General features: G+C 52.7%; 39 protein-coding genes across 39 annotated transcripts; 20 read left to right on the forward strand and 19 right to left on the reverse strand.

Moving 5' to 3' along the window:
* Positions 1 to 4,637: 4,637 nt before the first annotated feature.
* Positions 4,638 to 7,174, forward strand: Triagg1_9826 (uncharacterized protein; the record flags this gene model as incomplete). The annotated part of the gene is made up of 4 exons (XM_062904826.1): positions 4,638 to 5,591; positions 5,693 to 6,626; positions 6,691 to 7,055; positions 7,127 to 7,174. The coding sequence occupies 4 exons, from the start codon at positions 4,638 to 4,640 to the stop codon at positions 7,172 to 7,174; spliced, it is 2,301 nt and encodes a 766-aa protein (XP_062751168.1).
* A 1,124-nt stretch (positions 7,175 to 8,298) lies between these two features.
* On the forward strand, positions 8,299 to 9,953 carry Triagg1_9827 (uncharacterized protein; the record flags this gene model as incomplete). Its single annotated transcript, XM_062904828.1, has 2 exons — positions 8,299 to 8,421; positions 8,493 to 9,953. The coding sequence occupies 2 exons, from the start codon at positions 8,299 to 8,301 to the stop codon at positions 9,951 to 9,953; spliced, it is 1,584 nt and encodes a 527-aa protein (XP_062751169.1).
* A 187-nt stretch (positions 9,954 to 10,140) lies between these two features.
* Positions 10,141 to 10,920, reverse strand: Triagg1_9828 (uncharacterized protein; the record flags this gene model as incomplete). The annotated part of the gene is made up of 4 exons (XM_062904829.1): positions 10,141 to 10,340; positions 10,399 to 10,534; positions 10,631 to 10,775; positions 10,844 to 10,920. 4 exons carry the CDS (start codon positions 10,918 to 10,920, stop codon positions 10,141 to 10,143), a joined length of 558 nt encoding a protein of 185 aa, XP_062751170.1.
* A 2,901-nt stretch (positions 10,921 to 13,821) lies between these two features.
* Triagg1_9829 (uncharacterized protein) lies at positions 13,822 to 15,424 on the forward strand (the record flags this gene model as incomplete). The annotated part of the gene is made up of 5 exons (XM_062904830.1): positions 13,822 to 13,911; positions 13,979 to 14,122; positions 14,182 to 14,229; positions 14,305 to 14,596; positions 14,682 to 15,424. The coding sequence occupies 5 exons, from the start codon at positions 13,822 to 13,824 to the stop codon at positions 15,422 to 15,424; spliced, it is 1,317 nt and encodes a 438-aa protein (XP_062751171.1).
* A 1,228-nt stretch (positions 15,425 to 16,652) lies between these two features.
* On the forward strand, positions 16,653 to 19,456 carry Triagg1_9830 (CAZyme family GH2; the record flags this gene model as incomplete). The annotated part of the gene is made up of 3 exons (XM_062904831.1): positions 16,653 to 16,780; positions 16,831 to 18,236; positions 18,303 to 19,456. The coding sequence occupies 3 exons, from the start codon at positions 16,653 to 16,655 to the stop codon at positions 19,454 to 19,456; spliced, it is 2,688 nt and encodes an 895-aa protein (XP_062751172.1).
* A 332-nt stretch (positions 19,457 to 19,788) lies between these two features.
* Positions 19,789 to 22,355, reverse strand: Triagg1_9831 (uncharacterized protein; the record flags this gene model as incomplete). The annotated part of the gene is made up of 2 exons (XM_062904832.1): positions 19,789 to 20,346; positions 20,397 to 22,355. 2 exons carry the CDS (start codon positions 22,353 to 22,355, stop codon positions 19,789 to 19,791), a joined length of 2,517 nt encoding a protein of 838 aa, XP_062751173.1.
* A 275-nt stretch (positions 22,356 to 22,630) lies between these two features.
* Positions 22,631 to 23,729, forward strand: Triagg1_9832 (uncharacterized protein; the record flags this gene model as incomplete). The annotated part of the gene is made up of 3 exons (XM_062904833.1): positions 22,631 to 22,681; positions 22,802 to 23,281; positions 23,394 to 23,729. 3 exons carry the CDS (start codon positions 22,631 to 22,633, stop codon positions 23,727 to 23,729), a joined length of 867 nt encoding a protein of 288 aa, XP_062751174.1.
* A 633-nt stretch (positions 23,730 to 24,362) lies between these two features.
* On the reverse strand, positions 24,363 to 28,120 carry Triagg1_9833 (uncharacterized protein; the record flags this gene model as incomplete). Its single annotated transcript, XM_062904834.1, has 3 exons — positions 24,363 to 27,681; positions 27,860 to 27,938; positions 28,114 to 28,120. 3 exons carry the CDS (start codon positions 28,118 to 28,120, stop codon positions 24,363 to 24,365), a joined length of 3,405 nt encoding a protein of 1,134 aa, XP_062751175.1.
* Positions 28,121 to 31,535: 3,415 nt separating this feature from the next.
* On the reverse strand, positions 31,536 to 32,207 carry Triagg1_9834 (uncharacterized protein; the record flags this gene model as incomplete). Its single annotated transcript, XM_062904835.1, has 2 exons — positions 31,536 to 31,801; positions 32,012 to 32,207. The coding sequence occupies 2 exons, from the start codon at positions 32,205 to 32,207 to the stop codon at positions 31,536 to 31,538; spliced, it is 462 nt and encodes a 153-aa protein (XP_062751176.1).
* A 666-nt stretch (positions 32,208 to 32,873) lies between these two features.
* Triagg1_9835 (uncharacterized protein) lies at positions 32,874 to 35,787 on the reverse strand (the record flags this gene model as incomplete). Its single annotated transcript, XM_062904836.1, has 2 exons — positions 32,874 to 33,023; positions 33,076 to 35,787. The coding sequence occupies 2 exons, from the start codon at positions 35,785 to 35,787 to the stop codon at positions 32,874 to 32,876; spliced, it is 2,862 nt and encodes a 953-aa protein (XP_062751177.1).
* An 824-nt stretch (positions 35,788 to 36,611) lies between these two features.
* Positions 36,612 to 37,141, reverse strand: Triagg1_9836 (uncharacterized protein; the record flags this gene model as incomplete). Its single annotated transcript, XM_062904837.1, has 3 exons — positions 36,612 to 36,711; positions 36,774 to 36,827; positions 36,915 to 37,141. The coding sequence occupies 3 exons, from the start codon at positions 37,139 to 37,141 to the stop codon at positions 36,612 to 36,614; spliced, it is 381 nt and encodes a 126-aa protein (XP_062751178.1).
* A 2,836-nt stretch (positions 37,142 to 39,977) lies between these two features.
* Positions 39,978 to 41,265, reverse strand: Triagg1_9837 (uncharacterized protein; the record flags this gene model as incomplete). The annotated part of the gene is made up of 3 exons (XM_062904839.1): positions 39,978 to 40,637; positions 40,731 to 40,812; positions 40,883 to 41,265. The coding sequence occupies 3 exons, from the start codon at positions 41,263 to 41,265 to the stop codon at positions 39,978 to 39,980; spliced, it is 1,125 nt and encodes a 374-aa protein (XP_062751179.1).
* Positions 41,266 to 42,334: 1,069 nt separating this feature from the next.
* Positions 42,335 to 43,880, reverse strand: Triagg1_9838 (uncharacterized protein; the record flags this gene model as incomplete). Its single annotated transcript, XM_062904840.1, has 2 exons — positions 42,335 to 43,118; positions 43,309 to 43,880. 2 exons carry the CDS (start codon positions 43,878 to 43,880, stop codon positions 42,335 to 42,337), a joined length of 1,356 nt encoding a protein of 451 aa, XP_062751180.1.
* A 6,600-nt stretch (positions 43,881 to 50,480) lies between these two features.
* Triagg1_9839 (uncharacterized protein) lies at positions 50,481 to 51,209 on the reverse strand (the record flags this gene model as incomplete). Its single annotated transcript, XM_062904841.1, has 3 exons — positions 50,481 to 50,549; positions 50,618 to 50,891; positions 51,154 to 51,209. 3 exons carry the CDS (start codon positions 51,207 to 51,209, stop codon positions 50,481 to 50,483), a joined length of 399 nt encoding a protein of 132 aa, XP_062751181.1.
* A 461-nt stretch (positions 51,210 to 51,670) lies between these two features.
* On the forward strand, positions 51,671 to 52,241 carry Triagg1_9840 (uncharacterized protein; the record flags this gene model as incomplete). Its single annotated transcript, XM_062904842.1, has 2 exons — positions 51,671 to 51,760; positions 51,831 to 52,241. 2 exons carry the CDS (start codon positions 51,671 to 51,673, stop codon positions 52,239 to 52,241), a joined length of 501 nt encoding a protein of 166 aa, XP_062751182.1.
* A 621-nt stretch (positions 52,242 to 52,862) lies between these two features.
* On the forward strand, positions 52,863 to 53,406 carry Triagg1_9841 (uncharacterized protein; the record flags this gene model as incomplete). Its single annotated transcript, XM_062904843.1, has 3 exons — positions 52,863 to 52,913; positions 53,057 to 53,184; positions 53,268 to 53,406. 3 exons carry the CDS (start codon positions 52,863 to 52,865, stop codon positions 53,404 to 53,406), a joined length of 318 nt encoding a protein of 105 aa, XP_062751183.1.
* Positions 53,407 to 53,766: 360 nt separating this feature from the next.
* Triagg1_9842 (uncharacterized protein) lies at positions 53,767 to 55,517 on the reverse strand (the record flags this gene model as incomplete). Its single annotated transcript, XM_062904844.1, has 4 exons — positions 53,767 to 54,214; positions 54,269 to 54,952; positions 55,001 to 55,047; positions 55,116 to 55,517. 4 exons carry the CDS (start codon positions 55,515 to 55,517, stop codon positions 53,767 to 53,769), a joined length of 1,581 nt encoding a protein of 526 aa, XP_062751184.1.
* Positions 55,518 to 56,115: 598 nt separating this feature from the next.
* On the reverse strand, positions 56,116 to 58,609 carry Triagg1_9843 (uncharacterized protein; the record flags this gene model as incomplete). The annotated part of the gene is made up of 7 exons (XM_062904845.1): positions 56,116 to 56,133; positions 56,186 to 56,649; positions 56,708 to 56,919; positions 56,982 to 57,373; positions 57,428 to 57,940; positions 58,013 to 58,073; positions 58,125 to 58,609. The coding sequence occupies 7 exons, from the start codon at positions 58,607 to 58,609 to the stop codon at positions 56,116 to 56,118; spliced, it is 2,145 nt and encodes a 714-aa protein (XP_062751185.1).
* Positions 58,610 to 59,298: 689 nt separating this feature from the next.
* Triagg1_9844 (uncharacterized protein) lies at positions 59,299 to 59,832 on the forward strand (the record flags this gene model as incomplete). Its single annotated transcript, XM_062904846.1, has 2 exons — positions 59,299 to 59,575; positions 59,666 to 59,832. 2 exons carry the CDS (start codon positions 59,299 to 59,301, stop codon positions 59,830 to 59,832), a joined length of 444 nt encoding a protein of 147 aa, XP_062751186.1.
* A 332-nt stretch (positions 59,833 to 60,164) lies between these two features.
* On the reverse strand, positions 60,165 to 60,566 carry Triagg1_9845 (uncharacterized protein; the record flags this gene model as incomplete). Its single annotated transcript, XM_062904847.1, has 1 exon — positions 60,165 to 60,566. The coding sequence occupies one exon, from the start codon at positions 60,564 to 60,566 to the stop codon at positions 60,165 to 60,167; it is 402 nt and encodes a 133-aa protein (XP_062751187.1).
* A 2,082-nt stretch (positions 60,567 to 62,648) lies between these two features.
* On the forward strand, positions 62,649 to 63,759 carry Triagg1_9846 (uncharacterized protein; the record flags this gene model as incomplete). The annotated part of the gene is made up of 2 exons (XM_062904848.1): positions 62,649 to 62,717; positions 63,037 to 63,759. 2 exons carry the CDS (start codon positions 62,649 to 62,651, stop codon positions 63,757 to 63,759), a joined length of 792 nt encoding a protein of 263 aa, XP_062751188.1.
* A 232-nt stretch (positions 63,760 to 63,991) lies between these two features.
* On the reverse strand, positions 63,992 to 65,369 carry Triagg1_9847 (uncharacterized protein; the record flags this gene model as incomplete). The annotated part of the gene is made up of 4 exons (XM_062904850.1): positions 63,992 to 64,419; positions 64,481 to 64,707; positions 64,768 to 64,832; positions 64,911 to 65,369. 4 exons carry the CDS (start codon positions 65,367 to 65,369, stop codon positions 63,992 to 63,994), a joined length of 1,179 nt encoding a protein of 392 aa, XP_062751189.1.
* Positions 65,370 to 65,997: 628 nt separating this feature from the next.
* Triagg1_9848 (uncharacterized protein) lies at positions 65,998 to 68,273 on the forward strand (the record flags this gene model as incomplete). Its single annotated transcript, XM_062904851.1, has 6 exons — positions 65,998 to 66,078; positions 66,145 to 66,342; positions 66,393 to 66,571; positions 66,628 to 66,797; positions 66,849 to 68,170; positions 68,232 to 68,273. The coding sequence occupies 6 exons, from the start codon at positions 65,998 to 66,000 to the stop codon at positions 68,271 to 68,273; spliced, it is 1,992 nt and encodes a 663-aa protein (XP_062751190.1).
* Positions 68,274 to 72,429: 4,156 nt separating this feature from the next.
* Triagg1_9849 (uncharacterized protein) lies at positions 72,430 to 73,509 on the forward strand (the record flags this gene model as incomplete). The annotated part of the gene is made up of 1 exon (XM_062904852.1): positions 72,430 to 73,509. The coding sequence occupies one exon, from the start codon at positions 72,430 to 72,432 to the stop codon at positions 73,507 to 73,509; it is 1,080 nt and encodes a 359-aa protein (XP_062751191.1).
* Positions 73,510 to 76,993: 3,484 nt separating this feature from the next.
* On the forward strand, positions 76,994 to 77,335 carry Triagg1_9850 (uncharacterized protein; the record flags this gene model as incomplete). Its single annotated transcript, XM_062904853.1, has 1 exon — positions 76,994 to 77,335. The coding sequence occupies one exon, from the start codon at positions 76,994 to 76,996 to the stop codon at positions 77,333 to 77,335; it is 342 nt and encodes a 113-aa protein (XP_062751192.1).
* Positions 77,336 to 78,270: 935 nt separating this feature from the next.
* Triagg1_9851 (transcriptional regulator family: C2H2 zinc finger) lies at positions 78,271 to 81,058 on the forward strand (the record flags this gene model as incomplete). The annotated part of the gene is made up of 5 exons (XM_062904854.1): positions 78,271 to 78,494; positions 78,640 to 79,195; positions 79,317 to 79,520; positions 79,579 to 79,660; positions 79,731 to 81,058. The coding sequence occupies 5 exons, from the start codon at positions 78,271 to 78,273 to the stop codon at positions 81,056 to 81,058; spliced, it is 2,394 nt and encodes a 797-aa protein (XP_062751193.1).
* Positions 81,059 to 82,601: 1,543 nt separating this feature from the next.
* On the forward strand, positions 82,602 to 83,003 carry Triagg1_9852 (uncharacterized protein; the record flags this gene model as incomplete). The annotated part of the gene is made up of 1 exon (XM_062904855.1): positions 82,602 to 83,003. The coding sequence occupies one exon, from the start codon at positions 82,602 to 82,604 to the stop codon at positions 83,001 to 83,003; it is 402 nt and encodes a 133-aa protein (XP_062751194.1).
* Positions 83,004 to 83,554: 551 nt separating this feature from the next.
* Triagg1_9853 (uncharacterized protein) lies at positions 83,555 to 84,577 on the reverse strand (the record flags this gene model as incomplete). The annotated part of the gene is made up of 1 exon (XM_062904856.1): positions 83,555 to 84,577. The coding sequence occupies one exon, from the start codon at positions 84,575 to 84,577 to the stop codon at positions 83,555 to 83,557; it is 1,023 nt and encodes a 340-aa protein (XP_062751195.1).
* Positions 84,578 to 85,952: 1,375 nt separating this feature from the next.
* Triagg1_9854 (uncharacterized protein) lies at positions 85,953 to 86,809 on the forward strand (the record flags this gene model as incomplete). The annotated part of the gene is made up of 3 exons (XM_062904857.1): positions 85,953 to 85,995; positions 86,120 to 86,288; positions 86,359 to 86,809. 3 exons carry the CDS (start codon positions 85,953 to 85,955, stop codon positions 86,807 to 86,809), a joined length of 663 nt encoding a protein of 220 aa, XP_062751196.1.
* A 1,069-nt stretch (positions 86,810 to 87,878) lies between these two features.
* Triagg1_9855 (uncharacterized protein) lies at positions 87,879 to 90,814 on the reverse strand (the record flags this gene model as incomplete). The annotated part of the gene is made up of 7 exons (XM_062904858.1): positions 87,879 to 87,978; positions 88,047 to 90,075; positions 90,153 to 90,289; positions 90,361 to 90,466; positions 90,546 to 90,584; positions 90,661 to 90,683; positions 90,792 to 90,814. The coding sequence occupies 7 exons, from the start codon at positions 90,812 to 90,814 to the stop codon at positions 87,879 to 87,881; spliced, it is 2,457 nt and encodes an 818-aa protein (XP_062751197.1).
* Positions 90,815 to 93,717: 2,903 nt separating this feature from the next.
* Positions 93,718 to 94,500, reverse strand: Triagg1_9856 (uncharacterized protein; the record flags this gene model as incomplete). The annotated part of the gene is made up of 3 exons (XM_062904859.1): positions 93,718 to 94,003; positions 94,093 to 94,349; positions 94,423 to 94,500. 3 exons carry the CDS (start codon positions 94,498 to 94,500, stop codon positions 93,718 to 93,720), a joined length of 621 nt encoding a protein of 206 aa, XP_062751198.1.
* An 855-nt stretch (positions 94,501 to 95,355) lies between these two features.
* On the forward strand, positions 95,356 to 96,076 carry Triagg1_9857 (uncharacterized protein; the record flags this gene model as incomplete). Its single annotated transcript, XM_062904861.1, has 2 exons — positions 95,356 to 95,720; positions 95,803 to 96,076. 2 exons carry the CDS (start codon positions 95,356 to 95,358, stop codon positions 96,074 to 96,076), a joined length of 639 nt encoding a protein of 212 aa, XP_062751199.1.
* Positions 96,077 to 96,521: 445 nt separating this feature from the next.
* On the reverse strand, positions 96,522 to 97,256 carry Triagg1_9858 (uncharacterized protein; the record flags this gene model as incomplete). Its single annotated transcript, XM_062904862.1, has 1 exon — positions 96,522 to 97,256. The coding sequence occupies one exon, from the start codon at positions 97,254 to 97,256 to the stop codon at positions 96,522 to 96,524; it is 735 nt and encodes a 244-aa protein (XP_062751200.1).
* Positions 97,257 to 98,387: 1,131 nt separating this feature from the next.
* Triagg1_9859 (uncharacterized protein) lies at positions 98,388 to 101,984 on the forward strand (the record flags this gene model as incomplete). The annotated part of the gene is made up of 4 exons (XM_062904863.1): positions 98,388 to 98,471; positions 98,539 to 98,706; positions 98,805 to 101,777; positions 101,832 to 101,984. The coding sequence occupies 4 exons, from the start codon at positions 98,388 to 98,390 to the stop codon at positions 101,982 to 101,984; spliced, it is 3,378 nt and encodes a 1,125-aa protein (XP_062751201.1).
* A 583-nt stretch (positions 101,985 to 102,567) lies between these two features.
* Triagg1_9860 (uncharacterized protein) lies at positions 102,568 to 104,503 on the forward strand (the record flags this gene model as incomplete). The annotated part of the gene is made up of 3 exons (XM_062904864.1): positions 102,568 to 103,026; positions 103,107 to 103,715; positions 103,775 to 104,503. 3 exons carry the CDS (start codon positions 102,568 to 102,570, stop codon positions 104,501 to 104,503), a joined length of 1,797 nt encoding a protein of 598 aa, XP_062751202.1.
* Positions 104,504 to 105,428: 925 nt separating this feature from the next.
* Positions 105,429 to 108,903, reverse strand: Triagg1_9861 (uncharacterized protein; the record flags this gene model as incomplete). Its single annotated transcript, XM_062904865.1, has 3 exons — positions 105,429 to 106,842; positions 106,930 to 108,116; positions 108,187 to 108,903. The coding sequence occupies 3 exons, from the start codon at positions 108,901 to 108,903 to the stop codon at positions 105,429 to 105,431; spliced, it is 3,318 nt and encodes a 1,105-aa protein (XP_062751203.1).
* A 1,321-nt stretch (positions 108,904 to 110,224) lies between these two features.
* On the reverse strand, positions 110,225 to 112,220 carry Triagg1_9862 (uncharacterized protein; the record flags this gene model as incomplete). The annotated part of the gene is made up of 6 exons (XM_062904866.1): positions 110,225 to 110,340; positions 110,426 to 111,365; positions 111,441 to 111,785; positions 111,899 to 111,919; positions 111,981 to 112,056; positions 112,204 to 112,220. The coding sequence occupies 6 exons, from the start codon at positions 112,218 to 112,220 to the stop codon at positions 110,225 to 110,227; spliced, it is 1,515 nt and encodes a 504-aa protein (XP_062751204.1).
* A 2,500-nt stretch (positions 112,221 to 114,720) lies between these two features.
* On the forward strand, positions 114,721 to 115,449 carry Triagg1_9863 (uncharacterized protein; the record flags this gene model as incomplete). The annotated part of the gene is made up of 5 exons (XM_062904867.1): positions 114,721 to 114,745; positions 114,808 to 114,817; positions 115,026 to 115,121; positions 115,192 to 115,292; positions 115,352 to 115,449. 5 exons carry the CDS (start codon positions 114,721 to 114,723, stop codon positions 115,447 to 115,449), a joined length of 330 nt encoding a protein of 109 aa, XP_062751205.1.
* A 7,150-nt stretch (positions 115,450 to 122,599) lies between these two features.
* On the forward strand, positions 122,600 to 123,990 carry Triagg1_9864 (uncharacterized protein; the record flags this gene model as incomplete). The annotated part of the gene is made up of 5 exons (XM_062904868.1): positions 122,600 to 122,840; positions 122,903 to 122,983; positions 123,047 to 123,163; positions 123,228 to 123,275; positions 123,350 to 123,990. 5 exons carry the CDS (start codon positions 122,600 to 122,602, stop codon positions 123,988 to 123,990), a joined length of 1,128 nt encoding a protein of 375 aa, XP_062751206.1.
* Between the last annotated feature and the right edge of the window lie 513 nt (positions 123,991 to 124,503).

The raw sequence follows: 124,503 nt of genomic DNA on the forward strand, positions 1-124,503 counted from the left end.
CAGGCCAGAACATTCTGGAGACAACCACTTGCCCTCTGCGAATACGATAATTGTCGCATGGGATGCTACTCCATGGCGCACTGCATTAAGGTTTCCGTGTGGGTTTCCCATCCTTGTTACGTCATTTGTTTGTCCGGCTTCGTCCTTCTTTCTCCCTGGATACTAGGTAGTAGACTGTAGTCTAGTAGTTTTACGATTTTTCGCAACTCGTGCCAAAGTGAGGAAGCGTTGAAAGCTTAGATCCTTGGAGGCTGCGCTGCCCGAAACAAACTTTGATCATATGGGTGGAAGCGACAGAGCTTTTCTCCCTGGCCGGCGGTAAAATGAGTAGGACTGGAGCAATTTTGCACATATCCTCGTTGCCGGGGCCCGTAATCTCCGAGCAATCACTCTGTAAGCGCGTGGAAATTGGCTCAGCTGCGTGGGAGAATCATGCAGTCTTTTCTTCAGCACTTGCGGCTCGCTGCATGGCATTGTAAAATGCCCTCTTGATCCGAGTACGGCGCTGCTTTGCGTTCTCCTCGAGCATTCCGTGCATATACACAAAAAGCCAACCAGATGCATCCCGCCGGGCATATTGCCTCACCTGGGACTACTGCATGAAATAGCGCCATGAAGGTGTGGGCTGGTGGTGCTCCAGGATAGACGACCCACGCACCTGTGCTGTGGCCGTTCCGTATACAAGTTTTGCCGTAGCATCCACGATCCGTGGGCGCAAGAGCAAAAACATGGAGAAGCGATAGAGCACCAGGATTAGTGCTTGTCGATCCCCGTGCTTGTTCGTGGAGATTTGTGCCTCTTTCTCGAGGCATGGGAAGAAGGCTTGGGGTAGTTGCAAGGCCTTGTGTTCCGTACTCCGTACTCCGTAGACCCTTAGGATTTGGATTGGATGTGTCCAAGAACGAGCATAGTCAAGTTGATCCATCCATCAGAAGCCAACCGAAGGCTCCCTCTCGCAGCTCGGTGCTCGTACATGCACAATCATGGCACGTACGAGTCCTGTATGTACTCGTATGTAGGAGTTGCCGCCTCGCCTGGAGCACGGCAGCATCGCTCAAGCCGTTGGCCGGCCATTACGAAGAGGCAGGTCACTTTTTGCCCGGCGTGATGGTGCCACTGCCAACTTCAGTCACCCAATTGAATCATGTCCACGGGCTTTTGCAAGAAATCTGCTGCATGGGTTGCTTACAAGTATGATGGGACAATGCAGCGAGGGGAGTGGCCAGAGAGGCGGATTGTCGTATCGTATTGGGTCGGCGGCTCGTCTGGAGGTCGGGGATGTACCGGTACAACGAGGACAGCTAGCCTTGCTGGATATTTCGGATGCTGCGCGAGGTCGGATCTGGCGCTGCTAGATGTCGATCTCAGCCGTGGGGGGAGGGGGGAATCAAGAATCATACCAGCCGGAGGCTCTCGCAAATGAGAGACGCCGACAGAGAGAAGCCTTGACCGAAGCGGCGTCAGAAGAAAAAAAAAAGAAAAAAAAAAGAAAAGACGACGCCTTCTTTTCCTGGCTTGGCAGCTCGTCCTGCATCCGGCCAAAGGCGAGGTTGCGGCATTGGACGTACGAGTAGCGGGACAGTACGAGCCCAAGGTCGCGCTACTTTGCAGTCATCTGCGGCCCTGGTCGATGGCCCCTGGCTATCGTACCTAGTCGCAGTGGGTTTAATGCGGTCGCGAGTCGGGGAGCGACCCAATCAGTCGCGTCTGGCTGGTGCTTGTTTTGTGCATCGACGCGACCTTGTCTAAAGCAAAAGCGGCCGAGGGGGCTGCCTAGCCCAGCAAGGCATGTGTGTATGTGTACTTGGTTTGTGGTGAGTGTCAGGGGTGGGAAATATAGTACTAAAATGATAGGTACAGTACGGAGTATGAGTATTACTGGCATTGCTGCTTCTTTTGCTGTCAATCTTGTTTTTCTCTCTGGAAAAGCCAGTAATGTTTGGAGGCGACAGCGAGCGAGGGCATGGGGGCGATGCGATGCCATGCGATGCCATGCCATGCGAGGTGAGGAGTTGAGGCGACATTGCATTCATGTTGTCAAATTGCAGTGCTTGATCCATCCATGCTGCTGCACGTGTACCTGGTACTCTACCTGCATCCAATCCAATGTACAGTAAATTGCATCCATCCAATGTGGCATCAAACGCGAGCGGAGCACGGTGCGGTGCGGTGCGGTGGGCAAGCTCGGAGTCCCAGCTAGGCTGGAGCCGTACCGAACCCAACAAGGCATGTCCAAGTATGTACTTGTACGGCGCAATGCTTGTCCAAGTGGGCAAATTGATGGATGCTACATAACATTGACAGAGCCGTACTGGCTGATGATGGATGGAAATTGAAATAATACAGTTGAAGCTAGGCGGTCCGGAAGTTGAGACGCCCGTCCGGGGATTCAAGCCCGGCACGGTCTCTGCACTTAGGTAGTACCGCTGTACGGAGCACTCGTACTGCAATAACTTCAAAGTTACTAAGGTAGATGATACCTGAATGTGCCCAAAATGAACAAGGCGTCGCCGTCAACTATAGTACCTTACCGTACGTGAGGCCGTCTGATTGATTGATCGAATGCGCAGTCTCAACTCCTTTTAGCCTCTTGGTTTCAGTCAAAACATGAGGGTCATGTCGAGGTCGAAGGGGGGAGGCGCCGATTTTTAGTGCTTCGTATCCCCCGAGTCTGACGAAGCGGCGTGCCCAGAGCTGCTGCACAGGTGGCCCACGCCATTGTTGTTCTGTGCTTGTTTGGTTCCTGGTGCAGGAACCAGTGCAACCCGTAGTTGCGCCCGCCTGGCCGCGCAAGTACAGGTACCTGTGGCCTTTTGCTCGTCGGCGCCGGCCTGTTTACATACTCAGGTAGTAACATCCATTGACATGGAACAAATTTGATGCACAACTGCGCTTGTACGAGAAAGAACCAGCTCCAGTGCTACTACGAGGACATACAGCCTTCCATGGCTTCCAAGCTCTGCCGCTAGGTACTCGTACTACCAACATAACCCATTTGATCCATTGCTAATACTAGGTATAGGCCAGGTACTGTGCGAGCATCAAAGGATCAATATTGGATTTCAAATGCTCAGCAGTCTTTTTCTCGCTGCTTGTCTGTCGGTTCTTGCAGGCCGGCCGCGCGTTGGCCCCCAGCCCTGGCTGTCGGTACGAGACCTGTACGGGGACACACCGGCCATCCCCAGCGGCGCTTGAGCGTACCTCTGCAGTACCTGTACTCGTGCCTTGCATGTCCTCAGCCAGCACCTCAGTGCGAGGCCCAAGTACCTGTACCCTCCGCGCCCCGAGCTGGCTAACACCAGGCCCCGCGAGATAGCACGGTTAGGGGCGTGCTCCACCCCTGGCAGCCCGCTAAACCTGACCCTAGCCAAGCCCAGCCGTTGCCACTGCCAGGTGCCAGGTGCCCTGTGCGCTGCCTGCTTTGGCGTGGTCACTTCTCTGGGCTCGCTCTCTCTTCCTTGACTTTTCTGCCTCTGCCTCCAAGGGTGGCTGCTCTTCTCCTCAGCCCATCACCATCACCATCGACCACGAACCATTGCGGCTCGTCCACCTTCACTCTCTTCTTTTCTTTCTTTCTTTCTTCTCTCCATCCCCAAAGCCTTGCCCTTCTGCTTTTTGGTTCGCCTGCTTTTCTCTCGCGCCCTTGCCTCTGTCCGACTTTGCACAGCACGCATTTTCCGCTACGCCTTCGTCGTGCCCCTTTCCCAGCCTTCGCCTTCACCTTCGTCTTCGAGCCATCTTGTTTCTTTTCTCTCTTTTCTTCACTGCTCTGGGCGTTGCGCTTTATTGCACACACGTCGACCTTTCTGACTCTATTGTCTCTGTCTTGTGCATTTACCTTTCCTTTTTCTCGTTATTTTCTTCTCGTTCTGGTGACTGGCTCTGCCTAGAAAGCTCTACCTTTTTTTAGCCCGTCATTTCCCCTTCTGAGCCCGTAATACCTCAGAGCCATCCTCCGACCTTCCAAGTCGGCATCTCGATACGAACGATCGATATCTGCACAACTCCCATGTTTCTTTGCAGCTAGTTGTGGTCCAACGTGTCTCATGTGACACTTGATCGTGCTCAACCAGTTAGCCGTCTGCTCTGTAATAGTCGATTGTGGCCTCGTGGTAATAGTGAGCTCTTCATTTCGACGCGAGGAATCTTTTAGCATCCTTGGCCGCTGGCGTCCTTCTATACAATCGTCATACCGGCCATTCTTCTTTTGCGGTTAATTGGAAAAAACATCGAAAGCGAAATAACCGCACTTACTTGCTGTTGATTCGTCCCCAGCTCTTGAAAACCAAAAAAAAACGGAAAAAGAGAAAGGTTAGATCACATTTTGATATGTTCGCCTTCCATTTTCTTTTGCTGTAGTCCTGTTCCCTTTCGAACGGGCAATGCCATCTACAAAGTCATGGGAGCAATAGCTAATATTCGATGATGTTATAGCATTCTCGTCTCCGAATTGATCGTGAAAGCGTTGCCGTCTATTACCATTGATAAACACCAAATTTCCGAAGCTTTGTATCGACACTCCCGTATAATCGAGAGGAGGAATTGCTGCTTCGAGCACGTTTGTTTTTGGTTCCCGGTCTGGGAGGATTATGGCTGCGTTGACCCAAACGTATCAGCAACAGACTGGTACGGTGACAATGCTTCAACGACCAACAGCTTCAGGCATGATGCCTACAAACCAATCTAACGGCCACCATCAATACACAACCTCAGCACCGAGAGGAGGAGGAGGATACCGAGGGAGCACTGTTCCTGTTCAGTCATATGCCTTTGCACCCACACCGAATCTGAATCAGAGCCTGCAATGGCAGCAGTATGGAACCTACCGGACGAACTCAGCACCCTCCGGGATTCCCACACAGACTTTTGACCCTAGCTTGGTTCAACGCTCCCATCGCACCAACCCGTCCGTCACAAACATGGCCTTGATTCCTTCCTACAACGGTAGCCACAGCAGTGGCCAAAGCAGCGGTCATAGCGGCCAAAGCAGCGGCCAAAGCAGCGGTCATAGCAGCAGCCACAGCAGCAGCCACGGTAGCAGCAGTGCACGCGATGACTCTGTCAAGTCTCCGTCTAGAAATGCCGCTTCACGCCCCCAGCTTTCGCACGCTTCCAGCGGCTCACAGTCGACACTGCCTTCCAGTGCGGCTTCCAAGAATGCACCTGATCGATATCGAAGACCTAGCCACTCAAACACTCGATCCCAAAGCTCGAATCCCCCGCTCAGCCCCGGCAATCAAAATCAGATGTATCATGCACCCAACGGCTCTCGATCGGTCCCGAACCTTGCAGCTTCTCCCTCGGTCGGCCCGGGAGGGTCCATGGATGACTCGAATCTGCACCGCAGACCTTCACCGGATGAGGCAAAGAAGATGCGCCGCCGAAGCGTGCATACCATACAATCCACAGATTCATTCAGACCCCTTCTGAAGCCCGAAAACGCCTCTCGTCCAGAGCAAGCTGTCAATGCCAAGAGCGTTGACAGGAGTGAAAAGTCTCCTCAGGTTGCTCAGAAGATGGCCATGCACGTCCGTAACGGAAGCAATGATAGCGCATCGTCCAGTCGAAGCAGTCAGTCGCGATCTGCCTCGGTAAGTTGGTTCCTTCATCGCCACTCCTCATCCAATCGCACTGTGGATTTTGGGGGCCCTTTTGTAAGTTGTGTGCATACTAACCAGGGATTGATGTGCAGTCTTCCAACCGCAATCCGACTACCCCCACCGGCAACCCCTCTTCACCGGGCGCTGACGAAACACCGGTCAAGAGCGATCAGCTCAAGGTAGCGAATATACCAGCGAGAGGTTCATCTGCCGATGGAGTTAAGCGGACACTTAGCCCTTCTCCCCTATCCAAACCTGCCACGATGGCAAATGAACCAACTGGTGATGCCGCCGCCGCCGCAGCGCCCTCGAGCAGGGCTGCGGCATCTCCCGCGGCAAAGCAGCTCGCAGCCATCAATGAAAAGGACGTCAAGGGAAAGACTAAAACCTCCAGGCTTCGCCGCGCCTTCTCATTTGGTAGCGCAGCTGAATTCCGAAAGGCTGCTGGTCCCGATGGCGAAGGCATGGAAAGAGTGGAAGTATCCAAGCTCCGCAAAGACCCAACATCTGAGGAGGCCTATGACGCTGAGCAAGCGCGAATTGCTGAAGCACAAGAAGCCGCGGGTATTGGTAACAGCATCTATGGCGGTCGCTTCTTTGGCGGATCGACGGACAACCTCTCCATCTCGTCTACCGCCTCATCTGCTTCTATTATGATCAGGAAGATGGGCCGTGGCATGAAAAAGAGCACCCGTTCGCTGGTTGGTCTCTTCCGGCCAAAGTCTGTTGTGGGCGTGCCGGCGGCCGACGGTCCTGTTACCGAGGGACAGGCTGCCGTGTCTATGATTACCGTGGAAGCAGAGACTCGACGTGTCAACGTGACCGCGGACCCCCAGGCCGGCAAAGGTGGTACGGGATTTCCTCGCCTTGAGCGCAACTCTCTCGACGCTACTCAGATCCCTGAAATTGGAGCAGAGCGTCTAGGCAGCGCAGGAACGGATAACTCCGGGCCTCGTAAGAGCATTGTGGGTGGTGAAAAAGAACGTGCAGAGGTACTTGCGGCAGTTCGCAAGGGCATTTTGAAGCGTACGTATTGCCTCATGTTTTCTATCATCTCTATTAGCGGTTGATTAACTGACAACAGGTTCAGGCTCTTCAAGCCCTTCCATCCGGCCGTCGGAGTCGCCAGATCTCGTTTTGCCAACCATCCCAGCTGTCGCCGACTCACCCAATTCAAGTGCGCCGAGCACGCCAAATGATGACGGCAAAAGAACCGGATCCCCAGCTATTGGTACTGAGGACTACTTCATGAGTGCCCTAGGTCGGCTTGGAAAGAGCCGACCCGGAACCCCCTCAGCTGGCACTAAGAGGAATGCCACGTTTTCACCACGCATCATCTTTTACGACACATGGCCTAGCCAAGAGTATGATCGCCGCGGTGAAATTGCCACGTGTAACCGTCTCACACCAATGCTGGCTCAGCAAATCAAAGAAGAGCTGAACAGTTTCAAAATGGTTCGTCGAAACTTAATTGTTTACCCGATGTGGGTTCTAGAAGGGACTTAAACAAACTAACTCGCTTTTAGGAAATGGAAGTCCATGAAAATTCCAAGATTTATACGCATTTCTTCTGATGATATTATCCGATGGGCGAAAATCTTGTCAGCTGATTATTTTCCCCCCTCTGCTACTACGGGGTATTAAAGCCCCAACCATGTATTTTCTTCACATTTACCATTTGCGGCGTTTAGGGACAGCATAGTAAGGTGTCACGGGCGTTTTGTCACACTACCTCACTACATGTCATGGTATTTAGCCCTCAAAGACTCATACATCTCATTAATATTCAGTTGGTACTCGTTGGCGCGAGGAATGGGCGATTGGGGATGGTGGGAAGAGCCGGCGTCGGATGGATGCCGTCTGTCGTCATTGAAAAATCGGAAACTCGTGGTTGCGGCCTACTATGGCTCAGCCACAAGGACTGAGGATGGAAAAGCAGCATGTTAAAATGACACGATGCCACGTTGGCACAGGACGAGCATTTAGAGTTGACCGTGGAGGCAAAGACGTTTAGGTATGGCAACTCAGCCGATTGGAAGGTGAAATATAGGCCGGCAACTTGTGTTTTTTTTCCTCTGCTTCATTTTTATCTATGTCTCTATAGCCGGATTTAGTCTATGAGCGTGACGTGTCTGGTGTCTCCTTTTTCAGCAAATAAAAACTCAGTACTTTTGATCAATTCTTGCCTAGAAGCCCCTTTGCTACTAATATCTGCCAAGGGTTGGATACATCATGCTCAGCCCACAATTGTATTTGCATGGGATTGTCGATCTTGATGGATGTCTATAATTAGCACTACTTGGCACTTACAGATGTTTCTGCCGTTTGTTGTGCTGAGTTAATAGGTAACTCCAATATATTGGGGGCTGCTAATCTTGTATTTGATGTCATCGCGGGCCGAAGGTATTCTGGGGAAATTTAGTGTTGTCCGGGTATTAATCAGCCCCGCCGTTTAGTAAACATCAGTTTGATGGGCTTTTTTTTTTCAACGCCGCCATAAGGGAAAAAAAAAAAAAAAATCTTGGTCACATTTTTATCTTTCGTTCATTGAACCCTTGAAACTACTCTCCCCATCCACCAAGTGCATAGGCGGTGCTCACTTATGTGGCAGCGCCTGCTTGGGAAGACTGTGACACATCGATTGTTGCTTCAGTCTGGATTCTCTGCCGTTCCCTGTACTTTCCGTGGTGTCGCGACCATGACGGCGACAGAGGCGGCCAAGGGAGCCGAAAACCCCAAGAAGCTCCATGGGCGGGCGTTTTACGAGAGCATTGGGAGTCCCAAGTTTATCGTGGCTCCCATGGTGGACCAATCCGAGTTTGTTTGTCTTGCATTGAGATCCTGGCGCGCTCTGCTTTGCCCATGTTTTGCTGACGTTTGCGTGCTCGACAGGCCTGGCGAATGCTCACACGATCTTTCTTGCTGCCCTCGGAGCAGTCCAAGTTGCTGGCTTACACGCCCATGCTTCACGCCCGACTCTTCTCCCAAGACGAAAAATACCGAAAAGCGCATTACCAGGCCGTGCGAGCGGGATTCGACGAGCCTTGGCTGGACGGAAACCCAAAGATTGACCGGCCTCTCTTTGTCCAGTTTTGCGCAAACGATCCCGAGGCGCTGCTCTCTGCGGCGCAACATGTTGTCCCATACTGCGATGCTGTCGACTTGAACCTTGGGTGCCCGCAGGGTATTGCGCGCAAGGGCCACTACGGAGCGTTCCTACAGGAGGATCAAGATCTCATCTTTAAGTTGATCAACACATTGCACAAGGAGCTCCCTATCCCGGTCACGGCCAAAATCCGGGTGCTGGAGACAAAAGAGAAGACTCTGGAGTATGCAAAGAATGTGCTGAAAGCTGGAGCTTCTATATTGACCGTGCATGGACGGAGACGAGAACAAAAGGGGCACCTCACTGGAGTTGCCGACTGGGAAACGATTAGGTTCCTCAGAGATAGTCTGCCGCCGGAAACTGTGCTCTTTGCGAATGGTAATATCCTACAAGACGGGGATCTACAGAAGTGTTTGGACGCGACTGGAGCGGATGGCATCATGTCCGCCGAGGGAAACCTCAGCGATCCCGGCCTGTTCGGCAATCCCCCGCCGGCAGAAGAGAAGAGCAGGGAGTACTGGAGGGGCAAGGACGGAAAAGGTGGCTGGAGAGTTGATGCCATCACAAGACGATATCTAGACATCCTGCACAAATACGTCTATGACTCGGAGCCTCCGCAGAGACGGCCGCTGTTTGTCCCAGGCGACGATACCGCCTGGATCACAGAGACCGAGAGCTCAGACGAGCCCGCGAAGAAGAAGAGAAAGAAGGAAGACGATAAGAGCCTCAGCACATCGCCCAACCTCTCGGCACTGCAGCCCCACATGTTCCACGTCCTCAGACACTTTGTCACCAAGCACACCGATATCAGAGATCAGCTGGCAAGGGCCCGCAAGGACGGCATCGACGGCTACGAGCGGGTCCTCGCGGCCGTGGAAAAGAGAGTGGCCGAGGGCCTGCTGGAATACGAGCAGACGGACGGTCGGAGCTTCGAAGAGGAGCTGGACAAGGTGATTAGCGAGCGGACCCTGGAGGGCGTGCCCGAGGAGGAGAGCTCCATCGGGACCATCAAGAGGTGTAAGCGCCCTTGGTGGGTGGCCCAGCCGATTATTCGGCCGCTGCCGAGCGAGGCCCTGGCCAAGGGGGCGATTTCTCTCAAGAAGGACAAGGCCAAGGCCAAAGACAAGCCCGACGACGACGCTAAGGCGAAGAGCGCAGATGGGGTGGCTGAGGATAACAAGGAGACGGAAGCACAGCAGCAGACAAAGCAGGAGATTGCGTCCAGAGACGAGCTCGTCTCCGGATGAGACACTTGCAGGAAGCAAGGGAGGATGAGGAGAGATGCCGTCGGGTAGCAAAGATACCGGTGCTTCGTACATGAATAGACAACTAGCTAATGCATTATCTTTTAGCAAGGCCGTAAAGATACTTGTACCGTGCTTAGACGATCATCTTTTTTGCCCCCCTCTTCTATCTGAAACTCGCTTCCCAGCGTCACGTTGCTGTGGCATTGCTGCTCAAGCATTGCAGAAGCGTGTGTACGGGCCCTGCAGTCATCGCTCCTCCAGCAGCTTGAATGGCCGTCTTCACAGCAGCCATTCCCATCCCTCCAGCTCCTGCACTCTGCAAAACGGCAAACAGACTCTTTGCCGCAATGGGGCCAAAGCTCGCTTGAATGGCTGCAGCCAGAGAGCCTCGACGAGTTCCAGTTAGTAATCAGCCAAGCTTTTTCGTGGTTTTGACATGCCATACCCTGTGCTACACCAGCAGCTCCAAAGCCAAGTCCGCCCAAGAAGGGAGCGGCAACGACCACAGGGGCAGCGGTGACGGTTATTCCGCCAAGTAGAGTCGCCGCTTCGATGGGATGTTCGGTTACGAATTTTTTAATCTTTTGGGATGTTGGATGCAAGCGTTAGTACATGTGTAATGCATAAGGCTGTTTTTTGGGGGGAGGGTGTGGGCAAATATGCATGTGCCAACTTACACACTCTTGAGGGGTCATGATGTAAAGAAAAAGGCAGAATCGGCCGCCCTCGCTAAACGAAGATCTCTTGTAATGCTGTGCCTCGCGTCTCTTGGTTTCTCGGTCTGCTTCGGAGACGATGCCTCTTTCGATCTTTTCGATTTCGCTAGAGAGCCATCGGGAATCAGGATCAGAGCGGCAAGCCCAGGCATAAATTAATTTTGAGGCGCGTACACAGACGTTCCAATTACGCTTTGCCAACTGTCACCGCAGGGAGCGGCAGCCAGTGAAATGAGCATTTCGGTCTGCATGCAGGCGATGAATATGCACACGGCAATTAATTCACCTGATGGCCCGCCTCTAAAGCCGGATTCCCTGCTTTGATTCGTGCCTCAGTCTGCGGATGCAGCTGTGGTGAGTGACTGGTGTGGCCTGGTGGCTGGGAAGTAATACTGCGGCATGATTTCCTGGCGCGTACTAGCTTGTGTTCATCAAGATGCGTATTCGATCCGTCGTTGGATGCCGATACTGCATTCTCACTGCTTGAGAGAGAGATTAGCCAGGTCGATGAATGCGTTTTCGAGGCTATTAATAACCCACAGGCAAGCATCAGACCGATCAAGAAAGCTGACTCTTTTCACACGGGCATACGACTGTAAGCCTGCGTCGATAATCCCAGCACACCGAGGACCTCTTGCATAGACGCACGTGCAGTTGAATGCACCCCGTAAAGGATGAGGTTGTGCATGCTGGTTGCTTCCTGTTATGCCGTCTCTTTAGTGTAAGATGTTGCCACGGATATTGACTGGAGGTGAGAACGGCCCGGTATTGGTGGAAAGAAGGGGTGTGATTGTTGTTGGGTGTGTATTCTCTCGAGATAACAAGGTACAGTAGTTGGGCGATATACCTCTTCTGATTGGAGAGACCAAAGGGGAGCGTGTAATAGAAGATAGAGAAGTCATTACTTCACTCGAGATGACAGATGGATGATGGGGTGAGCGGCTCGATGTGGCCATCAGCTCTTTGAGATTGAGACACCAATCGCAAACGGCAATTTGAATACTGCCGGCTCAACTGGATATCTCTTTGCGATAAGAGGTGGCCGTGAAATGGACAAAGCGATGAATGGATCGGTTTCCCCGTCTCTCAATATACACACCCCTGTAGCTTCTTGTAAAGGAATCCAGCCTTGTCGTGTCGTCCTTGTAATTGCCAAAAATTTGATTGCAAATTGACGTTCCCGACCAGCAAAGGTTGAGGAGAAAAGAAGGTGATGATGCTGTGACGACATTGAATAGGAAGATCGGAATATCGTAGTCCAGTCCCGTTCCTTCCCTCCGGTGCCTCTGGCTGCCGATCTTCACCTACTGCTTCATCCAACCTTCTCCCGAGTGCTTCATCCAACCTTCTTTGTAATCTCGTCTCGATCTAATCGTCAATGCAAGCAAAATTGCAATCGTCACGGGGTGAAACTATCGGTGTCGATACTGAGTGTCGATTAAGAGGCAAGTGGGTTCGCTGAAAGAATGCAGGATGATCGACAAGTCAACTCGAAGGAGCGAATTCTTTCAATATCGAATGGAATACGGCGCACTAGCAGATCATGGTAAGATGCCCCGATGTTGCGTGAAGGTCCAATATCCTTGCGAATCTAGCGATTTGGCCTTGCTTCTTATCCTTTGTCCTTTGAGAAGATAGTGTTGACATGCTTTCTCACAGATTGAGTCTGGATATTCTTCTATGTCCTGTAGTTGCCTTCGGACTCGAGCTCACTTTCACAAAATGCCTTTCCATTACTGCCAGATTCTACTATTGTCCGATTTCTCTCCATGTTAGCATCGTGGCAGCTGCATCCGAGTTCTCGATCACTCCCGTCGTTTTACTGAAGGATAGGCATCCTGGCGAGCACCTTAGATGTACGGTATTGGTTGTTGGCATTGGCAAAGATCCTAGTTTGTCATCTATCTCAACGGGAGACCAGACGCCCATCTTCGGTGAGAATCGACATTCAAACTACTTTGCCGGCGTGTTAATCGTTTCTTGGCAGCGGGACGATCACTAAGAAGATGTGTTGGTCGCCTGAAAAAGGAGCATCCATGATTGTATGGGAGCGACTTACTCATGACCTCTTCCTGTAGAGTTTGGCCAAGCTGCCAAACTTAAGATAAGTCCAAACGTTTCTTCTGAGTCTGAATTAGTCTGGTAAGTAGGTGCTCTAGAATCTTGAGAGTGGTGCGATTAATGAAGAGAGAGGGGTCATTCTTGGATACAATTTGGTGACCAAGCTGTGGCGGGCAAGCCACGACAATAGTATCAGGATGCTAATGTGAACAGCGACGACAACCTCCTATCTAGTGATTTTGAGACAACAACATCCATTCCAGACGCCATTAAAAGGGGAAACAGTCTCGCGGATATTTTGAGCACGTCCTGGCCAATGGGATCCCGTTCCGGTAGAATTGGCCATTATTGAATCCTACGATGAACCTGGCCCCAACAAGATGAATGGGAGGGCGGGGACTTTGTGGTCTTCCACAACATCCTTTGGCTGGAGGTTGCCTCGACAGGCCTCGTGGTGGGTGCCAAGGCGGCCTGCATCGCAGATTTTGTATGCATATAATACGCCGTCGAGGGAGCGATGCTCCATCAGTATGCACGGATTACGAGTTGCATGCGTGTGCGTGCCCCGTGTCAGGCTGTCGATCGTCCAAGTTGCTAAAAAGATGAAAAAAACAGGGGCCGCCTTTCCGAGGCCTACCGCAATCAAAGTGCATATGCGGCCTCGCAGCTAAGTGGAAGTGAGTTCTCAAATCTTGGATTCAATATTCATATGCAGCCAAAGTTCGCTGCATAGGCCGGAGCAGCTTGATTAAGCGGTGGCTGCGCTTCACATGAAAGTCATGTTGTCGTGTCGTGTCCGCCTGGCCTGCAGCTTCTCACCTTTCGATTGGACATCGGCTGCTCTATCAGTTCCTCCGCTGCGACATGTCGTGTTGCTATTCGACCAGCGCAATGCTGTGCGAGCGCCACCTCGGTGGCCAAATCAGAAGTCACAGGGCGACGCCTGTAGATGAGAAGGGCATCGCACAGTCTTTCTACCATGCATATAAAATGACGATCTATACTTGTTTCATTCTTCCTCGCTAAATATGCGTCCTCTCCGGGAGTGAGTGTTATGTTCAACGACTCTCGAACCACTCAAAGTATTGGAGATGATGGAAAATCAAGAGCAGCTGAGGAAGTTGGAGGAGCAATGGAATTTAGTCATGGCAGAAGATGAGCGTAAACATGCATTGATCTCAGTGAGGCCCCAGAATCCGTTGCTTCCAGGGATATTCCCCATGATGCATAGGCTAAGACCCTTTCTAGGACTTGTTCGGGCACATCAGCGATTTGACAGCGCAGCTCGCTGAGGCTCATATGGACCTGCGAGACCGAAAGGACATGCTTGAGCTCAAACGCACCAAGCTTGATCAAGCCGAGAAACAGATTGAGGATTTACGACGCAAAACGGTGAGAAGAAGGCGGCTAATGCCTGGAGATGAGAGGGGGAGCTAACCACGGCCACGCAGGATGAACATGTTTTTAGTATGGTTATAATTGATGGCGACAATATGCCGGTGAGTATACACGTGCCTTAGGCCGTCGCCCTCCCTCGCAGCTGGAGATGCGCTGACTGTCTATAAACAAAACAGTTTCAAGATGAATTTGTGAGAGACGGCCTGCTGGGGGGCAAGAGGGTAGCTAGCCTCCTGAGGAAGGCGATAACCGAGGATATCAAGACAAGATTTCCATCCCTTCCTGCCAACGCGCAGGTGGTGATTCGTGTATATGCGAATTTGAAAGGGCTGTCCAAGAAATATAGAGAGCTTCTGCCTGAATCGGCATCGTTTGAAGATTTTGTTCGAGGGTATAACACAGTTCATCCCACCTGCGACTTTATCGACGCTGGGTGTGGTAAAGAATGCGCAGACGAGAAGATCAAAGGTGAGCTGCCGTCGTGAATTGGAGTTTTCCTCTCCCGTTTCAATACCGGTTATAGGTTTGCAACTTGTATACTGATATGACAAAGCGGCCCTCAAGTTTGGTCTCGGCGACAGCCATTGCAAGCAAGTGTTTTTTGGAGGCCCAGGAGACAACGGCTACGCCCGCGTGTTCGATTCTTTTCTCGAAGATCAGACCATTCGGGGGCAGATAACGCTCATGTCGGGTCCTCCTTTCGCCTACGAGCTGGCAGCAATCAAAGACAAGTTCCAGAATGTGGCGTTCGACAACATCTTTAGGGGCCAAAAGCTCCCCAATGAGGCGAACCGCAGAACCTCGTTCCACCTTACACCACCAGGAACACCGATGCCTTCAAACGCTCCATTGAGCTTTGCAGCTGCCGCCAAGGTGCCCAGTAGCCCAGCACATAGTGCTCCCGCTCAGCTGTACTGTCCGGAGCCGAAGCCGTCGGCCAATGGAGTCATATTGCGGAACAGGCTGGGACAGAGGGTGGACTCGCGCCTTTCGTATTCGCAGTCTGATTTCTCCAGCTTGAAAGACCGTAAGCTCTGCAACAATTTCCACCTCTTGGGCAAGTGTTACTATCTCGACAAGTATGGGAAATGCCACCACATTCACGGGGAAAAATTGACTGCCCAGCAGCTTGAAGCCTTGCGAGGTATTGCCCGTCAGTCTCCATGTTTGAACGGACTGGGCTGCAGCCAGACAGATTGTGTGGCCGGACATCGGTGCCCTAGGGAGCCTTGCCACTTGGACAATTGCTGGTTCCCCAAGGAGATGCACGGCGTTGACTCTCAGGTCATTGACTAAGGCTTGTGAACAACTTAATATTTTATTTTTATACGGCAGGCATACGGACGGGAATTTGTATCCAGCGTTTTGGGTGGACGGATGAATTGGATGGCTAACTGGCTGTCCGGCGTTGTCATGAACGGAATACATGTGGTTCATTGGGATGCCGGCAGCATTGCTTCAACGGCAATGATGGAATTTGGCACTAGTTAATGTTTTTAATGCTCTTCAAGCAAAAGGAGACGGCGAGAAGTAATTGATAGTCTAGGTATCTTGAGTTGAGGGCTCGGAACTTGAAATTGAGTATGTATTGATGAGCTCCATAGCCACGTTGTTCTGTCCAGATATCATGGCCCGGGCACTAGCAGTACCGTGGGGGGCTATCAGAGCCACCGGAAAGCCCCCAAATGCCAAACCCATCCACTGTGGCACCGCTAAATGGACCCTTCTAGGGGGGACTTTCAGCTTATGTTCGCTAAAGACATTGAAGCTTATGTGACCAGTTGGCCGACTTGATCGATTGTTGATTTCTCTCGTCACAACCAAGACCGGTAGACGCGTCTCCTGGATCCAAAAAGGATGCCTCCGGTCCATCTACCACCCTCAAACAGCTACGAGAAACAACCGCTGCCGCTCTGCTGCCGGCTAAGATGTTCTTTTTAGCCCCGACTCCGAGCAGCTGCTGGTCGGTTATTCTGGATTCGGAGCCATCGCGAGGTACCCGACGAGCTGAGGCGTCACTGGCCAACGGTCAAGTACCCCCTGATAAGCCCTACGCAAAAAAAGGCTAAAGACGGCGTGGATTCGGCCCCACGACGGCCAACTTTTGCTTCCCCCCAAACATGTTCCTGCAACGCCTTTTTGCTTCCTTCGAACAGCCGCTTTTCGGCGACTATGAAGCTGTCTCGGCCGGATCCCCGCAAAGTGGGGGAGGGGCTTTGCTTGTCGTGGGGGGAGAAAATCAGGTGCAAGTTGATGGCTGAGGCGAGGTTGGAGCGTGTTGGAAGTGCAGCAATCGGGGGCTCTTTGATCATATATTAGAGTCCACCGGTCCCGGATCCAGGTTTATTCTGTCTTCTCTAGTGGGTGTTGCCCATACTTTGCGTCACGGTAAGGTGGAACAGGGAGAGAAGAGAAGAGAAGAGCGTATAACTGATGCGTGTTTGGTGCTGACTTGACTCGCTCTCCAGACTACAGTACAAGCTTTGGACAGCCAGGCATATCGTCGACTTTCGTACTCTACAACATGTCTCGGCAAAGCACTCAGCTGGTCAGCGGCTGGACCTTTAGGCAGCATCAAGGTCCTTCGACGGAATGGCTGCCGGTGGAAAAGGTGCCAACGCAGGTTCACACGGATTTGCTGGCCAACAAAAAGTATGCCCCTATCCTTCCACCAGAGCAATGTAGAACTAACAAATATTTAGGATTCCGGATCCCTTTGTGGACCTGAATGAACGAGCCGTTCAGTGGATTGGCGACAAGGACTGGGAGTACAAAGTGACAATTACCCCTGATGCCGTGGAAGGTGAAAATGTGACAAGAGACCTGGTATTCAACGGTCTCGACACTTTTGCCACCGTCTATCTCAATGATGAAAAACTGCTGGAGTCGGAGAATATGTTTGTCTCTTATCGTGTAAATGTCACAGACCGCATCAGAGTCGGGTCGGAGAACACCCTCCGCATCGTCTTTCACTCCGCCGTCGTCAGGGGTGAAGAGCTCATCAAAGAGTACGGCCATGAGCATAAGTTCTACGTCCGACAGACTGAGAGAAGCCGTGTCCCGGTACGGAAAGCCCAGTACAACTGGGGTTGGGATTGGGGCCCAATTCTCATGACAGCCGGACCTTGGAAACCCGTCACTCTCGAGACGTACGTTGCGAAAATCGACGACGTCTGGGTTCAGAGCGAAGTCAGCCAGCATCTTTCGTCTGTTTCCGGATCCGTCCTCGCTCGGGTAGCTGGTGCTCCGAGCCAAGATGCTCAAGTTTCGGTGACCCTGTCATTAGATGGCCAGACGGTGTTTCAACAGGCGGTAGATGTTGCTTCGGCCAAAGATGGACTGATCAAGGTTCCGTTTAAGCTCGAGAAGCCCAAGCTTTGGTATCCAAAGGGATACGGAAGTCAGCCCCGTTACCAACTGGACGCCAAGCTCCACCACAAGGCTTCTAATGCCAAAGAAATCGACAGCCAATCGAAACTGGTTGGGTTCCGACGAACCGAGTTAGTTCAAGAGCCGGATGCTCACGGCAAATCCTTTTATTTCCGCATAAACAACGTCGACGTGTTTGCTGGTGGCTCATGTTGGATCCCTGCCGATAGCTATCTCGCCGGGGTGCCCTCAGAGCGATATTACGAATGGGCTAAGCTCATGGCAGAGGGCAACCAAGTCATGCTGCGAGTCTGGGGAGGTGGCGTTTACGAAGAGGATGCTCTTATCGAAGCTTGCGACGAGTTTGGTATCTTGGTGTTCCACGACTTCCAGTTCGCTTGTGCATCTTATCCCGCCTACTCGTCCTATCTGAAGACTCTGGAAGAGGAAGCGAGGCAGCAGATCCAACGCCTGCGGACACACCCATCCGTGATCGCCTGGGCGGGCAATAACGAGGACTACCAGGTCCAAGAGAGGTATAAGCTCGACTATGACTTTGACAACAAGGATCCAGAATCATGGCTCAAGTCTTCGTTCCCTGCGCGGTATATTTATGAGCACCTCCTGCCAACATGGGTTGAGGAAGAAGATCCAGGCAAGATCTACCACCCTAGTAGTCCCTGGGGTGATGGCAAGCCCACGGCCGACCCAACCGTTGGCGATATTCATCAGTGGAACAGTGAGTCTTTCTCAATTCTCCTATCACAGCTTTGAGAGCCAAGCATCGCTAACAGTCGTCTACCAGTCTGGCACGGAGCCATGAACAAATACCAAGAGGCCGTCGGCATGGGAGGCCGTTTCGTCAGTGAGTTTGGCATGGAAGCATATCCTCATCTTAGCACCACGCGTCGCATGGCCAGCGACCCGGCGCAGCTCTACCCCGGCTCCATGGTCCTCGATGCCCACAACAAGGCCATCGGCCACGAACGCCGCATGATCAGCTACGTCGTGGACAACTTCCGGCCCCGGCTCGATCTCGGCGGCTACACTCACCTGACGCAAATCGTCCAGTCAGAGACAATGCGTGCCGCGTACAAGGCCTGGCGAAGACAATGGGGCAAGCCCGGAGCCAGGCAATGCGGCGGTGTCTTGGTGTGGCAGCTCAACGACTGCTGGCCGACCATGTCGTGGGCCGTGGTGGACTACTACCTCATCAAGAAGCCGGCCTACTACGCCATCTCGCGGGCACTGCGTTCCGTCGACGTGGGCGTGCACAGGACGTTCCATGACTGGACCCAGACGGGAGACTGGGTCGACAAGGACTCCGGCCTCGTCACCGGCCAGGTCGACCAGACCCTCCCAGCCCGCAAGGGAACCTTTGACGTCTGGGTCGTCAGCAACGACACCAAGCCCGTCGAGCTGAGCCTCGTCGTGCGCTTCGTCTCCGTCCGCTCAGGAAAGGACGTCGTCGACCCCATCAAATCCACAGTCACCGCCGCCGCAAACTCCACCACCGACATCCTCCAGAGCAAGCCGCTCCCGCCGTCGATCCCCAACCCGGAAGACCTCGCCAAGCCCTTCAACCTGGCCGAGTACGACCCCTACGTCGTGCACGCCACCATCGCCGATGCTTCCACCGGCGCCCTCGTCGCCCAGGATACCGCCTGGCCCGAGCCCATCAAGTTCCTCGACCTGTCTGATCGGGGCATCTCGTTTGAGGTTTCGCCCGCAAGGGACGAGGTCGTCGTTTCGGCCGACAAGCCCGTCAAGGGACTCGTGTTTGAAGAGGTGGAGGGGTTGAAGCTGAGCGATAACGGCTTCGATATCGTGCCGGGCGAGAAGCACGCTGTCAAGGTGGAGGGCGCTCTGAAAGCGGACCAGTTGCTGTGGACGTGTGTTGGAGCCCCTGAGGCGTCGTTGACGATTTCTGGAGCATCTTCCTCGCTGCCCCTTCGATAGAGTTAAAAAAAAAAGGAGGGCTAGTACGTAGGTAATATGGTATAGTTAATGGAACAGCTGATATCTACGATTACCTCAACTACGTGATACACAATAAAGAATACCGAGAAACGGCCAATGTGCACATTAAATGTTCATTTTCAATTTTTAATCGCTAATGACATCAATAAAGAAGAGGGTCAAAAACTTGACGTAGGTAAACCCAGGATAAATCTCCCCAATCCCACTCAATCCCATTACACACATATCCCATTCCCAACCTATTTCACGTAACCGTCCCAATCTGGCAATGGAAAGATAAAGAAAAAAGAGTAATAATAATTATATCAAATTTACAGGGATAGACCGCAAAAACTCAAGTCTCCCGCCGACCACGCTTCACGGGAGGCGGTGATCTGGACACGCTCTCGCTGTCGTACCGCCGCCTCTTCATCGGCACAGGACTCCTCTCTCGCGGACGATCCGCCGAACCATTCCTTGCCCTGCGCGAAGGGGGACTGCGGCTGCGCGACGGGCTGTAAGAAGCCCTTCTGCCGCGCGAAAGAGGGACCGGAGACCTTGATCTCGATTTTGATCTCGAAGCCTCGCGGGACGGCGATCGGCTGATATCCCGCCTGAGCTTCTTCCGGGGTCCTCCACTGCTGACAGATGAGCTGTTTCTGCGGCCAGCAGCAGGTCCGCCGGGGCTCTGGCGCGGTCGGCCCCGTCGAGGCGGCGGGCTGGCCGAGTTTGCGCCCCTCTCCCTTCGCGGCGGAGATGGAGAGCGGCTGTAAGAGCTGTACGAGTTGCTTCGCGCACGACCACGATTCCGTTGTGGAGGCGGGGACTGTGAGGAGCGTGAGCGCGAGGAGTAGCTTCGGCTTCTGGTAGCATCTCGTCGGCCTCCCCGTCTGGGGGGACTGGCAGAGTACGACCCTCGATCTCGTCCACGAGACGAGACAGAGCCAGACCGAGGCCGGGATCGTGACCGCGAGTCAGAGTATGATCGGTCCCTTGCACCACGTCGTGGCGGTGTTCGGGAAAGGGATCGGCCTCGACTGTCGCCGCGACGAGCCGCAGACCGAGGGCGGGAGCGAGATCGAGAAGAGTATGATGAGCGAGTATAAGACGAGTAGCTTGAGACAGACTCTGAATCCGAGCGGTCCTGGGCAGGGGGTGCAGGGAGCGCAGGCTTGGGCATGTTCTGGAGGTGCTCTCGCATCTCCTCGGTCAAAACACCCATGCCAATGCTGGTAAAGTAGTTGATGGAGAATCTGATGTTGCGAGGGTTCTCGCGGGGGAAGATGCCTTCGAGGCTGGGGCGGAGGGTTTCGTCAGTCATGCGCGCCCTCAGCTTGACCATGCCGACCTCCTCCGAGATGTGCTGGAACAGGATCTTGATGAAGATGCGGCTGCTGGACGTGGTTTCATCCTCGTTCAGGTGGATGACGGAGAGGCAGTGCCAGCCGAGGGAGTCGGCGGCAAACATGTGGCCGAACAACATGGCAATGTTTCGTAGCTTGTTGTTCTCGTAGCGGTGGATCGTCTCGTAGTACTTGGCAAAGGCCTGCTCAAAGAGATCGCACCATAGACGGTTGATCTTGGCAAACCGCTCACCAATCAGGCCAAAGAACTTGGTGTACGTCTTTTCCTGAGAGCAACACTCGACAATCATTGATGGCAGCTCAGGCTCCTGGCCAGCGGGCAGGTTGATCTTCATCAATTTGTGGACTGCTTCCTCTGGATCGGCGCTTGACATGATGGTGAGGTAGATGGTTCTTCGTAGATTGACCAAGTCGGCGTTGGACTGGTCCTTGATCTCCATGGCTTTCGATTCCTCCTCCTCCTCTTCATCGCTCTCGTCCTCGTCATCCTCGTCGCCGTCTTCATCGTCGCTACCCTCGCCGAGAATTTCCGCCTTGAGTTTCCGGTAAGCCCCTTCGTGCTCCTCCCACTCGGAGTCGAACTTGAAGATGTTGAGTCCATCCTGAACGTCAATCTCGCCATCAAGCTCGACCTTGTGTGTGATCTGGTCCTCCTCTTCAACCAGATCCAGCTCTTCCTTGATAGCCGGGCTATCCTTGAACTTGTCCTTTCGAATCTGGAAAAGCACCTCAATCATATACTGGGTTCGCTTGTCGATGTCGGATTCGTGAAGGATGTTGCGGAACTGGTCGAAGACGGCCATGGAGATGGCAGGCTGCATCTCCTCCAAGTACTGCCCGATTTCCTTGCAGAAGCCCACGGCAATCTCCACGCTGTCGTCCGTCGGCTTGTGCAGAAGCAGCAGCAGGATCTGGCCGGCCAGCATCTCGTGCTGGACCTGCTGGTTGATGAGGTGCGCGAGGAACGTCGTCGAGGAGAGGCAGACGGCCTTGTCGTTTCGCTTGAAGCCCTTGCGGAACTGCATGATGAGGCGCTTGATCAGCAGCTCGCCAACCTGCGGCAGCTTGGTGTTGACAATGGCCGCCATGGCCGCGTAGATGGGCGTGAAGGGCAAGCTGGCGGCCTGGGCCTTCATGATGGACCGGCAGAACAGGCCCCGCCCCCGGATCAGATTCTCGCCAAACAGCTCGGGGACAATGTGCTTGATGTTGGCCGTGTTGACCTTGTTGATCAGGCCGTTGATGCTCTTCTTGAGGGCCTCCCACGCCATCCGCTGGTACTCCTTGCTGGTCTTGTCCGTGATCTGCGCCTGCAGCGCCCTGAGCCTCGCGGGCGGAATGTACGTGCCTCCCGACCGCATGTTGAGCAGCTTCTCGTACTCGGCCTTTGCCGCCGCCTGCTTCTCCTCCTCCGTCCGCACCGGCACCGGCACCGGCACCGGCGAGCGCGCAGTACGAGCGGGACGATAGGAATCGCCGCCCTCTCGCTGCTTTCCGCGCTCGCGGTGCGGCATGTCGACCATGGCCGACGCCATCGTTTTCGCGATCTAGCCGGAGAATGGAAGGTGTCGTCGAGATTCGTAGAGAAAGAGAGTCAAGAAAGAAAAAGAGCAATCGAAGCTGGATACAAGCGAGCAGGCGAGCCAATGCAGTTGCACAAGATGAAGTTGCCTCTGTCGTCGAGATGGTGCGGATGATGTTTTATTCCAAGAGAAAGAAAGTTGGTCCGACGCAAAACAAAGCAGTTGAGAAAGGCTAGGCTGAAAGAAAAGTATAAGAAATCGTGCACGGACCACATCCTTGTGGCTACATGCGCCACACGGAGCTACATACATACCTAGGAGCCCGGGGGTGGTTTTTAGTAAGTGGTCTGGTCAGCCTTTTTAGGCTGGTAATCGTTATGAGCAATGAAGTTAGGGTAGAAAACCATTACGGAAGTACAAAAACCATTACCAGAGCCCTTACCAGACGCTTTTCACAGTGCGAACCCTTACCCAAAACCCCCCCGGCGCCCGATGGTACACAGTACAACGCACAGCAGCCTTACTCTACCGCTTCCATCCAAAACTCTACCTCTTCGATCCATACCTTCCGCCGCAAAGAACCGTGTACCTCCCGCACCGCCACAGGTACCCTCCCCAACCCAGCACCGCAAACAAAGCCCCTAAAAGAGGCGCCTCGGGATCGAATCTCAATCCACTGGCGCGTCGCCCCCAAAAAACCAAAAACCCACTGTACCTTCATGCCAGCGTGGGCACATCGCCTGCTAACCTTCTCGTTCGCGATTTCAGCTGCCAAATTTCTCTCCTCCCCTATACAAACCAACCCACGCTCCTTTAGAATCTTCGCCCAGTCCCTCCCTCTCCAGAGACGCAAAATCAACATCGCAACTTTTCCCAAATCTCCCGTTCAATTAATCGCATCTCGAAAGACAAAAGAGCAAACGCTTCTCCCAACAATGGTTCGTCCCATCTCCCCCAGTGATATCACCACCTCTTCTCTCGAAATCGCTCCCCCACGTCGACACGACACACAACAAGCAAACAAACACAGCAGCTAAACTCTCTCTCCAGCTCGATAAACTCGTCGGTTTCGCCATGCTTGTGGCCGCATCCGTCATCTTCCTCTATTACACCATCTGGACTCTTCTCATGGTAAAGCCTCCCCCCAGTTATGCTTTGAAAGAAGGAACTCAAAATCGTACTGACAACACTCGCGCGCAGCCCTTCGTTGACGGCGACCACCCCCTCCAGAACCTCTTCCTCCCTCGCGTCTGGGCCATTCGCATCCCCGTTATCCTCCTCCTACTGGGTTCTGCCGTTGTCGGCTCCTTTGTCGGCATGGTCATGATTCGGAGCAACCAGAAGAAAGCTGCCAAGGCCAAGGCCGCTGCCAAGAAGAAGGCGTAAAGACGAAGAAAAATGAATAATGTCTTACATGTATATGCATGTGCCCATGTGCGAAATGGCGCCGTCAATGTATGCATGGGTAATTTGGGTGTTAGAAGAGGCCATAGCAATCAACATTAATAGTGCCTTTGCACAATCATGTACCAACTTGGGTTCGCATATAAACCTTGTACGACAAATAGAGCTTTATCACAATGACTAAAAACAGATTCTAGAGGGGAAAGAGGCGACAGTGGTTTGGGTATCTCGAGTGTGGTGTCTATTCAGTAATGGGGTGCAACAGGAGCTGCTAAACTAAAGAGATGCTACCTATAGAACATAACAGCAACATGCAGCCATACAGGCGACGCATCCAATCTAGATAAAATCCCGAGCAGCCTCAGCGAGGGACTCGAAGAGTATAAGCATCCGTCAAACCAATCCTCCAACAGTGTTGCTCAACTTTGCTTAAGAGAAAGAAGAAGAAAGCCAAGCAAAACAGTGAACCCAATGTCAGAAGTTGTCAAATTAGTAGAACCTAGTGTATACCCAAGAAAAAAAAAGAAAAAATTAGGGGGATTCTCTCGTGTCCCAAGAAGCCCAAAGTATAAAGGCTCGGTCCTGAAATTGCAAGACTGCCCGGTAGCCGCTTACTTAGACTCTCTGGTCGGCAAAATCGAGAACCTCGCAGTCGTCCTCAAAGAATCCGTCACCGTCAGGATCCCCCTGGTGGGCTCCACGTCGTCGCCTCGTCGTAACGACAATCTGCTCTGAATCGCCATACTCCATAACACGCTCCATGGCTGATGGAGGCAGAGGTCGGTGGTCCTCTGGATCGTCGTATTCGTCTTCAAAAGCAGAGGGGAGGCCCAGATCCAGCTTGACAACGGAAATGTCCTGCCCAAACGCCCAGGCGGCTGCATCCGACCCGCCGTTTGGCGCATGCGCGCTCAGATGCTGAGCCTTCTTTGTCTTCTTGGAGGTCGGCGCGGCATTGGCATCCATCGAAGAGTTTGCAAGGACGTCCGATCCAACGAGCTGACTGCCATAGGCTGGAGTATATTCGCCAAGAACGACGCGTCTGTCAGTGTGGAAAGGTTGATATGGCGCACTGCACTCGATTTCCGCCTGAGGAATAGTCTCGCCCATGGTATGGAGAGTGTTGGAAACCACGCGTGGGCGACCCTTGAGCGTCAATGTCGTTCCCACGTCCATCTCAGCCTCTGACAGCTCCAAATACTCTTCCTGGGCGCCCAGTTCTAGGATCTGGCGAACAGCCGGAGCAACGGTATCATCCGGCAGCAGCGGCAATCGATGGTCTGTATACCGATTGGCACGTGTGTTGCGCTTGCCGCTGTGACGTCGAGACTTGCTAGGATACGTTCGAACAAGGCCTCCGCCCAGGTTGAAGAGAGAGGCGCTTCGCCTGCCTCTGATCCAAATGACGCATGATGATGCGGGTAGTGAGGAACTGGGAGGCAGGGACACGCGGTTCTCTCCAGTGTGGCGTAACTGGCTGATGGCGGAGCCGGTCTTTCCAATAGAGCTGGTGATGCTCGCGGCAATCGCACGCCCACCCTGAGCCGCCGAGTCCTTCAGTATGCTGCCAGCAGTGTTTGAACTATTACCGCTGCCCTGGCGAGAGCGTGTGACAAAGGGCATCGCCACCTGATACGCAGCACCAAAAGCGCCAGATGCGAGGGAAACGGCGGAGCTCGAAGGCTCGGATGGTTCTGTGGCAGGCTTTTGCGTCACTTTGCGTCTGCGCGGCGGTGGCCACATGAAAGCGCTAAAGGGCATCTCCAAGAGATGGACAGTGCCTCTCTCTGTCACCATGGCTAGTCGCTCGCCTTGAGGCTCTGTCCAGACCACCTCAATAATGCGAGCCACAGTCATGCGCGAGAACTGGGCAATCTGGCGAACCTGAGGGCCGGCGCTCTCATGGGAGGCCAGCGACGCCTGCAGGGGTGACGAATGGGTGTGTTGGACACGCAGCAGGTCCCACACCGTCTGCACGTCTCCCTTGCTGCTCGCTGTGAACAGAGATAAGGAGGATGGCGAAAACGACAGAAAACTGCAGCCTAGAGGCGTGGCGAAGGTGCAAGAAGGGTGGATAGAAGGAGACGTCACCAGCGAGTCAACGTCCACGATGGAGACAAGCCCGGGATCCTTGGTCGAGACAGCTTGCGCAGACGCACCATGGGTTGGTGGGAATGAAGCACCATCGTTGCGAGAAGCCCACTGCTGAGGTGGTGATCGGGGTGGCAGTTGCTGTTGTTGCTGCTGTTGGGACTGCGGGCTCGTTGATCGATTCCAATACGAATTCCAAGCTTGTAAACCCTGCTGGCCGACCCATTTCGCGCCCTGAATGAGCTCCTGGGTCGCCTCGCGCATCACCTTGTTGACGACACTGTCAGAGATGGGTAGATCCACGGCAGCGGTCACCGAAGGAAGGTGAGGCGGCGTGTGGGATGAAATTCCGGCCCCTCTTCCTAGAATTGGCACTGGCAGATGCGCTCGGATGGCAATGTTCGAAGACGGTGGTGCCGGGCAGTAAGCGATCCTGCGACCGTTGAGAGCGAATATGGCCGTTGGAGGATTGGGTCGGCGGGCTGTGCCGAGGGGGTTCATCTTATCCGTCTCCTCGGCTACATCGCCGCCTCGCTGACCCTGCTGCACACAAGTCCAGAGCTTGGAGGTGCAAGCAAAGACGTGTCCATTCTGCGCCTGGAGCAGCTGCGTGTATATCCAACATTCGCCAGTAGCGCCGGAGCATACAGCAACGGTTCCGGCATCTGCCTTGATGGCAAATGCCCCGGTGGGAGGAGGAGGTTGGAAAATCGGGCTGGTCAAAGAAACCTCTGCGCTGATGGGGATGGCGGGAGCCTGCAACAGGACATCGACCAACTTGTTCGTCTTGAGCGAGTAGATTTCGACGGCCGTCTGGTAGGCCTCAATCACATGCCCGCTCTGGCCGCCCCGGCCAGAAAAGGCGTCTTGGTGAGCATAGGTAGACCGGGGGCTCGTGGCACCGTCGACTTTCCTCGCGCTGTCGCCATCGTCGTCCGGGCCTGCAGCCGGGGCTGCGCGCTGAGGAAGCACAGGGCCGTGCACGACCAAAGCCACCAAGGGGAACACAGAGTCCTTGTCTCCGCCAGCAGTCCAAGGGAGTATCTTGGCGTAATGGACGCCACCCCGCAGGCCCTTGAGGCTGGCGATGTGCTCCAGCCCTCTTTTGCTGACGCCGTAAACCTCCAAGCCGCCCTGGTAGCCGGCCAAGACGACATTTCCGGAGCCGGCAGAGCCGTAGGGGCTCGGGAGCTTGTCGAAGCCAAAGTAGAGTCCCTGGTCGCCCGGCTTCATACCGGACTGCGGCTTGATGGTGAGGTCGAGGTCTGAGACGCCGTAAAAGTGCGCCTGGGGTTGGTGGGGAAGCGGAGGAGGATGGGATCCGATCCGGGAGTGAGCGTGAGCATACGGAACTGGAGAGTGAAGGGAGCTCCGGCGATGGTGGGCGGCAGTCGAAGAAGGCCTGGGCATGTTGTCCGGAGACGCAAAATGGGGGTCCATCTGGTAGCTGAGAGGCCGCCTCGGGTGACTGGTGGGCGGAGAGGGCGATGCCGGCGACGGCGTCATGAAGGCTCTCTGGGCCGTCCAGCCATGGTGAAGGCGGCCCGAGTCTTCGTAGGAAGAGGGCTGCGTAGGCGGCGATTCACTCGCCAGAGCGATCAGGTTGCTCGGAGAGGCTGCCATTCCGTTTGTCGCCCAGTCATGTATCACGCTCGGAGCGGTGCTTGCAGAAACCGAAGTGGTGGACAAGGCATCCAAGGAAGGCGACGGCTCAGGATTGTCATTGTCAGGAGCAGCCGTAGGCCTTATCTCGGGCGTGTTGATGGGAGGAGAGGAGGCGTTGGAAGTAGGAATGCTCTTCGGGGTGTCGTTTCCACTTTCGTCGCCGTCGTTGACAGGTCTCCTATTTATTCACAAGCACCAGGTCAGCAAACCCAGCCGTCCATATGGCATCGAATTGTGCCCAAGACCCGAGGCAGCAAGGAGATGCGCAGCAGAAAGGATGAGTCACGAGGCCGAGAGCCATGCGCTGCGATGCCTTGCCATGGGCCATGGGGGGGTGTTTTAGCGGGAGGACTCACGCGAACTTGCCGGCCGTCTGTTTGGTCACCGCTGCGGCAATGCCGCCGCTGTGCTTTGCATTTTTCCTTTCCTTCTTGGCTGTAGGGAGTTCATAGGTCAGCGATAACGCCCTTTTTTATGTGTTTTCTGTATGTATGTCTGGCGGCCGGTCGGTCTGTAGGTCGGCCTTGTCGTGCTTCAAGGGATGGCGATGCACGGCTTATCGCGGTGTCGTCACAGCAGTGGTACAAGATAAGACGGGACTGTTACTCACCCGGCATTCAACCTGTGTAAGGGGATTGGAGCAGTGGTCCCGCTCCAGCTGCTTTTGCTTCCGCAGAACGAAACGGGTTCTGGAAAGCCAAAGCTAAATCTCGTTTGCTAAGTCGAGAGGGGGAAAAAAAGAAAAGAAAAAGCGTAGTTGAGGTATAATAGGTATGAAAGTATCGTTCCGTCTCGATCAGCTCGATGGGCAAAGATGAAAGCTTCTCGTCGGGTAGGGCCAGGTACTAGGCAGCTCCGGTAGCAGCAGGTCTAGTAGGTGTAGACGAGATTTGAGGTACCGCCCGATAAGGGGTTTGCCTGCGGGAGGAACAGAGGGGCTATCGACGGTGACGAGGGGTTCGTTCGCGTCGTCCTGAGGTACTACTAGGCAGATATACTCGTAGTAGTACGGGGGGATGAGGAGATGATTGGCAAAAGATGAATACGAAAGGTGCAGTAATACGCTGGTTCGTGCGACAAAAGAAACAGGGCGATCTCTAGGTTGGTATAAGTATAGCAGGTAGGCAGAGAATGGCGCAGCCACCGGCCTCGTTTTTTGGTGTTCGTGAGAAGATGCGACGTCTATCGTTAATACAGCAAGATGTATGATGTGGTATCGAAACAAGAACAAAGAGAAGAAAAAAAGGTCGTGTAAGTACTAAACAAGATGATTATTATTCAGAGCAGAGCTGATCAAAGAAAGAGACAGAAGTGCTGTTTGAGCTGGTATCGTATGGATCGTTTGACGGTATGTTGTATGTAATGGATGTAGTGTAGCAATTGTAAAGAGATGAAGGTTCCGCTGTTGCTCAAGACGTTCGGGGGGTGGCAGCTTTGATGAGTGGCCGCCCGCCCAATTACAGCTACACTGACACAGGTACAGCATCCATCAATCAGCATCAACATGAGCACTCGGGCATGTACCTGCTGGTACTGCGACGGCCAGGGCGCTGCCGTCAGTGACTCCCATTCGATAACGCGGGGGGAGAAGGTTCCAGGTCCGCTGGCCGGGCCTTGCAGTGGCAGCTGTCGGGGGGCGTGATTCCGCCAAGGGGGGGCGCCGAAGGGGGGGTATCCCAGCTGGGAGGTCAGAGGGGGGGAGGGGGCGTGCCGCGTACAGTGACGGAGAGGTACAGTACTGGGCTCAACTGGCAGAGAGTGACGGAACAGTGGTCAGCGGCCACAGGGGCAAACAGCGCTCGCGGCAGCGCTAATCTCAGCTGGGCGAACCTGGAGTCTGGTGCTTCTAGGGGTCAAGTCAACTGGCGTCTTGTCTTGTCTTGTCTTGTCTCTCCCGACCTTGTCGTCCATGTCGAGTTCCGGCGGTTTCCATCTCAACGACGCATGGGGTACAGAGGGACTTGTGCAGGTGCGGTTTTGGTTAATGCAAGGTACCTCGAGATTGGTAGCATGGGCGATTACATTACATCAACTGGACTTTTCCTTTTCCTTTTCCTTTTCCTTGCCTGCTGTAGGTACCAGGTACGCGGCAGTCGGAGGTACGAGTACATGGCAGGTACCAAGTCATCTGAGCGCAATCTGCCAATCGAATCAACGGGCTGCCACGCGCTACAGTGCCTATCGCTGAGTGGCCCTGCGGCGCGTTTAATCCATTGACTGGCCGCATGTAGTCTGTACCTGGAAGCAGCAGGGTAAACCGAGAGCCCTTGAGTTCATGACGCACGTACATGGTACCTGATAGCACTGGAGTTGTAGGACGATTCCTTCCCCCCCCGGGCAGCGCCGACAATCATGTACCTTTGATGTAATCAAATCAAATGCGACGACGAGCACATCGCGGCTAGAAACGCTCAAGTCACTTCTTGGTCATCCGCGTCCAAGTACCTCTCCCCCAAAGCAAGACAAGACAAGAACAACCTTGACAAAGCGGCATTTCACTAGCACGCCTCAGCCACCTCACCAGACCAGACCAGACCAGACCAGTTGACCGGCTCCGGCGCGTCATCAACATCATCAGCCCGTTGCCAAAATGACGTTCCCCGCCGAATAGGAATAGGGATGCGACGCCCCGGCAAATGACTAAGATTGATACGATACGATACCAGCTACTTCACTCCTCTCCTTTCTCTCCTTATCTCTCTGTAGCCGCAGAGTACTACCTACTCCGTATGCCAGCTGCAATCATATCCGGTGCGGAGTTGCCCGGCGAGAGTAATATCAACCACCCCGTGCAAAGTTACCGGGTTTGCTCAACAAAAGGAGCAAAAGATGCTGCTGATAAGCTCATCTCAACTTCTGCCGTTCACGTTCACAGCTCGTCTTGATGCAATGCTCCGGCCCTGTTGCGCCACAACTTCTCTCCCACACACACATACACACACCCCTACCTTAGTACCTATGTACCATGGATGTTTTTCCCTTTTCGCATCGCCAGGAATATGGGCACCCGTGGAAGCTGAGAGAAGGATCCGCAAAGTGCTATAATTACCGCCCTGCTATGTACCAAATCATTAAAACCAAGTTGCAGCTATCACTCCGGACGGAGGCGTGACGAGGTGTCAGGTGATGGGTGCCTCCTACGCCATGGACACGCACCTCTTCCTTTTTTCCTCTTCCCCCCCGTGGCAAATCAAAGCTACGAGAAAGCAGTTCGCGTTTGTTTTGATAATAGATCGGATTTCCCATAGAGCGCTAAGTTGCCCAAGCCCAAAAATCCTACTGTACTCCGTATTAGAGAGTTAGTACTGTAGTCTAGATAATGCAAGGGACGGTGACGCTGCCGCGGGATCGCCACTGGGATTCCGGGGGAAAGCCTCTAGAAGTCTAGACAAACACAGCAACGCAACAACCGTAACCCCTCACCTCCATCAATCGTTCGAAATCGTCATCGTCATTCACTCACGTCCAGAAGAACAAGAGATTCTCTTACGTTTCTATCCGTCGCTCCGTATGTACTGCACCACAACAATCTCCCTTCCCTCCCCCATTGCCGGTATCGCAACACACGCCCCCCCTTTGTGCTGATAAGCTCCGATGGAACCAAAACAGCCTCGTTGCTTATCTATCGCGGCTGCATGTGGCTGCTTGTGCCTGTTTTTTTCCCCCTGCAAACAAACGGGTTCGAAACGTCAGCACGTTAAGTAAAACATTTGAAACGGATGGCAGTGATTTGTCCCTCTTTACGTCTTCGTAACAGTCTGGCGTTTTCATGTGAAACAGTTCGAGTCTTTTGCGGCAATGATTCAAAGCACCTCATAGTGGAGTATCAACGCAACACTGGCACAGCACGCAAAAGTATAAGCAGGTACTAATGCAAGAGATGGATGCGGTGCCAGCAGCAAAATTGCTATTTATATTCGCGTGCACAAACCTGGATATTGATCAACTACTTGTATATTGGTGGTTTTGGTCTACCTGTATAATGTAGACATGCTGTACCTCTCCCTCTCTCTTCCTCTCTCTCCCGAGCCTCTACTTGAGCAGAAATACCCGGTACTCTGCCAACTTCCACGTCTCCTCCCCGCCCTCAACCTGCACCTTTCTCAGAACCGCGTGTCCTGCCCATGGAACGATGCTCGAGTTGCCGTCCTTGGTCTTGTACTCCACGTCGCCGTGCAGCATCAGCTCGGACCTCTTGCTGTCTTCATTGTCGTTGAAACGCGCTGGGAATACTTTGGTAACTGTGTGCTTTCGCTCTGCCACGACAGACCACATTCCCTCGCGCATTGTGCGGAGCTCTATTGTGCTTCATTAGTATACGTGATTGAGTAGGCAACACTGAGCATATCAACCAAGCTCTCATGCAATTCAAGGCGGTGGTGTTCATCTGCTGGCACCTGATGTAAATACCCGACAACTTATAAGAGGCATCCGAAAGGGTAAGAAGCTCCCATTCTCATTCTCATTCAACCGCTCTCAAAGAAGAAGCACAAAAAAAAAACCCTCACCTTCTCGTCCATTCCCCTTAACAGGCCCCATGGCTACACGCGCATCCTCAGTAAACTGATCGAGCCACTTCTCGTTCAACTCTGGTCTATCGGATATTTTGTAAAAGTTGGTGATAAAAGTCCGGATCTCGGCGTCGGGAAGCCCATCGGGAACCGGATACAGAGGAACGTAACCCGCATCAGCAGAGCTAGCCATTTTGCATATATATATATATAGGGCGGTAACCCAGACAGGGTAAAGACGAAAGTGATGAGCGTGTAGTAGGAAGGAAAGCGAGAAACAATGAGTGTTTAAAAGGTCTTCAACCATCGCTTCTCTCGCGTACTTCTCCAAGCTAGAGGAAGTCTGTAAAAGGGCGTTGGTAATCAACCTAAGCCTTGGGTAATCAACCCCCGGCTTCCAATCAGAACCCCGCCTCCGGTCGGCTGTCGTCCCGTATGGCGGCAAGTTCCTCAACGTCGGATACGTTCCGCCGACCGAACATGCGATTCATGTTTGCGCCTCGTTTCTCGCTCTAGTCATCAAGGTGTGTATTCATGGCACCGGCACGGGTGCGGCCCGTCAATTTAACTGCGATGTAAACACACATCAGACAAGCCGTCATCGTATATAGGTATCTTTGGCGAAGCCGGGAGGGGAAAAAACACCCTTCAATCTTCTTGAAGCCTTAGGAAAGCAAAGAAGAAGAAGAAGAAAACATGTAGCCGCCATATCTCCGATATTTCGGAGCAAGTATATCGGCGAAGAGTTGCCTACCTCATGTTCCGTCCCAGCACCCGTATTCCAAGGCCCCCTAACTCCATGCTTCGCATTATTAACACAAGGCAATCAAAACACACAACATGCATGAAATAGGAAAGCCTACTTCTTAACCCCCCGAGCACTAATCTCTCCCTTCTCGCCAATGTTGAGAAGCTTACGACAGTCGGGGCAATACCATTTCGTCGTTCGCGCAGGGATATCCGAAAGACCTACACATTCGAGATGGAACCATTCCTGCTTGCAATTCTGCTTGCTTTGTCAGTGGACATGTTTGCCAACCCAGCAGGACGATTGAACTTACATCGACGTTATCACACTGAATCATGGTCCCAAAGCTCACCCTATTGCAGAGGCAATACCGTGGCTCGTCAGGATCAATGGGGTTGCCCTCATCGTCCACCTCCACCATCTCCTCCGTCACTTGACCCTTGTCTCTCTTAGTCGCGCGAGCCTTCCTCTTGGGTGCCGCTTTCCGCTTGCCAACGGCGCTGTTACCGCCGCTGCTAGTCGTACTGACAACACCGGGGGCGGGGCGTTTGGTACGTTTTCCCGGCTGCTTAACTTCGGGAACCGGTGTGTTGCGCGCCGTACTGGCACGGCGAGATCGATCCACGGCCAGTGACGGCTGTGGCTCCTGGCTCGCGGCCTTGCCTCGCGAGCCAGGTCGGCGAGAAGGGAGCGACTCTGGAGCAGGTGTTAACCTGGGCGTGCCGCTGCGTGATGACGGTTCAGGCGCCGCTGATTGGCCCCGTGGCAGTTGAGGTGACGTGGACGCAGATAGCTGCTGCTGTTGCTGCTGCTGCTGCTGCTGTGATCGCTTCGCCGCCTCTCCCCGCGTTTCACGCTTACTAGCCTCTCGCCCGGGCAACTCTCTAATCGTTGGCGGAGGGATAGGTGTGGTAGACATCCTCGGCTCGGTCTTGGGAAGAGGGACAGGGGTTTCGAATGGAGCCTTGCTGGACGCGGGAGTAGAGACGGTGACAGTGCCATTGCTCGCATTGGCTGGAATGGTAGGGCCTGGCGCTGGAGACGTTGCTGACCTCGTAGTGACGGAAGACTGTGGAGGAATGGGGATCGGCACGGGAGTCTCCGACTGGGGAACAGCACTAGCTACCCCAGACGTCGTGACGGCTTGTGGTGCAGAGTTGTCGGAGGAGACCGAGCTGCCCTGTGCAATCAGACCGGGCACTGGCGGTGGGACGGGTGTCTCAGTCTTGGTGCGCTTCAACTGTGGCCGCGAGGATGGCAATGCTTCACCGCCTTCTGTCGGTGCTACTGCTGCGGCTTCGCCATTGGTCTCCTCTTCAACGTCTCTCTTTCGCTTGGATCTAGAATTAGTCCGCGGCTTGGGCTGCGGCCCAGGGCTCTTTGCGTTCTCCGGCGTCATGCTGGAGGTAGTACTACTACCCAAGAACAGTTTTGCCGCCTGCTGCATCTTACGGGCAGACTCCTCGGCTTCTTCGGCGGCCAGTTTTGCGAGCTGCTCTCTCTTGAGCTTTTTGGCCTCGTTGAGCTTCATGCCCCGGTTGCTGGTCGGTACTTCGGTGGCAGCCAGAGAGTCAACGCTGATGGCGCCAGCAGGCATCTGTCGAGTGCCGGATTCGTTGTCGATGATGGGCGTCGGCACCGTGGCCTCAAACACCCGGCCCTCCTCCTCTGCCTTCTTCTTGGCCTCTCTGTAAGCATCGGGTCCACGACACAATGCCTTTAGTTCCCTAGCTATCATAGTCTCGCTAGGCGTCCATGTTGCATTCTTCTTCATCCGTTTCCTTAGCTTGGCCAGCTCATATTGGGTCAGCTGCAGCCACGGCGCATCAGGGCTGCCAATGACGGCGTTCTCAGGGGGAGGATTAAGCAGCGCAGCCGCATTTGCAGCAGCCGCAGCACTCAAAGCAGGCGTAGCATATTGCCCTCGTGAAGAGCGGCCACTAGATTTCTGGCTCTTGTTGCTGACTAGTTTGATCCGAGGCGTGGGAACCTGTATCCTGCGGTTTGTAGCTGGCGGTTCGGACTCTTCATCAGAGCTGATATCGCTGTCATCGCTAAAGGTGTCGTATTCGATTTCGTAGGGGGCGAGAACCTCGCCGGGAACCGTGATTCGAGGGACTCGGGACCGTCGCACTTTCTGCCCGTCTTCTCCCGTAGCTCTAACCGTCAGCTTCGCCCTCGTCATCTGAGGAGACCTGGGCTCGACAAGAGCCTGCTCTTCCGTTGGGTAGTTTTCCATCATTGTCTTGAGCTTAGAAAGCAACGCCGTCGCCTTGTTGTAGTGACGGTTGACATTGTCTGCCATCCTGACTGCCTCTGCGTGGGCAAAGATGCGCGAATCTAGCGCCTGCTTCAAGTGCTCCGAGATGTCAGCGCGCAGCTGCACCGGCGATGGGCGCTCATGGGCCGGTAAGCCTGGAAGCTGGCCCCATACTGTCGTCAAGTCATCGACCTTGTGTGAAGCATCCGCATATCTCTGATCCAGCTGGCCCACGAGGGTGAGGGAGCGCATCATGTCGGCGGGCAGGTATTCCGTGAAGTCGAGGAAGTCGGTGACTGTCGTCTGCGCATCGGGATCGGCGCGTGCCGTGAGGACGCTGCTCATTGGACCCATGGAAGGGCCTTCGGCGATCTCAAAGGTGGCCGTCTTCGTCTTTGGCGAAACAACCTCCTCATGATCCATGGCGGCTGGGGCGTTTGCGGACTCGGTTGAGGTGGCCATGTTTGGCAGTGGCAGCGCAATCTCCAGCACCTGCAGACTCGTGGCCGCGCACCAAAGATTTCGCACTGCTCCGTAGACGCTGGTCAAATCAAGGGCTGTCGGATATTGAATATTCGCACTCGACGGCGTCCATTTGGAGATGCTCAACGTCGTCGCGATCCGGTCGATTGTTGGCGTGACTTTGGACAACCGCGTTGCGATGGCTAGCTTCCTTTGGGGCACTAAAGCCCGGTCCGTCAGGGAGGGAAGGAGGACCGTGCGCCGTAAAGTGTCTTGGTGCAACCGCACCCCAGGCTGAGTCATCACGGCTGCTGTAAATCGGACGAGACCTGGGCTTTTCAGCTCCGGACAATTTGGTTCAGCTGAAGCAACATCACACAAAGGCACGAAAAAAAAATGTCTCGTTGGAATATTTGCGACGTTATGCTGGTGCTACAGCGATGTTACGGCCGTTACATTTGACTACGCATTTTCCCCTCTCTTTTCCCACCTACACCAAACTGAAAACCGTTTCAGTGGTTTGGCAATCCTTCCCACAGGAATTACGATATGCCTGCCCTGTCTAGTATGCAGCAAACATGAACCTTGCAGAGGCAGCCGAAGGCGGTAATATACTACCTAATTAATTGCTGACACGGTAATCTCGATGAGATCCTAGCTTGTGAGATTGTCCTTATTTCATTGATCTCATTTCTTAATCTATATTACTACTCCATTTCTCAGGGGGGGGGGGAGGTCCCTAACCTGGCAACCAAAACGTTCCCTACCTGGCCTAGTACCCATACACAAAAGAAAACACCATGTCTATATTGCGATTCATACCATGCTCTGCTCCCCAGTGGGTTCAAAAGCTCTCTATCGTTTCATCATGACAGAATACATGTCTCAAGCACACGCATCCTCCAGGGTGTTTCTGTTGGCTCACAAATCCCAATCGGCCTCCGTATCCCGCATCAGCTTAGCCCCCGCAATTTCTTCCGATTCCTCCACGAGATAGGTGGAATCTGGTCCAATGAGGGTCAATGAACCATATAGAACCAGGCGTCTACATTTCCTATTGTGATTCTCAAGTCAGCCGTGGTGTCTCCGTGGCGGCAACAGCCTTGTTGGCGCGTGGGGATTCAATCTTACAGGAAGCCAATGATGATCAAGTTTCCCCAAACCTCGAGCTCTACCCCCTCAAGGGTACCTTCTACTCTCAGCTTTCCATATCCAGTGATCTTGTCGCTATGTCGAACCTGCATTAGCAACAGTGTGGACGTGTGTGATGGCGTTTTACGGCTACTCACCTCGAGCCTAGGTAGCCGCTGATCAAGATGTTGCCGTACGCTTTGATCTGTCCCCTATTGAAGGCACGAGTCAATATTGTTCTCGATCCTGGTCGCCCCCTTCTCTGCAAACCCCCCCTTTCGATGAATTGGTCAACTTACTGGCAACTCAACTCTCCATTTGTGGTGATGTTGCCATAGGCATCGATGGGACCTCTGACGGAGACACTGCCCTGGAAGTTGATTCCACGGCCGGATTGCACGGAGCCGGCTACCTCAAGCGGGCCTTGGACATTGATCTCGTCTTCACTCTTGATACTCTTGGACTTCTTGATGCTTCTTGGCGCCGCATATCCTGACGTCGATCCAGAAGCATAGTGCTCTGACATGGCCGGAGAAATGGGAGAGGACGGTGGCAGTTATCCAATTCGGTAATGGAGAGCCCCGACGGTATTCAACGGGAAGAATACTAGTCTTTAACTTTAGGGTATCGGCTGATTAGCGCTCACGCCCCTTGTCTGGCGATAGCCGAGAGAACCTGTCAATGATGAGCTTTCGTTGACATTTTCCAAAAAGGCCAGGGCGAGGGGCATCTTATACACATAAGTCAAATAGCGTGTAACGAGTCTTGGGGGGTGGTCAAGGGCTTCTCCCGTATGCTTCAATGCGAAGCGCCGCCGTAACAAGAGGAAGAAGGGGGAGAAGGGGGAAAAAAAGGAAAACACCCCGGGAATCAGCTTCGTGGGAAGGGGTCAGTCAGAAGATGCAGACGCAAGACGAGTTGGTGATGAGTCTCCGCCGTCGCCTGATTGCACCCCTGCCAGCAACAGTCATGTTCTGTTCAGCTCACCGTTTCCCCGACAAAGAGCTGAACAGGCCCGAGTGACGATTCCTGCCTTGTTTGCCCTTGGCCGTGTCTCGTCTCGTCCTATCTCTCCGCCTTACGGCTCCTTTGTCATGAAAGAGAAGGCCAGATGCGGTAGGCTGTGTGACTGGGCGACTGACCGGCTCTGCCCACCCCCCGTTTCGGCTGTCTCGACGGCAGGCAGCGTGGTAATATTGATAATATTGGCCCGGACGGGGCGGGTTGACACGGCAGGGCAGAGCAATTATTGGAAATCCTCACTCCGCACGAGGGGGTGGCCAAGGCAGAAGAGGAGCCGACGACGGTGGAGAAGAACGAAGGAATCAAGGCCTGCCTCGTTTGGTGCTGCTCTGCTTTTTGGTGTAAGTGCTGGGAGCTGGGAGCTGGGAGCTGCGGAGATGGGAAAAACAGCCCTGCTCAAACGTGGCATCCCGGTTTGTCTAAATCCTTGGACCAAGAGCCTCACCTGGCTTTTCTTTTCTTCTTTGTTCTTATTTTTTTTTTATGTTTTTATGGAGCCGGGGTTTCTTACGGGTATACGGGGTAATGCCTCTCTCCTCTCTCCTCTCTTCTCTCGGTACTATTTTTTTTTTCTGTCGTTGTCTTTTTTTCCCCCCATCTTGAACTAACACCGATTTAAAACCCCTCAGTAGCTCTTAGTTGTTGGTGAAATTCCCCCTCCTCTCTTTGGAAACAGTAGGGAAAAAAGAACCACTTGGTGCAGCGGGCCCTCCTTTCTCAGATCCCGAGGGTAAAAATAAAACAAACAAACACATGGACAAATCAAGCTCTAATGCTTAGCAATGACCCGAACAAGAATCTCGCCAAGCTCCCCAAAAGGAAAAAGAGGCACAAGACTCTCTCATCCCATCGAGATGCTACCCTCGAAAAAAAAAAAAACTAGTAGTGGCTGGCTACACAAAGCATGGCAAACTCACATGGCAGCCCAACCCCAACCAAAAAAAAAAGACCCGAAGTTCAGGTTCTCTTCTTGATTTATTGCGTCTAGTATTACCCATCAGAAGTCCCCTTGCTTGCTTTCCCGGGTTCAGGATCCAGCCCGGTTGAACCAAGAACCTGCTTGTTGGGTTTTTTCCTTTTTCTTTCTTTCTCAGCCTTTTCCGCACGTGTCCCCGGCATATGCACGAGCCCAATGCCTGCAGCCAAACCTCCCCCCCCCATGCAAGCTGCATCCGTCCTAGTTTTTTCAGCTCTGAGCCCAATATAGAAGCGCCCCCCAGTGAGCCCTGCTTGGGGGCCGTTTTCTCGTGCTCTTTCATCGTGCATTTGCATAGGCGGACTTGCGATGGGCATTTTTGAATCAGTGCCTTGAATGGACCGGTCAGTCAACTCTCACACCCTCTCGGAATCTCTCTCCCCCCCCAATGAAAAACTGCCAGCCTCAATAATACCTAGTACTACTACATCGTCATCACCGTTTTTCTGGGCTACCTTCTGCGCTCTGTGTGACCCCTAGCCTGGGGGGCAGATTGAGTTGGTGATAACCGAGCAAGGGGGACTCCGCTGCCTCGTGTTAAGCATGCTCGAATTCCGGGCTGGAAAAAAAAAAGTAACTTGACATGAAAAGTGTCCCCTCGAAACATCATACTCTAAAGGGCATTAGTTCATCCCCCATCCCCCATCCCCATGCCACACCCACAAGGCTTCCGAGAACAAAGAGTGAAAAGTGTTGCCAATGCCCTTCGTATGCGAGTACACATCAAAACTCGTGCTCATACAAACGCACGTGCCCCTATAGCAATCGCCTCACTCACCGTCGGCGTTTCAGTCATCCATCTCCATTATGACGACGGGAGCTGAACTGATTCCCATCGCACAAGCATGATCAAACAAGGGCAAGATTGACTCTCGTTGAAATTGTGTGTTTTTTTCCCTTTCCTTTTCGTCGGTTTTCGTCACTCTCCGTCATCCCCATGCTCACTGCCTCGTGCTGAAACAAGAAAGTAGCTGCCTATGAGGATTGTTTTTTTCTTATGCTAAGCCCAAGCATTCCGTATACACCACCAAACTACCCTGAACCGTACACAAAAAAAGCAGATAAAGAAACAAGGAAAAGAGAATACATGTAGCCAAGCCAATAGCAAACTTCATCTATTCCTCCCCCTCCAGAGAGAGAAAGAGACAAAGAAACAAAGCAAATGGCCAAAAACAGAACCCTCCCGACCCATTCAAAGATCCGAAATGAGGCACTAGAATACTGTACACATTGTAAATAAGCAAAGATAAGCAAAAAAAAGAAGCAAAAAGACGTAGACAGTGCTGCCTGTCTCCAGTCACATCCAATATGTCCTCCCGAAACCTCATACATGACGCCGTCGTCAAAACGATCCTCACACAGTTCAGTCACGTCCCACGAGTCCCAGCCCTAGGCCCGTGCATAGAGCTGCAAACACCCACACAGCTGCGTATGCCGCAGCCCCGGCAGGCTCAACACCGGGGATCGTCATGGCGCAGGCGAGATACGTGTTGACGCCCGTGACCAGCAGAGTCACGGCGGTGCGGCCAATGGCCACCTTGGCCTTGGTGGTGTAGCCCAAAAAGTTCCACCACATAGTCTCTCCCAGGCTGGCCTCGACAGGGTTGAAGTTGGTGACGCGCTCATCTTCCTTTGTCTTGCCCGTGGTTGCAAACGGCGGGAAGATGAAGGTGCTGGCGGCAGCCCCAAACAGCAGCGTCACAGGCAGCACGGTGGTGTAAGAGGCCGCGTACGCCGGCTCAAGGTTGGGCAGACCGTTGAAGTGGAGGACAAAGATCTGAGGCAGCAAATATCGCAGCGACGAAACCAGAACGACGGTGTATATGCTCGTCGACAAGGCCGCGGTGAGCAGCTGGAGAGGCAGGCCAATGAGCTCGCGGTTGGGCAGCTTCGAAGATGGCTTGTGGACGGCCGAAAAGGGCCGCAGGAGAGAAAACGGAACCGATGCAGAGACGACGTCAACGGCCAGGGCAGCAATGGCCGTTCTCGGGCTGAGGTTGTAAAAAGCGAACAAGAGATACATCTAGAAATTGCAAAAGTCAGCTTCATCCGCCACACGTCTCCACAGCGTGGCAGCAGAGGAGAAGGAAAAAAAAAAAGCTCTTCGTGTACATACCGCCGGTCCGTGGGACAAGAAATCCATCATGGCGACATCCAGCCCATCCAGCCCGCTGAACCAGCTCAGCGCCAGCTCAAATCTACGCCGTCTCGTTAGCAAAAGATGCCGAAACCCCCAATTCTCGTCGCGAAAAGCAAAGCCACACTCACATCCTCCAGCCAGCCAGGATGCCGATGTCCTGTTGCGTCTCCTGGCTCCGGCTCACACTTGCCAGCTCCCCCTTGGTCAGCTCGGCCACCACGCTGTACCCAAGACTCGCCGTAGCGAAGCTGATGGCCGCCACGAGCGGGAACTGCACCAGCGTGGGGATCCTGGCCGAGGGCGCTGCCTCTACTGAAGATGGAGCTCCTCCATCCTTCGCAGGAGTGCTGGCGCTGCTAACATCACCGCCATCGCGGCGCTTGGGCATTGTCTTGTCGACAGCCTTGTCCCTTGACCGGTCTGGCGTCGCTACCTTCTCCACGACATCCGCATCCGCATCCGCAGCCCCCCGCGCAGCCTCGCCTCTCTGCGCTCGCCGCAGTGTCGGCATCGTGGCTTTTCTTGTGAGTTTTGTTGTTTTGAGCTGGTGCTCAAGCGAACCGAGCCTTGTGTGTTTTGTTTTGGAGCTGGTGTCCAAAGCGAACCGAGTCCGCAGAGGTTGGTCGTTGGGACGTGCCGTGCCCCGAAATGCGCGTCTCCCACGAGGTCAACACGACTAGATGAGTAAGCAGCCGAGCACAATTGTCGCAGCTGCACTGAAACTGAGGCTATCACGAGCTTTTCCGCGTCAATGCAAGATAAAAAAAGATTGATTAATCGATTGTGTTTTGTTGAGGGTTTGATTCCCGCTTCGGGGAAGCTTGCCCGCGCCGGATAGCTGGTGGAGCAACGTGACGTTTAGGTCGCTGGGGAAACAACGCCTGCCCAGGTCCCCGCTCTTTCTCGATGGAGCTCAATCCTAATCTCAGCTAAAGCTCAATTTCTTTCTCTCTAGGGTCTGCACCAAATTTTTCTTTCCACATCTCTCGTCTCTCTTCGCCATGAAAATCGAACTTGTCCATTCTTGCCGTGGCCACTGCTGGACTCGTTGCGTTACAGTCACCGATTCGCTCGTGTTTGTGGGCTAGATTTGATTCATATCAGTTGGCAGTCTTCAAAAATGCATAACCATTATCATTATCACTGTGCACGTGTGCTTTCTGTATCATGGCATGGGTTTCTAGTGATGGTGTGAAATGTTTTGATTATTTTCTTTTCTTTCAAAGATCAATGCTTTATTCAGAATTTATTCGGGCGTACGCTCGACGCCTCGTCGAACCCTCACTTTAACCTCGTGGAGGAGCAATCTCATCTCAGACCATGATCAGTCCAGACGGGCCCTCCACTCTTCGGTGCTGAAGATTCGACAGCGGAGCAGAACCACCTCCAATACAGTTGCTTCGAGTATATCGTTGTACAAAAGAGACACCGCGCCGATTTCCCTTCCCAGTTGGTGATATCCATAATTCATTCCAGAGCAATCCGACTCCAGGGGCCACATTATATAAAAAAACAACAAGAAGAATAGCGTTACGATTCGAGTTCCCAAGAGAAGTTGCTCCGTCCCATACCCAATAAGTTTACTCCTCCATACGACCAAAAACTCCGTCGTCGTCTTCGTCACTGCGAGCGCGGGATCGCATATCGAAATCGTCTTCGCTATCCTCCATCTTGACATCCTCACTTCCGCGACGCATCTCGCCACGGGTGAAGCTTTCGGGCTGCCTGCTGGGGTAGCTGTTGATGAAGCCAGCGCTGGCAAAGGATGCGGCTTGATCCAGGAATTGAGCTGGGACGGGTGGTACAGGGGGTGCGTCCTCGACATGTGTTACAACGGGTCGTGAGCCATTGTTGCTGCCAAAGCTGCAGCTCAACAACTCGACAGCCGCAGCCAGGTCGTGATCGTCCTCGGCGTTGGCGTTGATCCCGGAGGATGATGGCCGCACGTCAATGCTACCGCTGCGGCCATGGTCGAAACCGTGCGCGTTGGGAATGCTACCAAAGAGGAGAGGGTTCGACGGCTGCGGGGATTGAAAGCTTCGAGAAAATACGCTGCCCATGCTGTAACGCTTGTCGCGGTATGCAGAGGTATCAAATGCATGTCCCTCCTCGGTAATCGGGGGTGGGGTAGTGTCAGCGGAACTCTGACCATCTGCTTGCTCCGAGTAGCCAGAGGCGGTGGGCGACGAAGCCGTTTCTGGCTCGCTCGCAAAGTCCCTGGCAGAGTCCGGAGGGGTGACTGATCTCTCCTTGGGGTTGCCGTTCATGGCCACCAGGACAGACGCCGCCTCAAGCAGCTGCACTTGCTGGTGCTTGGAGATGAGCAGCTTGGAGGTGAAGGACCACTCAGGAGTGTGCTCCCATCTAGTACCCAACGAGTCAACAAATGAAACTCAAATCACGCATGTTTTGCCAGTGTAAAGAGCGAAAGAGGGAGGGGAGGGAGAGGAAGAGGAAGAGGGGGAAAAGCCGAGGACCGGAGGTAGGATGAGGCGTGCCACCCAAACCTAGGCAAGTGCAGACATCACAGGTACAAGAGGGGAGGGAGACCAACAGATGCTTCGTCAGACAGCTGCTGTGCTTGTAGCCCTTGCCGCACGTTTCGCAGCGGACCTCTACTCGGCTGCTCTTCTTGCCATCCTTGGTCAGAGGCTGTCCGTCGCTGGCTCGCCTTATACGGGCCTGGTCGAGGTGGGCCGCCGCCTCGTCGGCCGAAAGCTCGTTGGAGTCGTCGTCGATGGCGCTATCCTGGACCTCTCGCTTGGCTTCCAGCAGCGACTTGTTGGGCAGGCTGGCGGGTGGTGAGGGCAGGCCGTCCATGAGGCCGGCCCGGACGGCGGACTGCTTGGACATGGTGTTTGTGTTCCGCCTCCCCCCGCTCGCAATCGGAATGGCACCGCTCTGCTCGCTCTCTCGAATGGCGGCCGCGAGAGCAGCGACGTTGGCGCCGGGCGTGGTGACGGACTTTCGGCGAGTGATTCGGTGTGAGGAATTGAGGGCACCGGCGAGGAGGGAATGCGAATGCGAGTTGGTTCGGGCGTGGGATTGACGGCCGGTCAGGGCCGAGGATGCGGAGGTCGACAAGGGAGAACGCTGGTGCATCAATGGCCTCGTAGAAGGCTGCATCTCCTGCGGGTGAACAAAGATATCAGCAAAAAGAACCGGAGCCTCACGAGCGCAGGAACAAGCCACATCGGCAACTCCCAGACGACGGCATCAGGTCATACTTTTGAGGAGGCCATTGCCAGGCGGGCTTGAATTGCTCGGGAGTGCGAGACGGCACACGCTGGACCGTCGCACGCTCGGGGGAAATGAAGTGGCAACGCTATCGATCACAGACGATGTCCAGCACAAGAAGGTGTCCGGCTCGACCAGATGCTATGCTTTGGTATGTTCAACTCAGCGCGGGTAGATGTTGTGAAGGAGAAAAAAAAACACAGGCCAAAAAAAAAAAAAAAAGCCAGGATCTCTTCGCAAAGTAGTGAGAACGAGAAATAATTATTTTGGGAGGAACAATCCGGCGCCAGGCAAGGGAGTGTGTGTGAGTGTGTGTAGATGCGGCACGGCGGGGGCGCGTGTATTAGCATGAGCACCCGGGCGGTCTTTGGGTACGGAGGAGGCGTCTGGGACCTTGTACGGAGTACATGAGGAGGGACGATACGGAGTAGGGACTGGTACTGCGTCCCGCATTGGAGCGCTGTGAACGCTGCGCAGGGCCGAAGTACCTGCTAACCAAGGATACCCGGGTTGACTGTACCGAGTACCGGGACGCAGGCTGGATCGCAGGTAGGAGTACAAGTATAATGTTGTGCCAGACGCAGAGCCGCGACAGAACACAAAGACACAAAAAGACAAAGGGCTTTCTTTTCTCGTTCTTGTCGAGATTGAGAATGGAAATCGAAATTGCGTCAAAAGGCCAGAAACAGGGCACGGAACACCCTCCGTGCGCTGCGTACTTCGTACCTGGGCCGCACTTCGGTACCTGGTACCCCGTGCTGGCGCTGGGACTCCGTACTCCGTGCAGGAAATCAGGAGACAAGACGGGCAGCCAAACGGCAGGGTTTCCCATTTCCATGGTTTGCCTCAGCCAGGCCCGTTAGTGAGCACGAACAAACGTTCAGCCCGTGGGGCGCAGCACCGATGGCTGGTGAGAGCCGGAAAAGAGTGCCAGTGCCAGTGCCAGTGCCAGTGCCAGTGCCAGTGCCAGTGCCAGTGCCAGAAGAGCGAGAGCCACAGAGGGCCAAAGGCACGTCCTTCCAGCGGCTTCCACAGGCGCCCCATCAGGGCCTCTCCATTTTATTTTTCCCGTCGCAGTCGCGCGCGCCCGACGGTGGGGTGTAGCCAAGTCTGACTGGGCCATTGGCCCGCTGACCCGGGTTGATCACCAGGTCGAATGGAGAGGCCGTAAAGGGGGATGCTGGAGGCATGCGAAGGAGCAATTGGAGGGCCACAAAGAAGGTGGCCGGGGGGCGTGTGGCGAGAGGGCTCTATGTACTCGTACGCTAAAAAAGGGTCGAGCTTGGCCTCTACAGTGCCAATATTCGTGATCGATTGATTGATTCTCTCCATCCCTTTGGGGACAGTACAGTACAGTTCAGTACGGTGATTGAATGCAGAAGACGGAGGTTGCTGTGCTTGTAATGTAGTGGAATTATTAGATTAGATTGATCCAATTCCATCAATCATTTTTTTGTCTGACTTGACTGACCACGGCACATGTCCCCCTTGGAAGAAGCCCATCCAGGTTCTAATCATGACAGCCCCAGCATATCGGACGGCTACATACAGCACAAGGTACTCGTACCTGTACCGGCAAGGGAGCGCTGGCACTAAAAAGGGCACGACCTCAACTCCCTACCGGCCAGCTCAGCAGCATGGGGGACTGACCTGGGTGGGCTGTTTGGGCTTACTGGCACCGATACGTCCTACTAAGACAAGGTGCCGGGCAACGTGTCTCCCCGTCATGTCAAGCCCTATCAAGGAACATGGAATACGGCCCGTAATGGTCCGGAAAGGGATGAGGGCTGCCTCCTATCGGGGCCGTGGTTGAGCGGGCAAAAGAGTTGGGAGGGGGACATGAAGGTATCAATTGAGGTACGAGTACTTTACAGAGTACAGGCTACAATCAATCAATCCATCACTCAGTCGATCAATCCAATACCAGATTCGACGGGCTGCCTGCTCCATACCGCTGCTACCTATAGGTAGTGCCAACTTTCTGATACAAAACAATGGAACCAGACGAAACGTGCTGTTTTTGTGCCTTACTCATCATCAAATCCCATCCAGAGCTCTCAACTCCCATTTATTAGCACCGTCCTGGCTGTACCTACATGCTACAGTACCTGGTACTACACCGTCCGCCTCACATGACGAGCGCCAGCAGTTTCTCGCACGGAGGCACCTGATTCAGTCGATGGAGGGGGAGTGGCTGACGAAGGAACCAACGCTGAAATGAAAATCGATGGATTCGACCTAGTAGTAGTACCAGTATTGCAGAGTACTCGTATGTACCTTATTAGTTCTTCGGGTATGTGAGAGCAGCATCCCGGCCTAGCGTCGCTGAGGGCCAAGTTACCGTTACCACTGTCAACTTGCTCCGCAGCCCAGCGCAAATAATCCCAATATTACCTTGGATGTACTCCGTTCTGACTGTACGAGTACATGCGAGCGAGTAATACTGAGGTCGTATTACCTACATGTGCTCTGTAGCTCGGCCGATTGGCGAAAAAAACGCATCCATGGTAATGAATTGCATTGGTCCGGGTGAGCTTAGTAGATACACGTAATAGGTATGGAATCCAATTGCCCGCAGATACACACATACACACACGCACAGATTAAAAAAAAGAAGAAGAAAAAAGGAGGGGGATTCGCTCAATGGGATTTCAGCTGAAAACGACAAGACCGAATTGAAATTGCTACTGGTTCAGCTCTCGCTTCGGCATCAGCAAGGTTCATGGGTCTTTTGCCGCTGGCCCAGTGCCATGATAAGAGCCCCAGCCCTACCTCCACGATACCGGAGCTTGCTATGACTACCATCGACCGTGGCTGCCCGCAAAATGAATCGCTCATCGTCGAATGAATGCTGCATCGGGACTCGATTCTCGCCAGGCCGAAGTGGATCAGCTCCCCCGAGCCCCGTTTCCACCCCCGCAACCACTGCAGACTCCGCAAGGCCTCTCACTTCCGTGTATTCGCTCCTAACGAGAGCACATCGTCGATCTGCTAAGAAACCGTCTCGTCTTACTAGCATTTCGCATCAATTCGAAAGCGGAGGGGGGCCAAGCTAGGGAGAAGACCTGAGCACGGCCGGGATTCTTGGTCTTTTCGGGGGCCGAATACGGCTTGGGTGAGGGGCAACGAAGCGGGGGAGAGAGAGAGAGATGATTTGGACGAGATAGATGGAAAGCTCCCATGTTCGTTGGGAACCGACGGGTGCGTCTAACCAGCTGCTTCTCGGCACCAAAGTTGAGTTTCCTGTGCAGATTGAGCCGAGCAAGTGATTGGCATTGTAGCAAAAGGTGTCAATTGGTCAAAGACGGGCGGCCTCTGCTCTCTCTGCTGGGTTGAGAATTGGCCGACAGGTAGGGGATACTTTGCGCTTCGCATGCATGTCTGAATCACCACTTGCTCATCTCCATCAGCCTTTCCACTTCCAGGCAAAACCAGAGACAACAACAACAACAACAACAACAACAACAAACCGCACACAGCAATCGGCTAAATGCGGCAGGTCCGGGGAATCATTAAGCATAAGGCCCAGATAGCGGAGTACGGGTTACGAATACTAGTAGTACTTCGTATGCCGCATCGCATAGTAGCAGCAGCAGCAGAAGAGCAATTGCGGTCACCGCTGGTCTGTAGATAGAACAGTAGCACGGAAGAGTCACCAGTTGATTAGGTTTGTCGCCATCAGGTATAAAGGCAGCCGGTGCGATGGAGACGTTGTGGATATCATGGAGACATGGAGCTATGAAGAGAGTAGCACCTTGTACGGAGTCAATTGGGGAGACTAACAACAGCAGAGAATAGGTCAACAGACGAAAGACGCCACCGGAGGAAGAAAAAGTACAAAGTAAAAAGAGACAAGAAGACAAGAAGACAAACATTAAACAAACAAAAAGAAAATAAGGAAAGAAACGCAAAACAGCACACGACAGGGGGATAAAGTCAAACCCCTGACGCAAAGAACAACCGAAACAGAATAGAATCACCGTGGAACAGAATAAAGAATCGGCAAGACAAAAGTCAGGCCACCACCATGTCGATGCGCCTCGTTATCCAGGAACCCGCACAAAACTGGACGCCTTCTTTGCCCTCTGGGTGGCTGAAGTTGCTCTTCTAGCACGAGCGCGATGACATTTTGATGATGGATGTCGTTTGCTTAGTAGCTAGCTGCACAGTGTCGAGTGCTGCGCTAACACGGTATTTCTTACAGGCACCAGTCTTTGCCCTAGCCACGGACAGCTCTAGTCTCATCCTCCCTCCCAGTGCCAACAATTAGGTTATCAAATGGATCAAATGTTCCTTGGAATTGATTGATTTGATGTTTATGCCGTCCAGTAGTTGGTGGACGCACCCCCCGGCCGTGCGCTTACGCAGGTCACGACTTCCGGCAGCGAACTAGTTCTAGGGCATTCGGCCATCCATGGCACCATCGCAGGCGCATCGAGCAAACATTTCGATGCCGTTGAACCACGTTGGCCGAATCATGGCCGTTGAAGCCTGCCTGGGCCGGGATAAGCTGTTGGCCCCCCCCCCTATTTTGTCAAAATAACGACCTAGATTAATCACTTACAATTGCCTAACCCGTTCGGCACCAATGCAGATTTCTGCAATAACAGCCCCCCCGAAACGGTTCCCAAAGCAGGCGACGAATGACATTGATCCCGCAGATAAGGGCAAAACCAACCTCAAACCACACAAAGGCAGAACCATGGAAAGAAAATTTGCCTCATCCATGGGCCCCTTGCAGCAAAATCATGCCGCCCAAGGAGATGCCGAATTCGTTTCTTTCTCCTTTCAGCAGCAGCTCTAGCTTTCCAACTTCGGTGCCTAACAGAAGGGAGAAAAAAACACCCCCCCCCCCAAGCTCTCTCTTTTCTTTGCTGATGGATCCCGTCCCCCCTGGTCGTCGGCTTCACTTTTTGCATGTTTCGCCCATCCAATGCCAGCGCAACCTGCCCGCAAATGCACTCAATTGGAACCTGATAATTGCAGATGAAGATTGCATGACGTCCCCGTGGGAAAGATGAAAAAATTTCTCTCCCTCTTATACATCAATGGTTTGCGGCGTGTACAGTAGTGGCGAATGGGTGCCCAACTTGTAGCCTTCGGATGATGGACAGACGGATCATCTTCAGTGATAGCCCATGGTCCCAACTGATCGCCTTGCGGGGCCCGTGGCAGTCGGAGATGGTGTCTTGGGGTTCGACCTAGAGCCAGCTGTGCCTGAACATCAACGGCGAACCCGCTCCGAAAAGGATTGTCGAGTCTACAAGGTATAGAGTAGTATGTTGACGATCAGCTCTAGAGACGAGCCGAGCCGGCGTGTCAACGGTCGTCGGATGAAGTTCTTGGAGGGGGAGTCTTATATGATGACTCGTGTCTATGATGTTACTGACTGTCTGCCTGCGCCGGAATTGGCTATATTGATGCCGCCTTTGTTGATATCAGTCAGATATGGAGGCCCTTGCTTTCGCCGTTCTCGTATACCAACCTGGATGATTTCCATCAAATGATATGACTCCAAAGTACCTACCTCTACCCGATGCATTCCGTACAGTACAGCTCGGTGAATACTACCTAGTACAGTGCCAGCATTTCTTCAAAACTCCAGACATATACATATACGCCACATCTACAGTCTACTCTCCCCTTTTACTACTCGTACTCGGCCTAGGATTAGAACAATCCGTCGTCGTGATTGCGTGCGCCGCAACGTTCTTGACCCTCATCTCGACTTCCGCTCGGCAGCCGCTCGGTAGCCAATCGGAGCCCGCAGTTCCCACTTGCAAGCCCAACCATCGTGTCACCATCGACCGAGGGCCTTGATTGGGTCGGTGACGAGCGCAACGGTGTTCTTGATCCTTCCAACAGGATCAATCAAGTAATAAGAAATCCAGATGAAAAGAGGGGAGGGGGAGGACGAGGCATTTGGTGCATGTATCGCCGAAAAGCACACGCCACGTCGTACCGGCATAGCATTGGATGTTTTCCCAGCTGTGCACATGTCTGGAGAGGATGCCACCACTTTCATCAACACCATCAGCCAACTCGCCAATGATACTCCAAGGTCATGTCGTACAGGATGCACGCTCTATGTTTTTTTTTCGCCGTCTACATGGCATCAACCATCGGGGGCCATGATTCAGTCAATATCTGGGCAGAAAAAGTTGATGCGGTGGAGGCCTAAAACAGCCCCCGTTTGCCCGTATCAATATCCATCGATGCCTTTTGACTCATCCGATGTATGCACATGCATACAGTACCTGGAAGTACTCATACTTAGTCGAAACCTGGATCCGTTGTTATGTAATGGTGCCCAAGTTTGCAGCTCGCCAGCTGTGCATGGACCTTTTTTTTCTTCTTTGTTTGTCTCGACTTTTGCCGGATTCATTGCTACACTCCCTCGTTGCCCCATCACGCTGCGTCAAAAGAGATGGACAATGAAACGACACTGGATACATGAATTCGAAGCAAAGAAAACGCAGTGCGTGCGATCTAGTCGACGCGCGACATCTCCCCACCGTTCGCACTGTCCTCCGAAACGCCGCTATGGAGCATCTGACGCTGCATCGACGTTTTCTTGCATCAGCAAAAACGTTTGTTGAAATACGCTCCCGGCTTTGGACACGGACCTCGTCCCGCCGAAACCATGTCGGCATCTCCGGAACAAAGTCGGCGAGAAGCACGCCGCAGAAAAGACACGCGGCGAAGAATCCCTGCAATGGAACTTGCGCATCGACGATTCCATGGAAGCCGGGCCAAGCGTCAGGGCGTCGTAGATTTTGAGAGCGGCAGCCGCCCGCCACTTCCGACTGGGCGTAACGGGTGGTGCTGTAGGGCTTGACTTGAACTGTTTGACGGGAGAAGGGATACTTGTCATGTGTTTGATGGCTCTTTGAGTTTGCCCTGTGGGGATCATCAGTGCCGTTATGCGAACGGCTGCGGAATCATCTGTTGTGCAGGTGTCGATACAAGTCGGCACCAAGGCTCATGGTTACTGCCCATAACGTTGAGCCGTATGTAGAATACGAGCATAGAGAGAGACGAACAAGGGGATGAGCCACCACCGAACCACGACCGACGATTTCCGGAATAATGGTTTGTCTACTGTCCAGTACGGCGGTACTTGAGCTGATCAGCGAGTTACCAGCAAGGTACGCGCACTTACATGGATGTCAATCGCCTTGCCAAAACTGCCAAAACGGCGCCAAACGAGGTTGACATGCATCCACGTCCGTTTGGCTCCCGCTTCAGAATCAACCTTTCCGTCGATCCCCTTGAAATGTTTTTCCCGCAAGCCAAAACCTCACCCTTATGCCAGGGCCCAGAAGCCACGGCTCAAATTCAAAACACAAACCTTGTTTCTCGCACATGGCGTCGACCCAAAGAATCCCTGCCTGTCGTTTTTTTTTCCCGGATTCCGGCGTACGTCATGAACGGGTCCACGGAGTAGCCTCGTGACGTCAGCGAAGCCTCGGTCTCTTCTACCATCACACCCCGGCATCTTTTTTTTTTCCAACCAAAGAAAAAAACTTGGTCGGCTTCAACCAAAGCAAAGTGGGCTTTTGGTACGTAATTCAGAGGTTACGGTTACTTGTTGAGGTTAACCCTCTTTTATTTTTATAAATCCTTCCTTATAAGTTCCACAACAACAACACACACACCCCCCTTGCACGCATTCCGCGATGCCTCAGGACCAAGATGCGCTCTACAAAGTCGGCCGCGGTGGGGCAGGCAACTACATCTCGTCGAAACAGGCCGACGAGGCATCCAAAGTAAAAATACCGATCCTGGCCCCCCTTGCAGTTGTTGTTTTTTTCTCTAATGCAGCGCCCGCCCGTTTAGGATCTTGAAGCGCAGCAGCTAAAGGCCATTGCCTCTTCCTTCTCTTCGCCGTCAGCGGCCCCGTCGCAGCCGCAGGGCCCCGCAAGGGCCGGCCGTGGAGGAGCCGGAAACTTCATCGACCCGTCGTATGCCGCGCAGAACCAGGGGCGGCTGGCGGACGAGACGGGCGCCGCCGTGGCCTCGAGCCTGAAGAAGAACCCGCAGCCTCACCGCGCGAACTGGTCGGGGCGAGGGGGGGCCGGCAACTACAACTGGGAGCAGGCCGCTGAAGAGGAGAGGCGGCAGCAGGAGGAGGAGAGTAAAGCAGAGCTGGATAAGAAGATTAAAGAGGCGGTCGAAGGAGCCTTGAAGATGCCGGAAAAGGCACATCAGCATGTAAGCAAAGAGGAAGAGGAAGAGGAGCAAGGGTGAAGAGCAAACTGTGGACACACAATCTTCCTTCAACCATCCCGCAACTCAGGCAAGCCCCTGCGTGATGGTGTCGGCTTCAGGGCCACGATTCTCACCGGGACGGATGCCTACTATATTCAAGAGAAGCCCTTCAGAAGCAAGAAAGCGTTTCCGGTTCCAGCACCTGAGGCCATGCATCACCGAGACTTGAAGCATCACTACAAGCCGATTCATTACGAGCTACTGCCGAGCGCAACTCAGATAGACAAGTCCTAACCTCCTCGTATCCGCCATTGAGCATCACCACAAGAAATAAGCATACCAAATACATAGTTTATCACATATTGCCTTGCACATAAATTATATAGAAAATAAAGTATTTTAACGAATTGCAAATCGTCCGCAACCAATCAACGCATCCAATTCCACCCCTCCAATCCATGCATGCACATCATCCCCAAGCCCAAACGCACTCTTCCCCGGAAAAACTATTGCCCCGCACCCAGCAAAACTTCAACTTTCTCAGAAAGCCCGATTCTCTCAAACCCACTTACAGCATTGCGACAGAATCAACCCTCCCAACGAGCCAACAGCCGCCATCTGTCAAATCTCACCCGTCCGAAACAAAACCTCTTCTACATCATGGCTTCAGTAATGGCTTGGGGCGCCGGTGTCGCCGTCGCAGCATTCCTCGTACGTTGAAAACTCCCCAAAGTCTCGTATAAGCGCACCTTGGCCATCCACACATGCGCCCCCAACACAACCATCCCAAAAGCAATAAAGAAAAAAAAAACGACACAAAAAGCTAACACTTTTTTTTTCTCCCTCTTCCACAGGGCCGCGCCGGCTTCGTCGCCCTCCGTCGCTCCCGCGGCGGCGTCGGCGCCATGGGCAAGGCTTTTTACAAGGGCGGTTTCGAGCCCCGAATGACCAAGAAGGAGGCCTCTCTCATTCTATCACTGAGGTAAACAACGAAGCATAAAAGACAAAAAAAAACAAAAACACCACTTTGCGATTGAAGAGGACTAATTCCGTTTCACGCTATAGCGAGCGATCCATTACCAAAGACAAGGTCCGCAAGGCCCACCGAACCCTCATGCTGCTCAACCACCCCGATCGAGGCGGCAGCCCGTACTTGGCGACCAAAGTCAACGAAGCCAAGGAATTGCTGGATAAAACCGTCTGACCGAAGCTGAACCGGTGAAACTTGCAAGGAGGCGGAAATGAACGGCCCCATGTGTCCAACCACATACCGCATTATTACGAACCCGCCGCCTTGGTAATGGGAGAAAGAAAAAAGAGAGTCAGTTTGGGGGGCCGTGTGTATATGTCTTGTACGATATTCGATTTCCATAGCGATTGGCGTTGGTGGGTTGGTGACCTGCATTTGAAAGCCATCTAAGCGACTCATAGCTAAGGTATGGGAAGGTTTTAGATAGGGAGGGGCTAGCTACATGAAAGATTTCGCGGCTTGCCACTTGGGTAAACATAACCCCTCCCCACAAGAAGAAAGAAAAGAAAATACCAAGTCTCAACTCAAGACGGTTTATACCCACTTCTCCATTCCTTCAACTTCAACCTCGGGCTCCTTCACCTCGACATCCCACAGTGCCGGCTTGTACTCTTTTCCTTTCGCCTTTGCTTCCTTCTCCCGGATCTCTTCGATAGCAACTCCGATGAGGGCACGCAGAGTAAACACGGCGTCATTGCCGGCGTTGTGTAGGTGCTTGCTGGGAATTGATAAGTCGTTGAGGACAGTCAGAAGGCTCTTGCCGTTGTCCCGTTCTTTCCAAGCCTGGTGAATATCCTTGGTGTCCAGCTGCTCAACAAGGCCTCGAAGGGACAATATCTCAAATCCTACACTCGAGAGGTACTTGATGTCCTGCTGAGCGTCATGGCCGACAAATACCAGCTGACGTTTCTTATTTATATATGGCGCCAGGACCTCTAGAATTGCTTCGGGAAGCTCACATTCTTCCGGAAAGGTGCTTTTGCTATTAATAAGTTAGCAGGAACCCACACAAAAAGGCAATGTTTTGAACAATTACCCAAAATCGAAGTAGCTAGGACACCCATGGACGAAGCGATGGTTCACTAGACCTGCATATTCCTTAGTTCGAAGGTGGTATGCCTTGATAAACTGCCACCAATCATGGCCGCCAGGGCCCGACGGCACGCCTTTGAGGTCCTTGACATCAAGAATGGCTATTCCGACTTCAGAAACGGGATTCGGCGGCATCTCGATGGCCTCGACGTCCATGCAGAGGAAAACAACATCTGCCGCACTGCCACTGTCTGGTGTCAGATGAAGAAATTCCTGGGTCTCGTAAAGCATTCGCTCTCTGTCGAGCTTTTTCTGAGCCGCCTTTTTTCCTGAATCCTTCTTCTTGTCGCGGAAAGCTGGCCTCGGCACCATCATGTTCCAGGTTTCTATCCAGTCCTGTTGGATGGCACCATGCGCAGCCCTGAAGCTGTCCCAGTCCGCCTGATGAAAGTCTGGGAAGCCTTCAATGTCCAAGGACTTCTGTTCTCTTGATCTTTTCAGATATCGTGGTCTTGGTGCATCTCCCTGGCCGAATTTCATATAGAAACGATCTTGGTTTACGCCTCCCGGGATAGCGAGTGAAGTGCCGAGCTCTCTGTTGATACTCTTGAGAAAGTATTCCAGCTGAACCGTGGGCACCAGCAAACGAGGCTTATCGCCAGGTTTCTCGGGGTGGTAGAGGTAGAAGCTACAAGATTGGTTAGAATGCATTCAAGATAAGTTAAGGGATACTCACAAATCCCAGACTCGATCCTCCAATATTTTGTCAAAGAAAGGCTTGGCCTGTGGACTACGTCAGCGACATACCCTCTCCATATTTGTATATCTGAGCAACAGGATTCTACACATACCCGAGGCTTGTTCGCCTTGCCGATGAAGCTATCAGGATAAGCCAAAACGACCTTCCATGAACAAAAGCTGATCGTTTCGTCTGCAGGCTCCCCCACAATGAATTTAGAGCAATCCAGAGGCATCACGGGAGGCGAAACGTCAATCTTTGCAACTGGCACCTTCTTCTCTGGCATAGAATGTGGCATAGAATGGGCCACAGAATTCCAAGTGTCGCGGCTAGCGTCGTATAGCGAGGCATCTTTTCCTCCTGATCCAGGCGCTACTACGGCCGGAAACTCATCCTCAGAATTGAGTGACGCTGTTTCGTTTGGTTCTTCTTCTCGCACATGTTCGCCGTACTCAACATTCACTCCAAGGCTCTTGAGCGTCTCGAGACGGGATGTGAAGTCGAAACTGGCCATCCTGAGGCTAGGCAACAGTAGACGAGAAGTTTGCTTGGTCACACTGGGGATTGACTTGCAAGACAGATGAATAATTTGTGGTTGAAAATAAAGAAATGAGATGCCCTGGGGAGAAGAGAAGTTGAAAATAAGAGACAAGAAAAGAATAGAAAAGTGTGCTGGAAAGCGAGATGAAGGGCAAGGTGAAACGAAACTCAAGTGCAGCTGATTGGGCAAATGCAGCTGTAGCGGTTGGGCAGGCACTGGACGGCCGCCTGCACAATCAAATCGCACAACTTGAAAACTGCAGGCAAAAAATTCGACAGCAAAAAATTTCAGTTCAAAGCATCACAAGGGCAAATTTTAGATGCTTGCCACAGATGGAGTCGTTTGACAGAAGAATTCTACAAAGGCAGAGTTACGTGGTGTTGGGCAAAGAGGCAAGAAAGCTATGATGTGGCTCTTGATTCTGTCAAAGGGGGCACATGAGTACCATTGTCCCCTTGTATTTCCTTCACGTATTCATTATAATCATACAATTACATGCTCAATCATTGCCTTTTCAGCCTTTCGGTGTTACCTGGTCCATCTACATACTGCCTGCTTGATCAACGTAACTTCATCTTGATTTGTAAAACTATCACAAGTTAGCAAACAACAACAACCATCCAGCATGCTGCGTTACTCACCTCATCTGCCTCTTCAGGCGTAACTGTCGATACCTCCAACAGTTTCTTGTCAATCAGCCCCTGTTTCGCCCACCTCAGCTTGAACCAAAAGTCTCGCCTGTCGCCGCCCAGAGCCCCAGAAAGCAAGCTTTTCTTCAGGTCGCGCACGAAATCGTTGTACAGCCCGGGCTCTTCCAGGTTTGTGAGCTCCTCTCTCATCGCCCCGATACCCTCCATTGCTTGAGCGTATTTGCTGTCCCCAAAGCTGTCTGTGATGAGAGATCGTACAATGGCTCCCATCTGCTTGGTCGCCTCTGCAATCTGTTCAACCTCTTCTGACGAGTTCAAGGCTCGCTTGAAATCGGGAATTGCATTTTCGGGACTAATTGATCCCTTCTTTTCTTCTCCCAAAAGAGCATCCACGTCCAGCCCCGAGATGGGCTTGACCGCTTCTCTTTGACGTTTACCTTTAGCCTTGGGTGGCACTGAGAAGACATTAGCACATCAAACTTCCAGTGTCTGGGATTGCCTATATATAATCACCTTTCTTGACATCTGCAGCCTGGACTAGAGAATCAATCTTGGCTTGCACTGTCTCGATCAGTTCCGTCGGAGGAGCTGCAAATCTGAGCAAGACTGGGGGGATTTCCGGTATTGGCCTCTCTGGGTGAACTGCTCGTTGCTTGATTGCATGGTTGGTGCGATGTATTGCAGGGTTGTATATCTCATCAATGGTGGCATATTCGGCAGGCTCCCTAATAAAATGAGCAAGTTTAGAGACGGGGACTTATTCGAAGGGGCTTCTTCATATACTCACCCATCCTCGTCAATCCCATAATTTGATATATCCATGGCGTCCACGTAATCGCTCATTGCCTGGTTGAGTTCATCCGATGGCAACAGGCGATGGCTGGTGAGTGTTTGACCACTGACAGTAACAACTCTGTCCAATGGGGGGAATTGGTACGGTCTAATGTCTTCTGCAAACGGTAGAGGTACATCGTATAGGCAAACGTAATTGGGCTCCATGTGAGGCATCAGCAACAGTATTATAGGCTCCTTTTCGTCCTTGGCCACCAGACGGGCCACGGCGTACGAGTCAAGCTCCGAAAGTGCCCACACCAGAGAGCTGAATGCCAGCTCCGACTTCTCGTCGAACTTGGCGGCAATGGTGACGCAACTTTCGCCAAGGTTAAGCAGCAACTCATACTAGAAGACGGTCAGGTGGAATCCTGGTCCAGCGTCGGGAAACCAAAACATTACCTTTTCTTTTTGGACAAAGCCAATAATCTTGAAGCTCTTCTGCGTCTCTAGCTTGGTGACGTTGTGGTCAGACTCGCTGATGTGAACTGCTGTCCTGCCATACTCGTACCCCTTGGCCAGAGACTCAAACTCGACGTCACGCTTGCCACCTGGAGCATCCGGATCATTGACCTTGTACGTTCTAGCCTGCTTAACGGCCGTAAGCTCCACTCCATCCATTTTCTCATCATCTGCTTCTTGTGAACCCCCAGCTTGCTCTTCCTTGATCACCACAGTACTGGCTGTTGGTGGCCTAGCAAGGTGTGTCTTGAAGTATCTCTCCACGTGGATTTCCACCACTGCAGGGGCGTTTTTCGGGTCTCCCAAGGTCAGAAGGCCGTCATATGCCTTGTACGGCTTGACTGACTTTGCCCGTGGCTCGTTCATGTCGTCAATAGCTTCGACTATGGAAGCAAACCTTGAGTCTTCACCGCAACCATCCACTAGTTTTCTTAGAGTCTCTTCATTTTGTTTCTAAAAAAAAATCCGAGCATTAGACATGGTTAGAAAGGATCAGGTAAGACGTAAACGATCCGCCGTAATTACCTTGATTGAAGGCTTGTCCTCTTCCTTAAAGCCATAATCGGGGGCATCAAAGTCAACGCCCCTAGTAATTCAGTCAACACTGTGACCATTCTAAAACGCCATTTCAACTCACAAGACTGTCAATTCAATACCCGACTCGCGCATCTTTTTCGAAATGTCGTCAATGTCATCAGGGTCTATCTCCCCGCGGCCGTCGGTAACCAGGCAAATCTGCCGCTTCCACTTATTCTTCTTTGTGTAGGTGTCAATCATGTCGACAGCAACCACAATGGCTGATATGGCGTCACCGTCCACAGTCCCGCTGGCCTTCACTTTGGACTGAAGATTCTTGAGACTGGTCATTGTCATTGGCCCCAGCGGCTGCAGGATAGAGATATTCTCGTAACCGTCCTCGCCCAGCGTGTGGTTGGTCTCGTCGGTTCTGAGTCCCACCACGCCAACACAGAGTGTCTTGCGGTTGGAGGCGACGACGTTGCTAATCTTGTCCCACACATAGCTCATGCTCCAATCGAGGTCTGATTCCTTCCGGCCTCCATTGGTCGCGGTCATGGACGCGCCGAGGTCGATGATGAAGACAGTGGCTTCCTTGTCTGCCATCGCTGCGAAGTAAATTGAGAACAACAGAAGAAGGGAAAAAGATGAAGAAATAAAAACGAAACGAGGAAATCGCCAATTGCTCTTCTATTTTATTTCAACCCAGCAAACCAGCCCCCGAAATCGTGAAAGCTGATAGGCCCGCCTTTGCTTGCACCCTCGCCCAGATTTAGGCAGACGACGCCGTTTGGCTGATGGCGGGCAGACAAGCCCCAGTGACAAACGCGCATGTATCGCGATACCACGTGACCGCTCATGACCTCACGTTTCATCAAAGGTAAAGGTGTATCGGATGATCGGAAACCACTCGATATCAGCCCAACCTGGGATTTCTTACTCCTCAACTTCAATTCTGCCCAGCCTTGGTGTTTAGCTGGGGACCGGCAACATGGTCGCCTCAACTATTACTTCGGTGGTTCCGTACCACATCATCTCGTGGGTTCTGCTTCTAAGACAGTTGTCTTGAGTGATCGGTGAGCTAATGCCAGACTTCATTGTCTCGACCGAACTAGATACGGCACCCTGCTGGGAACGACATTCTTTCATGTGCGTCACCAAGGATCCCATCTGCTTCCTCTTACCCCAATCTCTTACGTTTTCCACCTGAGACATGTCGATTCAGCCTCTCATGAGAATCGGACCGCTGCTTACATTACACCACGCTACTGCAGTCCTTCATCAATGGCATCGTCATGTTCCGAACCGTCGACAGGCCGTCCTTCTCCGCCGTCCAGAGCAAATTGTTCCCCATCTACTTCGGCATGCAAACCGCAATCCCCGCGTTCCTCGCTCTGACGTTCCCCGGAAACTCCCTCTTGGGCATCAAAGGTGGCATCAGCGGCCTGCTTGAGGCTCCCAACAAGTGGAGCTCCTTGGTGCCCATCGCAACCATGTTTGTCAGCGGCCTCGTCCAGCTTGCCGTGCTGCTTCCCGCCACTATCAAGACCATGAAGGACCGCCGTGGACAAGGTAGCTAGCCCCGTCCTGTACCCCCTTCAATTTGTTGAGATGAAAGCCCTTGGGAAACCCAGAACTAATGAGTGAATCCCCTCTCACCAGCCAAGCGAGACGGAGGGGAGTGGTATGACAAGGATGCAAAGTCGGACGAGATGCGTGCCCTCAACAAGAAGTTTGGTATCCTGCACGGAATCTCCTCGCTCGTCAACCTTGTCGAGTTCGTTGCCGCTGTGGCCTACGGTTTCACGCTGGCGGCTCGCATCCAGTAAACGCGGGACAATCTCATGGCATTGCAGATATGTCATTGTACTATATTCATTATTACGACTCGTTGGTATATACTTGAGCCCCTCTCGCAACCAGTTCCCCTCTAGTTCGACAACAAGTAAAGGATTCTCGCTAGTCATGCAATACGAATCACGGCCCCAATGTGAAGGTTCATCGTAACAAATCAATTCTTGGCCCCCAGAAAACATCTCTAGCCTGCTGATGCTCTCCTCCCCAGTAGCCACTCGGACACTCTCTATGGGTATATATCCGCTTAACCGATGCGCCACGCAAATAGAAAGCAAAACACGTAAATTCGTCAACGTAATCGGCATCATCGTCCTGCGCCGGAAGCCTTCTGCAAGGCGCTGTCGTGGAACGCTAGCAGCTCCCGCTTGGCCGCCTCAAAGTCTCTCGCTTTCCGGCCCTTGTCCTCGGGTCGCAGCGCGGCGTTTTGGGCTCTGATTTGGTTTGCCTTGATCTGGCCCTGGATGCTCCATCTCCCAGGCTGACGCTCAAGGGCCTCCTTGACGTCGACTTCGTTGGCGGGCTTGGGGTACTCTCGCGAAAGAGGCGGCAGAGGGTTTGTCGAGAGCTTATGGGCGAAGCCGCCGACGAACTCGTAGGATTCTAGCGTAGGCGTTGAGGTGGCCGAGACAGAAGGAGTAGAACAGCTGCTGCTGGAAAGACTGAGTGACTCTGTGGTCAGGCGAGGGTTTGGTGTGTTGGTATCCATCGATGATAGGGAAGAGGTTCGCAGTCTCGCAGCTGGTAGATGGTAAGGTGTGATGTTCAGGCGAGACGCTAGATAAGCGATATTGCTTCGGTACGTAGAAGTAATAAATGCTTGCGTTTAGGTACTAGTTCAAGCACGATGCTTAGGTTGGAGAGTTGAAGAGTTGCAAGTGTGGGAGCGTGGGAGGTATTTGTAGTTTGACAGAAGTAACTTGTAAAAAGTGGGAGGTTCCTATTTTTACTTCACCGAGCATCTGAAATTGTTTTTTTTCCTCGCCGCCTTATCGGAGCGTCTAAGAGCTCACGAGTCAAGCTGCTCAGGCTCTGCTAGCAGATTTCTAATGCAAGCAAGCAAGTGACTCCCCATCGGGCTGGATGAGTCTTGCCGAGCCGTGGAACCTTGTTAAAACTCTTGAAGCGTTAAATCCATGTGTACTCCGTGCCAAGCAGAATCAAGTAGTAATAAAATAGCACTAGACATCAATATTGTTTCCTCGTCTTCGGAGCAAACTTGGCGATCCTCCGGCCCTTGTCCTATCGCCTTCCATGTGAGCCGTCTATTTGGGAGTCTACTGACCAGAACGCCGTCTTATCTCCTGTTGAGCAGGGGTTCTTTTTTTTTTTTTTTCTTCAACTCGGTTCGGCCGGGATCCATAAATTTCGAGGGAGCCACATGGACGCTTTGCCTCATTAAAATGTTACGCCATCAAGGGTCCTCCGAGGCCTTGTATCAGCCACGGCGATCGGGCTATGCACTAAAACCAGGGAATTGCCGATAAGAGCAAACGACTCGTCCGGAATCCACAGCCGGGCAGTTTGGCCGACGCAAAGTGTGACCGAGGGAGCCGCAGATCCGTGCTCGTGTTCGATTTATACGTATGCCCTGTCCCCTTGCTCTCCTTACGACTGTGAAGTGATTCGCGTCCAAACAGCAGCAATCATGAGATGTGAGGGTAATGGAGATGCACGAAACGACTCCTCTGCCTCAGCCGGTGAACACGTTACACCAGGGATGCTTTGCACCGTCACGGACCTGTGCTCGGTACAACAAGAGGCTAGAATGGCTTCGCTCGGGGAAGCGCAAGTCCGCCCCGGTTTGGCGACAATCATACAACGAGGCTTTGGTGTAAGAGTAACGCTGCGCCGTACGGAGTACATGGATGACTTGATCGGAAGCTGCCTCCATCCCGTGACAAAATCCGCATGTTTTCGGATTCGGCTGCAGCATGTACGAGTGTCAATAAGGCAGCAATACATTCATGACCCCGTTGGGAAAATGGACAGTTTGGCGGAGGAATATTCATTACATAGAAGCAACCCCCACGACGAAGCCTATTGGCATGATGCTGCGTATTGGGTCAGCTCCATCCACACTTGCTCATCTACTGCCTAAAATGAGTGCAGAAAATACGAGTATATACATGCAGCAACATCTTTGGGCTCCAAGTCGAACGCCCGCAGCGGAATAGAAAGCAAATGATTCTTCATGCCCCACGGCCAAGAAGAAGCAGTCGAGCCTGGATTGTTCGGATTCGCATCTCACTTTCAGTCTCGGAAGGGCCATTTACGGCATTAGGAATTAAGAGAGAAAAGAAACTAAAAGAAGCCCGGTTTATAAATTGGCCCTTCTGTCAAATACGGTATGCAATCCAGCTTGCCTCTGCTATGACGTAGTCCCGCAGCCGCACATTCTACCTCCGAAATCGCATTCTTTTGACCTACCCTACACTCTCAACATCAAAATTGAAGGAAAAGTTAGTGCTCTTTAAGAGACCGTATTCTCAATTCGTTTCGTGTTTACATCAATGTAGCAGATAGAATAGACAAAAAAAAATCTCATCTCTGAAAATAGGTTTGTCATAAATGATCTTGTTATGCTGCTGCAGCTGAATACAGCAGGTGCAAGATCTTGGGCGTCATTCGTGACTAAGCATCAAAATGCTACATCTTGACTCATTCTTAAGCCAGCCACATTCACTAAGATTGAATCCAATCACGGCTCAGTTGAAAAAGACGGTGGATGATACGAAATTTCTCACCCAAGTTTTATCCATTCCCATTATAACACATAGAATCTTAGAAAATGGCTACAACGCCAAAGTATCTCACCGGCGACGGTGCCGGAATCAAAGACTTCATTGACAAGTTTGACGTGAGTGATTTTACCATTCTCTTCCTAAACTCACCCTCGTGGTCGTCGCTCACATGAAGATGTAGACATTCCTATTCGACTGTGATGGTTAGCCGGAATTCCCCTTTCCAAACGAGCTGGGCAGTATCTCACAATTTGCTAGGCGTACTATGGAATGGAGACCACGTGTATGAAGGCGTTCCCGAGACAATCTCTCTCCTCAAGTCAAAAGGTTGGGCAACCCCCCTGAGACACAAGCCAACTCAAACTCTTCACTCACACTCTTTCTCCTCATCTCCCAGGCAAGAGAGTCGTGTTCGTAACCAACAACTCCACAAAGTCACGGCAGGACTACGTCAAGAAGCTCGAGAAGCTGGGCATCCCCTGCGACGCCGAAGATGTCTTTGGCTCCTCCTACTCCGCAGCCATCTACATCAACCGCATCCTCAAGCTCCCTCCCGGCAAGAACAAGGTATATGCCATCGGTGAGTCCGGAATCGAGACGGAGCTGGCCTCCGAGGGCATCCCCTTTATCGGCGGAACAGACCCCAACTTCAGGAGGGACATCACGCCCGCTGATTTCGAGGGCATGGCCAACGGCTCGATCCTGGATCCCGAGGTCGGTGTCGTCCTATGCGGCCTGGACTTTCACATCAACTACCTGAAGCTCGCGCTCGGCTTCCACTACATCCAGCGCGGAGCCGTTTTCCTGGCAACGAATGCGGATTCCACCTTGCCCATGCACCACGCCTTCTTCCTCGGCGCCGGATCCATCATGATTCCCGTTGCCAACGCCGTCGGGGAGCAGCCCACGATTCTCGGGAAGCCAAGCCAGGCCATGATGGACGCTGTCGAGGGCAAGTTTCAGCTTGACCGCGCCAAGACGTGCATGATTGGCGACAGGTTAAACACCGACATCAAATTTGGCATTGAAGGAAACCTGGGCGGAACGCTCCATGTGTTGACCGGTGTAAACCAAAAGGCAGACTGGGATCGCGAGGATGCGATCGCGGTGCCGGCCTACTACGCTGACAAGCTGAGTGATCTTCTTCAGGGTGCATAGAACTCATGATATTTAGACTCTAGATTAGACTTTTTTTCTTTTCTTTTATAGATGCGGTATGATATAATAGGCAAATTTCCAACACATTCCCCAAGTCCAAAGTTTTCCCTCTTGGTTTATCCGTGTATGACGACTATTGTTTCTTTTTTTTTCGTAGAAAATTTTATAATTACACCGTTGAAGCAGCTCATTAGCGTTGGAAGTTGTGCAGGTAGTTATAGAGTTCTTCATTTCAGCCTTGCTTCTTCTTGTGTCTCTGCTTTTGCTCAGCACGCTTAACCAGCTCGCTCGACCTGATGACTTTCGGCCCCGGGGTCGCATACGGACCCAGTGTCTTGGGGATGAACATGCCAACGTGATTTTGATAGGCTTTGTACTCTGGATATTTACCAGACGTGATGCCCTCCGTGAGGTTAGTGGAGCCCTGGAAAAGTAAAACCAAGGAGACGGCACCAATGCCAGCCCAGCTGTATGGGGTGTTGGTGGCGAAGCAGCTCCACTGGTAGAGCATGAACCAAATGGTTTGTTCAGCAAAGAAGTTGGGGTGTCGGCTATATGCCCAGAGGCCCGTTGTGATGAAGCCTCTATCTAGCTCACCCGATGTATACCCACTGGTTAGTTTCCCAGTATCCTTGTATTTGTATTTGGCGGTTTGAAAAGCTGACATTGCGTTAGTATGGATAAGGAACCGGCTTTTAAACCAAAGATGAGCTCAACATACCCCATTGCTGGCCATCACTTATCCATTCGCTCAGGACGAGAAGAATCTCCACGCCGAAAAAGACCAGATCAACTGCCTGAACTTCAGGCTCAAACTGAGATGACAGCAAGATGACGTACGCCGGCACACACGAGAAGAGGTAGAGGAGGATGCTCTGAATAAACGAAATGAAGATGACGTTGAAGATGAACCAGACGACTGAGTTGAGTTGAGCTTTGACAATCATCCTGCTGAGAATTAGCCCGGACCGTACTCTACTGTACAGAAAATGGGTGGTGTGTTCTTACCATCTGTAGTCTTCCGAGCCAATGTTGTAGCCCCCGCGTCTCCAGTAGTTGTACGTCAATCGAATCTGCCACGAGCCCGACATTAGCAGTGCCCTGATAATCCTAATCACATCGCATCACACTGGCGCATGAGATCCACGTACACTCCATAAGGTCGTACAGACAGCAATCAAATCCACTCGACCATGCGGCAGACCAGCTACACGTGCCCAGAGCGCAATGTGGACAACGTATAGGTTGGGCAGGATGCTCCACAGCCGGTCGATCTGCGAATAGTTGCGATTGATCTCGGACGCAACCAAGGCGAGAAGCCCAACAGCAAGAGAAGCCGCAAAGCCCGAAATCAGGGGATTCGTCGTAACATAGAGCTCCCTCAAGGCGTCGAGGCTGTCGATGCTCTCCCAGATCCGGTGGGGTAGCTGGTAGAGCTGCGGCAGGAAAGGCTCAACGACCTTTGAGTAGTCGACGCAGTCCTGCAGGGATTTGACATGAGGCAGAGCCATCGCGGGTGATCGCCAGATGCCGAATGAACTGAGGGTTGAGACGAGCTTGTCGAGCACGGGCAGCTCAACCCCCGTCATGGACTTTATATATGCGGCCATGGCGGTCCAAGTGCTCAGTCCAGGTATGTAAGGGATTGATGGAGTCGATACCTATGACGGAGACAGAAATCGGTGGCGGACCAATTAATGGGCCGTTGTTGTTGGCTGTGGCCGATTGCCTCCAGCGCCTGTGGCCGCGCTGATCGAGGCGCGGGTTAGCGTCCAGCTTCAGCGCCATAGCCTGGAGTTTCAGTGCGGCGATGCGCTGTGGACCCCTAGCAGAGCTTCCATCTGTTGCCCTGTGCGTGCTTGACCTCCCTCCATCGATCTCAAGCTGGTACCATCGGATGTACAGTAGCTCTGGTGGGGCGATGGTGCAGCTTTGCCGTGCTCCAGTAAAAATCTCGGCTCATGTTCAACTCTCTCGTCTCTATCCGATCTGATACCATCGCGAGTTACACTCTACTGTTCCACACGTGCAGCTGTCAAGGAACAGCCCCGTCCGTCGTCTTCGGCAGCTCGGGCATAGCGTGAAGCTTCGCAGAATGGCAGTTGAAGGAATTCCCGCTGATTGGTGACCCAAAAACGCCTGGTGGAGGTCCATGTATCAAAAGAAAGACGTGAATCTCGATTGGAGAGCTCCATGCACTTTACCCGTCGGTGTTTGTCCGCCCTCAAGCCTCGAGCCATGAAAGTCCTGTGCGTGGCTGAGAAGCCATCCATTTCCAAGGCTGTGGCTGGCCATCTCTCTGGAGGCTCTTTCTCAACAGTGCGTACACGCTCAAGTAGTCCAAGGTGATCTTTGGCGAGGGAACTGACATGAAACCAACGCAAGCACAACACACGCAACAAGTTCATCAAGAACTACTCGTTTGACTTTGACTTTGGCCAGCAATGGGGATCCTCATCCGTGACCATGACCTGCGTTACGGGCCATCTGACCAATGTTGAGTTCACTAGCGAGTACAAGAACTGGAGCCATCCTCCACCAGAATCGCTCTTCACTGCGCCGATAGTGACGAATGTCCACGATGTGAGTGATGCCAGACTGGCCCGTATGAGATTCTGCTGACCAATGAGCAGGATAAAAAGGACATTGCCAAGAATATAGCCGATCAAGCAAAATATGCTCGTCTGCTGGTGATATGGACTGATTGCGATCGTGAAGGGGAGCACATTGGCCAGGAGATTGTCGACGCAGCCAAGAAGGGCAACGCTGGCATCCAGGTGAAGCGTGCCAAATTCAGCAATGTTGAACGAGCGTATGGACCATCTCCCGTCTTGTGGCATTTCCTTGTGCTGACACCCCCTTTCTCAGCCATGTGCTGTCGGCAGCCAGACGCCTGGTTGAATTGGACGAGAAACAGGTAAACGCTGTTGCGGCAAGAATCGAACTGGATCTTCGCATTGGATACGCATTTACGCGCTTCATAACGAATAATCTCAAGCATCTGGGTGGACCTCTGGCAGACCTGGTTCTTAGTTATGGTGCGTAAAGAACAATTGCCCCCTTATCTCGTACTGAATGAAATCATGTAGGGTCTTGCCAGTTCCCAACTCTGGGCTTCGTGGTGGACAGATACTTTCGAGTCAAGAATTTTGTTCCCGAGCCGTTCTGGGGCATTTCTTTAATGCACAAGAAAGAGGGCAAGCAAGTACGGTTTTCTTGGGCTCGTAACCGTCTCTTTGACCGGATGACAGCCGTGCTCTTATACGAGCGATGCCTTGCTGCCAAAAAGGCCAAGGTCACCAAGGTGCAAGAAAAACCAACCCGGAAGTTCAAGCCACTGCCTCTCACTACCGTCGAGCTTCAAAAGGCGGCAACCCGTTTGCTCCGGATGTCTGGTCAGCAAGCCATGACGATAGCTGAAGGTCTGTACAATAAAGGCTTTATCAGCTATCCGAGGACAGAAACGGATCGTTTTGACAAGGGAATGAATCTGAGGGCACTGGTTCAGAAACAGACAACAGACCAACGCTGGGGCCCCTTCGCTCAAGGTCTCGTCAACGGTGGGTTTCAGCAACCAAGAGAAGGAAAACATGACGACAAGGCCCATCCGCCTATCCATCCCATCGCGCACGTCGCACCAACCGCATTGACCTATGACGAGGGACGGCTCTACGAGTATGTTACTCGCCGATTTCTTGCATGCTGCGCAGAAGATGCCAAAGGAATGGCAACGGATATTGAGCTTCTGTTTGGAGATGAGCATTTTAGCACGCGAGGAGTCATTGTGCTTGAGAGGAACTACTTGGACGTCTACATATACGAAAACTGGACTGATAGCACAGAGCTTCCGAGATTCAACGTTGGCGAGCAATTCGAGCCTACCGAGGCAATGATGACCGAAGGTAAAACATCGCCGCCAAATTATCTTACTGAAGCGGATTTGATTGCGCTCATGGACGCCAATGGCATTGGAACCGATGCCACAATGGCGGAGCACATCCAGAAGATTCAAGACCGAGAGTACGTGGCAACTACAACGAGGGGGGGTACGGCAGCTACAGAGGGGGAAGAGGATGGGCCGGGAGAAGCTCCAGCTACTCGAGGCGGCCGTGGACGTGGCAGAGGAGGCCGTGGCCGGGGAGGAGGTGCCGGCGGCTCAGCAAGAGGGGGTCGGGGAAGCGGGCTGAAAGTGTTTGTGCCAACTCAACTTGGTGTAGCTCTTATCTTGGGCTTCGACCGGATGAGCTTCGAAACGAGCCTCGGAAAGCCCTTTTTGCGTAAAGAAATGGAGCTTCAGATGAAGGCCATCTGTCAAGGCAGCACAACACGCCGGGCGGTTCTTGAACAAAGCATCGCGCAGTACAGACAGGTATTCCTCCAGTCTCAAGAACAAGTGGGAGTCCTTAAGCAGGTGAGTGGAGTCCTCCTTACTCGAACATGGCATCCCCTAATAACGTTTGTATATCGTGTAGGCCTGCCGCGAGTTTGTCTTTGGTCAGGGGCCGAGAGCATAACCCGATTGAAAGCGTGTCATCTTTGTGCCCCTCTCTACTTACACAACCAGCTTCGTCTCCTTTTTGATTGCCAGCTGTATCATGCTGGTGTTAGTCGTGTTGTCTCACATGCTCAACCAGGTCTAGATCTGATATATCGCCGATGCACGCCGCAATCTCGACCTTGCTTTCTTCGGGGTAACCAAACCCTACTCTACGCCCGCCATCATCACACAAAAATGAATATTCATTTCCTGGGTTCGACACGAGCGCGTCATCCAGCTCCTTAATACTAGCCTATAAATAACAACCCCATTACGGAGCACAGCTACCTCCTTTAAACCTACCAAGGTTCTCGTGGGACCCATCCAAGGGGGCGTGCAAGAAATAAGCGTCGCCGCCGATCACTGGAAGCTGTTGTACCTGTTCATCAATACGTCACTAAAGAAAACCAACACGGGTACTAGGTAGTAAAACTCCACAAATCTCATTGTCCGAGCACCGGGGCTCCAGCCCTCAAACCACCAGCGAAGCTACTCGTCGTGCTGAAATTCGGAAACAATATCGCCTCGAGCACGCACAGACAAAGGTGGGATGAGATGAGATGAACGAAAATGACTCTTATCGCTAATTAGAACCGTTTTCGAGAATGTCGGGTCCATGTTCGGCGTGGCTGACACACACACACGCCTCAGCAGCTATTAACACGCTTGGCTTGTCACTAACAACCACTTACACGCTCACACACACACCCGAATCGAGAGATGGGGGGTCACATGGAGGCGCGGTAAATGAATCGTTACCAATCAGCTTATCTATCGAGCAACGTGACGCTTGCACAGCGTTCAACGGTCCTGGTTGAAGAGAATCGCAGAGAGCTGTTGGAGGAAACTGCACAGTATGTACCAATTACTCTACACTACAGACAAAAGCGCGGACTGGTTTGTCCAAGTATACAGTAAGTAGCGGCTTACCTGTTTGCAGACATTCGGCGGCGGATGTAGTTTCCTGTCCGTTGCGGTCGCCGTATTGTTTCCCTACTAACAGTTCTGTTGCTGCAAGTGTGTGCATATCGTCCCATGGAATCCGCGTACACCCAAATGTAGGAGGTACGGGCAGATACATGCGCAGAGCATGCTTGCGCAGGTTCCGATGAAGTTGAAGAAATGGTTCCCGCTTGGGCCGGTCACTTGGGCAGAACCAATGCAGGGAATCATCATTCAGTGTCAAAACGTTGCTTCTTTGCGGATAGTGTCGAGATCGGGATCGCCTGATTGCCTTCGCAGGGCATCCATCAATCCGACCAGCTGCGTTGTCGGACTACCCCGATTGGCTGCCGGCCGAACGCTTGATTCTTCAGTGCGCGCCATCACATTCACACACATTGGCGTCAGCCAGTAATGTCGCCGTTCAAACCACACTGCGGATGCGCGTTTTGACGTCGGATGTCTGCCCTCTGCTTTTCATAGCCGTTGTTTGCATATTACAAGACAAAGGCCCGCGGCAAGAAACCTGTTTGCGCCAAAGGGCTGAGACAAAGACCCAGATGGCGGTTCTGCCCACAAGCTAAAGCCGGCGGGGAAACGAGATGGTCCGGCTTTCTGCTTGCCCAGTCGGGCAATCGGGTCTGCCCACGACTCTCCATGGATTCGAGCATCGTGACAGATGGGAGGTGGACTCGGACTCCATGTGCTCCGTACTAGACGGTTCATTATCGCAGCCGAACAGACCGTCTCATTGTCTAGTCCAATAACTAACCGCACACCCCGCTTTGCAAGGAAGCCGTTGGCCGCGATGCCGCAAAAGCATGGCGCGCACAAACGTCGATTTCCCGCCATGGCCATGGGGGGGTTTGATACTTATCGCGATGGAAATTGGCGCAAGGCCTCGCCTACACCCGCGTCAAAGCCCTAGAATCAGGGCTTGGTGGCCTTTGTTCTGTGTATGAGATGAGTGTTAGATGGCATGGTGAGGCCCAGCTACAATGACGCTGCTTGCTGACGCGCAAGGTGGTATTGCCATAAGATTCGTATACCACCTTGTAGAGCGCAACTTGGATGAAGCAGGCAATATCCATACACCGCGGCGGGGCTATCTACCTACTAGGAACAGTAGGAAGTGATACCGGGAGTAAGGGCACAGGCAAAACTACAGTACCACCTACCTGTCTGCATATGGCTCTATTTGGCGATACCTGTCTATGACATGAACATGATAATACGTTTTTGCTACGTCTCCTGGATTTTGTCTGTGGCCGTCGTTTGTGGCCCCCTAAACAAACTAAACAAAACCCAACGACAAATGCCGAGCCAGAACCAGCTCGTCACCCCTTTCCGAGGCATAAAAGCCCTCGCATCGTCAACTCTCGTCGAATAAGAGCCAGCCCGCGATGAATGTGCGCGCTAGCTGGTTCCCCAGACTCGGGCCAAGATGGGGCCATGGGAGCCGTCGACAACAGCCTGGAGCGACGCCTGCTTGCACGTTGTCCAGTCCGTGGCCGAAATGCTCCGACTATCCCCGCTCCCGAGTCTCAGTGATAGGCTCATGTTGGAGAACTCTCGCGGTTGTTGCGCGCAGGTTGCTAGTTGCGACTTACTCGTTGGCCACGTTAGCCGGGTTGACGACTCGAGCTCGAGGCGTGTGAATCGCATGTACGAAATACATGAACTGAGGAGCCCTGCCAGGTGCTTTAGCGATGCAGGAGAAAGATGAGGGACAGTCAGCTCGAGTCAACTGGCAGAGTACACAAGTCGGCGGGTGGGAGGTACAGTATCGCCAAAGTACAGAGCTGGGGCCCGTCTCCGGTGTCGCTGCGCCAACGGAATGGAATTGGAAATGCGACATTGATTGAAGTTTAATCAGCCATTTTTACCAGTGCAAAGAATCTACGAGTAACTTTACTCGGGAAATACTTTAATGCCCGGAAGAGCGTCTTTGACGTGAGTACATGCGCCTCTTTGAGTGTCAAGCCCCGGGTGAGTACCTACCTATACAGTACGAAGCATCTACACCGGTTGGGCTCGACTTGCTGATACGAAATGCCCCGACCCAAGCACTCGTTCAAAGCCCCGTTTCTGCCCTCTCGCTTGACCACGCACTGCTGCTCCTCAAATCGACGCCAAATCATTGCCTTGCCTTAGCTGGTGGTCGCATTGGGCTCCGGGACGCCGTGCCGCGGAGCGTATCAGCATTTAGAAGCTGGGGCAGGCTCACGCACTATGTATAACCAACGAACCAAATCGCCGTTTGACACATACGGCGTTTGAGTGGTGGCCGACTTTTTTCACCTCATCACAGACAGACTGCGCCAAACGAGCGTCTCTCAATCACTTCGCCTTACCTTACTGTAATCTCATCTTATCTTTGGGCTGCAAGTTGGTGCTTCCAAAAGCGTCCATGCAATTACAAGGCATGGATGGTCGAATCCCAAGTCATGGGACGGGCTGAGGTACAAAGGAGTACTGCCTGGTACCTGGAGCCCGCCCCGGCGACGCGCTGCAGCCACGCCCCTCCCCTCTAAAGCCTCTAAACCTCTAAACGGTTCCAGCGCACAGTGGGCCCGTTTTTCTTTCCCTGGGGGGCGCCCGGCTTGGGTTTTAGAAGGCTGCAAGCATCTGGGGCGTGCGGCTAGCAGTCGCGCCTTTGTATCTCGTGCCTGCGCATGTACTCAGACTCGTACACACGGCCTTCATAATCGCTTCAGTCGCACCCTTCCAATCCTTTCCCTTCTCCCTTTCTTCCTTCAAAGCAATCACAACAACGCAAAACCGTGCAAACGATTCACATCGGGAATCATCTGTCACAGTCTCGATCGTCGCGCCAGCCCCTGCCAGCGAAGCCCGTTTCTCTTCTTTCCACCATCGCCTTTGTTTTGCCAGGCTGTCTGTCACTGGTTTGCTCCTTTTGGTACGTACTCCGCAGGCACCCCTGGCCAGTGACTCAACCCCCTTTGCCAGCAAAACTTGCATTACCGCTGCGAGAGCATCACCGCCTCTTGCTTGCTTGCTTGCATGCATGCGTTTTTCTTTTGTTTTCTTTTTGCCTTCTTTCTTCCTTGTTTTCGCGTGCGCCGGGCGAAAACAAAAAAAAAAAAGTACATATACTGACCGAGTCGCCTCCCTTGCCGCAGACTTAGCTCCCAAGCACTTGCAAATCCCGGTAAAAGAGAAAGAAAACAATGGCTTCTTTGGCGACTGCTGCCCGTGATATCCCCCAGGCCTCCTTGAGCCGAGACAACTTAACTGCTGTAGCGGCTCGGAGTGATCCTGCGATGACTGTGACACGATCTCGGGACCTCCCGACCCCTCCAAACTCCATCTCTCCCTCCTTGCCGGCCCACGGCCTCAAGGCCCAGCTTCAGAAGGCCAGGCTCGACCCTATCGACTCTGACTTGGATCTTCACGACAACGCCAGCGGAAGGTCGCTGTCCCCGGCGCTCGAGGCTGCAGGCGCCATCACCAGCTCCATGCTGGCTAGATACCACCTGCCCGAGATCCTGCTAAACCACGGGCCGCTGGCCATCCGCCACATCATGGGATACCTTACCACGTCAGTTCCTGGATTCTCCGGCATCCCGCCGACCAAGGCGCGCAGGGTGGTTGTCGGTGCGTTGGAAGGACGTGGTGGCGAAGGTCGTGGTGGCGAAGGTCGCGGTGTCGATGGGGACGTCGTCTTCGAGAAAGTGGGCTGGGGAAGATGGGATGCGCGCCGACGGGGACAGGCTGCCCGACACCGTCAAGCAACTCCGCCCAGCGGCCCATCCTCGTACACCGCTGGAATCCCAATCTCTAGGGTCAGCGGCCGGGGCTTGAGCCTGAGCAGGGCGAGGCTGAACATGGCAGGGTCCAGCGGCGGGGATTCGGTGCACCTCTCCCACGACGACCACTATGACATCTCCATGATGGAGCACGAGGCCGATAAGATGTCCATGGATGACTCTGCGTCGGCTTCCTGCTCCGAGGCCCCCGACGACGATGTCGCCATGAATGATGACCCGGAGGATGTGACGGACGACGAAGACTGGGCCGCCGTTGGAGCCGCCGCTCTGCGGGCTGACTCTTATCCAAACATGGCCGCAGCCTTCGAGTCCGGCCTGTCCTCCAACACCTACGCTGGCGGGATGCGCACGCTGCCCTCCACCTTTGGAGGTGTGGCGCATCCACCACAAGTCAAGATTGACTATTCTGCGTTCCCTGGTCCCTCGGACGCTCAGGAGCGCGAAGCTGTCGAAGCCCTTCTTCGGCTAGGTTCTGTATAATACCAACTGCATGCACGGCGTTTGATTTTCTTTTTGCTTTCCTATTTTTTAATCGGATGGGCGCGACTTGTTTCTTTTTGGGTTCCCACGGTGGGAGGGTTTTCACTCGGGTTCTGGGTGGGCTGGTTGGCTGGACCATGGAATACGTGTCACACAATGCCCGGGGGCGGCGTCCCGGATCAAACCCTTTCATGCTCATGACGACACGGTTGTTCTGCACGCATTGATGTTATGTTTTTGGACCCCTTTACTTTCGATACTCCGCACGCGGCATGTTTTCGTTTTTGCGTTTTGGCCCCTCATCTTCCCCCTCCAAACTGAGGGGAGGATCACCACTCCTTTCCATCTGCCTAGATGGGGACGAGCCTTGGGCGGCTCGCATACCTCACTGCGACCCTAGCCCTATATCGGCTTTTCGATGGGACTCTTCAAAAGAGGAGAGAAAACGGACACATTGATCCGAGTCACCACCAGCACTCGCTATTGGGATATTTCCTGCCTGGATTTTGGCAACTAATGCCCGTCATGCATGTCGAAGAGCAGTTGTCTTACTGCTTTGTGGCAACAACCCGCATACCGGAGAACTCTTATACCCTCGTCTCACGACGAAAACTTTTTGGGTCTTCCCTTGATGAGATGACTTGACCCTTTTTTTTTTCCATTTCATGGTCTTTTCCCATAACGGGCATTTTTCTTGCACATACACATTTTTTTGAAATGAAAAAAACTAATAATATGGCGCTTCCCGAAAGCGCTTGGCTCTTCAACACCACTCGCGGATGAATTTCCAATCTGCCATGGCTGCCCAATGGCGGCACTTTCAGGCTCGAGATGCAACAATTCTCCACTTCGGTTGCTTTTTCTTTTTATCTTATTTTTCACACTCCCTTGCTTGATATTGCACAAGAGGAGAGGAGATTGGTTGGTTGGCTTTATAGATTTGGGAATGGCATCATGACGGAGAAGGACTGGGTGTTGGATTTTCGTGGAGAAAGAGATCACAAATGCGCAAAGCTGGAAAAAAAGAGGAAGTGAGGGGGAACAACAGAGGTGACGTGGCTTCTGATGCTTGTCTCTTTATTTTAAAGAGCCCCAAAGAGAAGGATATACTATCTCAGCGAGGGAAAGACAAAGAAAAAAAAACTCAGTATTAACCGAGGGCTGGCGTAGCCAGATGGGTAGCTTCCGGTCTCAAATGAGGGACTCGATATTATAGAATGGAAGTATTGACCATTTCCTCAAGTTTTGACATTCTGTGGCATTTGGCGACGTGCTTGTAATTGATGATTGACTCGACGTGGGTTGTGCATGTCAAGATGGTTTCACTGGCTTACTGTACCGTTAAGAGGTGGAGGGCTGGGGCTGAATTCATGTATGTACATGTAGGTTTGCTGGCAGATGCTAGACTAAGAGGACGCTCGCTGAGTTGTCAGCGCAGATGTGGCTACGATTTGCGTACGGGCAGGGAATGCAGATGAAGATCAACGGGGGGAGGTTGTCGATCAGGATGCGAGAGCCGAAAGAGGGGTCCTTTGAACGAAAACTTTGGGAAAAGGGACGTGTTGTGTAGGGAGAGTTTTTACAGTATGGGATGAGACGATGTGGTGTTTACATGGGAGATGCTGTTGAGTGGAATATGATGGTTGTTTGATCGACTTTGTGTGTGTGTTTTTGAGTTGAATGGTTTGTGTGGGGATGTGATGGGTTTAAAAGAACAATCGTGGGCTTATGCGGGAGATACGAAGGGGGAAATGAAAAGCAAGATGACAGATTGTCACGTTCGAGAAACAGAGAAGGAAGAAAAAGAATCAGAAACCCAAGGGGATGCAACAAGTAAGCTTAAAAAGATTCCATGCAAGTAAGAAAAGGATGGATGGATTTGGATAACGGGGGTCCTTGGCGAGCAATTTGCGTTACGCCCGGAAGGGCTGGTGCCAAGGCATTTGCCCGTAGTACTTGCATAGTCTTTTCACGAGATAGTTGGCCTTTTTTGATGTGATGGGACGGAAGAAACGCTCCTGATTGACGAGGCTTGATGGTTGAGAGGGTTCGGGGTTATCGCGAGATACTCTGGATACGAAAGGGTCGATTGCTTGCCTCTGCTGCTGCTGTTGTTGGCTGATGGATGGTAGTACAGACACAGCAGCAGTAGTAATACGGAATCCTTCCGATTTAAGTGGCCATTTTCTTCCATTCTATTTGAAATCTTTGATCCTACGAGAAAAAACGAACCCGGAACTTGTGAAAAATGGCAGCTTTACTATCAGAATATGCCCATCCTAATGCCCGGCCCTCTTCCGAACCTCCGCCGAGACTTCAAAATTGTATAATAAACCACCTCGGGATTCTCCAGAAAGACAAGGGATCTTTTGTTCTCTTTTTCCCTTTTCTCTACCAAGATGCTTTTGTTTTAGGTTCGATGCACTGCCACCATCCTCGGGGGACAGTGTGTCAATGTAATGTGTGTCATTGAAGAAAAGTAGGAGGAGGTGGCGGCTCCTTGGCAAAGTGGCAATGTTCTTGGTATTACGGAGTAGTGGGTTGTGGTTGTGTCCAGCTGGGATGGTTTGTCTTGGCGATAGGGGGAATATGGAGTCGTCTTTATTTTCTAATGGCAACGGCCTTTTTTGGTTTACCGAGGAAGGGGGTCACTGTGTGTTGTTGTGTGCAAAGACGGGAGAGGAAGAGCAATGAATAATAATGAATCATGTGTGAAAGCTCGAGGGTGCATACAAACATGTATGTATGTTCCAAGTATGGGTGTAAACTGCACCGACGGGTTAGATGGGCTGTTGTTGACTACCTTAGTAGGCATTGGTGAGGAGACTCGGTGATATCTACGGGGTACTACCAAAGTGGCTATAGGTACACCCTAGCCAGCATCGAATAGGACATGGACCTCCCTCCTAGTCCATGGCATCGGGCCAATCCGATGGTATCTAGCATCCATGTGCCAGATACAGTCCTGTATTATTAGTAGCAGTGGTCTAGATACCCGGACAGACATCAAGCAGCATCAGCATCAGGTACGAGTACGGGGTACTGCGTACAATTAGCCAGGCACAGGCGGCGGGCCGGGGTCCTGTACCAGTGACCGGCTGCCCGGATTGCTCAATCAGGAAAGGGGGGTCATAAAGAAGGGCCCCAAGATGCGATCAACACTTTGCTGGACCAACAACCGCTGAGGCAACTCTATGGACCTGAAAAAATGATGGTGATAATAGCAGGAACTGGTATTGTACTTACTCGTACTGATGGTGAGCGTACTGTACTGTATGACCACGGAGAACAGAGAGAAAGGGCGTATATGTACGAGTACACAGCCGTAGGTTACCTGGCCATCGGGATTGGTCGGAGTTTGCTGGGTCCGTCAGGCCGCCAATTAAAGGAGCTGGGCCACGTTTGCACTCTGCCGTAGTCAAATCGACTGCGAGCAAGTTGAGCCAGATGGCAATTTGGCACCGGATTCCGTCCCCCATTGCAAATGCCCCCCTGGTCCACCGAGCCACCCCAACTCGGGCCATGCCTCTATCGTCCAGCAATGCTACTCGATGTGACCCGGAGCGATGATACCGGAGGCAAGTTCAGCACTCCGTACGAGCACATGTTCCGTCCCGACGAGCTGAACCGAGACCCAAGGAACGAGCCGCTGTCGATCGAGGCATTCGGAATTCGGTACGCGCGAGCGAGCTGTGCGCGCAGCAGGCTTGGCGGCTTTATCAATCTTCAACTTCTTCTCTGCTGGTCCGGTCCCTTGCACGCGACCTGGCTGAAGGGAGAGGCGCTGACGCGGTGCTCAGACGCCAACCGGGGCGCTAGAGTTTGATTTGGGGAACATGAAAGGTTAGTGTCGTCTCGGCGCACTTGGCTTTGTCTCTAATGCGGCGGAAAGCTTGATTCGGGCGTCTCGAGATATGCATAATGTTGTTCCGACTTGGCGAGCGTACATACATACATACATGGACAGGTATACAGCCTATCCCTCCATCATCTCCATGGGTGTGTCGTGTCATCCACACATGGCCTGTTGGTTGGAAGCGACGTGCTCAGCCATTGAGGCAATCGAACAGGCTAGAAGATATGGATTTGCCACGGCCAAAGCAAATTGAAGCGTGGTGAGACCTGCGGCGGGTATAGGTCCTGCGCAGGTATTGCCGTAAAGGAGCACATCTGATAAGACGGAGGACAGGACCGACCAGACTCCGCACACGATTTCGAACCTGTTTCCAACTACTATTCGTACTCGGTGCAAATTACTCCGTACGGGGAAAAAAAGAGCACCGCCTGTTTGCTTTGTTAGAGCCGCGTAACCGCTAGATGTCGAGGCAACTCGCGGGTTGTTGCTGCTGCTATCCGTTGGTTTGGATGTTGTCATTTCCATCATGTCTGACAAAACGAGGTTCATCCCGTCTTGTCTATGCCGTCTGAACCGGCGGTCCCCTTTTCCCACTGCACTTGATGCTTTCCATCTTCATACGAGGTACCTGCAGCATAGGGTGCCACCATATTCCGTACTCTGCCTGTATGGACAGTACGTACATGCACCCATCCAACGTTTACTGTACAGTACCCGTATTAGTAGGAGGAGGAGGAGGAGCAGCTCTGTATGACGCATGACAGCATGGCGGTACAAAGCAAAGCAAAGCAAAGCAAAGCAAAGCAAAGCAAAGCAAAGTGGCACCACCTGGACAGTCGTTTACGCGCGAGAGCGAGATTGGAGAAAAGAGGGAGAGGAAGAGAATCGGACACAGCCAGCCAGACATGTGCCATGGCTCGAGTCGATTTACACAAAAGGTCGGAGCGAGCGGCCACAGCGACAGCGACTGCGACCAGAGCGACGCTGGCGAGGGCCACGAGGCCAATCGAGAGCGCCGGGTGGGCACCGCGCCAAGGATGCCAAGTCTTGGCATTTCTTGGCATCGTATGCGCCGCTGCGTTCCGGTGGGCTGGACTGCTAAGGGATACCTGTGGGGGACTTTGACCGTGTATCAAATCTTGCCCACTCGTTAAGTCGTCCCAGGTCCCCCTCCATCCGAACCGCTAGCCCAGCAACGCCAAGAAATGCCAAGAACGCCAAGAATTTCCGCTTGGCCCTCTCGCGCCTGCCCAGGCCTTTGTTTCGATGTAAAGGGAGCCTCTGCCCCCAGAAAGCCTCGACCAGAGGCGCGAGTCTTTTCCCCCGGAACTTGCGTCCATCATAATCCCATCTTTTCATATCCCGGCAACCCGTATCCCCCAGAATCCTCTTTCCAAATTTCGAGATAAAAGCGCCCTGCAACCGCCCGCCCGTCGTTGCGAATCTGCATCTGCATCTGCAAACTCCCTCCTTCTGAAGCTTTCGCTGCTGCTGCGCCAAAGCGCCTCTTGGCCCCTCCCCGAAGACCGCGGCTCTCTGGTTGACTTTTCTGCTGCCCCACCACCAAGCAAGCCCCCGATAATGTCGGCCCAAGTCCCCGACCAGGCGTCGGCTCTGTCGCCCAGCCATGAGCACAAGTCCGCCTCACCAACTGATGCCTCGTCCACCACGAGCCCCAATGGCAGCACCAGCACCGGCAACAATGCCAGCAGTGCCTCGTCCAACGCGCAGGTGTCGCCGTCGCTTGGTGACGCCGTGGATGCGCCCCGCCAGCTCGTCTGCCGCTGGAACCAGTGCGGCCTCAAGTTTACCAACGCCGAGACGCTCTATGTAAGTGATTTGAGTGATGGATGGGTTGGACGATGGCTTGGTAGCAGACATGGAGATGGTTTTACTTGCTTTACACTTTTTTCACGCGTGGATGAATGACTGCTAACCACGTCTCGTGCAGGAACACATTTGTGAGCGTCATGTTGGTCGCAAGAGCACAAACAACCTGAGCCTCACCTGCCAGTGGAACTCTTGTCGCACCACCACCGTCAAGCGTGACCACATCACTTCTCACATCCGTGTTCACGTCCCCCTCAAGCCTCACAAATGCGAGTTCTGTGGCAAGTCTTTTAAGAGACCTCAGGACTTGAAGAAACACGTCAAGGTACTTATTCCCCATGTTGGCGACGGTTAGATCCTAGCTAACTTGCTCGCTCTCCTAGACCCATGCCGATGACTCGGTTCTCTCCCGACCTAGCCAGGATAACCAGCCCGGCATGAACTACAGACCACAAGCTCCCAAACGTGAGTACTCACTCTACAGCCTTATTTCCCTGTCTCGATTTTCCCTCGCCACTAACTCGGACCCCTTTAGCCCCTAGCTATTATGACCATAACGGACAGATGCGAAGCCCAGTCACCGGCTTCCCTCAACCACATGCCGGCGGCTATTATGCTCCTCAGCCGTCGACAAACTATGGTCTCTACTTCAACCAGCAGCATGTCAACACGGCACCCCGCTCTGAGCACATTGGCTACGCTGCAAGCTATGACCGCAAGCGCACTCATACTCATGAGATGGTTGACGATTTCTTTGGCAACGTCAAGCGTCGCCAGGTCGACCCGACTTCCTATGCTCAGATCGGACGCTCCCTGCTCCCTCTTCACAACGCACTGTCTATCCCCAGCGGACCCATGGCTGCCGCCGAATCTTACTTTCCCCAGCCGGCTGGTCATGCTGTAGGCCACAGCGTGGTCCACGCTGCGCCCGCGCCCGCGCCTACTCAGAATCCCTTGGCCCAGCAGTACTATCTTCCCATGCCCAATGCGAGGTCGCAGAAAGACCTAATTCAGCTCGACCAGATGCTAGGGCAGATGCAAAATACTGTGTACGAGACCGCTCCTCAAATGACCACAGGAATGCACCCCCATGAAGGCCAATTCGCCGGATATCGCAGCACACCGTCGCCAACTACGCTTCACCGCGGCCCAGATGCCATGCACATTGGTGCGGATGGCTACCACCAGCCAGTCTCAGCAGCAAGCATGGCATCACCTCTGACGGCCATCTCGTCTACCGGCACCCCTGCTGTGACACCACCGTCCAGCGCCATGTCATATACTTCTGGTCATTCCCCAAGCCCCTCAGCCTCCTCGGGATTTTCACCACAGTCCCGCCACAGCTCGACTGCCTCGTCCATCATGTATCCTAGCCTGCCCACTAGCCTGCCGGCCGTCAGCCAGGGATTCGGACATTCCACCACGGCAACGCTGGGCCCTAGCTTTGACGCGGGTGAGCGCCGCCGATATTCGGGTGGCATGCTCCAGAGAGCTCGCGGCGCACCGCCACGGTCTGTCGAGGAGCCCACTGGCGCAGTCACTCCCAAGGCAAGCGAATCTACCCAATCGATTGGATCTCCGTCATCGGAATCTTCAGACGTCAGTGACGGCACCCGCGAGCGAGAGGAGCAGTACGAGCGATGGGTAGATAACATGCGGGTGATTGAGGCCCTTCGCGAGTACGTCCAAGGGCGTCTCAAGCGGGGTGATTACGAGGAAGAGTATCCTAGCGTCAGCAAAATCCGCAAGGATGTTGATGCCATGGACCTGGAAGGCAAGTCTAGGAGCCCGCTTGCCAATGAGCGCCCCATGTCCAAGGAGAGCAACCCTCTGTACCCCGTCCTTCCTGTTCCTGGTACCTAAACCATGCGCCCAACTCATGAGATTAGTTGCATGAGGTGGCTTGCTTTTCTTCTCTTCGTTTTTATTTTTCACAAGTTTCCATGTTGGTGAAATTTGACGGATCAAAAATGACGCACCGCGAAGTTCATGGCATTTGGCGTATGTGATATTAGGTTTCTTCTCTATTTATTCCCAATATGTACGATTCAGGCTGGTGGAAAGGTTTTATATACTGGTGTAGGGAACAAATTTAAAGGGAATAATATGAAGTGAATATTACAAGTTTGACTATTCTTGATGGCTGTAGTCAAGTGAAAGATGTGCTGTGTGCACGTTGAAGAGATACACATTGCCAGGAGGTTGTTCACATATGGTAGTACTTCCTAGGTACATACTACAAAGGAGATGGGTATCAAGTGCCAGCAAAATGCAATAGAATCTTTGGCTGGCTTAGTAGCATGTCTTTGCACCGAGTATTTCTCGCCAGGGTCTAAATATAGAGGCAAGATGTCTCAAGCAACTCACGGGGACAAGTATCCCGTCGTCATTTCCCACTCACTGTGCAACCACCATGGAGTACGCTGACGCAAAAGGCAATTCCCGAGAACAACGTTAACCTTCGGTGACATCGACGGCGATGATGACGGCATTGACAAGATCAGGAAAGACCGAGAGGAAGAAACGGCTCGGAATCCTCTCTTGGCGAACCGGGCGAGAAGGTTGCTGATGTTGGTCCGGCTGTTCAACTCTGGCACAAATTATGTAAGAGCAAGCAATCTCAAGCCAAAGAGAAGCCCGTGCGGTGATGAACGGAGCGGCAGATTGTAATTTTGGGGCTGGAATGCGGCTGCAAGGTCGAGTTGCACAGAAGAGGCTCAGACTGGGAGAGAGTCTGTGTGTACGAGGACTCGTATGTATCTTAAAGAGAGGAATATGTACCTCTATATAGGTAGTACCTATAGTAGCCAAGAGAAGGAAGAGGCAAAGAGGAGAGTGACAAAAGGGCCGAGAGTGTTTTAAGGAATGAGGAGCTGGAATTGGGTGTTGGCAAGTAAACGAAGGAAGGAGCACGAGGCAGCGGGAAGCTGGGAGGTGAGCGAGGAAAGAGCCGGGTCGTGCTTGTGCCTCGTCCGATGTTCATCTCATACTCGTAGCCCTAAGCCAAAGTACACGGACCATCTTGGCCTCTATTCACGCTTCTTCTTCCCACCTCTTCAAAACTCTCAACAAATCCGCCGGATAGTCCCTTCTCGATTCTCATTCAAACCCCCTAACGAGATCTCATCATTTTCTGGGTTTTCCTGGGATTTCGCTGCGAAATTTGCCCTTGTTTGCGTCGTGTCTCTACGCCTGCGCAAGCCAGAACAGAAGCACCTCCTCCCGAGACAGAAACGAGTGTTGGTTGCCCCAGACTGTCTTTGATTCTGAGACATTTGGCCTCCCTTGCAGGTACTGACAGTGAGAATAAAAGCCGACGGGCCGCCGCCTGCGCAAGCGAAACCAGCAAAGCAAAAAAGCAAACAAGCAAATCAATTACCGCGAAAGAAGACGAAGAAAACACAACATGATGAAGACGCTTTCGTTTGCTGTCCTCTCGGCGCTGGTGTTGGGCGCTTCGGCCCTGGCGCCGCCGGCCCACCCTCCGGCCGACTCAGGGTGCTGCTGCTGCGACATCAACAAGAACAGAATCGACTGCGACAGGTCGATCCCGGCGTCGGAGTGCATCTGCGCCCAGGTCGTCTGCCCCGCCGGCGCGCCCACGTTCTGGCACGGCAAGCCGCCGAAAGCCACCCCACCGCCTGCGCCGCTGCCGACTTACAAGCAGTGCTGCTGCTGCAATCCAAACATCAACAGTGTTGTGTGCCAGCTGAGGCCCGTGGAAGACTGTTTCTGCGCGGCCGTGGTGTGCCCGACCGATGCAAAGACCATCTTTGTCAAGGAAACTCCCGCGCCGACCGCCGCTTAGGAGTATTCGTTGTCGAGCCGACTTGCCTGAATCTTGGACCGGGGGTATGACTTGGGGGGAAAGGAAAATACAAGGGGGAGCATTGTCAATGGTGAGTGCACAACAACGCGTGGCAGACTGGCGGAAAATTTGATGATTTACCGATGGGCGGCTTTTGAGATGGGGGAAGTTTGAGATGGGGGGCATGCCGGATGGGTTAGTTGACAGTATCTACACAGTTTCTATTCAACGATAAATGGAATTCTCTAGATGGTTGTTACTGAATGTTAACCGCACACCACGGCCATGGTTGCATCGCAAGACCGGGAATGTTGTAGAACTGAGTCCAAATGCTTTTTATTGATTGAAAAGTTACACTGCATCATTATTAAATTATTTAGAGGTGCTACTCGGGTGCTGCCTCTGATTCCGTGGGACACGAATATGTGCTCAAGTTGGCACGGGTATGGCCCTGCCGCTCTTTCTTTTTTTTTCCTTTTACCCATTCGTCGATTCTCCTGCCCAAATTAAATTCCAACTCCCAACACCAACACCATCAGCATCTCATTACGTTACATTATCAAGACATTCCTGAACCGCGGCTTGCCGGCTTCTAGGCTATCGACGGCCTTCTTGACGTCGCTGAATTGGTACCGCTCAATCATGCACTTGACCCCGTGCGTCATGGCGAACTGAATGGCCTCCTCGCTATCCAGTGCATGGCCACTCGCCCAGCCTTGCACGCTGGCGCCCTTCATGATCAGCGTCACAGTGTTGATATCGACAGAGCCCACCGGGGCCAAGCTTAGGATCTTGCCGTTGGGAGCGAGGCCATCAGCCAAGGCGCCGACGACCTTGGGATTGGGCGCCGTCTGGACGATGATGGAGGCACCGCCCATCTTGGCCAGCTCGGCAGGGCCATCAGCCTTGCCCGTGTCGATGTAGTGGTGCGCGCCCAGCTGCTTGGCAAACGACTCCTTGTCGCTGCCGTGGGACAGCACTGCCACCTCGTAGCCCATCTTGCTGGCAAACTGGACGGCCAAGTGGCCCAGCCCGCCGAGGCCCTGGATGGCGACCAGGCGGCCCTGCTCGACCTTTTGCTTGCGGATGCCGTTGAAGACGGTGACGCCGGCGCACAGCAGCGGCGCGGCCTCGGCAGGGTCGATTTCCTTGGGAATGCGGACGACGGCCTCGGCTCGCAGCAGGACGTATTCGGCGTAGCCGCCGTCCCGCGACACGCCGTTGATGACCTCGTTCTTGCAGTACTGGAACTCGCCGCGCTGACACTCGCGGCACACGCCGTCGTGTCCTCCGTGCCACGGCCCGCCCACGCGCTGGCCCACCGAGAGATTCTTCACGTCAGAGCCGAGCTCGACAATGTCGCCGACGACTTCGTGGCCTGGTATACGGGGGAAGACGTTGCCAAGGTGGCCGTGGGCGACTTCCATGTCGGACCAGCACACGCCGCAGGCGATGACCTTGACGAGGACCTGGCTGGCCTCGGGGTGTTTCAGGGGGACATCTTGGAGCTCGATGGGGGAGTTTGGCCCAGTGAGGACGAGGGCCTTGTAGGTTTTGGGGAGGGAGGACGTCATTTCGACTGTTTTTGCTGATGGTGTACTACTATTCAGTAATTGTATTCGTCTGTCTTTAAAGCTTCAAAAACAAAGTGCTGACAGACTTGGATTGAGAGAGACGGGAAGCTCAAGCTTGGATGTGCCTAAATGACAGTTATCATGGTACAAACTTTAACGAGGGAATGGAAGCTTCTTGGGTATTTATAGCTTTTCCATTTCCTCTTTTGCCAGAATTGCTTTCCATGCTTTAAGGGCAATTGACAATGCCCATTGACCCAAATAGGTCAATCTGCTCTCCTCTCCCACTTTGTACCCATAGCACCGGCATCTAATGAGCCGAAACAGCGCTCCAGCTCTGCAATATCGGATGGAAACTATCAAAAGTTAAAAAGCCCATCTCATCCGGGCGAGCTTTGCCAGACGGAACGGGAAAAGAAGGACGAGAAACTAGTGCGATGGGCTGAAGTCAGTGTGACTTCACCAGTGGGGGGGCTGAATGCCTCGCAAGGAAACTGAGCGGCGGAGGTTGATGCGGGATAGCAGAAGGGGGGGAACAAGACAAAATAGGATCTTCACTTCCTTATCTTCTAGGTACTCCATATATCTTTCGTTATACATAGAAGTGGGAAGCATTTGGTTGGTCCGTGAAGGGGAGTTGTTGTGGCTTCTATGTCTTTGCATTTGGCGTATTAATGATTACTGAGATCGAGATTGCGACATTGGGGACTGGTTACATGGAGGGAGCTTTGTATATTCTCCTCAATGTCCGATGTTGTAGTCTATTTGACATGTTTTCTTACCTGGAGTCCTTGGTCCCAACGAGGTGAGTGTATTTGCTCTCTACTTCAAGCTCTTAATTCCAATGTATATACGCCATTAGACGACTCTCTCACCTAAACTTGTAACCAACCCCGTGTGTCCCCATGGGAAGCAACGGCTAGGAAACATGATTTATTCCATAAGATTTGTACCCCATCTTGGTCCTTGTAGCTACATATACATCAACTGAAGGTGTCAACACCATGATGATCTTTTCCCTTATCTTCGCTTTCAAAAAAATCAAGAAAAAGTTCCTAGTCTAGGGTAGCCTTTCCATCATAGAAGCCCATCTATGACAAGCGTCGGAGGCGAACTCCCCCCCAACGGCTAATCCTCGCTCTTGCCCATCCCACCCCGGCCAATCAGCGACCTCGCAATTCCGGCATCACGGGGCAAAGAGGATCAAGATAGGTTGATTGATTGATTCGCCTTCCCGCAACCTGTCAGCCTCAACCTCTCGCCCAGCTTCTCTCCAACAGCCGCGGCTCCTTCAATCGCCTGACCTCCTCCCTCAACAAGGCTTGAAGCCCCTATTCGAAGCTTCCTGTTCGCCTTTCCTCCCTTCGAAGCAGCAATGTTGCCGGCAACACGGTCCGCGGCCTCAATGGCCCTCCGAGGTGCGTCAAATTTTCCGAGTCCCTAACACGCGCACGCTCTCTCGTGAAGCAGCATAGCAGCAATGAGAAATATATGAAGCAAAGGATGAAGTTGCTAACGGGGAAATTCTCTTCACGATTCCAGTCAAGCCCGCCTCTGCGCTGGTTCCCTTCCGAGCCGCCGCCGCCTTCACAACAACGTCTCGACAAGATGCCACCTCGCTGACCCCCCACTCCGCGAGCTTCGGCAAGGCTCGCAAGGAAGTTGCCCTCCCCAGCGAGGAGGGCACCAAGGGCGTCTTGCAATATGCGCTGTACGTTTCTTAGCATCTCATCCGGTTAAAAACCCAAGACAATTTCTAACGCATGAAAAAAACACAACAGCACTACGCTCGACATCGTCGCCAACTGGGCCCGTCAATCCTCGCTCTGGCCCATGACTTTCGGTCTCGCCTGCTGCGCCGTCGAAATGATGCACCTCTCGACCCCACGATACGACCAGGACCGCCTCGGCATCATCTTCCGTGCCTCCCCCCGCCAGTCCGACGTCATGATCGTCGCCGGCACCCTCACCAACAAGATGGCCCCGGCCCTGCGCCAGGTCTACGACCAGATGCCCGAGCCCCGATGGGTCATCTCCATGGGCAGCTGCGCAAACGGCGGCGGCTACTACCACTACAGCTACAGCGTCGTCCGCGGCTGCGACCGCATCGTCCCCGTCGACATCTACGTCCCCGGATGCCCGCCCACCAGCGAGGCCCTCATGTACGGCATCTTCCAGCTACAGAGGAAGATGCGCAACACCAAGATTACCCGGATGTGGTACAGACGGTAAAGGGAAAAAGAGCGAGGGAAAGAAGGGAAGGAGACCGATGGGTGTGGATGTCCAAGTGGTTTGGAACGACACAGAAGATATTTCTACAAGGAGGATTGAACGGGGGAAAAAGGGGTTCCCCTTTTCATTTTTCTTGGAGAGAAAGACATCACTTGGCAGAGTTTGGGTTTTGAAATGAGATTCAATGAAATCCAAGGAAAGGACCCAAGGAAAAAGAAGAAAAAAAATCAAAGAGTCAGCGTGGCGGGAGGAAGCCACGTTCAAACCTTGACTCGACGTTCTCATAATTTTTTTTATTCAACCCTTTTTTTGGTCCTCAAAAGTGTACATACACTCGCTGGGTTGCGGGAGGTTAGAGGTGTAGAGTATCTGCCAAAAATACTTGTACCAATTCTAAAGAACCATAAGCGATCCAAGAATGGAGTATATAATGATTGTGTGAGCCAGTAACAACAACCTCGCATGCCAGAATGAACAATCTCTTATAAGCGTTCAATCTCAACCCATCGAACCCTGGATCTAATCAAACAGAGCAAAAAAGGGAGATTGGAGAAATAAAAAAATCAAATTCCATTCAATGCTTGCCTTTACTATATATATATGTATATATATATCGTGATACCTCCAGTTATTAATAAATATTGGCGCTTCAGTCATTCACAACATCGAAATAAAGACCATGCATGCAACAAGGCACACCGGTCATCAACATTCGAGTCCAAACACCTGGGTTCACAAACGCTAGCCCATCTCTTCTCATTCGACATCATGGGCCGTCTTTTCATCTACCTTTCCGCTCTCATGTCAATTGACAGCGCTGCATTTCGTCCCATCCCGTCTCGTCTGATAACAAATAGATCCCACCAGCGCCAAAACAAGCATACCAAGCCTGTCTGCTGACTCTTCAATCAAAGCATACCTGATGTACCCAAAGAAAAACGCAAATACTGTCAATGAGGGGATGTGAAGGGATCTGAGTTGAAAAAGCAATACTGCTACACAGCACCGTACAGGGCTGTTGCTTTAGGGGGCCCCTTGATTTGGGCACTCCATACACCAAACCTCTTGTCTATTCTTGGCCAAAGCCCATGGTCTCCTCAACGGCAATAGTAAGCTTCTGTTGCAGCGTTTCCAATGTCTTATATGCAGGCAGATCAATTCGATTGAAGCTGCGTCGAGACTGTTAGCTTTCTGCTCCTTACGCTTAATGGAGATATATAGGTTTAAAAAAACTTACCAAGTATGCGCCTTAGGTAGATTGGCCAGCTCACCAGCCTTTTCAATAGTGAATCTTCTGGGGCCATCACTGCCCTGAAGGTCCTTGAATCCGTTGACTGGGATTCTCGAGGTACCCGTGGTGAACTGCAGCAGACGCGATTTCTGCTCGCCATCCCAGGACCGTACGGTTGCCCAGAAGTTCTGGATAACCTCATCCGACTCTGTGTATCCGCGGTAATCCGTGTGCTTCTTCCAATCGTCGACGTCAATCTCAGCAATGCCGCCAATGAGCAATTCCAGCTCACGCTCATCAAAAACGTTGATGAGATCCTGAGGGATCAGCTCCTGGAAGCCCTCCTTGAAAGCTTGGAATTGCTCGGCAATGCGCTTCTCGATACGCCACTTGACCATGAGATCCACATACTCCTTCTTGTTCTCGTTGGTCACCTCAATGTCACGACCGCCAGGGATCAGATCCTCCGTCGTCAAAACTCCGAAGCGCTCGTCTTCCGTAGAGAACGTTTGCTCTAGAATACCTCCCGAAATGTCGTTATCCAGCATCCACTGCAGTGAACGATGGAAGTCTGCATCTACACCCTCCATGTCTGCCAGCGTGACACCCTTGCCGAGCACCATCTTGTACAAAGCGCCAATAAAGAAAGCGTCCAAGAATCGTCGGTGGAAAATGGCCATACCAACCACGCGTCCGATGAACTTGAAGTAGTTGAGATGTTCAGGGTTGATGCCAGAGTGAGGGTTGATTTGGAGGGTATAATTATCGTGCGCTGAGTATTCGAATAAACAGTAGAAGGGGTTGAACATTTCGTGCGAAAGGAGGAAGAAGAACTCTCGGGACAGACCGCCGTAATCCAGACCGTCTTCGCCGTCAAACTTGATCATGAGTCGTTTCTTCAGATCCGTAGCAGACTGGCGGGTGATTTCGGCGAACGAGTCTTCAAAAATGTGTGATCTTCGGACCTTGATGTGACACTGCCCGCTAAGAATGCGCATGGCAGGCTGAGATCGGAAGTAAATGAGCTTTCGCCTAAAGTCTCGCTTATACTGGGGCACGTTTTGATCCAACGACGAAGGAAGGCGTGGGTCATCCCAGGTAGTCGTCTTGGTATTGTGGTCAACAAAGTAGACTCTGGCAGTATTTGTGAGACGCATCTCCCACCCGCTAGGCAGAGGGCCGAGCTGAGACACGGGCTGCTGCTGAATCTGGCCGTTGGTGCTGCTCTGGCCGTACATGCGAATGAACTGCTGCCGGCGTGGGTCGACCCACGTCGTGGTCCGCGTGTTGTGGTCGACAAAGTAGGGCCGTCCTTCGGGGGTCCAGCGTTGTTCCCATCCTGGAGGAAGCTCACCGGAGCCGGGTTGGGTAGCACCTGTATGCATCATGGCCGTGTGGCTGTTAGGGGCGGCATTGCTAGCAGCGGCGCTGTTAGGGCTGCCCGCGCCAGAGCCTTGTTGTTGCTGGAGAGTGGGCGAGCTTGTACCGGTTCTATCCTCGGGCAGGGTTCTGTTTTGGTGTCTCTGGCGTTCGACTTGAGTAACGGCCTCTCGCTCATTTCGGGTTTCCGCGGCACCGCCGGCGGCCGTCGGGCGATTCCAGCTGGTGGTGCGAGTGTTATGGTCAACGTAATATGTACGACCGAGGTTATCCTCCCTACGTTCCCAGCCGGCAGGCAAACGGCCTTGGGAATCCTCGAACGGGCTTAGCTGACTATTGGGGCGAGATTGAGAGCCATTGACACTCGAGGACGAGGGTACGGCGTTGACACTGGCGGGATGGTGGGAGGAGAGGTTGGGTTGAGAAACAAGCGCGTTGCCGTTAGGGCCAGACATGGCAGAACTCGGCCGGTCACCGGCCGGAGCGGACAGGGTCGACAAGTTAGAGGCACTGGGTGCACCAAGGGTAGGTCGGTTAGATGACGCTTGGCCTGCACGAATGGGGGTGCTAAGGTTGCAAGATAGGTTGAGGATGAGTTTGCCGTGCACGACGAGGTTATCAGTCGACTTCTTCAGGTCTCTCGTAATCATTTGATCTGGAAAGGACTAAGCGTTAGCGAGCTACTAGCAGGATTCGAGAAAATAAAGGGGGGAAGGGAGGGCTGAGACATACCGTCGGCTTCGGGTCCGACTTCTGGAATCAGGTCGCCGATTCGGATATTGATAACGCCAAGGAAACCCTGGTCCTTCTTTTTGAACTTCTTTTGATCGAAGACCTGGACGGCCAGGATGCTTCCCTCGTCAACCCGGCTACACAGATATCAATATTCAGCTCATCAATGGGGCATCTGGTGGATGCGAGGAGAGGATATTGGTCGTACAAATCAAAGCTCTCGTTCCAGTACGGGTTGAGCGTCTTCTTGCTCACCGTCGTCGTCTTGGTCTGCTCTCCATTGATGGTTGCTACAGCAAAGGGGTCCGGGAAGCCTGATGTTGTTAGCGAGACGCAAACTGGCGAAAGGAAGCGGAAAACATTTGTTAGCAAGCGGGAGGGGAGGGCACATACGAAAGACATCTCGCTTGTACAAACCATCGGCGGCGATGACTATGAGAACGCATCCATGTTAATAACAAAACGCAAGGGTCTCTTGAGCGGAGTGGGCTTTGCATCGAGGACGCACTTGTAATCCGCAGATTGGGTCTACTGTAAGACATGCGTGTTAGCTGGACGAGGACTGGATGAATAAAGAAAGGCTCCGCGGCCTGGTATAAGAACAACAAAGCAGTGAATGTGATGTGATGTGATGCTTACCCAGAATCGTTTCGGCTCGCCATGGTGACGGGATCTCGGTCGTGTTCGCAGCGCTCCAGGCACGGCAGCACCAGCCTTCCGACAAGGCACAGCAGGCAAGACAGGCGGACAGCAGCGGTTCTCGATGGCGCAGTTTAAGGAGAAGGACGAGAACGCTGCAAGTTGACGATGGACGATGCGAACTGGACTGGACTGGACTGGACTGGACTGGCCTGAGCAAAAGTTGGGGCTGTGCAGTGCAGCAGCGCCAGACCTCCCCGCTCTATGGCTTGGGTGGCGGGCGATAAGGAGCACGTGACGCGATCTCGTGCTGAGCAACGAGGGCAGCGGCGAGAGGCAGAGGCGAGGGGCTGGAATCTCAATCTCACTGCAGCGGCGATGGCAGGGCAATGGGGGATGGCAGAGCTGATGATGGAGGAGATGGAATCCAGTCCAGGTCGAGTCGAGTCGGGATTGCAAAGGCGGGCTGACAAGTGGAATCCCCTCTCAGCGTTACTCTTACGGGGCTGTTGCGGCCAGGGTGGGGAGCCAGAGAGAAGAGGCGGCCTCCGTTGGTTTGGTCTGTCTCTCCCTTAGGCTTGCCGTTGCCGCTGTGAGTATCGCTCTTTACAGTGTATTTGACTGCTCTACGGAGTACGGGGCCGGCATCTATTACGGAGTACTTGTAATGCTTTTAGGGAATCCATCATTTAGGCCATGCTGTGTCAGTATTTATAATGCTTTACTTGGACGAACCGACAAGATGAGCCCGCCATTTGCTCGTCTGAAAGCAGCTACAGTACCTTAGTACTAAGGTAGTACCTGGTATAGAGATGCCATCTGGTGACGTCTTGGGTACATTACCCATCCGTTAGTACTAAGCCTCACGCTGCTTCTCTTCTCTACCTACTAACTACACTCCGTACTCCTTCGACTACTCCTTCGATACGGCCACTCGGCACAAATCAGCCACAGAAAGCTTGCTGCTAGTCGTGCTCCCCTGCCAACTGATTGGATGTCGCCCTGATGTACCACCGCCAACACGCTCTTATACTTTGCCCGCCCCAGGCTACTAGAGAGGTACCTCGCAGTGACCCGCGACGGGCAATGCAGCAAAGCACGGGAACATGATCCTGGCGCGAACAAAGACCTCCAAGGGCGCCCGACTGATTTGCATGTTTGCCTGTGGGAGCACGACATGCCCAGCTATCCCGCTGGCACTGCCTCTATCCGGGGGTGGGTGTCGTGCTGTATCTTCCTTGCTAACCCACCAGGCACTAAAAGGGCACCGTAGCACGAGCACCGCACGAATCGCCCACCTAGCTACAAACCTGTCAATGGAATCTCTCAAGGTGCTCATATTAGTCTCCTGTGGGAACTCGACGAGCCATGTCGGCACAGCCAGCCTTGACTAATGCTCTCAAAACAATTTTATCCGGGCACCGTGGTTGAAAAGAAGCCCTCTTGTCCGGTCCGTGATGACCAATGTTTACAGTGCAAAAGGTACGGCCGCTCTCTAGGGCGCAGTTTTTGCCATCGAGCCAGAAAGTCTCCAAGCCGAGCGGGTACAGAACAAGCACCGCTTTACCGAGTACATCAAACCCCCCTTCTAGATTACTCAGACTCTGTACGATACGTGTATTACTCGGTACTTTGTACCACCAACTGCCCTCTTGTGCTGTACGAAGTGCTATTATTGGCATCGGACGCTCAATCTGGAGACGGGGTACCGGGCTGATGACCCAAACTCATCCAATCCAGAGCCAGATCGCTCCCCCCCCAGGTTCCGAGTAGCACGGAAGATAGAGAGGCAACTGACATGGGTTGGCTGACACATGCTCCAGCTAGATCATGATGGCCAGAGAAGGAATCGGAAGTGTACCAAATGGGATTAAGCAGATGAACAAGGACCAAAGAGAGAGAGAAAAAAAAAAAATAGAGAATTCGAATGCTGTAGGCTGAACGGCAAAAGTCACAAGCCACCTGGCCTCACGATGAGACCATTCTTTGTTGGTGTGGTCGGCTTCTGCGCGGAGCTGTATCATCAAAAGATAAAAACGCCACCTCACCTGCAAAGCCTATGCTGCTTGGTTTGTCATCCTTTGGCTCAACCTCATAGGGCGTGGCATGAATCTGTCGACATGTGACCGCTGCGGGTATGGATCTGCCCTATGCTTTGTCTATGATGTGACAAGTCGGACGAAGGAGCATCGAATGTCGTCAATCGTAGGGCGGAAGTCGGTGGAGGAGGGGGTGCTTGTCCTCTGCATTCACGCTCTGTAAGAGACGCCCTAAAGGAGCATGTTGATTGACCAAGTTTGAATCATCACATATCACTATGAATGTATGGTTGCAATAGACATTGCTTCGATGTGATACGCCTTAGCTATACGCCTTGGCTGTGCGCCTTGGCAATGCGCGAAGCGTTACAAGGCTAACAAGCAGAGGTAAAAAAAACAGTTTACTTCTCGTCTAGCCTCCGATTAGCATCTGGTGTCAATACCAAGGCCTAAAAACTCCAGATCCTTTCCCTTGTCGAATTCTTCTGATACTATACACGCAATCTTGTCGCCCATATCTGATCCTGTCTTTCTCAACTTGGACCCGGCTACTGGATGACACGCAGCTCTTCCATCAAAGTCAAGCAATACCGGCGTCCTCCACCCCCCGTCCTTTTTCTTGTTGTAGCTCCCCCCCAGCCCTTCTCCTCATTATGCCAACCTAGGTGCTGGATATCTTTCGTCATCTGTGTAGAGAAAAGAAGGAAATAAGAATCCGCCATTACTCTCCAAAACAAAAAGAGAAAAAAAAAGTCAAAGAAAAGCAAGCAACCGGTTTAGTCGCGCGAAATGATGAACCTCCCCTCAGAGCCGGTATCTGAAACATCATCACCCAATCCATCACTCTGGGCAGGTTGTGTGCTGCTTGGAGAAACACTTCCTTGCTCCTAGTAAGGGGCGTAGCCTCGTCCACGGCCCCGGTAACCGCCACGGTAGCCGCCGCCGCGGGGGAATCCACCACCTCCTCCGCGTCCATGGAAGCCTCCCCGACCACCGCCGCGGAAGCCTCCTCTTCCACGGCCGCGGCTCATGCCAGGGATATTGGTGCGCTTGGGAGTGACCTTGATGTTGCGTCCTTTGAAGACGCTCTCGTTCAGGACGAGGGCTTGGGCCACCAAGCTAGGTTCGGTAAACTCGACATAGGCGTAGCTATAGAAGGGGAAAAGGGCGCCACTGTTAGCTTATAAAATGCACAATAATAAGAGAGAGTGAAGGGAGCCAGGAGCTAGTCAAGGCGGGATTCGCAAAGATGTTGTGCTTACCCCTTGGGCTGTCCGGTGAACTTGTCCAGGAGAATAGTGACTCGGTTGATGGAACCGCAGCTCTGGAAGTGCGCCTGGACCTCCTCGGGGGAGGCAGAGTAATCGACGTTGCCCACAAAGATGCTGCGCGCGTCCACAGACTCCTTGTCGTCGGCGAGATCAGCAGACTGCTGCTCCAGCGTCGCCTGCATCTCGCGGAGCTTCTTGGCTTCTTCCTCCATCTCAGCAACTCGGCGCTTCATCGCCAGAATCTCCTCCTAGCAGGCGGGCGTGTCAGATCCATCACGTAACAGCTTTCTCGTCTCGAGCGCGCGTCAAAACTAAACCCACCTCTTCACTGGCCGCAGTCTCGTGCTCCGGCTCACGCTCCCCCTCGGGGATGCCCTCAGGCTTGTCTGCGTCCGACATTGTGCTTGACCGAATGAATCGACAGAGTCTCTTGCTGGGATAACTGAAAAAGGACGACAATGGTATCAGCGATGGTTGTTTCGAATGCGACCAATGCAACGACTTTGTCTTTGTTACATCAACAAAGAGCTGTTGATAGGACGGGAAGAGAGAAAAAAAAAAAAGCTAGGATGCGACCACCCCTGTGCAGATTGGGAATAACCTTTAGACGGAGCCTGAAGCGCGACCGCTTTAGGTTTTCTGCATCGAAATAGGATTCATCGAAGCGCCAAATGCTACTGACCTGGATTAACTGGCTGCAGCGATATCGGACGCGACAGCTCGGTTGTCTGCGACGTAAACGACAGTAACGGATCTGAAAGAGCAAAGAGAGGAAGAATTCGAGATGGGAACAATCGTCACTAGAGCCTCGTGTTGCCGCGACGCACAGCCGAAGTTTGCCCGCCCATAAGGCTCAGCGCTGTTGGTCGTGCGCGGCCCACTGGAGTTACTGCTGGTGCAAGGCCGTGGTAGCTGGGGCCTGGCCTGTGTGTGGGGGAGCAGATTCACTATTATCCACTGGCTAAATGGCTAGTATGTTCACATGGGATGCATCTAATAATCAGCATGGATCGGATCGCTGTTGACGAGCTTCTTCAGCTTAACCACTCAAATCACTACCAGCAGCTGACACTCGATACCTTGCTAGACTAATGCGTTCCAGCTTCTCTTGACTTGTGGCGCCCTTTTTTCTGCAGCGCAAAAGTGCTTATAGCTTGAGGCTCTGTAGTTTTGTTCATCTGCGATTCGTACGACAACACTACAGATAACATTATAACTCACTCACCCTCCAGCCTCTCACAACTACGATCCATCATGGCCGATCGCTCATCCGCCCCCTTGCTCCAGTCCTACCATGGCGACGACAGCGATGATTCTCCCGCCTGGGACAGCTCCTCCCAACAGGCCTCATCTACATCTCGCTCCTGGCAACGATGGCGTAGGACAAGCCAGCGCCTCCTCGAGTCCCGTACCAAGCACTTTGTCGTCATGGGCATCGTTGCGCTGGATGTCGCTGCGCTCCTCGCAAATGTCTTCATCCAGCTTATTGCCTGCGAGATGCATCAAAACGATGAGCCCTGGGTGGAGCAGCTGACCGAGAGTCTGGAAATTGCTGGTCTGGTATTCAGCAGCCTCTTTCTCATTGAACTCGGGGCATGTTTGTTTGCTTTTGGCTTGGGGTAGGTTGAAAAAGTTTTTTTTTTGTGTCTGTTTTTACATTGCTTTTGTTCATGTCCATCTAACTCTGTTGGCAACCTGAAGCTTCCTTGCCTCTTGGTTTCATCTCTTTGATGCCGCCGTCATTATTGCCAGCTTCGTCATAGATGTGACGTCCAGAGGCTTGACCGAATCCATTGGATCTCTGATTGTCGTGCTTCGTCTATGGAGACTAGCCAAGATTTCCGAAGAAGTGGTGCTGGGCGCTACTGAGAGAATGGAGGTGCTGGAGCAGCAGTTGGAGGACCTCGAGGCCGAGAATAGTAGATTGCGATCCCAACTCGGTATCGAGTTCTCCAACCATTCTGGCACCGAGTAGGATCCGAATCAAAGATTGATATAATTGACATATATTACAGTTACAGTTACAACTAGCTTGCTGCACAATCAATGGCCCCCCAAAACAAATTCGCGTGTCCAGACAATTCAGAGCTGGCATGTGAGCTCTGATTCATAGTATATGTATGTTCCTAGATTACTCCCATTCATTCCTTCTATTCGAGACAAACTCCAGGTATGTATGACAGAATCCTTCCTCCATTTACACCATCGATGCAGTTTCGTTCCGCCAAAATGAAAAATAAAAACGCCCATGATATCTATGCTACCTCCCTCCCATGTCCCGCAGTTGCCCTATGTTCCCATCCTATGTATACGAAATATGTGGCAGCGCTATGTCTGCCAACTCTGAACGACATGGTGATCGCTGGTAGAAAAAACAAAAAAGAAAGAAAGAAAGACGCGTCGCCGAGAGCGAGAAAGGGTCATGTATGTCGACTGCGTTTGCTCCCGTTGTTCACAGGGTCTTTGCCGCCTAAGCAGCCTCCAAAAAAGTCGTCAAAGTCCATCCTCCGTTTCGTCCCGGCTCCGCGACCAAGGTGTGGTGAAGACCGCGGGCCCGTCCGAGAAGAGCTTCCTCCAAATTTGGAACTGAAGGATGCTGGGAAAGCAGGTACCTCCTGCTGTCTCTGGTCTGATAAATCCAAGGTGGCGATATTAGGATACGATGAGTGGAAAGTAAAGGCGTCTTGCGTGGGTACGACGAAGTGAGTTGGCTCTTCGTTCATGGGGGCGACATGGACGGCAGCAGGTGGGGAGACGGTTCGTGTTTCGATCTGAATTGGTGTCGACGTGGATGGTTCGGCGCTGGCTCTAGCGACCTCGGGAGATGTAATTCGTTCCCCCTTGTCGACCTCATCCTCGCTCTCGGCGCTCTGGTGTCCCGGATCTCGACCATCAAGCCTCTCCGTGGCCCACCTCCTTATCCGCCAGCCCTCGCCGTCGTCCAAGCCAATATTTCCCCTGTCCAGAAACATGAGCAGATCGTCTAGGCACTCCTGGTACCCATCTGCACGAGCGCGAGCTTCTGCCTTGGCGGAGGTCTTGTAGAGCTTGGTGACGGAGAGGGCGGCGGCCTTGAAAACATCCAGAAGCTGTTCAGGTGAGTCATACTGCGCCGCCTGCTTCCCAACCGCGCTACGGGTTTTCGACGAGTCCATCTTCAAAGAAGGTATTTGTTGTTATGGCAAGCGCGCGCGTGTGTGGTATGGCCTAGCTTCTAGTTAGGGTGGCGTAACGGCAAACTGGGAGCTTTGTGTTCCTACCTGAGGACTCGTATGGATTCCAGCAAGCAGGCTCAGGGAGAGAGATTCCGCGGCCTGGTTTTAGGGGGTCGCACGGCAGAGGCAATGCCGATTTCTAGCTAGGGAGCCTCGGGGTTCGAAGACGAAGCTCGCAAAAGAGGAAGAGAAGGAGCGAAATGTTTGGAGATGGTCCCCAAATCGGATCAAACGATGGAGGGGAAAGTCCTGGCAATTTAGTCTGGAGCGGCAAACTTCGAGGTCAGCAGGTTTGAAAGGTGGGCGAAGGCGGTAGAACGGCACGTGGGGTTGATGGGTCGATACCCTGGCATCTACCACGTGACTTTGAAGCTGGCCGCAAGCTACCAGACGGGAGCAGCGGAAGATGCTTTGCTTTAGGGATAAGAGAGAGAAGCGATACGGGAGGATTTATTGTTATAGTTTTGATGATGAGGTGCGTCGAATGTGCGAGTGCTGGGAGCTGAACGAGACACGTGCACGCACCGCTCGGTGATTTCAAATGCTACAGGTACCTCTCGTACAGGTACTCGTACATGCACTGCGCACTCCTTGCAGGCCTTGAATTTACGGGAGGCAAATCCCCTGCTAATTGAACCGCATCTGCATTTGCAGCGCTGAAAAGCCCCTGACCCGTTGACGTCGGTCGCTAATCCCGCTTGGGTGTCGTGCCGGACTTTCCTTGTTCCTTTGAGCAATAAGTGGGGGGCCCGAATCGGCTTTCTTTGGCGGAGAGAACAAGGGTGGGACCTGCACAAGCGCTAGGCCCAAAAGGCGACAACCTCTGGATGAGCACGTCGAGCCTCTTGCCAGGCGCAATTCTAGAAAAAACATCTTCTCCTTTTCCACCAGCAACAGGAAGGTCGATTCACGGCTTCCAACACCGCCCAAAACATCCCGAGACGTCAGAGGTCCCTGATAGACTTACGGAATCGCCCTCGACCCCTCGCCCTTTCGCCCAGCGGCGCATTTGAAGCGCGTTTCGTGCACGCAAGTCGCGTAAAGAGGCTCCCCTCTGAGATTTTAGTCGCAATGGCTCCGCGACCTCGAGCCAACGGCGTGGATACGGACGCGTCCATGTCTGACGCTCCGGAGCATCCTCACGTTGAGGAAATGGTAAGTTCATCTATTTAATTGCTGCCTTTCGCCTCTCGATCGATGTTTTAACCGGCTTTGACTCCAGGACGTTGATGAGACTCCCGACTATACCGATTCCGACACCAACCCCAACACCACAGCCAGCAGCGTAGTCGGCGAGCCCCTCACAGACGGTAGGAAGCGACGTAGCGAGGCGAATCAATTGCGTCGGAGCATCTTCGGAAAGAAGCATGACCGCCTTGGAGAGTCAAAGGTATGCATTCCCATATTATTGCCCACTTATAAGACGGTGCCTGCTGAGGATTGTATTCGATATTAACGCTTTGACTCTTTTCTTTGTCTTTCAAACAGGAAGATGATACCATTCGAAGATTTCGATACTTGCTCGGCCTTACCGATCTCTTCCGGCACTTTATCGAGACGAATCCCGACCCTAAAATCCGTGACATTATGGCCGAGATCGATCATCAGAATGCCGAAGCTGCTCGAGGCAAGAAGGGTGCTGGCAGAAAAGGAGGCGCCACGAGTGATCGACGGCGACGAACCGAGGCCGAGGAAGACGCGGAACTCTTGAGCGATGAGAAGCATGGCGGATCCGCGGATACGGTCTTCAGAGAGTCACCCTCGTTTGTGCAGGGTACCATGAGGGATTACCAGGTTGCAGGCCTCAACTGGCTCATTTCGCTGCATGAAAACGGCATTTCAGGCATTTTGGCCGACGAAATGGGCTTGGGCAAAACTCTGCAGACCATTGCCTTTCTGGGCTATCTCCGCCACATCATGGGTATTACTGGTCCTCACCTTGTGACGGTGCCCAAGTCGACGCTCGACAACTGGAAGCGAGAGTTTGCAAAGTGGACCCCCGAAGTCAATGTGCTGGTGCTCCAGGGTGCAAAGGATGAGCGTCACGAACTCATCAACGAGCGTCTTGTTGACGAGAAGTTTGACGTTTGCATTACGAGCTACGAAATGGTCCTGAGAGAAAAGGCACATCTCAAGAAATTTGCTTGGGAGTACATCATTATTGACGAGGCACATCGCATCAAAAACGAAGAGTCCTCCCTCTCGCAGGTCATTCGACTCTTCAACTCCCGTAACCGACTGCTCATTACAGGTACCCCGCTGCAAAACAACTTGCACGAGCTCTGGGCTCTCCTCAACTTCCTCCTGCCCGATGTCTTTGGCGATGCTGATGCGTTCGACCAATGGTTTTCGGGACAAGACCAGGATCAAGACAAGGTTGTGCAACAGCTGCACAGGGTGCTGCGTCCGTTCTTGCTCCGACGTGTCAAGAGTGATGTTGAAAAGAGTCTCTTGCCGAAGAAGGAGGTCAACGTGTACCTGGGCATGTCCGAGATGCAGGTTAAATGGTATCAGAAGATTCTGGAAAAAGACATCGACGCCGTCAATGGTGCTGGAGGGAAGCGAGAGTCCAAAACTAGGCTTTTGAACATTGTTATGCAGCTGCGAAAGTGCTGCAACCATCCTTATCTCTTCGAAGGTGCTGAGCCGGGTCCTCCCTACACAACTGACGAGCATCTGATCTACAATGCTGGCAAGATGAAGGTCCTGGACAAGTTGCTAGGACGACTTCAGAAGCAGGGGAGCAGAGTCTTGATCTTTTCACAAATGAGCCGACTGCTCGATATTTTGGAAGATTATTGCGTCTTCAGGCAGTACAAGTATTGCCGTATTGACGGTGGTACTGCTCACGAGGACCGAATTGCAGCCATCGACGATTACAACAAACCTGGATCCGAAAAATTCGTCTTTTTGCTCACGACGAGAGCTGGTGGCCTGGGTATCAACTTGACAACGGCCGACATTGTCATTCTCTACGACAGTGATTGGAACCCGCAGGCCGATCTGCAGGCCATGGACCGCGCGCACCGTATTGGACAGACTAAGCAAGTTGTGGTGTACAGATTCGTCACTGATAACGCCATTGAAGAAAAAGTCCTCGAGCGAGCGGCCCAGAAACTACGGCTCGACCAGGTCGTCATTCAGCAGGGCCGTGCCCAGGTTGCGGCCAAGGCCGCTGCAAACAAGGACGAGCTCCTGTCCATGATTCAGCATGGCGCCGAGAAAGTATTCCGGTCAAAAAGCTCTACCGACGAAGCAGCAAACAAGGATAAGGAAATGGACGATGAGGATATCGATGAAATCTTGACTCGGGGCGAATCGCGTACCAAGGAGCTGAATGCCAGGTACGAAAAGCTTGGTATCGAGGATCTTCAGAAATTCACTTCCGAATCTGCTTACGAGTGGAATGGAGAAAACTTTGCAGCCGCAAAGAAGAACATCGGCATGAACTGGATCAACCCGTCGAAGCGAGAACGCAGGGAACAGAGCTACTCGATGGACAAATACTTTAGACAGGCCATGTACCCCAACCCCAAGGCCGATGCCAAGCCAAAGGCCCCCCGTGCGCCGAAGCAGGTACCAGTTCACGATTACCAGTTCTATCCCCCCCGACTGCAGGATTTGCAGGACAGAGAGACTGCCTTTTATCGCAAGGAGATTGGGTACAAAGTTCCATTGGCTGATGGAGACGATGATAACTTGTCCGAGCGCGAGGCTGAGAGAGCACTCGAGCAGCAGGAGATTGACACTGCCACGCCCCTCACAGAGGAAGAACGAGCCGAAAAGGAGGAGCTTTCCAACCAAGGCTTTGGCCATTGGAACCGCCGTGATTTCCAGCAGTTTATTAACGGATCGGGAAAATATGGGCGCAACGATTATCAGGGCATTTCCAATGAGATTGATAGCAAGACGACGGCGGAAATTCGAGCTTATGCCAAGGTGTTCTGGCAGCGATACACGGAGATTTCCGACTATCCCAAGTACATCAAGGTTATCGAAGATGGTGAGGAGCGCACCAGGCGCATCGACCATCAAGGCAAGCTTCTTCGGAAGAAGATGCAGCAGTATCGCGTTCCTCTCCAGCAACTCAAGATCAATTACTCGGTCTCAACCACCAACAAGAAGGTCTACACCGAAGAAGAGGATCGGTTCCTGTTGGTTCTTCTTGACCGTTATGGCATCGACTCCGAGGGCCTCTATGAAAAGATGCGAGACGAGATCCGTGACTCTCCTCTTTTCCGCTTCGATTGGTTTTTCCTGAGTCGCACGCCTATTGAGCTGTCGCGACGATGCAACACGCTGCTCACAACTATCGTGAAGGAGTTTGAGGACGGCCCTGGGACCGGAAAGAGCTCTAACGGGGTCAATGGCAAGTCTAAGCGCGATCTGGACGAGGAGAACGATGAGGATAGCATCCTGAGCATGGCACCGGCAAAGAAGAAGTCTAAGAATGGCGTCAAGGTATGTAACATCGTAGAGAAAGTCAAAGGGGCCAATGCTAACACATATCTCTAGAATAAGGCTCTTGACAACGTCAAATCAAAGTCTAGCAAAGCCAGCTCAGCTTCCCCTTCGAGAGCCTCCAGCGTCGCTTCCAACGCCAACTCGGTTGCCGGTGGCTCTTCAAAGGGCAAGAAGACCAAGACCGCGGGTAGAAAGAAGAAATGAGTAAGATGAAAAGCGGGAAAACCAAGGATTCAGGGCAAAACAAGTCGGGCTCAAGGAAAGGATGCGGATACGAGATTTAGAGAGGGGAGTAACGTTGCTTTATGATGTCGACAAAACTTATGGCGTTTTCATGCTTGGGGGATTAATGCGGATTGAATCGAGCTTGGTGGTGGACAATTCTGTCGGCAGGACAGTATCTTGATCCCGGGGCAATGATGGTTGTAGGAAGGGCATGGAAGATGCTCCAGCTTCTTGTGTCAGATGAAAAACAAAAAGATATAGTTTGTGTAGTTGTACAGTAGTAATGCAATGAAGGAACTCTACTTGAGAAAAGTCGTTTACATCTTCTCCGGCCAAAGTCTCTGAAACAATAACATCCAGCCATGGACATGACAAAACACCATCTCGTACTCGTATATCTGCCCGAGGCGTGACTCCATTCCCAGCGCCCGGAACAAAGTGGGCCCCGATCTCCGATGATCCCATCGAGTACCCGGAGAGCTCCAGAGGTGGCACCATGGCGATTCTATTTTCTACTCGCATGCTCGGCCAGAGCTCGACAATGATCAATTGAGCTGCCAACATGAGCCTTCAGCGCGCGGATGGCGCTGCAACGGCCCTCCTCAGGCTGTCAACCGCCTGGAGGCGAAGCGCCGCCTCAGCGACAACCCGATCCGGAGCCTGGCGCATGCGCATCCTGGGCCGCGGCTTGAGCTCAGCTCGCAACTCGACCGACGATGGCGGTGCCGCTGCGAAGCGAGGCAAGGCTGGGAAGCTGCCCGACGACGCGAGCGTGGCCGTCCTGGGAGGCGGCCTGACGGGCTTGACGACGGCGTATTACCTGGCCAAGTGGCTGCCGGCGACGGCCAAGATTACGCTGCTCGAGGGCGGCGATCGGCTGGGCGGATGGATTAGGACGGACAAGGTGCCTGTCAAAGTCGGCGGCGTTGAGGGAGTGGTGAATTTCGAGCGTGGGCCGCGGTCGTTTTCGTCGTTGAACAAGAGCACTTGGCGGTTTGACGACTTGGTGCTCTGGGATCTGGTGCGTTTCTGCCTACGGGGAAGAGGCGACGTTCCAAGTGAAGAAGGAGAAAGCTAACGAGGTTGTGCTGCTTTTCATAGGCTCTCGACTTGGGTCTCAAAGTCGTCTCGCCTCCCGATCAACCACGATACATCTACTATCCCGACCATCTCGTGCCGCTCCCTCCACATACTAGCCTGGCTTCATTCGCCAGCGAGCCCGTCGTTCTCGAGTCCCTATGGGCCGGGTTCGGATACGTGATGCGACGGCTCTTCAGCAGAAAAGACGGCGTGCCCGTCCAAGACCTCTCCATCGCCGACTGGATCTATCACATCACGGGCAGCAAAGCCGTGGCCGAGAACCTGGCCTCAGCCATGGTCCACGGCATCTACGGCGGCGACATCTACACCCTCAGTGCGCGGAGCGTCCTCGACCGCTTCTACTGGGTGCATTACCTGCCGGCTCTGGGGCCCAACGTCCGACACATGGCCATCTCGGAGCAGACGTTTATGGAGGCCATGGGCCAGGATCCGCAGATCCGGAAGCTTGCGCAGCAGCCGAGGGGTGCGCTGTTGAACTTTGGCGAGATGGGCATGGAGACGTTGCCGATTGCGCTGGGAGATGCTCTCAAGGGCCAGGCGAATGTCGAGGTTAAGCTTAATGCCAAGGTTACCGATATTGACTACGACTCGGAGACTGAGCTCATCAAGGTACGACCTCACAACTAACGTATATATACACTCATTCTCGCTAACGCCTCGAAATCCAGATCACAACCAGCCAAAACTCGTCTGAGAAGTACCACAAAGTCATCTCTACCCTGCCCTCCCAGCACCTCGCCCGCATCACCGACGACATCCCCAGCCTCGGCTCCTCGCACGCAGTCTCCATCATGACCGTCAACATCTGGTACCCCCAGACAAACCTCAAGCCTCCAGGCTTCGGCTACCTCATCCCCCTCTCCGTACCCGCCGAGCAGAACCCCGAGCGCGCCTTGGGTGTCTTCTTCGACTCCGACGTTGGCGTCCGAGGGGCCAACGAGCCCGCCGGCACGAAGCTCTTCGTCCTCATGGGCGGCCACTACTACGACGGCAACAAGGAGCACGGCCCGACGGTCCGCGTCCCCTCCGAGGAAGAGGCCATCCAGCAGGCAAAGGCCGTCCTCGAGCGCCACCTCGGCATCCCCCAGTCCACGCCCTGCTTCGCCATGGCCCGCCTCGCCGGCGAGTGCATCCCGCAGTACAGCCGCGGCCACCAGGACACCATGGCCGCCGCCGACCAGGAGCTGCACGACGGCTTCAAGGGCAGGCTCGCCGTCGCGGGAGGCTCGTACACCAAGATTGGCGCCATGGGTGCCCTGCGCAACGGCTACGATATCGCCAACACCGTTGCTAGGGAGAATTGGCTCACCACGGGCCTGGAGCAGCTGGAGTTTCCGACGCAGTTCTGCGGCGTGCCGACGGAGAGGATTCCCGTCAGGAGGTTTTCTAGAAGGTAAATTAACAAAGGGGGGTTATCTGTACGAAACTTCTTCCTCTGTTATCATTATATAGATGGGGGGAAACGAAAAGGGGGGGAAGTACATATCAAAAGCTGGGTTGGTTTCGCCAGCATTCACCACTTCTCATCACCATAGCATAGACTTTCGCATTGGACGCTTAAAAATATATATATAAAACAGGGGCATTAGAACCAAAGCAGGATCCCGCCGCACGTTATGCACATAACATTAATTACCAGACATCTATCTCATAATACAAGCCGCCTCCAGTTCTTCCGCCCAATGCTTTGAGTTGCCAAAAAAAGAAAAACCGTCAAATCCAAAGAAGCCAGTAGCCCCTATTCCCCAGTCGTCGCGCAATCATCCTCTCAAGCACCACCCTTTCAACGTCCCGCCAGTTCACTTCAGCCCCAAAGAGCGAGAAACATGATAATCTTCTTTTTATCGGCCAAAAGGGGGAGAGAAAAGAGAACAGAGTGAAAGAAAAAAAAAAAGACAAATGATTATAGAAGCCCGGTCCGCCCCCCCTTCCAATGTAGATTACTCTGGCTGATGATGCTCCCATTATCCAAATTCTCTCGCTGCGTAGTGAGCTTTTTTGCACGTTTCACTCGAGGTATCATTAGGCGAAAGAAGAAAAAAAAAATAGACAAGAAAGGAGCAAGAGAAAAAAAAGCACGAATGCCGCAAGTTCCCCCCTTGATACCGAACCGACCAAACCCCCCTTCCAAGCCTCGTCACAGCCTTTTTGGTTCTTTGCAACCCGTCCCCCCCGTTTTTGATATATCAAGTCTTGACGGGAAACTCTCCGCAAGATAGTCGTCTCGTTCGTGGAGAGTAGATACATATATATATATATATATATATAGATATATATACCCATGCTTTATACCGTCGTAAGATCCTCCTTGCGACCTTGTAGTTAGTCTAATGTTATCACCTCTGCTTTCACGCCGCCGGGTGGTATTGACGGTGCATGTACAACTCCTCGAATCGCAGCATCAATCGCAAGCAGCATGTCCATGACAGCCTCATTAGACTGAGCTGCTGCGCCGCTGGTTAGACCAAGCCAGTTGCTCCCGTTCTTCCCTTTGCCTTCCCACACAGCTTTCAAAGCCTGGTCGAAATCGTCGGCTACGGCGTTGGTAGTAGACCGCCAAGCGTGCCACCACCCTTCACCACGGCGGGCCTTCATTCGGGCATCGATGGAAATGCTCCTCTTGGTCTTGTCTCCAGGTTGACCTGTCGCAAGGTCCTTATACTTGAGATTGATCCACGTCATGGATTTCATGCTAAAGTCCAGTCGGCCCTGACCCTTCATAAACAGCTCAGCCCACTGAGCGTCCAGCTGGACCAGAGCCTTCATGGCGTGTAATGACATGGGAAGCCAGGCCATCAGTAGGCCGATACCACCTTCTGTGCTGGCCAAATTCCTCGCGAGATCGATAACCCGGACATGGGGGTTATCCTTCTCCATGTGAATATCGATGTCTTCGCTGGATAGATCCATCTTCACTCTCCATAGTTCGCGATCTGGGGGAGGAGCGACAGTTTCCCCATCCGGCGACGGGGGTAGCGGCGAGCCATAGCAAAACACAACTCCCTTCAACGTGATCGATTCGCTAACGATTGACCCCTTGGCGTTCTCCATAGCTTCGAGAAAGCTGACGAATCTGTCGATTGCCTTGATTCGCGACTTGAGAATGTCAAAAACCGGCTCAGTGACGCGACGCTGGACTTGTAAGACGAATTCGCCCCTCTCAGGGTTATAGGAGACATTCTGATCCACCACGCCCTTCAGGGCCAAGAATCTTGTTGGTCGTCGGACTCTAATCACCACATCCGAGGTGCAAACCAGGTGATGAGTTGTTGTGTAGCCCCCTTCGCTGGTCTCTTCACGCCTGGACTCTGAGTGAACACCCTTGAAATTGATTGCCACCATATTTTCCGCCCACGGTTCCATAGACGAGGGAGAGATTCCCGCCTTCAGCCGTAATAACGAAAGTACCTGCGGATCTTCGTTCAATCCAAAAGCGCTGGAATGCTGTGAGTTTACTTCGTCCGCGTCTTCTTGCGTTACTGTCGGGAATATGGCTGAAAGTGCCACTTCGATAGATGGCATTCTGACTTGCTGAGGTAGAGATAAATCGATGCTTCCGTTCGATTGGCACTTAACCCTACGCCGATGCAACTCCCTCATATCGACTGACTGAGTGATCATGCCACCTGCAAATAGATTCAGGTTATCCCAAAAACTACCTGACAGGTGAGGTGTTCCCTTGTTAAGTGGAAGCTTGGTATGGAATTTGGAGAAACCATTCGTTTGAGTAGAGTCCCTAAGAGTTCCTGGTTAGCCGCGAGAGAAGGAAAAAAACAAAATGGGGGAGCAAGAAAACATCAACCCAAAAGCGGCATATACTCACGTCTCGAGCAGCCACCATTCATCGCCTTCCAGGCTGAGAATCACTCCAACAAACCAGGCTGAACCCCATCCTCCGTGTTGTAGCCATAATGTACGGCTCCATCTCCGCATCTTGGTAATCGACCTCAACTCATCGACGTTTACGGGTGCTTTCCGGACAGACCAGCCCCGAGCGGTTCCCATTCTACCCAATTCATCTTCTATAATTGCGCATCGCAGGTGTTCCAAGAAGTTGACACCGTCTTCCGTTGGGTTTTTGCCATTGTTTAGCTGAAGCTCTGGCTGAATGGAAAACTTTGAATGTGGCTTCATGGCAAAGGCACCGCTTGTTGGCTCGATCAAGAGCGACACTGTGCCACCGTACCCTACTTGCAGGTTTAAGCAGGATGCCACCGGATCGGTTTTTGATACGTTTAGTACCACGCCGGTTTCGCGATTCTTAAACCTTGGTGCTGCAAGCAGCCCAGAGTGAATACTTGACAGGATGTGCTCGATGTGCCGTCCAACGACGTCTTTTAACAATGATTCCGCCGACAGATTCTCGGTATTCACCTCAATCTCGACGTCTTTGACCTCTTTACCATCGCGATACCACTTTGCTGCCAAGAAACTCGATGCCTTTGGATCTGTCCTGCCTCCCTGCTTGCGTCCGCTGTTTACCGCTACGATGATCCAATTTTTCAGACCAGTAGCGGGTGAACGGGACGTCCAGTATTGGATGGACAAGGCTCTGTTTAGAGGTTCCACTGCCAACGTGCCAGTCCACGATGTTCGGCTCAGCTGCAAGGCTTGACGCTTCAGCTCATTAATCTTGGTGGTTAGGACGTATTCGTGCAAAAATTGATAACAACCGGTTAATCCATCCTTTGCTAGCGCCTCGTTTACGCAGTTCTCAAGCGGAGTTCGTAACGAGTCAGGAAGTGATAGTGCGGCCGGTCGAAAGGCAAATCTGAAGTCGATGAACCAAAACTGCTTCTCGAAATCTTCGTCTGCAATCGTCAAATCCACCTCGAATTCTCCAGCAACTTTGAAAGTGACCCGGCCTGATCCAATCGTGTATTTTCGGAACTGATGCGGAATTTTGTCAAAATCGTCAAGGTTTAGCCGCAGAGATAGCAACGTATCCAGATCACCAATGCCCCTCAGCTGCTCCTCTGTTGTCAAAGGGGGTGGCTCAATGTATTGAAGCTAGAGACATGAGTTTGTAAGAAAAAGAACCAATCTTAGTAGTTTGTAGTTATAAGGGGTTTCCACTTACGTCTGGCATCCACGGCGCCGTTCCAGTGGAAAGGACTTGTAGTGCCGTTTTGAGATCAGGGCTCGGCATTCGGGCATACGTCAAGTCCCGCTTCACATTGATGATGCTATCCAGGGCCGTATCGTAAAGGACCCGTTGTCGGTCGAGATGGAATTTGAGATCGATAAGTTTGCTGACCATGGAAGCCTTCCTGCTCCATTCCACGATGACTAGTGCTTTAACCCATTTTGCATGCATATCCTGGATGAAATGTAGTAACATGGCCTTCTTCCTAAGGTTTTCGCCCGAAGTGTCATCTGGAGCGCTCTGAGTGTAGTTTGTATTCCCATTCGTGGCAGCAGCAGGAAGTGGCAGTTTGGCCAGCTCGGCGATCTTGTCTTGTAGCATGTTGTGCGTAGACTGAGCGAGTCGTGTCAGGAGGAGGGAGAGCGGAACGAAGCCCTGAGTAATGTGGACGATTTCATCAGGAAGGTTGTTCATCCGCGAAACTTGCTCGGTCGGAGAATTTGATCGAGCCTCGCCCGCGGCCCCCCCTCCATTGACGGCATTGCTCCCATTGTTGGCTGTAGTTGTAGCTGGTGCCTTTCCCTTGTCTGGCGCGACTCGCGGCCCGTCAATGCTCTTGACACCGTTAATGCCGTTTACGGCCGAGTCCTTGTGGTGGTCGGAAAGTGCGCCATTCTGGCCTCCACTGTCCATCTTGACGACGCCAGGCATTTATCGAGCTGTGGAAGCGAAATCGCCGCAGCCCCCACGCAGAAACTGATACTGCCCAACACCACGCCCCCTGACGACACAATCGGCCTGGCTTGCGAGAGAGATGTCAAACTACCGCGCGCGTATCATGGAAGGGTGATGTTCTGCCTCTTTATGAAGGGCGGCAGTGGAGCATGACCGTCGAGGTCGTCTGCACCGATGCGGACGGTCGGAGGCGCGTTGGAAACGAGTTCGCATATAAATTCAAAGGCCGCGCTGGGGGACTCAAGCAGCTATTCTCGAAGACGCTGCTAGGAATCAGAGTTCTCGATAGATGTCGCAACAGGATCAGCAACGGCCGAGGGCGTCTGCACGTGTTGGATGGCTCGGTTGGATTATGGGCCTTTCGCGAGAGAAAGCGGCACGGAAGCAGCCGAGAGGGCGTGAACGCGGCTTGAATTCAGGCACCGAATGTTTCGAGGCTCGGCGATACTGGCGGTGCTCGGATCAGTGCACCTGAGGTGGGAGGAGGATGAAATACAGGCGCGGATTGGGTCGTGGTCGGGGGTTGAGGATGATGCGCCAACAAAGCCGCCCTTCTCCGTTTTCAAAGATTCGAGGTAACACGGGCAAGGCGGACGCCGAAAGCTACGGCGGATCACGTGAGTTTGCGCACGGACCAGATGGACTTGAGAAGCGCCCACAACCACTGCCCGACACGAGGTACCTGAACGGTCGCATCTTAGCCAGCAATCCGGCTGGTGGTTCCGATCAGTTCATGGCAGCGCTATATAGCCTAAAAGTTGGGTAGAATGCGGGATTGGCAAAGGAGCATGGAAACTTGACCTTGTATAGCAATTCTAAAAGCAATCAAGCAGTCAATTCATTGATTGTATAGTACGGTGCACGGGTAATAACTGCTATTGATGGGGTTATTTTGTTGAACTACCACACGAACCTCTCCTACTAGGTAAGGCACAGCGACATCTTCACTTGGCAAATACTGCAACAAAGAAGTTGGACCCTGGAACGCGCTTCAGGGGAAAAAAATAGTCATCTAGGTTTTTTATTTTCTTCATATTGCGAAATAGAAGCTTCAATTCTTATAATCCAGTACGTGCCACTGCAGCTTAGACGACGCTCAACTTTTTATGAAACCATACCACCTCACAGCCATGTTCCGCCCGAGACCCATGATACGTCCAATGCATTATATTTGGGGACGATATATATAACAAAGATTTTTTTGGTTTTAACTGCAACAATTGTTACTACGCTTGTTCCATCTAGGAATCCAAGGCAATACATGTCAAACATTGTGCAATGCAACAGCACCAGCCACTTACAACTTGGTAGGAGGGGCAGCCGAGGTTGTCGGCCATTGGTAGCCCGCAGCATCGCTGAACTTGTATCCATACGATGCTGTGAAATCATCCAAAACAGCGGGGCCACGAGAGCCTATACCGACGGATTAGTTTGAAGCTCAGCTCGGCCAGGCCGTAAACATGTCCGGGGATTGGGCAAAGATGAGGTCGGAACTTACCATAGGGGTACTCCATAGGGATAATCTCCTTGTTGTCTTCCAGGTAGTGCAGCAGGGGAGTGAACATGCGCCAGCTAGCATCCAGCTCGTCGTCACGAACAAAGTTGGAGTGGTCGCCCTTCAAGCAGTCGAGGACAAGTGACTCGTATGCCTCGGGGATCTTGAGGTCCGAGAATCGGCGTCTGTAGGTAAGGTCAAGCTCGGTAACGACAGTCTGGGTGCTGAGTCCGGGAAGCTTAGAGTTCATCTTGATGTAGACACTCTCGTTGGGCTGAATGCGCATAACAAGCTCGTTCCGTGGAATGTCCTTGAAGATGCCCGAGGTAACGTCCTTGAACTGGATACGGATCTCCGTCTTTTGCTCGTTGAGGGCTTTGCCAGCCTTCATGATGAATGGAACGCCGTCCCATCGCTCGTTCTTAATGTAAGCGACAAGGGCGCAGAATGTTGGGCATCGAGAGTCCTTGGGCACAGTGTCGTCCTCCTTGTACGACGGCTTGCTGCCATCCAACGACCTTCCATACTGTCCAATGATGACGTTCTTGGGCTCAATAGCAGGCATGGCTCGGAGGACACGGACCTTTTCATCTCGAATATCCTCGGAGTCGAACGAGATGGGGCGCTCCATGGCCAGGAGAGTGAGGACCTGGAGAAGATGGTTTTGCATGACATCTCGGATAATGCCAAACTCGTCAAAGTAGCCTCCACGACCCTCGGTGCCAAAGGGCTCCTTGAAGGTGATTTGCACATTGTCGATGTGGTGTCTGTTCCAGGTAGCACCAAGGAAGGAATTGCCGAAGCGCATGATGAGAATGTTCTTGACCATCTCCTTACCGAGGTAGTGGTCGATACGGTAGAGCTCCTCTTCCTTCCAGTCGGGCTCGAGAGACTTCTGCAGCTCGCGAGAGCTGGCAAGATCCTTGCCGAAGGGCTTCTCAATCTACAGGCAAGTGATTAGGCGGAGAACAGCGAAAAAGGAATGAAATAATAAGGCAGAAGTATGCCATCAACTTACAATGACACGAGCGATGCCCCTGGTTGGGTAGCAGCACCGCTTCAGGTGCTGGGAGACAATGGTAAAGACACTGGGAGGCAGCGCCATGTAGAACAGGCGGTGCGCCTCTGGCCATCCCTTCTCCAAGTCCTTGAGGTGGTTGTCCAAAACAGCAAAGGACTCATCCTTGTCGTACTGGCCGGAAATGTAGGTGCACAGGCTGGCGAACTCCTCAAGCTGCTTCTCAATCTCCGGGGTAGGCGTCTTGATGTATGACTTCACCCGTCGCAGGTACTCCTCGTGGTCCATCTTTGTCCGGGCATATCCGACGATCTTGACGCCCTTGGGCAGAAATTGGTTTCGGTACTATTAGTTGTCAGGTAAGCAAGCTGGTGCACATCTCGACGCCGGCGTTTGTCTGCAAAAAAAAAACCAAAAAAACGCATAGCCTATTCTGTGGTCACGATTGGGCTGCTTACCAGGCCAAAGAGCGCGGGGTACTGCGAAGTGCTTGTGTCAGCGCAAAGAGATGCAAAACAACGATGGGACAAGACGGCTCACCGTCTTCTTCTTAGCAAGATCTCCGGAGGCACCGAGGACGATAATCGTCGTGTTCTCCTTGAGCTCGAGCGTTTGGCTGCGTCGCAATTGTTAGCAAACCGTACTCTTTGCGGATGCTCTTTTTTCTTTCTCGATGCCAAAGTTTGGCTCAACCCCGCCGTGCACTGAAGCTTGTCGGCGCAGTGACGATAGCTGGTGTCATGGTGGGGTTGCCGGTACTTACGGCTGGGTGTGGTCCATTGCTGCGGTTTGCTCTGGATTCGGGCTGGATATAGTAGGTACCGCGGGAAGCTGAAAACTGTATCAAGTGCGTGTTGGGCGTGCAAGAGAGTGTCTAAACAGACAACCGGTTTGGCTTGGGACGAAGATTGGAGGTGCAGGCGCCGGTCCAAGATCAAGGTTCAGCGTTGGGTTGGGGAGGGAAGAGGGAGCTTGAGGATCGGAGGGGGAGACGCGGTGGGCTTGCTTGGTTTTTTAGGCGACGGGGTTATAAAGCGCTGACGGAGTTTGGAGCTCTAGCAGTACAGCGTCAAGTGCTCCAGTTAGCGCAGTCCTGCTAGAGCGCCCCTCAGTGCACTTCTCCGTCGGTGCCGTCAGGAACCTTGACCTTGCTTGGCTGCAAAGTCATCAGGAAGCTCGGAGTGCTGCTAGCCGCACTGCGATAGTCACGTAGCCTTCGAGGGACCTTCTCCACCATCCAGCACGTTAGTAATTTGCCCGGCTTGAGTCTACCGGGACAAGATGGGGGTTCGCTGGGAGCCCAGCGTAGGCGATACCGGGCGGATGCCAACGGCCAAGAGAACGAGGCCAGAGGTTTACGGCATTGAAGTCGGGTATCTGATGAAGGGACTGGGGTTGGATACAGCACACAGCACAGTTGCATGTCTACCTGAATTGCAAACCACTACTATTGTCAAGTATAGCACAACGGGACATTCATTCATTCATTCAACCGGCACCTACCTATCACGGCTGTAGCATCTGCATAGTAATTGCCCAGTTGCGTCCATTCTTACTTTGCTTCTCATGGGTAAGTGACAAATGTGAGCACCGTATGCCTATTTCGTACTGAGGGGGTCACCCGCAGATTGAGTTGCAGATAACGCCGCAACTAAACACCAATTGCCCAAAATGGCCATATTTGCATCCCCTAGCACTCGCCAAGAGCACAAGAAGATTCGGGACGGGAACATTATTATTCATTGTTAAAAATCTTTTGTCGTTTTCTAGTCATGCATCACCCCTTGGGAAGCCATGCTGCTTACAAAGTATTTGATGGGAGAATCCACCTACATATGTATGCGCGGAAGGAAGGGAATGCAGAGGAAGGGGGAAAAAAGCGCAGCATAGAACTTGACGGATGTTCCCGATGCTTGTCTTGACTGGGCCGAGCGAGCAGCCAGCCTGTCTACTGTACCAGACAAGTTGTAGAACCCGGCCTCTTATCCCGAGTTCCAGAGACATCAGGTGGTGCTTCTGTTCGGTTCTCAGCGCCTTGTTGCCGCTACCACGGGATTTCTAATTCCGCTGGAAGCGCAGCAACCCCCCAGCACCGCACCAGTAGACCGAAGAGTGAGTATACGGCAGTGACTGTACATACAAGATTCTGCGAGTAATACCTCATATGGGAGGGATTGGTAATCTTACTTCTGCCTGTTTCATGGTCTGGTCGCCCCGGCTTGCCTCATGGAGCCGGGAACTTTTAGACGGCCTGTGGTTGATCAGTCGCCGCATCTTCCGAGAACAACCCGGGCCGGACTAGGAGAGGCCTCGGCGATTTTTGGCACAATGAATGGAACACTGGAAACTTTGTCCGAGCAGCCATCCATGCTGGTGATGTACCACTAGCAATAGCCATCCCATCCATATAACTTGCCTACTTCTGCTTCATGTCTTTTTGTCTTGTGTCTCTCTTTTCCCCCCGTTTGCTGGGTTTTTTTATCCTGTTTTGTGCCAATGCCCAGAACTCAGTCAGTCCGTTCAAATACACAGTCTCCATAGCCGAGTTTCATCTTGATGTGTGATAGCCTAACTATCATGGATTGCCTAGTGTCTGTGCATTTACCCAGGTAGGTAGTCGGCCTACCGCAAGTGACGTATGATCCCGTGGGCATAGAGATGGACAATTAATGGATCAAGATCTAAGAGAATAAGAGAGCATCGCTGAATGATTTGATCAATGTTATGCAAGCGAGGGGCTGAGCACTCAGCCGGCTATTTGAGTGAAGAGGACAACGGTGACCAATGGTTAATCCCCGCGGCCCCCAACAATTCTCTCGTCTTCCAGCTTGGGAAGAGTGACACGTTAGTATCTAGCTTGGCAACAGATTCAAGAAAGGAAAAATCATTTCCCGGAGACCATGATATCTTAGAGAGATCTAAGCAGGAAGACCGTCGTCTGCACGGAGAGTAGGGCGAATTATTTGCATCAAAATGCATGCTTTTCCCAAACAGGCTAGCTGATGGAAGACTCTAGCGAGAAAACGAAGTGTGGCTAGGTATCGATATCTCAAATCGCAGGAAATGGGGCGCTTTGGACATTTCAGCCACAGTCGCTTGTTAACTAAAATGCCCTAAGCCACCACGTGATGCCGAGGGCTCAAATTTTCGTGCTAGAGCCACCACAACACGATATCGCATCCACCCCGTTGCCATCAGTTCGACATCACGACAAACGACGAGCACCATACCTCCTTGTATATCGGTTACTTGAGAGGGCGGAAGCTACACAACAGACACGATGCCTTCCGAAAGTGGTCACAGATGTGAGTTGCCTTACCGATGGACTTTGCGAAATTAGCATCTGATTGTACTAACTTTCCGGCAGTATACGTCAAGTAAGTAATTGCGATCGCGAATTCCGAATGGCAGCGGAGAAGGAGGAGGGAATCACGGAGAAGGAATGGGAGAGATGGGTGCCTTTTTGGCTTTGACGAGAATCGCCTCATCACGGCGCGAAACACGTTCCCCCTCGAAATCTCCCGAACTGCTTTGCACCACCAGATCCGAAAGAAACCGAACGTTGGCTAACAGAGATCACCATAGGGGACGTCACCTGAGCTACCAGCGCTCTCGTAACATCACCCACCCTGGCACCAGCCTGATCAAGATCGAGGGTGTTGACAGCACAAATGCTGCCAAGTACGTTTCACAATCTTCGATCGCTGAATGACGGGGAGGGCAGCAGTACTAACGTCAATGCGAAAAACAGCTTCTACCTCGGCAAGAAGGTTGCCTTCGTCTACCGTGGCCAGAAGGAGATCCGCGGCACCAAGATCCGCGTGATCTGGGGCAAGGTTACCCGACCCCACGGTAATAAACTATCCTCGTCACTGATTCCATTTTCGATCCAACTAACGCTCTTCAACCAGGTAACTCTGGCGTTGTCCGCGCCAAGTTCGCCAAGCCTCTTCCCTCAAAGTCTTTCGGTGCTTCCGTTCGCGTCATGCTGTACCCCTCGTCGATATAAATCGGATTTCGGATTGGAGTTGTGAGGGCGGTTCTCATTTGGTTGCATTGGTCGAGGCAAGGATAAAGCATATCGCCTTGCTTTGAGGCAGACAATTTAAAAATCGTCAAATTCCCAACTTCGAAAGGGCCTTGGGCATCTGTGACTTGACGTATGTGGCAGAAAATTTTGCGAACTGCAAAGATGGAGACTCGAAACGAAACGAACAGAGGCTGTGGCAGACCAATTCTTCTTCTTTCTTCTTTTTTTTCCCCTCCCCTCCAAAAATTGGCGCCTGTCTTGATACTCGGTCTCTGGGCTTTTTTCTTCTCGTGTATCCATCCAGCAGGAACTGCCCATCTCATGATGGCTCGCAATTCAAAGGAATTGCGCATAAAAAAAGAAAACAAAGAAAAATGATACACGACAGATGGCGGGGTATTCGTGATGCGATACCTGCTTGGTGTTTTATATTGGCTTTAATGGATTTTGCACTGCAGAGCGACAGTCCCAGTCGCCTGTCCACGGTAGTTCTCACATAGAGAAGATAGCCGTTGGTTTATTCTTATGACTTCACTGCTGCTCTGTCTCCTCCAATTCGTTCCATTGCAATTCCTTTGGAGATTTTGCAAGTCCACCAATGTTAAGATGAATGCAATAGCCCTTGAAAGGAAACACGATGAACCCAATCTAAGATGTAGTCTCCCGAATCCCAATGAGACCAATTCTTCTCAGGTCAGAACTGTCGGAGGTATATGCGGCAGGGTAGTAACAGGCAGAGACAATACCGCTGCTCTCTTGGTTCCTTTGGATCTTGATCCATTAGTTGTCAATCAATCTCAATACCCATGGAATCATACGTCACTTTCAATACTCATGGCAGAGTAGTTGACATGCTGTTTCAATGGTAGAACAATGGTTGTTGCCATACTGAACTATTGGCTACCCAACAGAAATTCATGATTCCTACTTAAAAGACAGAGAGATATTACTGGCCATCTTCACATGACAACTAGGTACCCAACATGAATGTCATCCAATATAAGGAAACATCGCTACGTAACACGATTTAGAACAAAGATAACATTGATTCAACAGTATAACAAGACTAAGATTCACACATCGAACGAAGAAGTTATAGCAAAGACTAGATCGAGTCAATGTTGAAGTCCATATCGTAAAAATATATATATCAAACACCCTTACATAGCATATGACCCGAGTAAAGACACCAAACTGCCCACATATATCAGCATACGGTTATACAACACAGTATGCAGTCTAATCCACCAGATGGGGGGGCTCAACAGTCTTCACGAACTGGCATGCAAATGAGAGAGCAGAACAATAAGTCAGCATCACAATTTACATTCCACACACTCGCCTATCTCTAGACTTACTCAAGTACCAATATTCAGCAGCAGTAACCTCTTGGATCACCTTCAACAGTATCTAAATCGATATTTCGTAGACAAACATTGTAGTGCGGCATGAACTATTCATTCCGTGATTCTCATCTACAAGACACCAACCAAAGTCAATAGGTAATGACAGACACCGCCACGCACTTTGACTTTGGAAAGACCCCCAAGTTCATGTACGCGCGCAAAATTATCAAAGACAGTCACGTCAAATTCCACAGAAAGTCCGTGGTGAGACACCGAAGATTCCAGTGACGCCCAAAGAATGATTCTCAGCCCGCGTGCGACATCAAATGTCTCAAATAAGCACGCTTAAGCTATAAGCACACTCCCGTTATTTTGAGTCAAAAGAGGATCAACACGATGTCTATGAAACCTTGTGACAAAGAAGAAAAGAGAGAGAGAAAAAAAGAAAATTGTGGCGAGGGAAAGCCCTCGGTCTCTTCCCCGCGTGGCTAACAATCAGCTCACATGCCTTATGGCTTATGGAGACGCCGAAACGTTCAACTCTAAATTCAATTCCTGGAGTTTATGTATTTCGGTATTACATGTTTTGCCGCTGTGGGAAAGGGGCAGCTTCAGTACAAAGGGTCAATCTCTTGACACGCTTCTCAGGCTTCACAGAACCTGGACACACAGCCTCGGGCTCAGTTGCAATGTAAAGCACAGTGCGTACGGAATATGTTCTCCGTACCTGTTATGCTTACAACAAATGAAAAACAAAGATTGCCAATGGAAAACTAGGCTGGCCGCAGAAGCCACCGCCAACTCACGCACTTGCGCAACGCCGAGCCCACGTCTCTGAATGGATTGGGCGGATTGGCCAGGCAAGGTAACCTAGTCCCTGCAACTCTGTTCCCCCTCAAATCCTGTGTGTGCGATTGTGCGCTCGCATGTGCCGAGACAAGAAACAACAACAAAACAGGCTCATTGTCCGGCAGGCTCGGGAGAGACGCCAACGTGTGGCTTGGGCATTGATGCATATCCCTTGATGCTGTTGTACTCCGTACTGGTAGCCCTGATTTATAGTTTGCATCGTATTAGTTGCTTCTCAGCCTTCGTGTTGGCAGTGTAAGAAAACGCCCAAGATGTCTTACAATCATGCTCAACTACTGTGGCTAGGACGCGCCACAGAAAAGATGGAATGCTTCTGGGAGAGGCGTCTGGAGAACCGCGCTGGCATTCATCCAACAGGAATAGAAACATAACGCCCGTCCTCTTGGGATATGATCGGCCCGTCCTAGTGTCACGGCTTCTGGACTAACATCCAGCCATTGCCCCTCAGTTACTGGGATTCACCGAGTCTTCTGGAGTAAACAAGAAAACAAATCAACGCATGAGGTCACTAGCTCTGGCCGAAGCACCTTTTAGCCGAGTAAACAAGGAGCTCAAGTCTGGTACGCGGAACCACTACGGGGACGAGTGCTTCCCAGAATAGTACCCGTACGGAGTACTCCATGGAATGATCGTCGATGGCCATTGTCTCGGGCATAACAAAAGGATTGAGGCAAGCCTGCCTAGTGGTAGACCCCCCTCCCCGGGCGTGGATCGACGATTCGAGATGGCGATGCTGTTTGGCTCCGGGGCAATGCAGCATGTCGCAAAAATGACAATTGCATTATGCCGGGGAGGGAATTCGCGACCATCAAGCTGATCCCACCGGGACATCCCATGAGTAGAGAACCAGAAAAAAAGGCATTCAATGTCCCTAGACGAAACAGCGCACCCTGGTAACTTCGAGGCACGATGAGGTGTAAGATACGTCAACGACATAGACGAGGGAGAAAGGGGATTGGTAGATGGCTTTTCGCGCGCCGTCTCTTCTAGGCTGGTACAATAATCAAATCAGCTTGGGCATGCCTGGCATTAGTGCGCTCATTTCGAGAGCCTAGTATTTCTTTTCTTCTTCTTTTTTTTTACCTCCTTTGAAGGATGTATCTCAACGCGCTCTCAATCAGCTCTGTGGAGTGGAATTGAGACAGAATGAAGCTGCGAATTCGATGGCTGCATGATGCCGTGATGCGTTCGTGGTATTACTCCGTATTCCAGAGGGGAAATGAATGATCGAGACTTACCCCATATAGCCCGGAGGACGAGGCTCATGGTAGACCAGGAGCTAAAAAAAAAAAAAAAAAAAAAAAAAAAGGTCGCTTGCAAGGTTGTTGGGGAAAGGGAGGGTGTGAGCAACGACAGAACACGAAGCCCGGTGCCGACGCTTGTCCAGGAACATGAGGGCACTCCTACTTGGCCGCGGCGCTATTGCCATACAGGTCGCACTGCCTGCGGGAGAATGCAGACTGATAACGGGATTTGAATTGTATCGCTCGTATATCCGTTGATGCATCATATCAACTTCGTAACGGCTCTTCGCAACCCATTCTGATGTTGTGGAATCAAGGGCAACCTGTGCAACACCTGACTCAAATTGCCATGTGTCTGGCCGAGCGCACGCTTGTACATGGTATGCGTGCCCCTCATGTTACACAGCATGCGAAATGGACGAGAAAACAAGATATCAGCAAGGTTGACTGCTGGGAGGTAGCCGGTGAGAGCGAGGGCAGCGGGCCCCTAGGCAATGGCATATCGTTAAGCTCAATAGCTCCTCTCCAAGCATTAAGGTTTGGTTCGAGGCCAATCTTGTCTCCGCCTTAAATTGCCTATCCCGGCCTTTTCCTGCCAGAATTCAATTGATTGACGATTGCGGGCTGGACGACAGCCCGGGAATGGGGCCAACGGTGGAAAAGCAAAAAGAGCGTGAGGCCGAAACCATTGTCAAGGGCATGGAGAATTGGCCGAGCTCGAGGCAGCTGGTGATACTAGGTGCTCCATAAATGCTCCGTACAAGCAGCCCTAGCAGACGTAACGTGAAAGGTAGCACTCCGTGGGCTGCTGGGGCACCGGACTGGGCAAGTCGAAGTAATCGTGGCCAGGGTGGGGGGTGGTTCGCGGATATCACCGTCGAGACATACGAGTACACAAACCAGACTTCTCTCTGCTGTTCTGCTGTTCTGCCGTTGACGTGCTCATCAAATCAACAACAACGGAGAGCAGCGATGGCTGCTGCATACAGTACAAGAGGCATGCAAGTCATGGTGCTATCGGTGGGCAATGACGATTGGATTGACGCGCAGCTCGTCGCCACAGTTGTCGCACCTGTTGATCGCGGGTTTCGCAGACGGCACATCAACTCCCGCTTATCCAAGCACTGGGGAAATCGTCAACCATCAAAACGCCATGCGGGCATATGGCGCTTTAAGCGGCGCTCGCTTGCCGTTTTGTCTCGCAGCGAGGCGCATCCGGTGTCTTGAGTCGCCCTGAGCTGCGCTGAGCTGCGGCGTCTAACTGCTGATCAGATCCTCGTACATATAGCGGGCTTGGATCCCGCAGAGCGTATTTCTTTTTGCCGCCGACCTCGTATTCAGCCAGCATTACGCACATGCTTTTGCTGTCGCCTGAGCTGCCCGATCCCACCTCGCAGTAACTCATTTGTGCTGTAGTAACCTATTCGGATATTAGCCTCTCGTCTTTTTCCATTTCTTCACCCTTTCCTCCCATCCAATTCTTCGTATTTGACGCGGTATCATTCGTCGGTGTCGGGCTAGTCCGAATCTTGGACATCGTCATCATCCTAATCAATTTTTTTTTCCCACAGCCGCCGCATCTCGATTTGTCGCCTTTGGGTGGCGCCGAGACACACACGCTCTCCACTTGTTTATATTAACCAAGACAACTGCATGCGGTCTGAGACGGGCGGTTGTGTCATCGTCGCTCAAGGAGCCGTCAGTGGAGCAGGGAAACCGGCAGACCAGCTCCAGGAACTCCGTATCGTCAGCTAGCCGCTCCATAATATTTGGCACCAAGCCCTGTAGTGGTGTGCAAGCTCTTGGCCTCTAGCCACTCGCGTCCAAAGGCGAAGAGAGAAAAAAGAAAAGAAAAGAAAAAAGATAGACAGAAGCCTGCCCAGCTGGACCAAGCTCCTGTTTCTAGCTGCCGGCTCCAGCAATCCAGTCCCCCCCTGGACTAGGCCGAGCTGTACGAGTACACGTATGTACTGGGCTGGGCTTAACTTTGGTTCGATGCTGGACTCTCGACTGGACACGGAACAAGAGCCAAAGCGAGCAACAGGGCGCAATCAATTGACGTCAGCTCGTCCATGTGGTGACAGAGCGTCAGAGCACACACGTTTGATGTGACTGGGCCGGCACCAGCCACACGTCGATTCACTAGCCGCACCCCGTTTCGGTAGCACCAGCACAACCACTTGTACCAGTACCAGCACGAATACGTGTAGCAGTACCTGTGCCTGAGCCCGTTCCTTGTGCCTGGAACTTTGCTTGCAGTGATAACGCTGCTGTAGCTGTACAGTAAGCGGCAGGATAGGGCAGGCCAGGGCTGGGCCGAGCAGAGGCCACGGACAAGAACTTCCGAGGCCGCTTCATTCGCTCGCTCGCTCTCAGAGCTAAGAAGAATACAGTCGAAACGAGAAAGGAAGAAAAGACGGGCCAAAAGAGAAACATCGACTTCGGAACAAAGAGACTCCAAGGTGGCACAAGCTGCGCGCATTCAGCTGCTTACCTATAGTACCTATACTGTACGGGTACGAGCACTAGACTTAGACTACCAGTTGGTGCTCAGCCACAAGGTTGTTTGCAGGCATCAATCAGATCGAGCATCAAACCATCGTCGTCGTTTTCATCTGCAGCATCGCAGTCACGACAAGCTGTGCCCATTTTCCCTTGCCCTTTCAGCTCCATCCCGGCTGCGTTTTCTTTTTCCCAGGCTGTGCTTTTTGTCTTTTTGTCCTGTCCGAGCTCCATCTCGCCTCCTTCGTCTGTTCAGTTCGTCTCTTCTCTTCTTTCTTTCCTCTTCCCCCCTTTCCCTTCCCCCCTGCCACCGTCCTTCTGCATCGCTAAAGGGCCTCTTCTCCCTTCGCCGTGCTTGGCCTTGGTTCTCCAAAGCAAACGTCACGCCGCTTCTTGTGCCCTGTCGCCGCCCTGGTCCCGCTACCAGACCATTCCCTCCTGTGCAGCTTCCACCAGCTGTACAAGCGGTTGACCTCCCGTTCTCGGCATTCCCCAGCACCGCTTCCAGGTACCAAACGCGTACAGACGCAGCTCCCTGGCCTGCAGCGCTTCCGTACACCCCTCCCCCCCTGGCACGTCGTTCTGCTAGCACTAGATTTCTCTCTATCGTTACCCGCTGCCACGCAGTTCTGGCACCACAAGCTACTGGGCTACAGCTTCTTACGGGCTGCCCAGTTTCCACTTCTGATAGCCAAAAGGCTCCGGAAGCATCGTTCGCCTCGCCCCCAACCTCTCTTCCGCCAACCTCTTTTTCTCTCTCTCCCAGCCCGTTCCCTCCCGGCGACTCGTCAACACCATCGCGAGGATTCCAACGCCAGGAATTGTCTCTGTTGGCCGTCTCGTTTTTTTTGGGCTCCACGCAAAACCGCTTCTTCTGGCCAGTTTGCTCGTCATCCTAGCATTGTTTCGACTCGACTCAGGCTGCCGTCGAACCGTGCCCGCCCCATTTGTGCTTTGGACAGGGGCCCCCGTAACATTAATTACTAGCACTGCTGTGCGACGACGACACCAGTCAACCTTGGACATTATCGTCCGCCCTCACTGCGACCCGCATTGATCGCTCGATCCCCACGACCGTGCCGAGTGCCCTAGGCACCGTCGTCGCAGAGCCCCAGCTATCTCGTCTAGCTCAGAGATAAAGAAGCTCCAGTCCCAATATCAGGCACCATGGCGACTCCATCAAACAAGGAGCGCCCTCTCCCGTCGCCTACTCAGCAGGCCTTCTCGCCGTCGGCGCAGCAGCAGCAACAGAGGCCCAATTCGCGACGATTTAGCTTCTTGTCCGACAAGTCTCGCAAGAATAGCGTCGCCAACAAGATCGACCTGCACGAAACGCACGCTGAAAAGGATTCTAGACGCCTCCACAGCAAGGCCGATCCAACGTTGGCCATGAACGAAGCGGAGCCATGTATGTTTTTCTCCTCAGCACCGCGCCTGAGCAGGCCCTTTTGCTGACACTTGGTGAAATAGCTGTCGAAGCTGTCATGACAGCGTCGTCATTGTCTTCTCTACGCGCCATGCAACACAAGGACTCCTACGGGAACGTGATAGGTACGTGGTTCTCCTTTGCTTGATGCCAATGGCTGTCGTCGCTTACACTCCGTTCTACTTTAGCCGACCCTGATTTGTCCAACCCGACGCGCAACCGATGGGAGCGACCTCTCGACACCATCCGAAGCTTCGAGGCGGCCATTGAAGGCGACTATGCGCGCAGGTCCATGCATCGTTCAGGTACGTCTGCTATTTAAAGGAGAACTTTGATGATGAGCGCCTCAAGCTAACACTCCTTTTTTAGAAACGGACCCTGCTGCGAACTTTAGCCGTCGAAACAGCTACTATAGAGGTACGTTGGTGTGATGCTCGCTACTGGAGCCTTACGCATTAGTGATTCTAACACTGTTTGTTCTGTGGAAATAGCAAATCAGCCACGATTCCCTCAAGATAGCTATTACGGTAGCCGTGCGGCCTCTTTTCGAGGGGAGGAAGGCCATTACGGAGGACCGCCGCCTGTCTCGACGAGGAACAGCTATTATGACAACCAGCATTATAGCAGCACCAATGGCGGCTACTATACTACGAGTGCAGGCCCTAGCGGCTATGGGCGACGCCCGTCGCGAGAGCCAAGGATGGCTTCCGAACCACACCTCCGAAACTACGGCCGAGAGCAAAACGTCTATCCTTTGCCTCACAAGGATCGCTCTTATGAGACAGTGACGTCTGCGGCCGCCAGTGGAAATTCCGACCCCGCAGGCTACCAAACCGACCCTACTAGCAGTGATAACAGCTCGATTCATCGAACCTCTCCGGCCAAGCAAGTGAACGACTATGGCATCGCCTTCAGCCAGTCCCAGTCTTACAAGGCTCCGACCTTGACGGTGAACCTCAACCCCCCTGGGAACGGTAAAATGCCGAGTCCACCGGCCGCGAGCTACCAAAATCCTCTCCCAGCGATCCCTAGAAAGGAGGCTTCGATGCTTAAGAGACAGGTCTCTACAACGCCGTCGGGAGGAGAGAAGCGAAAGAGCTGGTTTTCTCGCCGGTTCAGCAAAAATTCCTAAGTCTTCTGGAAAGTCAAATACCCTCATTACATCATCATTCCTTTACATTTTCCTTTGAACGCTCTACTGGACTTGACTCCCTTTTGTTTGTCTTTTGTTTGTCTGTTTGTTCGATGGGGTAGAAAAGGCTCCATTAAGTTGCTTCACGATCGGTCTTTTGGGCATTCATTGCTTGTTGCCTATAATTACGCCATTATTGCAGGTCTGGGAGAGACGAATACGGCTGGGCGGGGATACCATCATTTTTGCTTTTTCTTTTTTTTCCCTTTGCACCATTGGGAAACTCGTTTGTTTGAAGAGCTCTATTAGGAGCGCTTAGCACATGACATTGTGGACGAGGATGGGTATATACGCGGATAACCTCCGTATGTGGCGTTGAGGTGTTGATAAATCATTGCCGTTGGCTCTGGCGGAGAGTAATAGTTCTGCTTCAGATGTATGGCAAGAGCATGGATCTGTTCATGGCAATGATGCCAAATCATCGCCCGTCGACTAAGCTGATTGTGGCATATA

Source organism: Trichoderma aggressivum, assembly GCF_033847375.1.
Source record: "Trichoderma aggressivum f. europaeum strain CBS 100526 chromosome Unknown scaffold_060, whole genome shotgun sequence".
Lineage (NCBI taxonomy): Eukaryota > Fungi > Ascomycota > Sordariomycetes > Hypocreales > Hypocreaceae > Trichoderma > Trichoderma aggressivum.